Consider the following 123,561-nt stretch of genomic DNA (forward strand, 5'->3'; position numbering starts at 1 on the left):
TGACTAAATGAGCTTGTCTTTTACAGTGGAAGACACCAGAGTCTTTGGCTATCCAAAAGAAAGGGGTGTTTAATGTGTGATCAAGGTCTGGAAGTCTGTCCCAGGAATTCTCCAAATTCCTTGGTGGGGCCCACCATCTCCTCATCTGCATTTCTATCATCCCTTTGCGTTGCCAGGGCTACAGCAGCTGTGTTTAGCAACTGCTTTTAAGGAATGCAGACTTGCAGGCTGAGCCTCTTCACTGTAAGTTTGAGGTTTCTGCACATACGTTGTGTGCATCATCGTCCTGGAGCCTTCTGTGGTACGTGTCTTCACTATGGGTGACAGAAGTATTTTGGGTACCAACTCTCCCGAGCCTTTGGCTTCCCACAGCTATGGGGGGTGGGGAGGGGGACAGAAACCTCCATGCTGCTATTTCTGCCTTTTGAAAGGGTTCCCGTCCTAGGCTCATGGCCCCTCACTCTCACTCCAGGTGAGTGTCTTGCTCTGTCAGCAGTTGGCCATGAGTAACCAGCTCTGAGGCAGTGGAAGTGACACTGGCCGTTGTGAGGAAGCCAAGGCCTTCAGCATCCACAGCCAGCAGTCCTCAGCCCAGCCAGGTGTTTCTCCTTCCTCTGTGGATGTGATTGCCATTTTCCTCAGCTTAGTTCTCTGCCTGATACCAGCAGTCAGCCACTTGTCTAAATCCTCTGCTAGCTCTTTTTCCTGCTGGGTACCTGTTTAAGGCTGTGGTGCTCCTCAGGTCACAGGGTTCCCTGTGTGGTCACGTGAGTGTAAAATCAGCCTGCAAAAGGGGTCACCTCTGCCAGGGATTCAGAACTTAACCTTTAAAACTAGCTGTCATAATTTCTCCAATGCTTTTGGTTTGGTGTTTGGAGGTCTGACAATGTTGGCTATCGTTGACTCCCCCCCCCCACACACACGTCATTCTGCCAGTCAGAAGTATTGTTCTCTCAACCCAAGACTTAGTCCTCTGAGTCATTTAGTGTTGCTTGGAAGTAGACTTGAGTTACAAACATCTCCAAATGTGCCCTCTCATTGGTGAGAGGAAAAAAATGTGTTTGCCAGGCTGGTGTGACTAAATGTGGGCTTTTTTTTTTTTTTTTTGTCAGTGATTAGGTAGGTCCAGTGTCCCAGCTATCAGAGGCTCCGTAGTCAATAGTGACACTGTCATGGCACATTGTTTTCCAAATTAAAATGCCTGCTTCTCACAGTGATCTGACTCCCCAGGCACAGATCTTGCCTGGTGGAGGGTGACACTGGAATGACATTGTGAGGACCCTGGGACCCTTGGAGAAGAGCTCTGCTCTGCATTTGAGAAGGCCATGTTTTTGTGTGTGTGTGTGTGTGTGTGTGTGTGTGTGTGTGTGTGTGTGTGTGTGTTCCGCCTCTTGTGGCATCAAGAATCCTAAAGCATTTCAGTTTGCAGCTGTTTCTGCCAGCCTTTAGCCCTGTTCCTCGTCAGTCACAGCAGTTAGGGGACTGTCGCCATGTGATTCATAAGGCTTCCCTAGTACAGGAAGCGCTGTCATCTTTTGGTCGGGTGTTGGGGACTCGTGTCAGCGCTCACAGCTGTAGTCAGCCCCTGGTTCACATGGATTGCCCCTCATCCTTCATCAGGGCGACAGTGAGATGCATTACTATACAGTCTTAGCATACAGGCGCCCTACAGGCCACCCGCACTGACGGCGGCAGGACTGGCTTTTCTTTTTCATTCAGTTCAGTAACAGTTCTTGAAATACTAGATGTTTACACAAAATCTAAACAATAACTCAAACTTAGGAATCTGCAGGTGTGTGACTGCTACATACCCCTGCTGTCTAGTGACCTGTGCCTCTTTCCTGCAACTCTTGAGGAAGTGGATGGCGCTCCGTGGGAAGATGTGAGCTATGTCCCGAACTCAAGCACACACTGCCCTCATCTGAGTTCTTCGTCAGTATGTGCTCTGGACTAACCCCCACCTCACTGACTACCTCCTTAGTTTCTGTATAGGCCAGTTATCTTTTGGGGGCTTAAAGGCTTTCTGGTTTAGGTTTGGTTTTGGGTTTTTATTTTTTTGGTGGGGGGGGCTTGGTTTTGGTGAGTTTTAGAAAAAATTCTAAATGTGTTATTTCCTCAGTCCATGCTGGATCACCTCACAGTGCAGGTCTGTGTTAGTTTGTGACAGCTTTCACATGTGGATTCGTAGAGGAGTAATAGAAACTGCATTTGCACAAACTGTGTGAGTCTTGCTGGTGTGTGTTTAATGTGGCGACACTTGCCAGCGCTGCTTGGCAAACACGTCAAAAGGGATGCTTGAATCACAACTCTAATGCAAATGTGTCGAAACAGCAGTGTGTGTCATTATGAGGTATTTTTGTAAACATGGTGATGGCTTCTTTCAGTCATATAAGTACTAGATAAAAATAACCACTCGAAACACTGGAGGGAAATGTCACTTAGCTGATGGGAAAGCTACTTGCATTATCAGCCAGGGGCATGAGAGAGAGAGAGAGAGATTAGAGGATTAGAGGAGAGGAAAGAGTTGACATCAGCTATGTTGAGGGCAAAAATAATACCCCATCGACACTTACCTTTCAGTGGTACAGTTTAAAACTTTTGCTGTTACATTTACACATTAGAGGCCACTCACACTCCCCACTGTATATTGAATTTTGAGAAATACAGGGAGAACTGTCACGCATAATGACTGGCCTTGTCAGTTTGACTATTGAAGGTAGGAAATTACCAGAAACTTTGCTTCTAAGCATCCGTAGCAGGCTGGAAGGGCTGTGCTCTTGTTGATTCACAACTCCTCAAATAGCAATGAAATCACATCTGCTAGTGAGACCCATTCAAAAACCGGGGTCGCCCTGAACGGTGGTGCGGGTACAAGTGGCCAGATACGCCTCGGCATGTCGCAGGATGACTTGGTCCCAATGGAACTCACTCCCACAGCAATAGTTAACTACAGCTACCTTAGTGTGACTCTTGATTCCTACGTGCCAGTGGCTTTGATAAGCACTTTAATGCACCCTCTCCAGGGGACACTCCACACTGCCCTTAGGGCTGTTCCTGCCGGGGTGCTCCCCCAAGCTCACTTTAGCTCAGTAAGCAGAATGTCATTTTCTGTTTGCCCCAGTCAAGCATCGATCTCAGAGTCTGCCAACAGGGTGGAGTAAGCTTTTTGTTTCTGTTTTTGTTTTTTCCTGATGCTATCAAGGGAAAGATGGCGTTTGTATTGTTAAATCTGCTTTGGAAGTATATAGGTGCTTAAATAACAGACATCTGAAACCCAGGAGCTCTCAAAAGGCTGGCATGATGGCTGGCCTGCGTGACACCCGGGAGGGAGACCAGAAACTCTTAAAGGAAGTGAACACATCAGAAGTCTAGTTCCTGCCAACTTGTGATCTAGGTTCCCTGTGCAAAGACGCAGGTACGTAAAAGAAAACTGCACTCTGTGACTGGATCATCTGGTGACAGCGCTGGGTATCGGCCAGTGTTCCTATCTCTGTGCGTGGCTGGTTTGGCGGCTCCTCCTGACGCTTCCAGTTTGGTGGAACGGGAGGTATTAATTGGCGATGTCACTGTGAGACCTGTAGAGGAGATTGTGTAAAGAATATAGTGACCCGTTGTTTTTGTCCCTGTAGTTTAAGCTTTAACGTTCTTCCAGAGCGTGTCAAGGCCACGAGGGCCCTGGCTTTGTGCCTCTTGGGAGCAAGGCCTGTCAGAGGCGGACAGGGAACTTGGTCACTGTCCAGCCTGACCCTGCCCAGGGCTAAGCCTCACCTTCCTGTCACTCCTCTGCAGAATGGCGTGTAGCAGCCACCACTGGGGCCGTTGCCTTTACTCTATTTTCTATGATGAATACTCGTGGAAAAACTGTGACAAATCCATTGATTCTGATATTTTTATTGTTGGAGTCTTGTGGCTTCTCTGAATAATTTCTATTTGATTGTACTGTGTAGAAGTCATACACACTAGGGATATGTTAATAAAGCTAAAATGCATAGTATAATATAGAATAGCAAAAATTTTGTGAGCAATTTATATAGAAGAGTAAGTTGTTTTTTAAGTGTTAGGCCATTTCTTTTAGGAACCTAAAATGTTATAAGAGTTTTTTAAACATTCAATATTTTTAATTATAAGAGACATTTGTTACTAGAGCTAATTATTTCGGGTGTTCTAATTGGAATATTGATTTTCTTACCTCATATACCTCTAGAATGCTACATGTTCTGTTGGGGGTAAAATTGCACAATAAATGTCAACTTATCTGTTAGATGTTTAACTTTATTTCTTTTTCTGTGTGTGTATGTGTGTGTGTGTGTGTGTGTGTGTTATGTGAGTGTATGTGTATGCATGTTCACATGTGTGTGAGCATGTGTCCACATTGTATATACATTGTGGAGGCCTGGGATTGATAGCAGGATCCTTCCTCTGTGTTTCTGCCTTGTTATTTTTTAGGCAGGCTCTCACAATCGATCCCAGCGTGCTTCAGTAAGGCTGGTCATTCTGGCCAGCTTGCAGTGGGGAGCCCCTGTTCCTGCCTTCCAGACCTGCAGTTCCATGCAGGCCGCAACCTACACAGCATTTGTGTTGAGTTCTGGGTGTAAAAACTCAGGACTTGGGTTCTTTTGCTTGCCAGGCAGTGTTTTAGCCACTAAGCCATCTTCCTGGCCTCAACTTGCTTTTTGCCAATTCATCATCGTTGTTGTTGTTGTTTAAAAATAAAATAAAATAAAAAGCCAGCAATATGTCCTGGTGGGTAGAGGTGATTGCCACCAAGCCTAAAAACAACCGAGTTCGCTCCTGCAGGCGTAAGTGAGGGAGGGAGAGAGCTAATTGCCAGAAGGTGCCCTCTGACCTCCACACACACCACAGCAGGTGGCAGTCCACATAAATAAATAAATGTGACTAAGAGCTCTCTAGTCTGTTACATCCAGCAAATGACCAGAAATTATTCTGGCCTATTAAGTGTGCGGGCAGCGCTGACCGTGGTGGCGCACACCTTTATTCCCAGCACTCGGGAGGCAGAGGCAGGTGGATAGCTGTGAGTTCGAGGCCAGCCTGGTCTACAACGTGAGTTCAGGACAGCCAACTCTACATAGAGAAACCCTGTTTCTAAAGACAAAAAAACAAACCAAAAAAAAAAGTGTGCGGGCAGGCTGCCAGGGGCGGGGGGTGGGGGGGTGGGGGGGGTGGAGGTAGCGGTAATGTCCTATAACTCAAAGGAGTATGAGCTATTAGGAACCCCTTAAAGCTGGAACCTACAACCCTCCACATGCACAGGTGTTGGCTGTGTGGTAGTTGAGCAGGAAGCAGACAGGGACACGGTTGCGGCTTCCCCCTTTTACTTACTGCAGAAAATGTGTCTGACGTGACCATTACAGAAGCACAAATCAAACAGATGTCTCATGAGGCAGATTACATCAAAAGTTTCATTTTTCCAGAAAATGCAAAGGTGTTTTATTTTTGCCTTCAAGATTCAAAAGTTTAGCCAATAAGTTTGTTTAAAGAACAATGTTTCAGGGCCCGAGAGATGCCTCAACAGTTAATGAGCACTGGCTGGTCTCCCAGAGGACCCGGTTCAATTCCCAGCACCCACATGGCAGCTCACAACTGTCTGTAGCTCCTGCCGCAGTCATCCGACACCCTTACACAGACATGCAGACAGTCAAAACATCAATGTATATTAATAAAAAAAATTTTTTTCGAGACAGTTTCTCCCTGTTAGCCTTCGCTGTCCTGGACTCGTTTTGTAGATGAGGCTGGCCTTAAACTCACAGCAATCCACCTGCCTCTGCCTCCCGAGTGCTGGGATTAAAGGTGTGCACCACCATGCCTGGCCCTAAAAATATTTTTAAGTGTTTCAGCCCAAGTAATTTTGGTTAGAATCAGAGTATTGCTTAAAGTTGAATGAAAGTTACCCTAGCACTGAGAGAATCGAATAAAACAAGGCCCATCCAGCGTAAGCCTGACTCAAAGAAAACAGCTAAATTACAGGGTTCAGACTCCTGTACAGAAACAACAACAACAACACAACAACAAAAACCCTAACATTAAGCAATTCCCTTTATAGTATCCAAAGAATAGTGTACTTGAAACTTTAACAAAATAAATTCCAAGTTCAAGTACTGCAGTCTAAAATAGGAACCTGTAAACCTGAAGCATAGAAAGCTGCCCAGTAATGACGGGATGGGCTGTTAAGATGCGGTGCTCATAGCTGTGGCCTGTATCAGGCTGCTGCCGCCATGCTGACTGCCAAGGAGTCCTAGAATTCATGGGACAGAGTAGTCAACTGCAGGCTTGAACTATAGTCCCGTGGAGGAAGAAGAGCCTTAAACAGGTAGCGGGACAGCAGGATGGCTACCTTCTGCAGATGAAGTGGGGGTCCCCATGGGAGCTCAGAAACCTCCTCACTGACATCCCCACAGCCGCGACCCCATGGCCATTCTAGATCCTCTCAAGTTAATAGTAACCATCACAGAACCCGAGAAAAAGCAAAGTAGGAACACAGTTGTTCGTAACATTGTGTGTGCAGTGGTTAAAGGAAGAAGTAATCCAAATGCCCAAGTGATGCGGTAACCGTGTGAGTCTCCGCACATCGGGCAGGCACTGGGTTGAAAGCACAGGGCGCAGAGGGCGCAGTACTGCGTGGATGAACCTTGCATACAATGGCACTTTTATGAAATGCCCAGAATGGTCACAGTTCCAGACAGGCACTGCTTAAAGAGTGTTTCTCAGTATACTATTGACCTAATTAAGGAACCTGATGTAACACGATCCCTTTGAAATTGGCTATTCGCTTACGTGGTGTATTAGTCAAGAGTTTGATAATGCCTGGGTAGTGGCATCCTCGGTTAGCTCTTGTCGAGCCGATGTAAGCCAATGGCTGTGTAACTTAGAGAAAAAACCCATACAGATCTGTTAATAATGAGAAAAGTCCCACGTTCCACTGAGCAGCTTGTTTCCAAAGGTGAAACTGCTGAGGAGGAATCACTCATTGTTGGAAGGGCCCTGCTGTTGGAGGTTGCAGTCCTCCCTGGGCTTGGTGTTAGGTGCAGGACTCCCTCTCCCCCGCAGGGCCTCCGGGAGAGAGTCTTTAGACACAGATGCCCCTAACCACATTTACTATGCGGCCCTGACACAGCTCCCTGCTACCTCTCTCCTCCCTCCGCCCATTTGATAATTAGGTGCTGTGTTCCCATTCATATGAAAGGAGTGTGCTTCGGCTTGTAGAACAACCATCCCTAAAGCGGTTTCAACTAATTATAAACTATTCTGGAAGCCACCCACCCACTCCCCAAAGGCTACCTAGCTTTTGTTCTGCCTGGTTAAAGTTGAACTAGCTCCTGGAGTGGTTGCTGAGTGTTGGATCTCCGTCCTGCTCACAGCCTTCCAAGCCCTGCACCTCTCGCTTCAGCGGGCTGGCGACCATCAGTCGCCCAGGAAAGAGGACAGCCGCGACTCATAAAGGTCTGTGACTGTCAGCCAGAGACAAGTCACGTTTGGCCAACATGGCCATAGCCCTCTCAGTTATAGCATCATTTCCTGATGGTTTGCTATCTACCAGATGCTGGCTGGATCACTTTCTCCTCTCTTTCCTTGCCTCCCCATTTTAACATCTGTTGGTTTGACCTCACCCAAACAATCTTCGTGATCCCACCCCTGGTATTCAGCCAGCAGCTGCAGAGAACACCTGATTCCGGGACTTCAGTGACTGATGAGAGCAGGGTGGCCTGAAACTCCTCAAAACTCTTTAGGCAGATTCAGAGCTGGGAGGGCGCTGGCAGCTGGAAGGAGCGAGGCCAGCAGGGCCTCCCTGAAATTGTAGAGGGCTCCCTGCTAGGAAATGTGGGCCCATGCCATCCCAGGAGCACTGTGAGGGAGGAGCCAGGTTGGGGATCCTTTCCTTCCCATCTTCCTTTAACCGAACACACTGGAAACCTCACAGTGTGGATAACCCACGGTGTCCAGCCAGCAACACCCCCTCCCCCAACACAGCGAGGCCGGGAAGAGAGAAGACACTAGCACAGATGAAGCAGGCGGCTGAAAGAGGCTTCCTTGAGACCAGGAGAGTGAGCACCTGGTCCTTAGTCATTTGAATAGCTGATGGCTATAAGGAAATGTTTTAAAAGACAGCTATTTGGGGCCTGAACCATCCTTCTCATGTTCCTAGCCAGACAAGCTTGCCCATTTATATTGCAAGCATGTGCCCACTGCAGACTCTGCCGCCACCACTGCCTGCATGCTCCTGTAACCATTTCCAAATGCACAGCGGACCTCTTAGTTATCTACACGTGGTCACTAGGATCAACCCCGAGGCCTTTACTTGGAGACAATCAAATGGCTCCTGAGAGGCCAGATCTTGGTAAACTAGTGACATGCCAGGCTCGGCTCAGTTTCTTCCATGAGCAGCTCGTAGCTAATGCGAGAGTGTCTTAGTGTGCACCAACAGGCTGCAGTGCACTGGCTACAGCTTATCATATGGCCTAGAAAAAGCTGGTAGATGGAGGGGGAGGTTGATATGGGTGGGGATCTGTGTGATTAGGAGATAGAGTGGGGGGTTAATGTGGTCAAATATACGCAAATATGAAATTCTCAGAGAATAAAAATAGTGTATTTTAAAAGTGACACATACTCATTGTGTATGGAAAAATAGTGTACAGAGCTAAGGAGACTGTTTAGTGTTAAGAGCATTGGCTGCTCACTCAAAGGACCAGAGTTCGATTCCCATCACTGGCATCAGGCAGCTCACAACTACCTGTAGGTCCGGATCCAGGGGACCCATGCCCTCTGCTGCCCTACTTTCTGCCGCCCTACACCTACATACATGTACACACACACACACACACACACACACACACACACACACCAATTTAAGAAAAGAATCTTTAAAAAATAAATACTCCCGGCCTGCTTTTTAAATAGAGCACCTGGACTGTGGGTTTGCTTATTTCTCCTTTTGAGGTCTATGGTTAAGACTGTCTTATAGAAAAAAGGTTCCTAGTAATCTTCATTCTTTTTTTAAGATTTATTTATTATAGATACAATGTTGTGTCTGCATGGACAACTGCACACCAGAAGAGGGCACCAGGTCTCATTATAGTCATGAGCCATCACGTAGTTGCTGGGAATTGAACTCAGGACCTCTAGAAGAGCAGCCAGTGCTCTTAACCTCTGAGCCATCTCTCCAGCCCCTGTAATCTTCATTCTTAAAAAGTAGTTCTTAGTGAGAACCTGCCTCCAGCAAACAGAACGTGCTATGCCAGGCATGGTGGCAGACGTCAGGTGAATCTTTGCAATTTCAATGTCAGCCTGACCTACATAGTGAGCTCCATGTATCCAGGGCTACATAGTAAGACTGTGTCAAAAGAAAGAAAGAAAAAAGAAAGAAAGAAAGAAAGAAAGAAAGAAAAGAAAAGAAAGACAGAGTTCATCTGAAAGTCAGTCCCCACTCTCCACTCAACTGTGGAGAATGTCCTATCCATTGGCTAGATCTGGGTAGGGGTTCGAAGTTTACTGCACGTATTGTCCTTGACTGGTGCCATAGTTTGAGCAGGACCCCTGGGCCCAGATCCACCCGTCATAATGTTCTTCTTGTAGGTTTCTAGGACCATCTGGATCCTTCTATTTCCTCATTCTCCCATGCTTCTCTCACCTAGAGTCCCAATAGGAAGTCTTCCCCTCTGACCCACTTTCCTGGTAAGTGAAGACTTTCATGGGACATGCCCCGTCAGCTAGTGTGCAGATATAAGTGAGTATATACCATTTGAGTCTTTCTGCTTCTGGGTTAACTCACTCATTATGATCATTTCTAGTTCAATCCATTTGTCCACAAATTTCAGGAATTTCTTGTTTTTAATAGCTGAATAGTATTCCATAGTGTATATGTACCACAGTTTCTTTATCCAATCTTCTACTGAAGGACACTTGGATTATTTCCATATTCTGGCTGTTATGAATAAGGCCACTATGAACATGGTAGAGCATATGTAGTGTGGAGCTAGAGTAATCAAAACATTATGGTACCCCGAAGGGTACACTGTGTCCCTAAAGGGCAGAAAAATGAATAAATGCAAAGCAGGAGAAAAACTTTTCCCAACAAATCGTACTGCAACAAGCATCCAAGTTGTAAAAACAGAAACAAAACTCCCTACCCACCCAACTGCATGTTTTCGCCTTCAAATTTTTTCAAAAAAAAAAAAAAGAAAGAAAGAAAGAAAGAAAGAAAAGCCCAAACATAAAACCAAATTAAAAGCACTCCCACCTGCTTGGCTGGGCGGTGCAGGCACACACTTTTAATTCCAGTACTCCAAAAGCAGAGGTAGGCAGAGCTCTGTGAGTTCAAGGCCAGCCTGGTCTACAGAGCTGAGCTCCAGGACAGCCAGGGATGTCACACAAAGCGACTGTGTCTCAAAAAACAACAACTAAAAATGCACCCCCACCCCCGCTTCACTCCAGAAAACAAAATCACGTGGAGTTAGTTTGTTTTGTGTTGGCAGCTGCTCTGGGCGTGGTTGTGGTTGATGCACCGAGTGACTCCATTGGAGAAAACTGACCTTTTCTTTCCGAGCAGGTAACGATTGCAAATAACTTCTCGGTTAGGAACAGAACCCTGAATCCCCTTCACCCTCTCCGAGCTGTGACCCCATCTAGCCAGAATCTTTGCAGCCTTGTGCCCATTCCCACAGCCTCTGTACATCCATAAGCGCATGAGGTCCGCTGTGTCTGGAAGACGCTGCCTCCTTGGCCTCTGGCTCTTACAGTCTTCCTGCCGCCTCCTCCTCCTCCTCCTCCACTAGATGATGGAGCCCTGAGTGGAGGGGGTTGATGAAGGCATCCCATTTATGGCAGAGGGCTCCACAGTCTCTCGCTCTCTGCGTGGTGACAGTTGGGGATTTCTGTATAATTTCCCAAGCAAGAAGAAGCTTCCCTAATGAGGACTGAGTGATGCACTGCCCTATGGGTACAATAATGTGTCATTAGAGGTCATTTTATTGCTATGTTCCTTTAGCATAGTGGTTATCAACCCGTGGGTTGTGACCCTTTGGAGGTTAAATGACCTTTTCACGGGGGGAGGGGGGTCTCTTAAGACCATTGGAAAACACAGATATTTACATTGCAATTCATAACACTAGCAAAAGTATAGTTATGAAGTAGCAATGAAAAATATTTTATGGCTGGAGGGGGCCACCACAACACGAGGAACTGCATGACATTAGGAGGGCTGAGAAGCACAGCTTTAGCAAAATAACAGTAATAGGTTTTTCCCTTAGACCCATGATTTAGCTAGTCTTAGGTTACTGGCCACTTTAGCATTATCAGCTGTGACTTCCATCTCATTAAGTGGGCCTTAAAGCTAATTTTTTACAAAGTGATTGGTTGCCCTCGTAACAGTTATGCCACTATTGTGCCAGTATGTCTTGCAAGCGAGTCACTGACGCACATGACAGTGGTTGTATCACTGATGCACATCATAGTGTTTGTATCACTGATGCCCATCACAGTGTTTGTATCACTGATGCACACCACTGTGTTTGTATCACTGATGCACGTCACTGTGTTTGTATCACTGATGCACGTCACTGTGTTTGTTATCACGGATGCCCATCACAGTGTTTGTATCACTGATGCACACCACTGTGTTTGTAACTAGGTGATGGTGATGGCAATGGTTACCTTTCTCCTCTAGCACCATACCGAGTACCTTCCAACACCATGAATGACAGTCAGTAGGGATGCAGCTTCCAGCTTGGTACCAGCTCAGCTTCTCTGTAAGTGTTGTCTTCAGCAATAGGGTCCTGCCGTGAGGCTGTGGAGAGTAAGCGATAGCCTTGGCAATAAACAGCCCATGATGGTTCAGGCCAGGGGAGCCCCATGGGTCTCTACGGCCAAGGACTCAAAAAGATGTAACTCATTCCAGGCCCTGGAGGTTTTACTTGGTGGCATAATATGTCTAGCTGTATCATTGGGTATTGATATGATCTTATTTTAAGATGTAGTGTGGGGGCTGGAGAGATGGCTCAGCGGTTAAGAGCATTGACTGCTTTTCCAGAGGCCCTGAGTTCAATTCCCAGCAACCACATGGTGGCTCACAACTATCTATAATGTGATCTAATGTGCACTGTATACATAATAAATAAATAAATCTTTTTTTAAAAGAGATGTAGTGTGGAGCTAGAGTAATCAAAACATTATGGTACCCCAAAGGGTACAATGTGCCCCCAAAGGGCAGAAACATTAATAAATGCAAAGTGGGGGGGGGGGGGACTTTTCCCAGCAAATCATACTGCAACAAGCACCAAGTTGTACAAACAAAACCAAAAACCATTGCACTGACCTTGCAATCCTTCCTGAAGTTATTTTGGCTTCACAGGAGACACAAAATGTATGTGTCCCTGGACCTGGCAGCGGCTTTTTAGATCTGACAACAATGATTATTCGTGAAGGAAAGAATTGATAGTTGACTATTAAAGTGTTATGCTCTGTGAAAGATAATTCTCAAGAGATTAATATATCACAGTCTGCCAGAAAATATTTACCAACGACTATTCAGAAATCCTAAAGGGTAGTAACTAAGATGATGACTCTGTCTCAAAAATGGGCTGACAGCTCATCAAATCTGCCACACGATGCAGGGGTAGAGGCACAGCTCAGATGGTGGAGTGCATGCCTGACATGCACATAGCGCTGGGTTCAATGCCCAGCACCCCAAAACCTGGGTGTGGTGAACACACCTGTAACCACAACACTGGGGCGATCAAGACAAGACGATGAGAAGTTTTGAACCAGCCTTAGCTACATAAAAAATTTAAGGCCAGCCTGGGCTACATGAGACCTTGTCCCAAAACAAAATGAATAACACCCCTCTCCCAAAAGAGCAGCTTAGATCCAGGAGACTGAATATTGTTGAAGATGCAGAAGAAAGTGAGATGGTTCCACCATTTTGTAAATCAGTGGGAAAGTTTCTCAGAAAACCCAACACAGCATGCAATCAGCCATCACCATCCCTGCTAATTGCACCCTGAACTAATGTTCTTCATCCCAAAACAACTCACACAAGCATTGGTGGCAGTTTTATTCTTAATTGCCTACGTGTGGGGCAATCAAGCAGTCCTTCAGTGGCTGAACGATAAAAGCTGTGGTGCATCCAACAAGTGCAGCGGTGATGAACAGCAGCGGGAATGAGCCATCGACTGAGTCACAGAAAGACAAGGCAGGGCCTTAAACACACGTGACTGGGTCAGAGAAGACAATCCGAGGAAGGCCCCACCATGTGACAGGAGGAGGGTCGGTGGTTGTCAGGATCTGGGGAAGCAGAGGGCTGAGTAGATGCTCACAGAGGATGTTCAGGGCTCTGAGGGTACTGTGCATGGAGCTGGGACGGAGGCTACGCCTGGAGTCGTCTGCGACCTTGGCAACTTGGGAGGCGGAGGCAGGAGAATAAGGTCAAGGCCAGGTTGGGGTGGTAAACTGCTTGCCTAGCATGGGCAAGGTCCAAGGTTCAATCCACAGCACAAGGAAAGAAGGGAGGGAAGAAGGGAGAGAGGAAGGAAGGGAGGAAGGAAGGAAGGAAGGAAGGAAGGAAGGAAGGAAGAAAGGGAAGGAAGGAAGGCGGGAAGGAAGGAAGGAAAGAAGGAAGGAAGGAAGGAAGGAAGGAAGGGTGAGCTATGATGAATACATGTCATTTTAGGTTTGCATTCATGCACAAGTGAGCCCTAAAGTAAACTTACATTTGCCGACATCATGTCAATTGTAGGTTATCTGTTGTACAGGCATTCCATCCCAGTGTGAGCTGTTGATAATGGGTTAAAAGCCTTGGAAGTTGGGGCAAGGTGGGGGAGGGTAGAGGAAAACTAAATAGCTGGTTGGTGTATTTAATGACTCCACAACTGTTCTAAAGATAGCATTAATATGTAAATAAATAACTTTGACCCAAGCATGCTGAAGTTTTAAAGGACGGGTTGATTGCTAAGCTGTACCACTGTTGCAGCTTTGGGCTTGGTGTGTGCATGGCAGCTTCTGAGCCGGCAGCACCTGTGATGGGGGAAGAAAGAGCTAACCCTACTGAGAATGTACCTGACAGGGACTATGCACAGGATCAGTCTCTACATGTTGACAGAAAACAGGAAAGAAAACGTACAGCAATTCTCCCGTGTACAAGTGGGGCAGTGTGTGCCGGGTGTGACAGTGCACACCTTTAATCCCAGCACTCGGGAGGCAGAGGCAGGCGGATTTCTGTGAGTTTGAGGCCAGCTGGATCTACAAAGGGAGTCCAGGACAGCCAGAGCTACATATAGAAACTCTGTCTCAAAAACCAAATAAAATAAAATAAAAGTCTGCTGCCTCAGTAACTGTGACAGCCTCACATTGCCCTTCCACTTCCCACCCCCATCCTTCGTGCTACTGTTGAATATTTTAATTTTCCATGGTTTTGGTAGGATTTTAAGTAAATTTCCCTGTGATTACAGGATATATTTGGTGTGATTTAAAACCTACTAATTTTATTAAGATTATTTTTTATAGCCAAGCAGATGGTCTGTATTGGCAAATATTCTCCCTGCCCTTCAGAAGGCTGCTGATTTGGGATGGAAGATAAGGGCATTTGATTGTGTTGTTCACGCCTGCCATACACTTTCTGACTACCTATCTGCCAATTGTTGCATATGAGTCTCTTGAGATTTTTCTGTTTCTCTTTCCATTACTTTTGCTCCATGTGTTTTGAGAGTCTACATTTATACATAAATATCTAGGATTACTTTGACCTCTTGAAGAATTACCACCTTTATTATATGGTAACTTTTATCCCTGATAATTTTAAAAATACACCTCTCCGGATGTTACTATATGCATCCTGGATTTCTCTTTTCCCCACCTACCCCCTACCCGAGAGAAGTTTTGTTTGTTTTCTTTTTGTTATAGTTTTTGTTTTGTTTTGAGACAAGCTCTTGTGTAACCCAGGCTGGCCTTGAACTCACTATACAGTTGAGGATAGCCTCTACCTTCCAAGAGCTAGGGTTACAGGCCCAGGCCACCATGCCTGTCTTTATGGAGCTAACCCCCAGGACTTTGTCCGTGTAGGCAAGCACTCTACCTGCTGAGCTCCATCCCTACCCCGCTGTTTGTTTATATTGACTTAGGAATACTTAAAATGAGCCAAGATGATAAAAGAGGTTGACTCTTTAACCCACACACTGGAACTCCTACCAGCAGTATGAATTATTTCTAAAAATAATAATTACCTTGGAAGAACATGAACTTATTTAGATTTCATCTTTACGTTCATTTGGGAGTGGGGGTCAGGGGGTTTCTCTCCTCCCACCGTGTGGCATCGGGGGATGGAGCTCAGGCTGCCAGTCTTGGTGCCAAGTTCCTTTACCCACTGAGCCATCAGCCTTTTTATAACCACTTTTTATAACCTTCATGGACTGACTGGGGACCCAGCTATGGGAGGAGCTGCTGAGCCACACATAGACACACATTTATCACAGTTTTCCTTCTTTTTAACCCCAAGAAATAACCTGCTTACTCATCCACCATATTCATCAGCCTTGGATTCACTGGTTCTGACTGCTTCCAAAAAAAAAAAATCAAATTTGTCTTCAAAAGATGAAGCCACCCATCATTTCATCAAGTCTCTTTTGAAGAAAGTAATGATCCCAAACACTCCCATCGACTGTCGTGCAGGTGCTCCAAGCAGCCCGTGAAAACGGCAGCATTGTTAGAACAAGTCTTAAGCCAGCTGTCATGGTGAGCTCTTGCAACCCTCCTGCTTGGGAGGATTAGTCAAAGAGAGTAGCAACTATGAGGCCAACCTGGGGTACATTCATTTTGTTGTCTTGTTTTGTTTTTGTTTTTCAAGACAGGGTTTCTCTGTGTAGCTTTGGCTGTCCTGGACTTGCCATGAAAGCTAATCCTCAAGGAGTGACTTTCAGGTCAGATCCAGCTCAGTGGCCTCTGGGTCCTTGAGGCTGAAGCACATGATATTTTTCAGCAACAGAGACTTACCTTCCACCTCTGGGAAGCAACCAAGAGCAATAGTCTGTGTCTTGGGGGTCCCCTGAACAACCCTTATCAACAACTCAAAAGGGGCCTTCTCATGCCTGGTGTTAGGGATGTTATTAGATAGGGGAAGAATTGTCACTCAAGATAGGAAGATATCATTTAAATTACATATGTACACACAGTTTCGTATGCACTATATGTAATTTCAGATAGGTGGATAATATGATCCCTTATGACTTGTTCAGACATCCTTACGGTTATTTTACCCACCTCCCCCCAATTAAAGCCCCTCCTGTTTTCCCCATTTCTCTCTCAAATCACTTGTATGTATTCCCCTCTATTGCATCTGAAGACTTGGCGCTGGGAACGGAACCACAGGTGAAAAGGAACATGTGAAATCTATCTTTCTGAGTTAGGTCCCCTCACTCAATGTGATCTTTCCTAGTACCATCCACCTACTTGCAAATTCTGATTTTTTAAAAATAAGTGAATAGTATTTCATAGCGTAGATGTGCCACATTCTCATCATCCATTCATCAGCTGAAGGACATTTAGGTAGTTTTCATCTCTTAGCTATTGTGAATAAAGTGGCAGTGGACACCTCTGAGCAAACGCATCCTTAATACTCACAGATAAATGTAGTCCTCAGCCCTCATCAAAGAAATTCCTTATTGCAACAGAGACGATTACAGGAAACCACAACTGATCAAAACTCACCAGTCCCCACAGATAATCTACAACACAATCCTGCACCTTCACTGAGGGAGAAGGGAACATTGTAAGAGCCAGAGGAACAGGGAATTTGCTGTGAGACTGTTTCTCTCAGGAACGTGAGAGAAGCTACACACATGAAGTCTCTTCAACATGGATGCCTACGCAAGACCTGAACAAAGATGATGCCAGGAGACATGCTAACATGGAGGAGGAAAGCTCACGGGGCCTCAACCCTAGACAAAAGACCACAGACAACCTGGGGATGCTAAGATTGGGAGAAGTGCTCTTCCTCAGGGAACAGGCCGCCAATTGGTTATCCAATACCAAGTGACCAGCTCTGAGATTATATACACAGGTCACACTGTACAGACTGAGCAGGCTACATCGATGTATTGAGGAATGTGTGTGTGTGTGTGTATTAATTAACAAAAAAATGTCATGAGGTTGAGAGAAAGCAAGGGATGATTCATGGAAGGGATTGGATAGGGGAAAGGGACAAAGGAAATGATGTAATTATAATAAAAAAACATAAAAAGGGACAAATGCAAAAAGAAAAAAGAGGCCAAAAATAATAACTAGACAGAGATAAAGTTCATTGGTAGAGCACATGACTGGCATAAGCAAAGCTCTGGGTTTGATGCCCAGCCTCACAATAATTAATAATAGAATCACAGTATAATTTTTTAAAAATGAGACACTCACTGGAGCAAAGGTAGGTAATCCTCCTGCCTCAGTGTCCTCACCATTAGGATCATAGATGTGAGCTACTGGCCCATCTCAACACTCTAGCTTAGTGAGCCTGCACCTGTCACTCACTCTTGCCCATCGGACCACTGTTAAGTAAACAGAACTGTGATAGTGCCACAGCTATGTGATAATGGAGACGCTATTCAGCAACTAAAGAGCAGAGTTTAGACATGGGGGTCAAAGGGAAGATTCGAATCCTGAGTGGGGTGAGGCAGTGGGGTGACATCATGAGACATCACCATAAACTCAGAACTGTGGATAATTTACAATCATGAACAATCTACTTCTGGAATTTTGCATTTAATACTTTTGGTAATTTTAGGTAACAGACTGCATTGAAAACAAACCACAAGTAAGAGAGGTCAAGCAAGTACTGACTTACAGCTACGCTGACCTACTAAACTGCTCTCTCCATGATGAAAAGTCTCCCATTAGACCTTGCTGTTTGGTAGTTGTGACAATTTAAATGGGGGTAGGGTCTATTCTCGATGATGGCATCAAAGGTTTCAGCTGGAGGTTGGCTTGGTCCACTGCTTTCAGGTCTGTCATGGAGGAGCGAGGTAGCTGACCTCACGGCAGATGAGGGGCTGGACAAGACCAGCTCTTTAAGGGCGTGGCCCAGGTGGCCTGCTGCCTCCAACCCACCTCCTAGCAGCCATTTAGTCCCCCCCTCCCCCCTTGATCTACTCAGCTCTCAACAGCACCAACTGGGGATGGGCATGCCTTCAATACAGAAGCCGGCAGGGGGCAGTGATTGGGGGACATTTTATATGCAGACCCTAACAGCCATGCTTCTAGAAGTGAAAAGACTAGCTCAAAGGGCATGGCTTAAAAAAATCTACTGCAAAACTCTCCTCTAGAAGGTGAACTGCCTCAACACTCATCAGCAGCCTGCCAGTGTCTTCATACAGTTTTGCCATGTGAACATTAGTATGAATTCACTTAAAGGATTTGATAGGTCCATTTTTACGCTTCCTGGCAACCATCTACAGGGTCCACCTCCTGTACAGTTCTTCATGGCCGTGCCTCTCCGCCCACCCCCGACCCTCGCCCTCTTCTACACTCTAAAGCCAACCATCCAGCATGAGATACTACTGCACCCTAGTCAGAGCTGCTGAGTAGCTCTCATCCCCAGAGAGCCAGCTTTTGAGAACCTCACATTCTGGTGGGGGTCAACAAAAGTAAATCAGGAAGTGCCATGGTCCAAAAGGAATCAGGAAAAAGACGTAGGAGGTGGGAGATGGAGAGGGGCTGTTTGGTGTGAGGCAAGGCCTATTGAGGAGGCTGCACAACAAACAATTGAAGCAACAGGCAGGCAGTGTAGATGTGTGCAGACCATTTCAGGAAGTGCAAGCGCACTAAGTGCACACTTAGAAAATGCAAGAAGCAGTGAAAAGCAAAAAAGGAGGCCAGTCTCTGAAAGAGATATTTTTGTTTTGTGTGGATTTTATTTTGCTGTGGATTGGGGTGGGGATGGGGCAGGTCACTGTTCTAGTATTTCTTAAAATGAGTGGTAACTATTATGTTTATTAAAATACAGGAATTTGGTCAAGATCTTACACCTTATCACAGTTGCTGAGAAAGTGAATGTGAATATAGAAAAGCCAGCATGTATTAATTCTTCTTAGGGGTTCCTCAAGATGTTTACCTTTAAGTGGGCTCTGATTAGGATTCTAGCGTCTTCTATTACTGGAGCTAGCATCAGTTGCATGGCCTTAGAGGCCCCCTAAATGCCAAAGGCCACAGTCACACGCTGCCCTGGTTCTTAGGTGAGGGGCTGATTGCCAAAGACTATCAGGAAACAGTCAGCTCATGGAGCTAGTAACACTACTATCACCTCTCTTCTAGAAGGTTCCAACTGGCACCATGTACAACACAGCTACTGAGTAAATTTTCACATAGGTTCTCATTGAACATGGAAATTAGGCCAGTGAGATATCTTAGCAGGTAGAACTAGTCATGCAAACCAGACGACACAAATCCAATCCCTAGAAGGCACATAAAAAGCACACATGGTGGCATGCATCTGTAATCCCAGTATTTCTACAGCAAGATTGGAGGTGGAGAGAGGAGAATTGCCCAGAAGCCCAAGGGTCAGTAAGCCTGAAATACATAGTACAGCAACAGAAACAAGACATACTCTTGTTTAAAGTTGTCCTCCACCCTGCACGTGTGTGATATGGCATGTGCTGCCACGCTCACAAAATAAATGACAAAATTCTGTAGGTGCTATTTTTTTTTACTCTATTTTATTTTGGTTTCTTATGCCTCTTCCTCCCTTCTTCACTCCAATCCCTTCCAACACTCCACCACCAAGTAGGAGAGAAAGAGGGTTGGTGGGGTGTTGGGGAGATGGCTCAGAAGTTAAGAGCTCTGGCTGCTCTTCTAAAGGTCCTGTGTTCAATACCCAACACCCACATGGTGGCTCACAGCCATCTATAATGAGATCTGGCGCCCTCTTCTGGCCTGCAGGTGTACATGCAGACACGACATTGTATACATGATTTTTAAAAAAAGTTGGTGGGGAGAGGTAGGTGTAGCTCTCTTTGCTACTTCCTGCTGGCTAGGGACATAGTTCCTTGGGGCAAGTCCAATCTTTCTTTTGGGATATCTGACTGACTTCTCATCAAACGGCATTAACAGCAACCAGGAGCAGCAGGGGGGAGCACCAGCCCCCCAACACTCTTTGGGCTCTGGCATTTATTCCCTTCTCCGAGTCCTCAGAACTAAACTATCTCCAGCTGGCAGAGCCTCTCTTAGCGCCCACACGAGTCAAAGTTTGCTGCTGTGGACAATCTGAATCAGCCCACACCTGGGATTAAAACGAAAACATGTTCATATAACATAACTGAGTTTTTAAAGACACCAAAACTTCCACTACAAATTGAGTTTTTTATGTGCATGGGTGCTTTGCCTGCATGTATGTCTGCACACCATATCATGAAGTGCTTAAGAGGCCAGAGGGGGGCACTGGGTCCCCTGGGGTTATACAGATGGCGTCAAGCTGCCATGTGGTTGCTGGGAATTAAACCTGGGTCCTCAGCATCCCTCCAGCTTACACAACATTCAAGAGTTCCTTTCCTGTAAATCCAAACCTCCTTTTCATTCCCTTGGGCACATCAGCTTCCAGCGAGTGCTTGGGTGGACACTGAGTGCACTCTCAGGCATTCACACATTCCCAGCGTGGGCAGGGAGTCTTGAGGCTCAGAACAGTCGTTAAGGCCCATTTGTCCCTGGATGCTTAGCACGATTATGAAGCAGAGGTGGGAGGTCAAATGCTTCATTTTCAGAATGACAAATTTACTTGTTCACTAGTTGGTATCCTTAAATGCCCACAAGCTTATTATTTATAGTAACACAATTTTGTCAGAGCTAAGATGGACTGTGAGGACAGCTCTGTGGATAAAGCGCTTGCTTGCCTTGCAAGCATGAGAACCAGAGTTCAAACTCCCAGCGTCCACGTGAAAGCTGGGCCAGCACAAAGGACACCTGTGACGCGAGCAGTGAGAGAGCCCTGGACAGCGGGCGAGCTAGGCGGCCCACTGCTGCTAAGCTCTGGCTTCAGGAAGAAACTGTCAGTAAACAGAGAGCAACTAAAGACACCAATGTCATTTTCAGGCCTCCACACGCACACTTGAACGTGCACCTGGGCACATGCACACCACACCACACACACACCACACACACACACACACACACACACACACACACACACACAGGAAAGTGTGGTGGTCTGTGTGAGAACAGCTCCCATGGGCTCATATATTTGCATGCTTAGGCCCCAGCTGGTGCCCTGCTCACGAAGGAAAACCACTGAAAGGTGTGGCCTTGTTGGAGGAAGTGTGCCACCGAGGGGTGGGCTTTGAGGGTTCTAACGCCCACACCAGGCCCAGTAGCTCTGTCTACTCTTCCTGTGCTGCAGGATAGAGTTCTCAGCTGGGGCTCACTCCAGCAGCACGGCTTGCCACTGCGCTCTGCCACCATGATCATGACTGCAGGCACGCCCACAATCACTTTATGAGTTGCCGCGGTCATAGTGTCCATTCAAACCCCAACTAAAACAGAAGGCTCCGGTTCCCTCCTCTACCCCTGAACAGCGTAGGTTCTGCTCTCTTGTGCACTATAGGTAAAGAGATTAGGGTGACGTCACCACATTGGGGTCGTCCAAAGGAAGCGCCTGCGCCGAGAGACGTGTTCTGTATCTGCACTATGCAACACAGTGGCCAGTCATCACGCTGGCTGCAGAGCCCACAGCACTGACTGATGCAGCCGAGGAGGAAGGTTTAGTTGGAGCTCATCTCACCTGCGGCTAGGAGCTACGATGAGCAGAACACACACCCTCTTGGAAATGCAGTGACTGTGAACAGAAAACGGAGGGCTCTGGGCCAGCACTTCTTATTTTTTAAATTCCGGCTTTTCTTTTTACAGGAGTTTTGTTTCATGTGTGCGGGTGCCTGGATATGTGTATATGAAACACGTGCGTGCACAGTGCTCTGAGAGGCCAGAAAGGGGCACCAGATCCCCTGGAAATGGAGTTACAGATGGCTGTGAGCAGCAAGTCTTCAGCCAGGCAGTGGCAGCGCACACTTTTAATCCCAGCACCTGGGAGGCAGAGGCAGGAGGATCTCTGAGTTCGAGGCCAGCCTGGTCTACAGAGTGACTTCCAGGACTACACAGGGAAACCCTGTCTCAAAAACAAAACAAAGCCCCACCCACTCCCCCAAAAAGAAAGAAACCAAGCCCCGTTTGCAGCCTTGCTGAGTACATAAGTACAAGAGCGTCACTGGTACACAGTGCTTTCACAACCCTGCAGAACATGGGAAAGACAGTATCGGTGTGAATACTCACGGCCCACACCAAAGCTTGTTACATCAGTTATTCCTCGGTGAAGAAGTATTTGGCCGAGAGAATGTTCCTATACGTACCACAACATTCTTAATTTTGGATCATGAATGTTTTACCAACTCAAATAGAATTGTATAGTAACCTGAAAATTGGGGGAGGGGGTATAAATATAGCTCAGCCCAAAGAAAACATTTTTAAAGGAAACACTTAAATTGATGTTTACTTCCACATTTTCTTTGGTGACACTAGAATTAATTATAATACTATTTTCTGTTCAAGGTTTCTAAGATGGTCCCTAAATAAGGCTTTAAAATGTCAGAAGTGGCCACTGGGATGACTCAAGGGCAAAAAACTTGTTCGGTTTGCCTGGCTTCGCCTGATGACCTGAGTTTGATCCCTAGAACCCATGTTAGATAGAACTGATTCTATAAAGCTGTTTGTGTCCTTACACACACACACACACACACACACACACACACACACACACACACACACACACACAATCTCAGAATGACAGTGTACACTATGTTCTGCCCTAGCCAGTATCACACCCATCACAAAATTTCCAGAAACAGCTTAACTTTTAATTAGATGCTTGGCAGCCACACATTCTGGGTTCAAATGCCAACTCTACACTTTCCCAGCTGAGTGGCCACAAAAGATGGCTGCTTCACTGTCTGCTTTAGCTGGCATGGGGAGCTCAGCAGAGACAGCTGTCACAGTGCAGGTGACCCATAGGTCTGTTTAGGACCCCATGTCAACCATCACATGGACACAGTCTCTGTTTTCTCCAGGCTTCTAAACTGTCTTTTGAATTTGGAGAGAGAACTCCACCCTTTCAAAATACCAAGACACTGATTAAGTAGCTTAGTTGTTCAGGGGGAAAATACATACATACATAATACATACATACATACATACACACACACGTATGTATGCATGCATAGCTGGCATCCTCCAGGAAGTATAAACCTCATCCTGAACTGCGCAGAGGCTGGCTCTGAGCACTGAGGCTTCAGCTCTGCTCAAGCTTGGGTTAGCAAGCACGAGCTCCGGGTCCAGTCATCACCACCACACCCACAGCAGCCTGACTAAACCGGTCTGTAATCTGGTTTTGCCACAGGGTATAATAGCATATAACTAAGACACAGAACTCTTTGGATTTGTGTCCTAGCAAACACAAGATATCCTAAATATATGCAATTAATTACTACTGAATTTTGTAAAACCAAGAAAACATTTATACATAGCAAGGATAATGAATGACATAGTCTGTTGGGTGTGACATCACACATCTTACCTCTTTGGCATACAAGATAATGAGCATACATGCTCCAAAAACACTGATTAGGGGAAAATATCCCAAACTAAGAAGTGAGTTGCTTTTACTTACATCTCACATGCAAGAAAACTAGATCCCAAGGGCCAGGACCATCCAATCTGCCAGCTCAGTCAGACAGAACACTGTGTAAAAGAAATGAAAAGTTCCTTTTCCACAAAACCAACTCCAGGGACACAACTTAAAAATTGCAAACATAAGAGTCAGGCCAATCTTCAATCTATATGCTTTCCGAAGTTCCATCTCGGAGGCAGGAAGACGGATTAAGGAAACAATCCCCGAAGGGACGGCTTACCTTGTTCTTCGCTTCATTGACTCCTGACAGTTTGGCCAATTGGGGGTCATCACACTTCAGACAGGTGCCACTGAGGCTGAGAGGGTGTGATCTGAGAGGACAGTGTCAACTCCCAAAGCCTGTGCCGTTTTCTGCAGCTTCCCTCCTCCCCCGCACCAAGACAGGGTTTCTCTGTGTGGCCCTAACTGTCCTGGAACTCACTCTGTAGAGGAGGCTGGCCTCGAACTTGCAGAGATTCGCCTGCCTCCGCCACCTCAGTGCTGGGATTAAAGGCATGTGCCACCACGCTCGGCCCACTGGCACTGGTTTTAAAATTGTAATTTGGCTTTAGTTCAAAGAAAAAAAAAAGGGATAACACATCTCCTGGTCTCATGCACACTTCCAGGTATGCTGCATGTTTTTATACTAAATCTACATAAACAATCCTTAAAATACCAGAACTGGAAAGACATATTTACAAATTATTATTTAGGGTTATATCCTTAACCCAAGTCAGATTTTAAAATTCCAAGAACTGTGAGGACTGACTGGTCTATTTGTATCTGTAAGTGCACATGCACTGATTCATATGCGTATAGTAAAGAAACACATACAAGGGGCTCAAAGGATACTCCCGGTCCCCGCAGCCCCCCTAGCTGGAGACAGTCTCTCTGCTGATCACCTCTGACCTCTGTGCATCTCAGGCTAGCTGACTGTCAAGCTCTGAGGGCATCTCCTGTGTCTGCCTCCCACTCACAGACGTGGGAGGGCCTGCAGACCTGTGGCATCAGCCTTACACAAGCTCTGAAGAATTCAGCTCAAGCCTTTTGTGCTTTACAGGAAGCACTTCTTCAAGCCCTAGGAAATGTGCTATTTAGAATAACTTCCAGACATCTGTTTGAGGATCTTGAAAAATGATTAATTACTGTTGCCCAATTATGTGAAAATTTCAAAAGAATTTTACTGAGAGGAAACCCGTCATGACTTCGCTCTGTCCTGTGTGGCAGGGGCATAAATGATGAGCGGCGAGCGTGAAAGGTGGGTCATGGTAAGTAAACATGATCATTAAGACACTGCAAGAGCAGAGGAGCAGGCTGTGTGCTTGCTTGTGCACGCTGTGAAACTGTAACTGGCTAGGGAACCAAGCCCAGGCTTTGCACATGCCAGGCAACTACTCTACTAGTGGGCTTGACCACAGTGCAACAACTTAAAATAAGTAAATAAAATTTATTACATATATTGGGGGGACACAAGTGGAGTAGTCAGTTCTCTGTATCCACATGTGAGTCTTCAAGATCACATGTGGTCGGCAGGCTTGGTGCCAAGCACCCAGTGAGCCATCCCACTCGGCCCAGTTCTGCATTTCCAGAGAGCCCAGGCTCTATGTAGTGAGTTCCAGGCCAGCTTGACCCGTATCTCAAATACAAAAACAAAAGGATAACTAGCGCGACCCTCCATGGCCACACAAGCACATTATTAGTTCTCACAACTTTCCACCAGGTGTCATTTCCGGATCAAAAACTACCACAACAAATCCTTTAATCAGAGATTTATTTTTTGTTTCCACATTACAGTTTTCTGTAATTCATAAACTTCCATCTCAGCCTGGAAACCCAAGCTCACAAGGGTGAGCGAGGACACTCACTGCTCCCACACACCTCACGAGCTGTTTGGGCAGAGACGGCTGCAGCTCTGCGCTGAGTTACTAAACTGAATGGTTTTCCCTTGGGACCTTACAGCCATCAGAGTTATTTGCTTACATAATATGTACAGCCAATACGCTATGCTAAATGCTCACTTGAACTGTACTCGATCAGACACACTGTTGGCTCTGATCACACACAAAACCACAACACAAGTTTCAGTGTAAGAGATTTACTTCTCTATCAAAGGAAAAGGTATCCCACAGTTCAGATTTACATAAGTAGTGCCTGCTTTTAAATAAATTAAAAACAAAATGCTATTGGGCCTATAAAATTATAAATATTTCTAGTCCATTTTACAGAATGTTAAAACATTTACAGATGTATTATTTCCCAGTAAATAAACACTATGGCACAGAAGCCAGTTTACAAAAAGTCACACACCTAGGATTATGTCTTTAACATTACAAAAATTAAACCAAATAAGGAAAAAAGGAGAAAGAAGAAATTTTACAAAATGGCAATTACTATGGTCTAGAAGGTCTGAAGTGTCTTCAGTCCACTGAGTAACTGCGCCATCTCTGGAATGAGCGTCAGGGAGCATGCCTCCGAGTGTTCAGGCCGCAGTCACAGTCTACAGAACACTTCCCCAACTGGGCAGGAAAGACGGACCTCAAAACAGTGACCGTTTCAAAACCACACAACAAGGTTTAGCCAGAACACTCACAACTCCAACTCTGTGGACTCCAATCTTCAGTGTAGCCTAAGTTACACCACGGGGACACACTGTGTTACCGTGTTAAGGAAAGAAACATGATTTCACGGCTCAATACAGACTGGCTGAAATGAGAAACTGTGGGTGATCTAAGCAGCCAGTGTCCCTACAGAAGCACGGAGACATGATTAGAAGAAAGGAGTTTTAGTTCTGTGGCCTGTTCAACTGCTCAGCCCGCAACAGCCCATCCGTGCTGGGAAGCGTGGCTCTGGACGGCACTGAGTCCCCTTCAGTGGGGAGGACCACGTCTCCACGCCCACGTGGCTCCTTCATCACCACTACAGTATCTCTAGATCTACGTGCCGAACTTCAGGATTGCGTTTCTGGAAAGGAAAATATTTCTTCATTATTCACAGCTAAATAAAACCCTTTTTTTTTCTTTTCTTTTTGGTCTTGTCAATTCTTCCTCATCTCTAGACTGCAGCAACTAAAAATATTTGTTATACTAACAAGTAGGATTTATGCATAAGAAAATAATGTTTATGTCTTATAATTTATTCACATTACATTCTGATTGTTATCCCCTCGCCCTTACCTTCCCATTCCCACCTGCCCTCCCTCTTTCACCCTATTCCCCTCCTCTAGACCTCTGATGAGGGAGAGGCCTCCTTCCTCACCGTCTATCAGGTCTCACCAGGGTAGCCTGCATCCCCGCAAGGCCGCCCCACCAAGGGGCAGTGATCAAACCGCAGGCACCAGAGTTCGTGTCAGAAGCGTCCCCTTTCTCCCCCTTCTCACACGTGGAGCAGGAGCTGTCCATCCGCTACTTCTGCACAGGGCTCTAGGTTCTCTGCATGCATTGCCCTTGGTTGGTGCATAGTCTGCGCAGCCCCTGGGTCCAGACGCACTGGCCTTGGCGGTCTCCCTGTGCAGCTCCTGATCCCTCTGGGTACCCCGCCCCCTCCCCGCCCTGGCCGCACTCTTCATACAACTCTCAGCTCTCTGCCCAGGGTCCAGCTGCAAGTCCAGTATCTGTCCTGAACCCCTGCTAGGTGGAGTTTCTCAGAGGACTTATACGGTGGCTGAATCTAGCTATCTTTAACCTAGCCACTGGCGTCTAATCCTTCACACTAAAAGGTTTTTGAAAAAAATATGTGAGGTAGGTGACTGGAGAGATGGCTCAGTAGTTAAGAACACTTGCTGCTCTTACAGGGGACCCAGGATCAGTTCCAAGAAGCCACATGGTAACTTACAAGGATCCAATGGATCCAAAGAATCCAGTGCCCTTTTTTCTGGCCTCTGCAGATACTTTCCACATGTGGTACATAATTATACACACAGATAGGCAAAACACCCATACACGTACAGTGAAAATAAGTCTTTAAAAATATATATGAAGCAATACTACTAGTAAGCACAGCTAGTAAGGGACAATTACTTCCAACTTAACAGAAAAAAGTGCAGACTAAAGTGAAGGTATGTTTAGTACTATAAACACACCATCACATTAGTTTTTAAATTTTTTTTGACTAAAATATGGTTTCTTTTTATTTTCTTCAAGATTTTTTCTTTTATTTATTATTTACTTATTTTGAGGCAGGGTTTCTCTGTGTAGCCCTGGATGTCTGTGAACTCAGTCTACAGACCAGGCTGGCCTCGAACTCACAGAGACCTGCCCACCCCTCCCTCCTGAGTGCTGGGATTAAAGGCGTGCACCACCATCACCTTGTGTCAAAATACTCTCTATTTAAAGACAAACTACTTTTTACTACCTTAGATGACAAGCAGGAAAAACAGTGATTAAAAAACCGAATTTGGGGATGAACAAGAGATTTAAACCATTTCACTGACTGAGTTACTTAAGTTCATGAATCCATGAAATCTGCCTACAAAGTGTTTATGGGGTAAAAGAGAGTACACACATACACAGTTAGCATGGTGTCTACACGGAATAAAGACTCCAAATACAGCTGTTGGTATCAGAGGACAATTTTTTTTTGGCAAATAGCTCTTACTTTCAGCTCCTTCTCCAGCCTGTCCACTTCAGCTCCGAGAGTATCGATAATGTTTTCTCCATGTTTAAGCATAAAGGCTTCTAACTGTTCAGGAGTCTTCACTTCTTGAATTTCCTATAAAGAAAATGAAAGCAGAAAAACAGAACTGTAAACTTACAGTGGTATCTGCATAATTTGTAGCACCACTAAGTTTAATGAGACGTGCAATCTTTACGGCAAGGCAGTGAATCACCTGCTTCTTAACAAATCCGGAAGAACGCCATGCCCAGTGAGCCTGCAGAATGACGGTAAAGACAGAGACTGCTCACCAAGTCCTGTCAGGACAATGACGACCTCCCATGACAATAAAAACAGCGCACTTCTGCTTCAGTCTAGTAAGTAAGCAATTCAAAGTAGACTAAGTCACAAAAGTTTTAGAAAAAAAATGTTTTTACGATAAAGTGATAAAAGGTTTTTTTCTTTTAACCACAAGATAAACAGCATAGAAGAGCTGGACACAGTCTAGGGGGGGGGTCCCAGCTCTGGAGGTAACACAGGACGTTAGAGGACCCAAGGTCTCTGGGTGTAGAGGGCATGCCTAGGACCTCTCTGAGTTGGAGGCTATCCTAGTCCACATAGCTAGTACCAGACCAGCCAGCCCTACAGAGTGAGACCTTTGTCTTTAAGGAAAAAAAGAGAAAAGAGAAAAGAAAAGGAAAAAAAAAAAAAAAAAGGCCAGGCGTAGTGGCGCACGCCTTTAATCCTAGCATTTGGGAGGCAGGCTGATCGCTAAGAGTTCGAGGCCAGCCTGGTCTACAAAGTGACTCCAGGACAGCCAAGAATACCCAGAGAAACCCTGTCTTGAAAAACCTAAAAAACAAAACAAAACAAAACAAACAAAAACAAATACCCTAAAAATAATTAATTAATTAGTTAATTAATTAATTCACCCAGCACTCAGGGAGGCAGAGGCAGGTGGATCTCTGTGAGTTCAAAGCCAGCCTGGTCTACAAAGCAAGTTCAGAACAGACAAAGCTACACAGAGAAACTCTGTCTTGGAAACAAACAAACAAACAAACAAAAAGACACAATAAAAACTTCTATCCTGAATGTGAGAAAAAAATGGGCATACTCTGGAGGTTAGTTCGGCTCCGTCTATGGAAGCAGAAGAGTGTACATTGGGCAGTTTTCATCCCCTTCAGCTTAGCTATCCATGTCTACCCCGAGGAGACTCCCACACGTGACCTAGGTCACGCGTATGAAACACAACCAGGCATCAGTTCTTTTTCTTTCTTTCTGAGACAGGATCTTACTATGCAGCTCAGGATGCCTCAAAATTGTGATCCTTCTGCCTCAGGCTTTCAAGAGCTACGACACCTGGCATTGCTTCTAACAGCTTAACGTTGAAACAATATAAATCTTCATCTAGAAACAGGATATGCAAATTGTATCATATCATATTCACAGAATGTAACAGCAGTGACAGTAAATGATCCCAAACCATGTAAACTAACAAGGAATCTCAGACATACTGTTATGCAGCCGTACAGTCACACAATATAAAACCATTTACATTTATATATTATACATTTATACCATACACTGTGGAACATTCGAAATGTATCATGCTAAAAACATGCAGTCTAGAACGCGAATGGAAATGACAGGTATCAAATTCAGCACATTAGTTAACTCTGGGGACAAAAGTGAGATTTAGCAAAAAATAAAACTGTCTTTGTCATGATTTCTTTTAAGATCTTAAACATACCCCTAATCTGAAAACCCAAATGTTCTGAAGTCTACAACCCTGTGAGCACTGACACAACACTCAAATCGACATTGTAGCTCAGTGGCAGGGTGTCTGCACGACGCCCTGTGCTCAGTCGCCAGTACACATGCCAGGCATGGTGGCACCTGTGCAACGCAGCACCACAGGAAAGGAACGGAAGGTTCAGGAGTCCAGCCACACCAGACCATGTCTCCAGCTAAGAAACAATGATTAACAGCAAGGCCAAACACCAGGCCTTTTGACTTTTGGATTAAGAACACTCAATGTATGCAAATATATATATATGTATATATATATATTTTTTTTTTAAGTGAAATCGGAAACATTTCTATTTTGTATGAGGATACTCAACCTGCATAGCAAATGTTAAGATCTGACAAAACCAAGTAGTAACATTTGTTCTGTTTACTGTTGGCTTCTATAAAATGTCTTTAAACTACCACATTACCTTTCTATTTTTGAGGTTTTGTCCTAGAATCTAGAGGTTGCTAAAATCACATAGTGGAGACCCTAAATCTCTTTTATTTTTAATTAATTTAATTTTATATGTATTGGGGTTTTGCTTGTAGGTGTATCTGTGTGAGGGTGTCAGGTTCCCTAGAACTGAAGGTAGACAGTGTGAGCTGCCATGTGGGTGCTGGGAACTGAACCTGGATCCTCTAAAAGAGCAGACAACGCTCTTAACTGCTAAGCCATCTCTCCAGCCTCATTTTTTAAAAGAAGATTTATTTATTACATATACAGTGTTTGCTTGTGTGTATGCCCGCAGGCCAGAGGAAGGCATCAGATTTCCTTATAGATGGTTGTGAGCCACCATGTGGTTGCTGGGAATTGAACTCACAACCTCTGGAAGAGCAGACAGTGCTCTTAACTTCTGAGCCATCTCTCTAGCCCTCATATTTTTTTCATATACAAAAATATATACCTAGGATAAAGTTGAATCAATTAACTAAGCACATATCCAACAATAAGATACTATACTGAGATACTATACCTGCACTGCAAGATTTGTGAGCATGCCTCTCCCCTCCCCCACCAGCTCAGCTCAGGCAGCACATGCAGGCTGGAGGTGTTGGGGAAGCGTAATTCATGTCCTGGCAACTAACAACTGTTCAGAAGGCAGTTTAAAGTTTGTCCTTATCTCTAGAATTTTCTACTTACCGTTTTTGGATTCTGGTAACTTAACCCACAGAAAATAAAACAATGAAGCGGGTGGGTGTACTGTTGTGTTCTTAGTAAGAAAGCATGGATCTGGAGTCAAAGATGACATTCATGTGACATCATACCTACGGTTCTGAAATCTCAGACAAGCGGACTGGTCTGCTGTTTAAGGTTGCTTGTAAGGTAGAATCTAAGTGTTATTTTGTTGCCATACAGGGATGCTGAGTCAATTTATGTAACAAATACTAACAACTTAATGACTCAGTCTGAACTTTTAGCTGCCTCCTCTGACCCATTATAAACACAAAGTTCTCTATCAGACTTGGAAACTAAAAAGTTCATAGGTCAAGTAACTCTAAGACCGTGAGGAAAAAAGTGACTTTAAACTGGGGCCACAGAAGAAAATTACCAATACATAAACTTACTTGCAGCATGTGGTCAAAATCTTGCTTTTCCAAATATGACCGTGTAACAACTCGTCCATCAAAATCCACTTCAGCCTTAAATCTGACTTTTCCTAATCCCAGATCTGTGGCTTTCACATCATGAATTGCCCTGCGGTGAATAACAACGCATGTAAGTCTGAGTGCACGGCAGCCATACGCTCACGGCAGAGAGTCCCAGCCTCCCCAGCAACACTGCAGAGCACCTACTGCCAAGCTCACCACTGTCTAAGGCCAACTCTATGTCCTGGTTTCAGTGCATAATGTCACACAGAATGATAAGCATAATACTGTTTTTGTAATAAATTATATAAGTGAATTATAAAGATTGTATATTAAAAATTATTAATTTTAAAGTGCTTCTCTAAACTATTATCAAGTTAATCTTATAAACCTTCCCATAATCTATACACTTAGCAATTTCCCAACATTTAAAAAACCAAAATTTTTGTTGATAACAATATTTGAGTGTGTAAATCACACTTTCCCCCCTGCCTTTTTTCTTTTCTGTGATGATGAGGTTCAAAACAGGGCCAGTGCACAGCAGTGCAAGCGAGCCACACCACAAGTGCACTAGTGGCTTGTGCGCTGGCTAGCAGGCAGGGTCTTCAGGCAGTCCTGGAGCGACTGTTAATGGCTCCAATCAGGACAAAACACAGGAAGCATCTGCACTTAGAGACATTCTTCTCAAGGTCGCTCAGCTAGTGCTCAGGCAGACCACAGCTCCACACTGCCCCTCTGCCTCCCAAAAGGAAGGCAGAAGAGGCACCAACTGCTGGGGTTTCCTCCAACTCTAACCGAAGGAGCAAACCTTCCCTGGGGAACTGGAGAAGGCGCCTACCGGCCATCAGTCCAATCTATTTTCTACATAGAATATATAAGAAATAAAGCCTGTGTCCAAAAACAGAGTAGTGTTAGAATGCCACCGTAAGAAAGACTCTGTGCTATCAGAACACTGAATTCTAATTTCTGAATGATCTTAAGCAACTAACTGAGTCCATGACGACGACGACGACTACTACTACTACTACTACTACTACTACTACTACTACTACTACTACTACTACTACTACTACTACTACTACTTCTTCTTCTTCTTCTTCTTCTTCTTCTTCTTCTTCTTCTTCTTCTTCTTCTTATTATTATTATTATTATTATTATTATTATTATTTGTTAGACAGGGTTTCTCTGTGTAGCCTTGGCTGCTCTGGACTCACTTTGTAGACCAGGCTGGCCTTGAACTCAGAGGTCCGCCTGCCTCTGCCTCCCGAGTGCTGGGATTAGAGGCGTGCACTACCAAGCCTGGAGAGTCCATGACTTCTAATCCACAGAAAGAAGTGTTATCAACTCTCTGAGATGATAGAGAATAAATGACTCAATGGCTATAAAGTTACAGATATGCAAGCTAAACATAAAGCCTGTCATCTACTCATTTGTTTGCTCTCTGTCCTCACAAGCGCTGTGACATGTCTTTCTTTAATACTTAGGTGCTGGCTAAATCTACTCTGAGGTAGCTGGACCTTACGTCCTTGTAACTAACTGCAGATAGAATGCTTTTCTTATCATGCAGCGTCTGAGACGTCTTGCTGCTCAATGCCTCCTGTATCCTGTGTGATCACCTCTCCTCAAATGTGACCCACTTCTAGCCAAGAGAACAGATCCAGGCAAGAGATGAAACGTCATTTCCCTTATCAGGCAGGTTGCCTGTTACTTTTCTTATTGTTCACATTCAATCCCGAGTGCCCATCAGCTTGCACTCTTTGACTAAGTACACTGCCATGTTGGAAAGGCTCATGTGACAAAGGATCTAACCCTGCCAACATCAGACAGTTTAGCCAGTGGCTCCTCTCCCAGGCACAAGTCAATCAGCACCTTGACTACAGTCTGTGAGAAAGACGGAAGCGGAGAGCTGTACAAGCAGGGCCCGAATCCCTGACCACAGCTACTGTCAGACAATAAATGTCGCCTACACTGCTAAGCTTTGAGACAGATGTAATACTGCAAGAGGTACTACTTTACTGTTAAGAAAACAAAACAAAACAAAACCCAGAACTAGAAAGGATCATAATGAGTGAGTTAAGCCAGAGGCAGAAAGACTCAAATGGTATATACTCACTAATAATTGAACACTAGCCCAAGGGGCATGTCCCATGAAAGTCTTCACTTACCAGGAAAGTGGGATAGATGTGAGGACATCCTATTGGGACTCTAAGTGAGAGAAGTATGGGAGAATGGGGAAATAGAAGGATCCAGAGGGTCCAAGAAACCTACAAGAAGAACATTATGATGGGCAGATCTGGGCCAACAGGCTCTGCTCAAACTATGGCACCAGCCAAGGACAATACATGCAGTAAACTCGAACCCCTACCCAGATCTAGCCAATGGACAGGACATTCTCCACAGCAGAGTGTAGAGTAGGGTCTGACTTTCACACGAACTCTGGGGCCCCATAGTTGACCACGTCCCCTGGATGGGGAGGCCTGGTGGCACTCAGAGGAAGGATAGCAGGCTACCAAGAAGAGACTTGATACCCTATGAGCATATAGAGAGGGAGGAGGTCCCCCTCAGTCACAGACATGGGGGCGGGAATAGGGTGAAGGGGAGGGGAGGTGAATGGGAGAAAACAAGGGATGGGATAACAATTGAGATGTAACATGAATAAAGTAATTTTTAAAAAGTTTTTTAAAAAAAGAAAAAAAAAACCCTTAATGAGCTTTGATTCCTAACCCTGATGGTTTCCAATGATGTAACCCACATATCTTCATTCTTGCCGACAACCCACACTGACTACTCTTTATCTTAAGAGTTCTTTTACGGCTGGAGCGATGGCGTAGGGGTTAGGAGCACTGGCTGCTCTTCCAGAGGACCCTGGATCAATTCCCAGCACCCACATGGCAGCTAACCACTGCCTGTGGCTCCAGCTCCAAAGGATCTGACACCCTCACACAGACATACATGAAGGCAGAACACCAATGCACATAAAATCATTTTTTAAAAAAGCTCTTTTACTAGCTTTTAATTAGAATGCTGCAAAATTGCACCAAAATAAAAAATGGACAGAAATAAAGTAGAAACAAGTAAGTAAATAACCGCTGAAGACTTCAAAAAGCCTCCTTCCGGAAGAAAGCGAAATGATCGAGAGAAGACTGAAAGTCCTTAAGGCTATAAACCAGCAAGCCGTACGAGCATCTATACAACACTCCTGCTCAGCAGCTCTTTCAAGTGCACATGGAGTTCCAACCCAGACAGATCTGTGCGTGGTGAGGTGGCAGCCTCAGCAGCTTAAAGGATAGGGGAAAAGGAAGTGTATGTTCTGACTACTGCGAGGCAGGAAACTGATTGATTAGCAACAGAAAGAAAGTTGAGAAAGTTGCAAATATTTAGAAACTGACATGCCTCTAAACATGCACGCACGCATGCACGCACGCATGCACGCCGTACACACGAGCAGCACGCACACACCCCAAAAGGGAAATTTGTATGTTGGACGGACAACTGTACTTTCATGATGATTACAATATGAAGAAATGAAAAGCAATCTAGAAATTTATAAGTAAATGAATACAGAAATAGTAGTATATATAAACAAATATATATTATTATGCAGTGAAAAGAACAAAATCCTCACTGAGATTGTGAGTGAACTGGAGATCATGTTAAGTAAAATAAGCTGGACATGGAAAGACAAACACTCCATGTTCTCACCCATGTGTGGAGCTAAAAGTACTGATTTCCTGGCAGTGGGGGAAGAAGAGGAACTAGCACAGGCTGGGGAGGGGGGAGGATGGAGAGAGGCCACGATAAACCACTAGAGGAAGGGGGGTGCGGGGGGGTGGGGGGGTGGGGGGTGGAGTTAGCTCCCAGCATTCTTACTTTTTTGTGTGTGTGTTTTGTTTTTGGTTGAGACAGAGTTTCTCTGTGTAGCCTTGGCTGTCCTGGACTCGCTTCGTAGACCAGGCTGGCCCCCAACTCACAGCGATCCACCTGTCTCTGCCTCCTGAGTGCTGGGATTAAAGGTGTGAGCCACCACCGCCGCCCGGCCGCTTCCAGCATTCACTCAGAAGTGGCAATAAGTACTTGTATAGTTCAAAAATGCTACTTTGGGATTTCAAATGTTCCCAATGAAGGGTTCGACGTTTGAGGCAATGAGTGTCTCTACTCCCGGATCTGACCATTACATACTACAAATATTTAGTGAGATGCTATTCTATGGTCCATAAGTCCATACAATCATTATATGTTAATTAAGAACAAAAATTTTAAACAAGCAAAATGAGAAAGTGCTTTCAGAGGAGACAAGATGCTGCAGGAGAACAATGCCTGGTGTAGAGAAGGTGTCTGCATTAAAAAGGTAACAAACCAATTCAAAAACTTACCCCAAGCCTGCCTAAAGACACTGGAAATAGCGCAAACTAAACCCAAAGCAACCAGAAGGAAGATAACAATAATGATTAAAGAAGAAATTAATGAGGAGGGAGATGAGAAAACAGAAAAAGTCAATTAAGCCAAAATACAATTGTTTGAAAACAAAATTGACAAGTATTTATTACTTTTACATTGTGTGTGTGTGTGTGTGTGTGTGTGTGAGAAGTTGGAGACTTAAGCTAATACAATCAAAAACAAAAGATGTGACATTGCTGCCAACCTTAAGAAAAAACATTTCAAAGAAATTGTGTGCAACCCCCCCCACATATTATATATGTAATAGGAAGATTTTCAGAACTACACAAACTTCTAACACAGCCCAGTAAAAAACACCATATGACAGACTTGACCAGCAGGTGCAAGGCTCAAGGTTTGGAACATGGGGAAAAAAATCTGTAAGAGAAGATAACACCTAAGGGTATTTATAAAAAGCATAACAACAGCAAAACCTCCAAACAAACAAAAAGCCTGGCCGTGGTGGCACACGCCTTTAATCCTAGCACTCGGGAGGAGCAGGTGTATCGCTGTGAGTTCGAGGCCAGCCTGGTCTACAAAGTGAGTCCAGAACAGCCAAGGCTACATAGAGAAACCCTGTCTCAAGAAAAAAAAAAAAAAAAAGCCCCAAACCGATTCAATATAGAAAAGCTCATGTCCAGATGGCTTCATTGATAAATGTCATCAAAGACTTTTAAAAGAAATTACTGTTGGGCTGGAGAGACGGCTACTCTTCCAGAGGATCTGGGTTCAGTTCCCAGCACCCACATGCCGACTCACAATCATCTGTAACTCCAGTGTCAGGGCACTGATGCCTTCTCACCTCCATGGGCACTAGTCACTCATGGAAAACACTGGTATATGCGCACACCCAACACACACATGTAAAAATTAAATGAAATTCAAAAAAGAAATAAATATCTTCATATGCTCTCCACAAAACAGACTTCCCATCTCACTCTATAAAGTTAGTATTACAAAGACAGAGTATTAGTAGGGCTTATTTCACATGAAATAACTAAGACTAGCACTGGTTTTAATATTTAACTTAAAATTATAATGTAACTACCTTGTAAATTTAAGTGGAGATTTTAGAGTGTAAGTCAAATAATTACTAATGTTTTACTAATTCAAGCATATGAAAGGAGAGTTTTTTACTCCATTTTGAGTTTGGTGTCCATTATAGGAGCAAGCCTGACCTAGGCCTGACCTGAGGAGTCACCATCAGTCCCAGGGAAAATCCCTCATTCGAGGGCAGCCAGTCAGAGAAAAGGGCGGCTAGGAGACAACAGGAAAAGCGTGGAGAGATCTTACCCCAAGCCTGGCCTCCTGGGTCCGGGCCAATCAAAACCCGACCCATGTCGCTGCCTTGTTGCCCACCAGTCAGGTCTTAGATCACCTAACTCTTGCTGAAATCCCCTCTTTACCCATAAAAAGGCCTGCAAGCCGACACCCAGGGTCGCCATTTTGTAAGGTGGCTGACCCCTGCACACAGGATCCTTTCTTTCATGAAATAAAACACTCCTGTCAATTGCATGTGTGAGTGGTGGCCTCCAAGTGGCAATCTCAGACTTAACAGCATACAGGACATTTCAAAACTTCCAGGGTTTCAGTCGTGCTGCTGTGTAACTGCTCACTACAGCGGAAGGTGGCCTTCCGAGTGGGCTGCTGTGGAGTCCTCAGGAGAAGCCTGGGGCCGCCTCTGGAGGACAGTGAGCTCTTGTCCTTAGGACTTCAGCTCCAGGACCCGCTGCTTGGAAGCAGGGCCTCCTGCCTCCATCGCTCTGTCTATACGCATCCTACTTCCACCCTGAGTTCCAGCTGCATGGACTCCTGCTGGAATGTCAACTTCCGCTTTCAGAGGGGGGAGCTACACAAGCCTTTGCTCTTTACAAACTCCTGCTCTCTGCTGTCCTGTTACAGCAACAGAAACAGACTGAAATCAAACCACAGAACAGACTCAAGAGCTTCCTATTTTAAAATTTGAACAGAATAATTGTATTTATTAATTTTTTCATCACTATAGCCAAATATCAAAGATAACAATTTTGAGGAGGAAAGATTTATTTTTGGCCCATGGTTTTGGAAGCTTTAAAAGGCAAGTCAACTACATTTATCTCATTACAGCATCTATGACTTATCCACGGGGTACACAGGGTGAAGACTTGTGTGTACAAATCTTACAAGGGGTTTCAAGAGACACTTTTCTTCCCCTGAGTACCAGTTCACTGTGTCTTTATGAACCACCCAAAGCACAGCACCAGCCCCGGCTCACCTTACTGACGGGTCGCTCTCCAGGAGTTCAGTAAGCCGCTGCACCTGCTCTGGCTGTATGGATCGCCCCAGGAGTGCTTCTGTGTTCGTGTAGATGAGGAAAGCCGAGACCACACCTAGTAAGGTGCCCACACCCAAGGAGCCCAGGCTGTCATACAACGGATTGCCTACAGGAATCAAGGAGAAACCTCAACATTTCCTATTACTTCAGTGAGCCTTAGAGAGTGAACAACCCAGATATTGGAAACTCCCTCCTGGTTCCTTGGGTCACTTCTTTAATGAGTGCTAATAGTTTTACTACTCTACAAGAGCAGCTGGGCATGGTGGTGTGCGCCTTTACCCTCAGCACCAAGGAGAAGAGGGTGGGAGAGCTCTGTGAGGCTGAGGCAAGCTGGGGAAGTTCTAGGCCAACTAGGGCTACACAGTAAGACTCTGTCTCAAGGAAAATCCTTCCTTAAAACAAAACCATGTTAGTGCTGGCACGTGTGCCCGTGCATGCACACCACAGCATGTGTATGGCACTCAGGGGACTACTGGGGGACCTGCTCCTTCTCTTCCACTATGTAGGTCCCAGACAACAAAGTCAAGTCATCAGCCTGGGCCCCGAGTGTCCTTAGCTGCTGAGGTAGCTCAATGGCGCTTATTTAACTTTAAACAGAAGCAGCACTGTAGCCTTTCATCTTGGGAGGCAGAGGCAGAAGCAGAGGCAGAGGCAGACAGATCTCTTCTGGGTTCAAGGCCAGCCTGGTCTACAGAGCCAGGCTTACCAGGGCTACATAGTGTAACCCCATCTTGAAAGAGAGAATTCGGCATCGGCTGATACTTGCTGAACAGGTCAGTGAAGTTGAGCCCTAGAAGAGCCCGACCTCACAGGCTGAGTCAACACTCAAATGGCTCTCACTTTAGAAAACAAAATGAGTCTCCTGTCCCAATTAACCTTCTGGCCCTCAACAGACTTAACCAACTGCCAAACCGAGCAGGGAAAAGCCTGAAGAATCCAGGCTGTGAAGGCGGCAGAGACTTGAATAACCGCGACCCTTGTCGTGACCCCTGACGGCCTATGACATTAACCAGTTAGCATCAGCCACACTGTCACAGGTAAAGTGACATGGATCAGAAAGGCCACAACTTTGACGCACTGCTACCAAGGCTTATGAGAATCTACCAATGCCTTCTTTATTTCTCATCTGGAGATAAAAATCTAACGCAGAAACATCTGCACACGCTCACTGACCCAATGTTTTACCATTAAGCTCTAAAGTTAGGTTACGAAGTGACAGGTTTTTCATACACATGTTGTGCACCACTCCTTATCCAGCCTCCTAGCCTGCCTGCTGGTCCCTCCTTCCCTCTGAGCAGATTTCCTGCTGCCTTACGTCATGTGAGCTCTATCACCTGCTTTTCCTTCCTCCTGCTTCCTTAATAGCTCTTCCTCTTTTCTAATGGTGCTCTTCCTACTTTCAACAAACACACACACACACACACACACACACACACACACACACACACGCGCGCGCGCACACATGCATGCACACATACACGCACACATGCACACACACACACGCATGCACACACGCACACATGCATGCACACACACACACTCATGCACACACACACACATGCACACACACATGCACACACATACACACATACCTAGATTCTACAGATGACAGAAAACAGGCAGTATTTGCCTGAACCAGATTATTCCACTAAACATGATGATAGCCAGTTTCACACAAATATGCAAATAAAAAATTAGTATGGATTATATAATAATCCACTGGCTTAAAATTAATCAATGATACGACCAACTCCTCATATTTTAGAGAATTAGGTAGTAGAAGAAAAATCCTGTGTTGTTTAAGAACCACTTGCCTGTTATAGAGGTGAGGCCCATGCACGTAGCTGCTATCACCACCCCTAAGACAGCTGCAGTGTCCTCCAGCAGGATAACATTTGTACTTGGATCACGACTTTCCATGACTTAATCATTGGGGCAAAAGACAAGAAAAGAAAACTTCTGAAATCTTAATCTGACAATCAGAAATCATTCTAACAAGTACCAATGTAAATCAATCTGCTAAATTAACAAAAGAATGGATGGGAGACTATAGTTTTAAAACTATTTTTTTAATCTTAAGTATTGATAATAACTTGTACAGTCAAATTACCTTTCCAATTATACAGGCACATTCAGAAATATAACAGCTCAGCCAAGTCAAGTCCAGACATAAAGCATCCCTATGCTCAAAAATTCTCTTTTTAAAGAGCTAACTTGTCTAATGACAGTCACACAGACAAGACAGTGGGACATGTTTTACACCAGCTGTTGGTAACAAAGCAGCAGCACTAAATGCTTGAAGCACATAAAAATAAATAAATAAACAAATACCTGGTTCTAAACTACATACCATACTTATAAAATGATGTTCCTTTGGCCTGAGCGCTCCTGCGGAGTTCATTTATGGCAACAAGAAGAGTTGCTGAAAGAAAAGCATCAGCAAAGAAGAAACTTGATGTGTCCACACTTGAAAAAGAGGCTTTCAACAGGTAAACACACACACACACAGAGCACTAAACACCACAGCTGCGGTGGGAGAGGCTCTCCATGAGCATCAGGGTTCTGGCCACTGGAACGGATGGACCTCCAGACCCCTCAGCACCATCGCCCACTACAGCACAGCCACAGAGCACCCCACAGCACCATCGCCCACTACACCACAGCCACAGAGCACCCCACAGCACCATCGCCCACACAGCACAGCCACAGAGCACCCCACAGCACCATCACCCACACAGCACAGCCACAGAGCACCCCACAGCACCATCGCCCACACAGCACAGCCACAGAGCACCCCACAGCACCATCACCCATACAGCACAGCCACAGAGCACCCCACAGCACCATCACCCACACAGCACAGCCACAGAGCACCCCACAGCACCATCGCCCACTACAGCACAGCCACAGAGCACCCCACAGCACCATCGCCCACACAGCACAGCCACAGAGCACCCCACAGCACCATCACCCACACAGCACAGCCACAGAGCACCCCACAGCACCATCGCCCACACAGCACAGCCACAGAGCACCCCACAGCACCATCACCCACACAGCACAGCCACAGAGCACCCCACAGCACCATCGCCCACACAGCACAGCCACAGAGCACCCCACAGCACCATCACCCACACAGCACAGCCACAGAGCACCCCACAGCACCATCACCCACACAGCACAGCCACAGAGCACCCCACAGCACCATCGCCCACTACAGCACAGCCACAGAGCACCCCACAGCACCATCGCCCACACAGCACAGCCACAGAGCACACCACAGCACCATCACCCACACAGCACAGCCACAGAGCACCCCACAGCACCATCGCCCACACAGCACAGCCACAGAGCACACCACAGCACCATCACCCACACAGCACAGCCACAGAGCACCCCACAGCACCATCGCCCACACAGCACAGCCACAGAGCACCCCACAGCACCATCACCCACACAGCACAGCCACAGAGCACCCCACAGCACCATCGCCCACACAGCACAGCCACAGAGCACCCCACAGCACCATCACCCACACAGCACAGCCACAGAGCACCCCACAGCACCATCGCCCACACAGCACAGCCACAGAGCACCCCACAGCACCATCGCCCACTACAGCACAGCCACAGAGCACCCCACAGCACCATCGCCCACACAGCACAGCCACAGACCACCCCACAGCACCATCACCCACTACAGCACAGCCACAGAGCACCCCACAGCACCATCGCCCACACAGCACAGCCACAGACCACCCCACAGCACCATCACCCACACAGCACAGCCACAGAGCACCCCACAGCACCATCGCCCACACAGCACAGCCACAGAGCACCCCACAGCACCATCACCCACACAGCACAGCCACAGAGCACCCCACAGCACCATCGCCCACACAGCACAGCCACAGAGCACCCCACAGCACCATCACCCACACAGCACAGCCACAGAGCACCCCACAGCACCATCGCCCACACAGCACAGCCACAGAGCACCCCACAGCACCATCACCCACACAGCACAGCCACAGAGCACCCCACAGCACCATCACCCACACAGCACAGCCACAGAGCACCCCACAGCACCATCGCCCACTACAGCACAGCCACAGAGCACCCCACAGCACCATCGCCCACACAGCACAGCCACAGAGCACCCCACAGCACCATCGCCCACACAGCACAGCCACAGAGCACCCCACAGCACCATCGCCCACTACAGCACAGCCACAGAGCACCCCACAGCACCATCGCCCACACAGCACAGCCACAGACCACCCCACAGCACCATCACCCACTACAGCACAGCCACAGAGCACCCCACAGCACCATCGCCCACACAGCACAGCCACAGACCACCCCACAGCACCATCACCCACACAGCACAGCCACAGAGCACCCCACAGCACCATCGCCCACACAGCACAGCCACAGAGCACCCCACAGCACCATCACCCACACAGCACAGCCACAGAGCACCCCACAGCACCATCGCCCACACAGCACAGCCACAGAGCACCCCACAGCACCATCACCCACACAGCACAGCCACAGAGCACCCCACAGCACCATCGCCCACACAGCACAGCCACAGAGCACCCCACAGCACCATCACCCACACAGCACAGCCACAGAGCACCCCACAGCACCATCACCCACACAGCACAGCCACAGAGCACCCCACAGCACCATCGCCCACTACAGCACAGCCACAGAGCACCCCACAGCACCATCACCCACACAGCACAGCCACAGAGCACCCCACAGCACCATCGCCCACACAGCACAGCCACAGAGCACCCCACAGCACCATCGCCCACACAGCACAGCCACAGAGCACCCCACAGCACCATCGCCCACTACAGCACAGCCACAGAGCACCCCACAGCACCATCGCCCACACAGCACAGCCACAGAGCACCCCACAGCACCATCACCCACACAGCACAGCCACAGAGCACCCCACAGCACCATCGCCCACACAGCACAGCCACAGAGCACCCCACAGCACCATCACCCACACAGCACAGCCACAGAGCACCCCACAGCACCATCACCCACACAGCACAGCCACAGAGCACCCCACAGCACCATCGCCCACTACAGCACAGCCACAGAGCACCCCACAGCACCATCGCCCACACAGCACAGCCACAGAGCACACCACAGCACCATCACCCACACAGCACAGCCACAGAGCACCCCACAGCACCATCGCCCACACAGCACAGCCACAGAGCACCCCACAGCACCATCGCCCACACAGCACAGCCACAGAGCACCCCACAGCACCATCGCCCACTACAGCACAGCCACAGAGCACCCCACAGCACCATCGCCCACACAGCACAGCCACAGACCACCCCACAGCACCATCACCCACTACAGCACAGCCACAGAGCACCCCACAGCACCATCACCCACACAGCACAGCTACAGAGCACCCCACAGACTTTCTACCTTGAGAAGCACACAGAGCTGAGGTTCCTAACTTCACAGGATGAACTAATAGGACTTGGCAACTTAATGAGTGTGTTGTTAAATGTACACTAGACTTGGTAACACTACATACCTCCTTCAGACACCAACGATCCTGCTAAAATACAATATGCCTGGAAAACAAGTATTAAAACAAATAATGAACCAAATATTTCACTAAAGAATTACAGATACTCATATATAAAATTTCTAATATTTTATAAGATTAAAATATAAGCTCTAAGTCAAGTTAGATCCTAAGGATCTTGTTGGGAAACAACTAAAAGGATGATAACATACGGACACAGGCCAGATGTAATACTGTCTATAGTGCTGGCCTTTAATCCTAGCACTGGAGGAGGCAGAGGCAGGCAGATCTCAAGAGTTTGAGGCCAGCCTGGTCTATAGAGCAAGTTCCAGGACAGCCACGGCTACATAGAGAAGGCTTGTTTCAAAAAGTTTTAAAAGACAAAAAAGAAAATTTTTTGTATTAAAAACAAAAATGCCCCAAATCAAGGACTGTGAAGTAATGCCTAGTAAGAGTCTACTGGACCCAGTGTTTAATAAAGTGCCTCACACTAGTAGAATGCTGTTACTCAGAGACAGGGTATGCTAGAAACTTTAAAACTTAAACACAATTAAAAATTTACCTCATCACAAGGGGAGGGGAGGGAGGGGGCAGATGGTGGGATGGAAGTTCCAGGCGGAGAGGATGAGGGGCACGATGGGGTTGCAAAGTGAATAATATATAAATTAAAAATAAATTAAAATTTACCTCATCACTGCCTAACTTCAGAAACTACTTTGCCTCAGTCAAGTGATGCTGTTCAAATTAGATGAAATTAGGACAACAAGGTATTGTGCCTACAAAGTGGCTCAACACGTTCAGGAGAGGCAAGTTTTGTTCATTTAATTGTACTAAATGTACTATGGTTAAAAACAAAGTAGGAGCTGGGTATGGTGGCGCACGCCTTTAATCCCAGCACTTGGGAGGCAGAGGCAGGTGGATCTCTTTGAGCTTTGTTTTGTTTTGTTTTTTGAGACAGGGTCTCTCTGTGAAGCCCTGACTGTCCTGGAGTCACTTTGTAGACCAGGCTGGCCTCGAACTCATAGAGATCTGCCTGCCTCTGCCTCCCGAGTGCTGGGATTAAAGGCGTGTGCCAGCACCGCCCGGCTGGATCTCTGTAAGTTTGAGGCCAGCCTGCTCTACAAAGAGAGTCCAGGACAGCAAGAATTGTTACACAGAAAAACCCTGTCTCAGGAAGCAAAACAAAACAAAAAGCAAAAACAAAGTAGGAAACTATCTTCAAAAACGAAGGACTAGACACGGTGGCATTCTACTGTAACTGCAGCACAGGGAGTGCAGAAAAAGCATAAGGCAGGACTCAAGAGTTCAAGCCCAGCCTGGGTGTCGAAGCAAAACACTGTCTTAATAACTAACCAACAAAAAAACAAAATGAAAGTATGCCTAGTTCACCTGGCTTGTTGCCATAGATACGTATGGAATAAAGGATATTAAAATAAGACTAATATATACTATTATTCTACGACACAAACGAAAAATAATGTTCTAGGTTCAGTCTCATTTCAGAATGAAGCACTTAGCCTGCAGGGGTTTCGAAAGGAGGTGGAGCCTCCATACCCTGGCAGTGCCCCTAGCATGACTGCAGACAAGTCACAGAGGAGGATGGCTGAAGGCGAACATCTCTACCGTGAGACTGCTCAGTGGGCTTGCCCCAGGAGTCTGAGGATTAGGGTAAACTGTGTGGTGCACACGTGAACAATAATCTGTAGGTAAGGCTACTGATGCTGGCTGTCAGAAGAAAGGAAAAGCACAGAGCCCCACTAAAAGGAAAATGTCTCATTCATAGATGTTAGCCGTGGGGCCCAGAGTTGGAGTCTTCGGAAACATCTAAAAGGCACTTCTGCCACACGCCTACAATGAAAGCAGCATGGGAATGCTGGCTGGGAGGACGTTAGACTCGTTTAGAGGGCTAGGCTGGAGTAATAATTGCTCTGTATTGTTCTCACGGCTAATTAAGTAAATCATAGTCTTCCTGGGTCCTTATCTGGGTAAATAGCTGGCTAAACATAAATTGCTACCACACTAATTTTATATTTATAATATATTAATAATCCTTTTACATTCTAATACAATTTCACAAAGGTTTTTCACTAAGTCACAGTACTCCAAAGGGACAGAGAGGAAAAAGAGGATCACCCATAGAAGGGATTCCATAGGCTGAGGATGAAGCAATCCCATGATTCCATGGTACCAAGAGAGTCCTGCGCCCATCATGAAAATACCAACACCACTAATCAATGAAGAAATATAGCGCATATTTGAAAAGCCATACCTGAAAGATAAAAAGATAATATAGTTTTCAAAAATGAAGACTTAACTTTTAAAATGTTTTTAATACATCAATGATTCTTAAACTATTAAAATGGTATAGTTTTATATATTAAAAACTGTAGGAGCAAAGTTCAAATTTGAATTAAAAAATATACAAAGTGGGAAAAAGGTAAGATTTTTCAAAATATATAATAATAAATAGCACTTAACTCAGGTATTTTCTAATCTCTATTTCATATAGTCTATTTTGATTTATTAGAATTACTTTATATTTATATTCTGTAGATGCCAGGAAAATTAATCTTTTAAGAGTTACATTAAAATGTTTAACATGGTAACACTTCAGTTTCCTTGAAGGATTACAGCTTCCTTCCTCTTTTGTTTGTTTGCTTGTTTTGAGACAGGGTCTCTGTGTGTAGCCTTGGCTGTCCTGGACTCCCTTTGTAGACCAGGCTGGCCTCGAACTCAGTGATCCGCCTGCCTCTGACTGTCGAGCGCTGGGATTAAAGGCGTGCACAACCACTGTCCAGCTTGCACTGTAGGTTCTTGCTGAAAAGGTGTATTATATACATCTGTACAGGCTATTACATTAAATCATTAGCCCCATGTAGCTATTCATATCTAAATTTCCTTTAACTAGTGTCCAAAATTTAATTTCTGTACTAAGTAGTACTAGAATCGGCTGGTGAAAATAACTTAAGAAGCAATCTTCAAAATATGAAATTTAAAATTTTTACCTTCTTGTTTAAATTTTTGGTATAGAAAATCAGTAAGGAAAATATTTTTTCCAAGAGATAGTAAAACACAGTAGATGTGTAGTTAATTAACATTTGTTCCCTATACTAGATAACTCTAACGCATTATTATTATTAAAACACTACTGTTGTGGTTTCAAGTAGGCACTAAAACAGGCCTCTTCATAGGAATAGACGTGCACTCTGCTGCCTTAACGCTCATCAAGCTGTATTAAGGAAGCTAGCTACAATAACAGTGAGTGTGGAGCTCAACTGTTTGGGTGGCTGTTAATGGAAGCACAAAAAATAAATAGCCACATCATCAAATTGACATACTCAGAGTAATATATTCTAAAACAAACAACCCTTAATTCACAAGTATGTAATTTTGAAATGTTATCAAAACATTTCTCAATCATAATAAAAGCATTAAAGAAAGAGTAAATATGAATTTTTAAAAGGTTAACTTCAGGCTGGAGAGATGGCTCAGAGGTTAAGAGCACTGCCTGCTCTCTCAAAGGTCCTGAGTTCAATTCCCAGCAACCACATGGTGGCTCACAACCATCTATAATGAGATCTGGTGCCCTCTTCTGGCCTGCAGGTGTACATAGGGGCAGAATACTGTACAAATAATAAATAAATCTTAAAAAAAAAAAGGTTAACATCAAAACCTTAGATTAGATAGCCAATTAAGTTTGGACTAAACTATACTTCCTTGAAATAAAATAAAATAGACTCAAAGATAAGTGCTTTGTTATTATCAAATACAGAGATCTGCAGGCTGTATTATAAAGTATAAAAATAATTTCAACTTCATTTTCAAATTATGCCTTCAATTTACTTTGACCATTACACTTTAGATGCTACAAAGGAAATGACCAGATCTCAAACAATCTGATGCTATATACATTTCAGACTTCTGAAATTCATTGGTTTTATTTCAATGACAAACTACAGCAAATTCAAGTGAGAGACAGCGTCCTTACGGGTGAGAAGGGTCTGGTGTCTGAACAGACTTGCTGATGCCCAGTGCTAGCAAAGCCTGTGGAGAACAAACGGCAGCACTCAGTACCATGGCAGAGAGCACAGCGAGCCAGCTTGGGAGGACAACAAAGAAACTGATTACACACCAAGACAAACCCAAGGACACTCAAAACAACACTGTTGATGAGGATGAAAAACTAGAAAGACAGCTGGGCACGGAGGCACAGGCTTAAATTCCTAGCACTTGAGGAGGTGTGAGGAAGGAGAGTCACGATTGAGCCTATCTTGGGTTGCATAATGAGATCCACCTCAAAAGAAAGAGAGAGAGAGAAAGAAAGGAAGGAAGGAAGAAAGGAAGGAAGAAAGAAAGAAAGAAAAAAAGAAAGGGAGAGAATACCAAACTAATCCAAGACAATAACCACGAAGGAATCTAACATCCCATCAGTAGGGAAACACACTGCAAATGACCAAGCACAATACATGATTCTCTAGCAGTTTAAAATGGCAAGCCCGAAGTACAGTTTCCTGTGCTGACATGGGAAAGTGCCTACAGGTGCTAAGTCAGTGACAAGGTCTTGAATGAAAGCCAGTCAGTCGGAGCAAGCATTTCAACGGCTGTCACAACAAGACAAGCTACAGCTCTGTGGCGCTGTGACTGGGACTGCACTCGATCTACAAATCCCTGTGTCATCTGCACTGCGTCACCTCCCTCTCGACCTCTCTCCTCTGTGGGCCTGGGGACCACATCTTGGGCTCTGCACAATCTAAGCAAGCACTCACCATGAGCTGCGGCCCAGTCCTTCCTTAGATCTTTCTAAAGATTCTCACCCACAGTTTGCAGTGTTCATTGTAAAAGCTGTGTACACCTTTTGCTAGATTTATCCTTAATGTTTTGTGATACTACTATAAATGGAAAAATCTGAACATCATTTGCTGGCAGCTGAAATGCACTGATTTGTATCTATTCATTTTGACTATTAAATCAACCTGATATTCTCAGAAAAATATTTACGGGATACTACTATGATTTTTATATATTGATCTCATTCGTTTATATTTTAAAGAATTCCTATGTATGTTCCTGAAGGATACTGATCGGTACGCATGTTTTTCACATGTGATGACACTGTAGGTTTTGGTATCAGAGCTGTTACGTCTGCAGAGCTGAAAAGCCACATATGCTTCTCTACCTCTCAAAGTCTATGCACTCTGGGTACTATTTTCTTAAAAGCTGGGCGAGTTCTCTCAGTACTGCCTGCAAAGGTGACTAAGGACTCCTCTCTCCTCCTCAGCCCTCTTTACCTCTGGCTCTAGTAGAGGAGCTTCCTGTTGTTCTAAAGAAGGGTGGACTCTTTCCTAGTCTTTACTCTTCTGTTAATGATATGCAGTGAGATTGTGTGTCACACACAGTTTTTGTTTTGTTTTGTTCTTTTAGCTCTAAAAGCCCTATTAAGTTCTTTTATTATCTGCCAATTGAGTTTATTTTATCAACTGATTTTCCTTCTGGTTGAGCCCCATTTCCTTGCTCCTTGTACTGTCTAGTAGTATTGTGCTCCTAATTGAAAAAATTAGCCAAACACAGTGAACGTCACACTAAGTGTGTGTGGGGGGGTCTATTATCTTCTCTAAAGAGCATGGATCTCTGTTCTGACAAACAAATATATTATTTATAGATAAACTTTATTATTTCCATTTCTGGGGAAGTCTGTTAAGAGGGGTTCTAGAATAGCCTTTCACACTAGGGATACTTTACCTCTACTGCTAAGGCATGAGACGGGGCTCCCTGGGTCCCGGTACAGTCTCTTACCGCACAGGGCAGACTTTGAAGCACTGTAGCCCTGTGAAGCACTAGGAACTGCTCGGCTTACTGTCTGTTTGTATTTCTGCACATAGCACACACGCGGGTGTAACATTCAGCAAGGACTCAGGAAGATCCCTATGCAGACTCTGCCTTCTAACTCCCAACCATTTCAGATTCCTGGAGCTTTGGGAGTTCTCATCCTGGCCCACTACTCCAAAGGTATTTCTAAGTAAAAAGCCAGAGAACGTGTAAGAGATTAAACCCCAGCCCAGAGGCACAATCTTGTGCTGCTATCATGGAATGTTTGGAGGCAGTTATATTTTTGTCTAGGTTTTTACTGTTGATACATCAAAAGACTAAATTCAAGCTCTGTACGTCCTTCTTAGTCAAAGCAGGAGTTGTATAATAATATTCTGCAACTCCACCTTTTTGCTCAGTTTACCACAGTTAAAGGCTGCCACAGTCTTTAGAACTCATACATAATATTTGTACTGTCTAGTTTTATTTCGACTTGACACAAGCTACATGCACCTGGGAAGATGGAACCACTGTGGAGAAAATGCCTCCATGAGCTCGAGCCTGGAGAGCATGTCCTTATTAGCGGTGATGGGGAGAGTGCAGCCACTGCTGCCATGCCACCCCTGGGGGTCCTGGGGCTATACCAGGGAAGGCTGGTTCAGCCAGGAGGAGCGAGCCCGCCCACCTGTAGGCAGCAGGCAGCGCCTCCACTGCTGCTGCTTCAGTTCCCGCCCTGACTCCCCTCAGTGATGGACCTGTAAGCCAAACCAACGCTTTCCTGCCCAGCTTGTTTTTGGTCCTGGAGCTTCATCACAGCAGTAATAACCCTAAGCAGGACAATATTTTAGAGAACAGACGCTCAAGACTTATCTCCAATGTTTTAAACACTCATACTAAAACTGTTAATTTGTTTCGTAATTCTTTGTCCTTATATAGGCAGATCTCTAGAGTTTGAAGCCAGCCTGGTCCACATAGAAAGTTCCAAGATAGCTATCATTCACTATATATTTAGAAACCCATTTTAAAATTCTCTCCTGGGGCTGGATGTTGGGAGAGATGGCTTAGAGGTTAAGAGCACTGTCTGCTCTTCCAAAGGACCTGGGTTCAGTTCCCAGCAAGCACATGGCAGCTTCAAACTGTCTGTAACTGCAGCTCCAGGGAATTCCGACTCCTTCAGACATACATGCAGGCAAAACAATGCACATAGGAAAAAAAATCTCTTCTACAAGCTTGAGTGTTTGCTCAGTAGTTAAGAGCACTCACTTGTTCTTGCAAAGGACCCAGGTTCGATTCCCACCACCCACATGAGGCTCACAACCACTTCAGGTACCAGACATACACGTGGTACATAGATGTACATGGAAGCAAAAGACTCATACACATAAATCTAAAAAATAAAAACAATAATCTCTTCTATAAAGATTGTGACCAAACACATAGTAAATGATACATCTATACTTCCTACCCCACTGGCTGGAAGGTTTTTGTTGTTGTTGTTTTAAAGTATTTATTTATTTGTTACATATATAGTGCTCTGCCTCCATATACACCTGCAGGCCAGAAGAGGGCACCAGATCTCATTATAGATGGTTGTGAGCCACCATGTGGTTGCTGGGAATTGAACTCAGGACCCCTGGACGAGCAGACAGTGCTCTTAGCCTCTGACCCATCTCTCCAGCCCCATGTTGGAAGTTCTTAAAGCATAAAAACTTACTTAGTAATACTGTGGCCACACTTCTTTTTGGAGCTAGGTTATCATGTAGTCCAGGCTGGCCGTGTATACCCTGGTTCCCCATCCACAGCCAGCCTGTGGCCATTATTCATTCAAAGATTAGTTTCAGAACCACTTGAGGTGACTCAACTTTCTTTCTGCTTTCTTTTGTTTTTGAGACAGTCTTACTGTGTAGCTCTAGCTGTCTAGGAACACACTTTGTAGACCAGGCTGTCCTCAAACTCAGAGATCCACCTCCTTCTGCTTCCTGAGTGCTGGGATTAAAGGTGTAGACTACCAAGCCCAGTGAAATTTGTTTTGTTTTGTTTTTTTTAACTTAAATTTTCAATGCTTTAGCTTCTTATATAAAATAGTATTTTCAAATAACCTACGAATATCCTCTCACATTTTAAACCATGTCTGTATTACTTCTCATGTCTCGCATAATATGAATAGTATATACATTGATGCTAAAACTCTATTGCTAAGAATAGTAACAGGAGTGGGGGTGGGGCTAGGGAGATGCTTCACCCATTAAGGGCACTGGCTACTCTTTCTGAGGACCTGGGTTTGATTCCCAGCACCCGGATGGTGGCTCAGAAACTGTAGTCCGAGGGGGCCTGATGACCTCTTGTGCCATCAGGCATTCATATGGTACAGACATACACACAGGCATAACATTCATATACATAATATACACCTTAAAAACAAGGAAGAAAAAGAAAGGGTAATGATAAGGGCAAAAGTCTGTACAGTACAGACAGCGTGATGTGTGTGTGTGTGTGTGTGTGTGTGTGTGTGTGTGTGTGTATTGAGGCAGGGTCTCTCTGTGTAGCTCTGGCCGTCCTGGGATTCACTATATAAATAGGTCTGGCTGGATTCAAACTCACAGAGATCACCTGCTTCTCCCTCCTGAGTTGGGCGTGTGCTACCATGCCGTCTCTTTCTCTTATCTTTAGTCCATAGTTGACTGTGAGGATATGGAAGCACAGACGCAGAACCCACGTATACAAAAGCCACTGTTCTTTTTTTGTTTTTGTTTTTCCAAGTTAAGGTTTCTCTGTGTAGCCCTGGCTGTCCTGGATTCGCTTTGTAACCCAGGCTAGCCTCGAACTCATAGCGATCTGCCTGCCTCTGCCTCTCTGAGTGCTGAGATTAAAGGTGTGTGCCACCATGCCCGGCTCTGTTCTTAAATGCTCAAATTAAGAAAGCTGCATTTTTCCCAAAGCCAACTGCAGAGTATTTTTGAACAGATCACTTTCTGCCTATAGCTTGTAAGAATTAGTTTAAAATTAATGAAGCACTTTCTCTCACCTGGTTACAAGTATCAGATAATGAGTGTATAGCTTCTGAGAACATACTTGCTGAGCCCGTGTAAATCCAGGCAAGGAATTTAAAGAAGCAGTTCAAGCCATTACTAGAAAGAAAGAAAACAATTTAGCATATGTTTAAGTCAAATGTTTCCATCAAATGTTTAATGACTTTATACTAGAGTCTATTGAAAGTAAATAACAAAGAACTTCCTACAGTTCAGGTATAAATACAAAAAGTGTGGATTATGATTCCATTAAGTACACAAGGAAGAGGCAATGCTGTTTGTTGAAGGCTTTGCCTTCCTAATACTATACATATTACCCCCAAGTAATCTTTACTACTGCCACGGTTTTAATTATCATCTGCAGACTAATAAACCTCTAGCCTAGATATCCCCGGTGAGCTTGAGACCACTATACATTAACAATAATACCCACTGAGTTCATATTGTGTCGTAAGTACTATGCCAATGAGTTTATATATTACACACACTGCTCACAAGGAAGACTATAATGATTATCTCTGCTCTGCAGGCAGAAAGAACTAATCCTGACCATCTCCTCAAGGACACCTGGAACTAAAAACCAAACATCATTTTCTCTCCTCCTGCCCTACCTGTTTCTGGTGCTCCTATCAGAGTAACATTTACCCATTGTCCAAGCAGGGACCGGGACACCATTCTTGACAGCAGTTCTAAGAATTCTAAAGCGGATCATCATCTTTAGTCCCTATTGGAAATGCTCTCCTCTAGGCTAATGCTCTTCAGCTCTCCAAGGATCACACATTATATATTTCCAAATCTTATAATTTCTGACATGCACAATTAAGAATAAAAACTACTGAATTACAAAATTAATGTTTTTATACAAAAAGGTAAACAAAATAGGAATCAAGAAGCAGAGGAAAAAGGGGGTTAGCTATAAAAACATGAAGTTTCCTCCAAAATTAAAGTAGGAGAAAAACACAAGCACTTAGTAGCTGTGCAATGGCCAATGGAACTTCAAAAAATTGACTCTGACAAACTCCAATTAGTATTTTCAGAGAGAAACTTATACCCACTTAAATTTTACACAAACTCCAAGTTCAAATGTCCACATGGACACAGACCCTTCCCCTGTTACTTCACTGGCCATGACACTGGCTCAACTTCCTCCTAAAATAATAAAAGCTACATGTCAGCAGTATGCAGCTAGCCACCAAGTAATACATGCATACATTCAAGGACACACATATTAAGAGGTACACGTCTCTGGTTTAAAAGCCTTGTCTTCTATAACTCACATGCAGATGGCAACCATCACCACCTTCCCTGGCCCCTTAAGGAACACGGACACCGTCCTGGAGCGAGGCTGTAAGACAAGAGCAAAGACTTCCCAAGTCTCTCAGAGAAGCACAGAGGGCGGCGGCTCCAACACAGCACCCGTCTTGGGTGGAGCACAATAACCTATACAGTGCCAGCTCCAGGTGATCTGACACCCTCTTTTGTCCCCTAAGGATGCCTGTGTCCTTGCACATACGGGCCCTCCCACTGACACACCATATGCACAATAAAATAAAATAATAAAGTATGTAGATACATGAAAACACATTTTGGTACTTTCCTAAAACCTCAAATGCTTATTTTATTTTTTAATTTTCAAAATTTAACATTGTTACAAGAACTACCATCAAGTCCGATGGCCTGAGTTCCACCAGGTGGATGAAGGAAAGAAAAGACTCCTGCAAATTGTCCTCTGACCTCCCCAGGAGCACCACGCATATGCACACTGAGTAAATGAATATTAAGTTTTAAAAAATTAAAACTGATATCAGAGAGGATTCCCAAGGAAAACTGTATAAAGCACGCAGCGCACCATTGGCTCAGTTCCAACGCTGAGGCTGCAGCTCACCCTGCTCAGCAGGACAAAGGCAGTTCCAAGGTGGAAGGGCTATCTTAAGAAACTCACAGAGTCAGGACCCGAAGGAAAGGCACTCAGAAAGTACAACAAGTCAAAGGGGAAACGAATTGAAAGGACACTACAAAATCAGAGTATGAGAAGGTGAGCTACTGCTCTGAGGAGAGGATGTTTTTGGTAAACCAAGGGTGCTGTGACTTTATTTCTTGCTGTTACAGTTTCCGTGAGACAAAGAGTGTAACAGGAAAAGTGTACATCTAACGTAAAAAAGACAAAGAAGGCATGCAGTTCCAGCAAGCAAGACTGCCCATACGAACACATTCAAGAGGCACATGTCACTGGTCCACACTGTTCCGCACTGTACGGCAGTGACAGACAGCTTGCAGTGCAGGAGAAACCCTAGCTCCCAAGACATGGGAAGACTGCAGCCTTCAGCCCATTCCTGAGTGCCGCACTCAGAGAAGGCTCTGAGAGAATCCAGAATAGAAACGAATGGAGGGAGGGGCAGCTCGAGTTAAGATCCAACCATTGTGCTCTGTTCTAAACTGTGTGAAAGGGAGTCAGGTCTCAAGTGCTACCAGAGAAAAGACAATTTGCACAAACAACCTTTGCCTAGATCTGCATCAACCACTCCAGCCCTTGCTGGCTCTGATTTGCAACAATCTTCTTGTCTCAGCCTTCCAACTGCTGGTATTGGTATGTCAAGCAATAGCTGCAACACCCAGCTATGGCATTACCTTCTTTTTTCCTTTTGAGAGAGGGGAGGGGGGAAAAAGAGAAAGAGACAGAGAGAGAGAGAGAGAGAGAGAGAGAGGGAGGGAGGGAGGGAGGAGACAGAGACTGATTGAGATATGACCTTACTATGTAGTTGTGGCTGGCCTGAAGTCACTGTGTAGACCAGGCTAGCCTTGAACATGAGGAGATCCTCCTTACTCTGGCTCCTGAACACTGGAATTATGGCCATGAACCATCACACATTAACGTCTTGATCAAAGATCCTTCCCAGCCTAGTTGAAATGGAAAACTATTCTGGATACATATGACTTTCCATCTTGGCTGTTGTTTGTGACTTTGGTAAGAGCCATTTCAATGGGAAGAAAATCCAACTGGACTGAATTTAAGAGACAAGAGTAGGTGAGGTCCTAAATGAAAAACTTTCTATATTTCTCCTAATATTAATTCTTTCTTGTAGAAAGCATAGTATTTAGGAGCATGTGTAGCTAAAAGTCTCTATATGTGATGATGAAAAATGAGGTACTTTCATCAAATTACAAATTGTCTTTGATTTATAGGATTAGGTCTCTACAACCAGCACAAATTTAAAATGCTGTAGACTGAAAACCCACCTAACCCCCTCATACAACACCTAGCCCGCCTCAAATGTACTCATGCTCTCAGATCTGCCATGCACTGAGCAGAATCATCTAGCACAAAGCCTCTCTTAATGAAAATGTTGACTACAACTTACTGATACTACATGATTATGATTCTACATTATCAAGCTGATAACCCACTTTACACCAGGAACCACTGTTTTTCAATGAAGTATGAAGCAGTGCTCGTGGCTGAGAAGCAAAAGGTGAGGCCACAGGAAGTCTGGGAAGAGGGAAGGCCTACAGTAGCCAATTTACAGTGAAAGAGTATACTAATGAAGTTAAACAAAGTGTCCACTGTCTATGTACACAAGTAGTAAGTATTAATAACTTAGATAGTAAAATATTTATTAGATTAAAATAGATAAAAATTTAAGATTAGGTAAAATAAATAAAAAAATAATAAATGTCTAACAAATAAAATAATGATAATAAAGCCAAATAGTAAAAACCAATCAAACTTCCTTTCAAGGGATGCCTTCATCTGCAAAAGCAGAGAGCCAGCAGTCTCAACGATGCATCAGAATTATGAGCAGGAGTGAGGACAACAACAATTAAATTTTTATGTCTAACCAGATGTGTGTATGTTTGTAGATGCATATTCATGAGAGATAAAAGATATGAAAGAGACAGAAAATCCTACTAAAACCTAAACAAACAGTCTCCTTTATCTATATATGCTTAAGAATCTTAGCAACAGTCTGGTCCACAAAGAGTCCAAGACAGCTAAGGCCACACAGAGAAACCCTGTGTGGGCCTCGAAACCCTCGAAGGAAAACAAAACAAAACTTAAGAAACTCATGTTACAATTTTAATTTCAAAAAAATCAAACAGAAATGAATTAGATGGAAGTTCAGTTAATTACAATGTACTCAAGAAAAACCTTGGATTATGATCAAAGGCTTACTAGAATTTCTTGGATTATGACTGTAGACATTTCACAATGTACTAGGTTTGTCAAATAACACACACATGATTAAAGATATCCTTACCTTTGTGTTTCCCAAGAAATCACCATATTCTCTTAGTATTCTTTGGTTTCTAAACAGCCCTATAAGAATCAAAAAATAAGTTTAGGGCATATATATTCTTTTAATCAGATTATAATAGTACAACTCCCTCTTTAAGACTGAGTTCAATGGTTGAGGGTGTAGCTCAGTAGGCAGAATGCTTGCTTACCATATACAGAGTTCACTTCCCAGAACCATGTGTACCAGTGCAGATCAGACCTGTAATCCAGCATTCACGGAATGGAAGCAGGAGGATCAGGAGTTCGAGGTTATCCTTAGCTAGCCTGGATAGCAAATTTGAGGCCAGCCTGGGTTACGTGAGACCCTGAACATCCCCCTCCTCCAAAGGAATGCACTTAGGAGGTTTATTTCCACAGAGATGGAGAAACAGGACTACACTGGTATCTCTGAAGAACAAGATGAGCACACACAAGCACATGCATGTTAAATGTGTGCACGCGGTGCTGGAAAGAGCTTGCTGCCCAAGCATGGGAAGCTGAGCGTGGACCCCAGCCCATCATCCTGTAATTCCAACCCCAAGGGCCTGGACGCCCTCTTCAGGACCCAGAGGGCACCTGCACACGCCTGCGCACATTCACAAACACACAAATGAATACAAGTAAATAAAATGAATCTTTTAAAAAGTGTGCATATAAGCTGGGCGTGGTGGCGCACGCCTTTAATCCCAGCACTTGGGAGGCTAAGACAGGTGGATCTCTGTGAGTTCGAGGGCAGCCTGGTCTACAAAGAGAGTCCAGGACAATTAAGGATATAGAGAGAAACCCTGTCTTGAAACAAAACAAAACAAAACAACAACAACTACAAAAAACCAAAGAAACAAAAAAAGCATGCATATAAACTTTAAAATGTATTGGAAATATTCTGAAAAGGCATAACCAAACCATTGCTAACAGTTATCTTTAGAAAGAAAAATAAAAGCATTACAGAAAAAGAAAGAAAACGTATCACTCTTTATATTACTGCATTTTTTGTTTTGGGGATATTTGGAAATCAAATTGAATTCTTTTTGAATCATAAATATGCACAATACTTTTGCATCTATATTTGTATAATTCAAATCACGGAAAGTATATTTTACATCGTCCTAAATCTAAACTCTAAATCACTAAACTCATTTCTCTGAGAATCTTGTGTTGGTAGTTAAAGGACAGTTACTTATTTATGTTAGGACTTTGATAAATATTTGCTGAATGAATGAATCAATGAACGAATGAACGTGGCGGCTGAATCAGTACTTCCTATAGGAAAGCAGTAATTGCCACTTTCATAGTGCTAATCTTTAAACAGGATCCACAGTGCTACTATTATTGTTCCACAGAAACTACAAAGTGTTTCCCATGTCCTCTTACCATCCTAGAAAGTTATCATAAAAAGCAAACCGATTCTGTGTTTTGAGCTGACTCCCATGCTGAGCACTGGTGTTTGCTGCAGCCGCAGCCGCAGCAGGAAGAGCAAGCCCTGGTGCGACCCGGCTCTCAGGGCACGTGCTCATCTGTATGTTATTTCCCAACAACCCCTGACTTACGCTAAAAGTACTTACGTTCTCTGTACTCTATTTCTGCTTCTTTACGCACTTTTTTCTCCCTGGCAAGAGCGTCAAGGCTTCCCCAAACTTCCAAAGCTCTGTGTGTACAAACATACGCATGGTCACCACCAAGGATCATCTTAAATTACTTTATTGTTCTTTAAGTATAAATGAACTATAACTATGTATAAAGCTTATTTTTAAAAAGCATAAAGTGGCTGGGCAGTGGTTGTGCACGCCTTTAATCTCAGCACTTGGGAGGCAGAGTCAGGTGGATCACTGTGAGTTCGAGGCCAGCCTGGTCTACAAAGAGAGTCCAGGACAGTCAAGGCTACACAGAGAGACCCTGTTTTGAATAATAATGATGATGATGATGATGATGATAATAATAATAATAAAGCATAAGGTCTTTTCAGAAAGAAAAAGCACTTCAAACTTCTGAGTCAAATCTAACCAATTCAAATGAACCCATCAGCAAGCGTGTTTATAACTGACTAGTACAGGGGAACAAGCTGCAGTAAAGCAGCGCTGTTTGAGAAGCACGCCATAGGAAGTCTGTTTAAAATGCTACTGCAGCCCAAAGCCAGCACATTCTCCTGTGAAGGGGTTCTGTTCTTACTTTGCTTCCACATCTGATCTCAAGAACACGGTAAAGGACTCAGTATCATTGTGGGGACTTCGTCGTCTGATTTTCCGAAGTTGGTCTAAGTCGCTGGAGACATAAGGCATTGAAGTTATTTAGATGCTGCTTCTAAGCATACAGGTTAAGGACAGTAAACAAGCACACTGACTCCTATCTTGGAAGAAGGGATCTATACAGCTTCGAAACATCAGTTTAAAGATAGCATTTTTAATACAAAAAATAGTCTAGAGACAGCAAAAAAAGATGATCACCAATGAAGAACACTTCCCTACACAGAGCCCTCAGTGTGCAGGGTCTCATCAGAAACTTCGCAGGGTCAGGCCTGCTCGCTACTGGTGGGGGGGGGGGTGGTAACTCCCTCACTGACGCTTGTACTATGACCACACGACTTTTAAGATGTGTAAAAAACAGAATACACACAAGTATCATTCTTCTATTTAAGAATTTAACTTAGGGGCTGGCAGGATAAAGGAAGCTGGCAAGCCTAACGGCTTGAGTTGTGTCCGGCAGACCCACAGGGCAGGAGACAGCCACTTCCCACAGGTTTTCCTCTGACCCCCACAATGCATCCCCCAACCCCTCACACAACTAAATGTTTACAAGTCACAAATGTCAAGTCACGGTTGTAATCACCTTACTTTTTCTTAAATTCTGAAAGGTTTATATGTTCATCAAGTCACTATCAAAGTCACCAGCAGATCGTTATTTATTTATGTTTAATCACTGGTTGTCTTAAAGAAATTTTGTGACAGCAATGAACAATTATTGTCATGCAAATCAGAAAATGAATGAAAAGGTAACAGGTCATACTATTTGCCCAGACCACTGTCCTGAGAGGAACCCCGTACCTGGATTTAAGGCAGAATTCATTTATTGCTCTTACTCCAGTGATGAAATTATTCTTAGTGTATTTTGGTCCATACTCTCTTTTCTTAAGGACTGCTTTGACTAAACCAGAAACATAAAGAAATATGTGAGCATGCACACTGAAAGCCCTCTGGAAGATGAGTACTTCTTGAATTCCACAGACATTTGTTGTTGTTTTCCTAATGCATAAAATGGTAGCAAAGAAAAAGAAATATCTCCCTCAGTACAAAAAACCAGGATAGATCACAAATCTAGTGCTCATCTCCCTAGCCCATCTCTAACTGATGCTAAAATGACAACCTGTCATCTAATAGATACCTTGTATCAGTAGTACTGTTCTGTCTAAAGCACTGAAATCATTTAAGTTGCTTAGGGTCTATGTGCAAATGAAGTTTCAATAAATATTACAGAATAGTCACTGCTATCCAGCAGTTTGTTTGTTTGTTTGTTTGTTTGTTTGTTGAGAGAAAGACGGCTTCGCTATACACCCTGGGATCCTGCTCTAGCCTGACAGGCTGTAATCACACACACAGCAATGCTGATGACTCTGGATTACTTATGTATTTGTGTAAGTAATGTTCAAGGCCACCCTGATGAGCAAGTTTTACTTTCCCCATCTTATACGGAAGTGAGCTAAATGTCAGAGGGGTTAAATAAGTTAGCTGCATTAGGCCAGACAGCTAGTAAACATGAGAACCAAAGCTGAGACCTGTCTTGTCTGATACCACAGCACTCCAAAGCCCACAGAGCTACTGACTCCACGGATTAGCTGCTTTGCAGAAAATCAGACAGAACCAGCTGGCTCCACCCGAGTTTAAACACACTATAGCTGAAGGCATTAGCCTCTTGTTCCTTAATGCCATTGCTTTTCTAAAAATAATAGAGCAAACAGATGATTCTGGTTCTTTAAGCTTTTAAAATACTTGTCATCAAAATGCAAAATAAACTTCAGCATAAAGTAGCATATAAAAAGAATAAAAATGTATGGGTAATCTATTAAGAATAAAAGCAAACTGTAACTACATGCTTAGAATAATGTTAAAGATCTCCATATAAATTCTGTGTATTTATATATACTACATACTAAAACATCAAATAAAATGTATTTACCTCTTACTTGAAGAGGATCTTGCTTACGTGGAGCTTTGAGTTCTGCGCCTATATTTTCTGCTGTAAAGTTTTATCAAAACAAGTTTACATTAAAGAGTTGCTTTCAAATAAAACTGTAACTTATTAATTAATTTAATCAAGCAATGTATAACAATAAGTATATTACCACAAACTATTTTAATTCTATAAAACATAGAGTGTCAAACTTCATCAATATACCACAGGAGAAAAGGCATGGAGTCATTTCAACAACTAAAGACAAAGCACTCAGTAAAACTCAGCATCCACACACGTGCCAAAGCCTTTCAGAAAACTGACAAAAGGACTTGTTTTAAAGAGTAAAACAAAAGCATGAGACATTACATCTAATGGACAAAGTGCTGGCGAATTTAAAATAGAAAAACAAAGGCACAAAGAATTCTTCCACTGTTTTAGAGACAACATAGAGTGAAAAAAAATCTATCATGTGGTATTAGACAAATGTACTTACATTCACATTCCCAAAAGCCACTAATAAAGGTCAAAGATTAAAAAAAATTAAAAAAATAAAAACAAAAAGAAAACAAACAAAAAAACCTGGAATCTACCTCCCATGATGTGCAAAGAAATGCTTACAAATACAAATTCAAATATCAATGCATTCAAATGTCCCACTGTAGACCACAGAGACTACTGTTACAATAAAGATTTCCTTTCTTTTTATGAAGCAGGATTATCAAGAATGGGCTCAAATGCACAGTGTTCCTGCCTCAGTCTCTTGAATGATGAAATTGCATCAGCACACTATCGTGCCCAGCAAAAAAATGTGTAAGCAGGGCATAAACAACGTAAGGGGAAAAAATTCAGTAAGTTAAAATTCAGAAAACCTATTCAACAGAAGATCCTATAAACAGGGGAGTGATGTGGGGGCCGAAGAGATGGCTCAGCAGTTAAGAGGACTGGCTGATCTCTACAGTCTGCTGCCCAGAACATGGAGGCTCAAACAACCTGTAGCTCGACACCAGAGGATCTGACACCCTCTTCTGGACCCCACAGTCACCTGCACGCACGCGTACCCCCCCACCCCAATAAATCTTTTAAGGACTAGTCTCAAGTTGGGAGAAATTATTTCCAATAAGTGGAGCCAAGAATATTTTAAAATGTCATCCAGATCAATTAGAAAAAGTTCAATAAAATGAGCATTAGACTAAACTTGCATAGAAAAACAAATATGCATTACCACTGGATGTATGAAAAGATGATTACTTCATTAAGTGCATCCGATGAAGTAAAAGAATTCCATTTTACAACATCACGCCAAGGAAAATGAAAAGGCACACCAGCTGACTGCAGTGAAGGCACAGAGAGCGGATATGGCTGTCGGTGGGAAGACACAAAGGCCTGCGAGAACTACGACCCAGGAAGTCTTCCAGGTCAAGGAGTCAAAGAATCCTAGCGCAGGGCAACTGAGGCGAGGCTCGCGGTATTCACAGCAGCACTCTGTTCTGATTTTAAAAACTGCAAACAACAAAATGCCTGCCAGCAAAAGAACAAACTGCTACATTCATTCTCCATTTTAAACGCAGCGGGTGACAGACCTCGTCATGACCGTCTTTCCCTAAGCCCCCACTGAGCGCCAAACGCTACCATTGTGCCAACTTCTCTAACTCATACAACAGGCATCAGCAATCTGTGCTATAATCATCTCTTTGAAATTATCGCCCAAACCGGACAAATACACCAGTAGTCTGGATAAATCTAGCAATAAGACTTAATAAAAAACAAACCCCCAAAATACACATGAAGTTATTGCAACAAAGTTCAAAATCAGACAAAACTAAATGATTTAGTATGCTTACTCCTTTTACCTCCCTTTTAAAAGATTTATCAATAACGTGTATGTGTGCATGCCTGAGCTCACGTATACGCACACGCAGTCCTGTAGGAGCCAGAGAGGGCGTCAGACCCCTGGAGCTGGAGTGGAGGCTGCAGCCATCCGACACTGGTCCTGCACTGAACCTGAGTCCTCTGCTGCAGCAGCAAGTGCTGTCCACTACCACTGTCTCTTCAGTACCCTACCCTCTCACCTCTTCTTTAAAAACAACAACAACAACAACAACAAAACCCAAGGTACTGAAGCAGAAAACTTCAGGATAGTGGCATGGACTCGCACAGCAAATGCAAATCAGAGAAGGACGTTATCAAGGAGAAATAGTTCTTAGGTGGACTGGTAAATTCGAGAATTGTATTTTCATTTTCTAACTCAAAAATTTTTCAATGTTTGTGTAAAATTATTTTGTAAGAAAAATCTCATTCACTCTTAAAACATTTTCTTTATTTATAACTTAAGGTTATAAATATAAGGGAAACAGGGGAAAAATGGGAAACAGGCAAAGGGTCCTGAACCTGCACAGGTGATTATCTTGGCAGTCAGGATCAAAAGCTGACATAGTTACTAGTGTGGCGTGCTGTTAACTTCCCATACTGCCTTCATGTTTACAACGCTGTCTGACTCAGGAGCAGGCATGTGTGCTTCCCACTGCAGACAACAGAAGAGGCTTCCAGTGATCCTGAGAAGGAACAACGCGGAAGTCATGGGAAGCTCTTGACAAGCGTTTCTGCAGAAGAACAAGGATGGGGCCGTGGATGCGGCGAGCAGAGACAGAGTCCACCTGGGTCTCAGCAGTAGCTGAGAGAGAACAGAATCAAGGAAGGGGAAACGGCTGATGCAGTTAGGAGGAGAATCACAAGAGCCCTGGAGCGGATGAGACGCAGAGGACCAAACACAAAGGAAGTCCTGTGTTTCCACCTCCTCGCAAATGCGATCATTTAAATACATCACAGCATCCAGCATTTAAATGAACATCATCACAGCATCCAGCATTTAAATGAACATCATCACAGCATCCAGCATTTAAATGAACATCATCACAGCACTCAACATGACCATTGATTGTGGTTCACTTGGACCATCTTTTGTTTGTTCCCAGGTTACTGTCCTTTTTTCTTTGAATTTTTTTATATTTTTTACATATACATTTATATTATTCCACATATATACAATAAATTATCTATAGCAAGAAGAACCATGACACAATCAGGAATTATACAAATGTTACATTCTTACTGTTTTGGCTATTTGTATTTGACAGCCTAAAGAAAACGTCTTTCCCATCTTGGTTTGTCTAAAATTCTGAATGTAAATCAATCTCCATCTTGTCTTGTCATTATCAACTTAAAACATCTGTCTAGACCTAAAAGCATCTTAACCCCTAAACAACTAAGCTTCATTGTAAAACTAACTATCTGGTCTTCAACTCCGTCAGAGAAGGAATAAACTTGATTACTTGAGTATGCTGGGAGTGCAGGTTAGTAGCTTTCCAAATGATAAGACCACAGAGACAGTTTTCTACCTGAACAGTCACCCAAAACTCTCTAATGCTGGAGCATCTTCTTCAGCCTTCTGCCCAATATATCTGACAAGTGTAATTGTGAGGCAGGAACTATTGAGGACTTGCTTACCCTGTCTTAGCAGAGTTTGACTGTCGACTCTGCCTGCACATAAGCTTGCCTATTTTAGGCATAATTCTGTCTGTGGTAGAAACAAGGACATTTTGCCCAGTGGCTTGTTTGCCACATTTGAACCATCTCCATAAGGAGGTTCTTTGAGGCTCATCATTGTTTTTAATTTTTCTTTCACATTTCCTGCCATCTGTTAGGCTCAGTTAATTTTTCATATGTTTTTCCCATCCCATTCTCCAATTTATAAAATTCTATTTCTTTTTTGGAAAAAATTATATTTCTCTACTTTAAATTATAATGTACACAGAACATTTCCTGTAAATCTTCCAGCCATCTGCAAAGTCAGTATCTCCACTCTCCTCTAGAACAAAAAAAAAATTTCTTATCACTCTGGATTAAGTTTTAATAGTAAATACTGGAATATTTGTTATTCCTATTACAAACTTAACTTTATCAACATCATTTATCTACTTCTTGTTCTACATTGCCTTTTCTATATCCTGATTTCCCTGAGTTTATTTTGCAACATAGAGAAATGCTTAGTTTAACAGTGTTCCTCTTTGTTTGTTTGTTTGTTTTCTTCAAGACAGGGTTTCTCTGCATAACCTTGGCTGTCCTGGACTCACATTGTAGACTAGGCTAACCTCAAACTCACATTGATCCACCTGCCTCTGCCTCCCAAGTGCTGGGATTAAGGCGCGTGCCCCACAGCACCCGGCTAACAGTGTTCTTTAACTCTGGATGGATGAGAGTTTGTAATATCAACCTTTATGTGTAAAAATGTAGTTATTTCCACCTTTAAATCAGCATGAAATTCCAAAGGAACATTCAGTTCCCAAGCAGTGTTCCCTTGGTCTTCTGGATACTGTGGATATAAAATGTTTATTTCCATAAGCAACAACTGAACTCATGGCATTCTGGCTTCTGTTTAGTAGCTTTTAGATTGACTTGTGTCTTTCCACTCTGGTTTCTCTAGATATCTTGGTGGATTCTTTTTTCCTAACCTGCTCAATGGCCCACATGTATTGAATTTTTTGGGTTTGTTTCTTTTTCTTTATTTCCCCAGACAGTCTCACTATGTAGCTCTGACCATCCTGGAACTCACTATGTAGACCAGGCTGTCCTTGAACTCACAGAGATTTTGTCTTTGTCTCCCAAGTGCTGGGATTAACACATGTGCCAACATTCCCAACAGGTTTAAAGTATACTTGTAATTGAGGAAATTCTAAAGACCATTCTCATTCATATTCTCTCTGTCTCTGTCTCTCCCTCCCTCCCCACTTCTTCATGTATGTGTGGGATGCCTATGTGCGGTGTCTGTGCACATTTTACTGTGATAGACACGTGGAGGACAACCTATGGTGCTAATCCTTCCTTCTTCCTTCTTATTGTTTGCTGCTGCGTGTACCAGGCAAGCCGGCCCGTGAGCTTCTGGGAGTCTCCTATCTCTCCGTCCTATGTGGGCGTGCTGGGGTCACAGATGGTTTCTGGGGATCTAGACCCCATGCTCACACTTGATGGGAAGCACGTGCCCTCTGATCGGTTTCCTCAGCTCTCCATTAGCTCTGTAAAGTACTTACTGTTCTTCTGTCCTTCTCTCTCCTAAAAGCCTATGAAATACAAGCTAGAGCGTCCTGCTGTTTTGTTTTGTTTTCCTCGAGACAGCACCTGATTCAGTACTGCCCAAGCTTGTCTCAGGCTACAGCAATTCTGTCTACACTGAAATCTACTGTCAAAAGCTTCAGAAACACCACTTTACCCCCACAGTCATCACTGAACCAAAGCACATAAAGTAAGCTGCTCTCAGATGGGAACTTGTAAACATTCTCATCCTCAACTGTCTAGGTGTTACTATATATATGATGCTATGAAGCACAAGCAGGGAGGTTAGTGATGGCTCAAACACTGCATGAATACTTACTTTACAAACCACGACCATCTTAATAAACTCACACTACATTGCTGGTATAGAATCCCCATAATTTCCACAAATAATCAGATATTCTAACCATGAATATCTTTAGACATTTGTTTTAAGCTCAAATTCTGGCTGTTTGCCACACATCTGCTGCCATTAGTAAAATTAAAACTAATTTTACTAAAATTCAAACCATCTGAATGCTCCTTAAAAATGTAAGGACGTCTTAGCAAGCCTGCGCCTTAATGAGCTGCTCCCGACTTCACCATGTGATCTGAATTATTCAAAAGTCAATCTCAAACTCTTAGGTATATAAATTATCTTTCAATCAAGCAATTACTTGGTATCTATCTGATAGCTAACAAGGTCTAATTTGGACTAGGCAAATCTTTAAAAAGAGCTCAAAATAAAACTGTCAATAAACAATGTGTTTCTACTATGAGACAATTAAACTAAAATTTTTATTACACTCAGCAGAGAAAAATGAAACCAATCCCATGGATGTCATTTTTTTTTTTTTGGTTTTCCGAGCTAGAAGGTCTCTCTGTGTAACACACCTGGCTGTCCTATACTCAGAGATCCACCTGCCTCTGCCTCGAGAGTGCTGGGATTAAAGGCGGGTGCCACCATGCCCAGTTCATGTGTGTCAACTTTAAAGATTCTTATAGTGGAACCAATATTCAATATTTTTAGCTGAGTTTATATTTATCTAAGAAAACCATTATGTAATATATTTTTCCCTTAATTATATTATACCATCAGCTGTCTCTGCCTTTATTGTGTCTTTATAATAAGCACACGTTGAATTCTGGAACGTAAAGACTCATTACACATTTTATTCCTTCAACCAGTAAATCCAATTCTAAAGAATTAATCAATCAATTAACTTTATGTTTTATATGTGCACAGGTGTGAGTGCACACATGCGTGTGCTATGATTTGTGTATGGAAGTCAGAAGATTTATCAGAATGGCTTACAGGCTGCGGTCCAGCTAGTCCAACAATGGCAGTCTGTCTACCAATGGAAGGTCCAAGAGTCCACAGCTGTTGGTCTAGAAGTCTCAGCAGCTCTTCGGTCTATGCTGGGATCCTGAAGGACTAGGCTCTAACGCCAGAGCAGGAATGCGCTAGACACAGGCAAAGAGCAAGCTCCCTTCTTCCATGTCCATATACACGCTGCCAGCAGAAGGTGTGGCCCAGATTAAAGGTGAATCTTCCCACCTCAAAGATCTGGAATAGAAGTGGGTCCTTCCACTTCAAATGATTTAATTAAAAAGAAGAAAAAGAAAAAGAAAAAGAAATCCCTTACAGGTATGCCCAGCCATTTGGGTTTCAGTTAATTCCAGATGTATCCACTGCAATGGAGATGGAAATGATGGAGATGATGGAGATGGAGGTGATGGAGATGGAGATTATGGAGATGGAGATGGAGATGATGGAGACAGAGGTGATGGAGATGATGGAGAAGGAGATGGAGATGGAGATGATGGAGATGAGATGAAGATAATGGAGATAAAGATGGAGATAGAAGAGGAGGAGGAAGAAGAGGAGGAAGAGACAGCAGCAACAGCTATTGCTTTTGTGCCAGTAAGATGGCTCAGTGAATAAAGGTGCAGGTAAGGTAAACCTGATGATGCAGATTTGATCCTCCAAACCCACACAAAGGTAGAAGGAGCACCAACTTCTTCAAGAAGAACACAACTTCACAAAGTTGTCCTCTGAGCTACAGATGTGCATACGTGTACACACACACACACACACACACACACACACACACACACACAAATAGTAATAGTAATAATAATAATAGTATATATATTTTTAAAGAGGCTAGGTGTAACACTGGACATGGTGGCACATGTCTTTAATGCCAGCACTCAGGGAGGCAGAGGTAGGCAGATCTCTGTGAGTTGGAGGCTAGCCTGGTCTACAAAGCCAATACAGGACAGCCAAGGCTAAAACTCAGAAACCATGTAAAACAAAACAAAACAAAACAAAAAACCCAAAAAATGGAAGGCAGAGGCAGGGGTATTAATGTGAGTTCAAGGCTAGCCTGGTCTACAAACTGAGTCTAGGACAGCCAAGGCTATACAGAGAAACTTTGTCTCGAAAACAAAACAAAACAAAATACCAAAAAACCCAACCAACCAAACAAACAAAAAAGTAATAAACAAGAAAAAAGCAACAGATCTATGTTTTACAGAACTGAAAGAGTTGAATGGATATAAAATATTAGCTAAAAATAGTGTATCAGTTGAGAACAAGTTGTCAGAGTTAAGGCATTCTATGGGCTTTGTATTTCCCAAAGGAACTTACACTAACTATGGTTAGCCTTTGAAGTAATAATAGAATATATAATTTCCATATAAACACGGAAATTCTAGATACTATTTTTTACTTACTTACTTACTTATGTTTTTGGAGACAGGGATTCTCTGTGTAGCCTTGGCTGTTCTGGACTCACTCTGTAGACCAGGCTGGCCTTGAACTCACAGTGATCCACCTGCCTCTGCCTCCTGGTGCAAGGATTATAGGCATAGCCCCGCCCCCCCACCCAGCTTTAAAAAGATTTTTAAAGTAGTGTACATATATAAAAACAAAACCACAAGCAACAAACTTCATGCCATAATCAGAGATCAAATTCTGTGACAGCTACAAACATTATGCAAATAAACTGGTCTATATGTGTGCACATGTACACACACTTGTTTGCACTGTATACGAGTGCAGATGTATGTGTGCTCAAGTGTGTGGAGGCCAGGACAGCCTTAGGTATTGGGCCTCACCTTCCACCTGTTTGAAACATTCTTGTTTGCTATAAACCCCTGAAATATACATCAGTCCAGACAGTTTTACAAGCAAGTTCTATTATTAAAGGAGAAACAATTTCCAATGTATAGGAGAATTTTAAAAACTTTCAGCACATTTCCACACACCTGCTTCTTTAAGTGATGGGACTTTTTCAGCTCTTGGAGTCTGTGTGCCCTGCCCTCCTTTCTGGATGTTCGTAGAGTACAACTTGCCCCGACTTAGAGTGGACATATGAGGGTGACAGCTGGGGACCACATATGTAAAGCTTCCAAATGTCATTACATTCTTCCATCCTAAGAGAAAAAAAAGTCACTTTCATTTCAGACATTTAACAAATAACATGCTTGAATTTCCTTAGTAATATAGGAATCAAATGTTTCAGCTTTTCCCTAATTTATACTGATATGGAAACTTAAAAAAAAATATATGAAACTAAACAAAGCACTTGGTACTCAATTATTCCAAAAGGTAGTACACAGTACATAACAGACACTCTTATTTTGTATGCAGGTTGCATTTTAAAAGAAGAAGAAAAGAAAAGAAGAAAAAGCTGGTACTATGTATTTTTAAAATAGCGGGCTCTGGGTGTAGGAGGGTCAGGAGGGTTCCTACTAAAAATTACCCCATGTCTTCTGAGCTGGAGATTTAGTCCTTTCATATGACGATCAATAAATGAATCCTATTAGTAGTCACTCTGTTGTCTCTAGTTTTTAATCAGATAATTAGTCAGCATTTGGTGAATGCCTCAGCATATGGAACTTTTAGTTGAGAGAATAAGAGACACAAATTACTTCAGACGTTGCATTTTGATTGACAGTGCCTTTAGTGGACAGACGCAGAAGGAAAAAAGACTCTATTACACTGAAGTGACAGAAAATTGAATGTCTACTCTCTTGACCTTGTATGTATCATGGTGTATACCCAGAAGTCCAGTTTTTCAAAGAACTCCAGAACTATTTAGATAAAACTTATACTTTCTAAGGCTTTATACGAACTCAACCATGTCATTAGAGAGTGAACAGGTGGCACTGAGTGGCCGCGGAAGAGTTGACACTTGGTCAGGGACACAGTGTGGTGAGGGGCCTTTCTGTCCATCCTCAGCACCATGGGTGGTGGTGGAGGAGGACAGTGTCTAACTGAGGAAAACTGTACTTCTGAGACACTAACGGATGCATGCCGTATGCATGGCATGAAGAGGGCTTGGGACATAAGGAGAAGCCTTTTCTAGGGGCTCAGGGGCCGCTGGGAGCCGTGTGGCTGACCGAAAGCACGAGGGCACAGGAACACGCTCAGGCCAAACTACAGGCTGCTCATTCATTTGGGGAAACTTCTTGATGGCAATATATTCTTTAGTCCATTTGGCAAATTGCTCAGGAGCCAACGTGGTTTTGCTTATGTGCATCTGTTTATAAAAGCCAAGTGAGGAAAATAACAGTAGAGGATTCCTGCGCATGGAAACATGTGATGTACCAAACCTGTCTTCTTCACTGTGGCCACTGGCATCCTTGAGGCAGAACAGGAAGACTAAGGAAATGCAGAGGGAAATTAAGGGCACGTGAGAGCAGCAGTGCACAGCCTGATCCCAGTCCTTGGGGAGGCAGAGGCAGGTGATCTGTTGAACTTGAAGACAGCCTGGTCTAAATACCAAATTCCAGGCCAGCCAAGACTGCATAGTGAAACCCTGTCTCCTAAAAATAATAACAGCAGTGATAATACTAACAACAACCACAACAACAACAACAACAACAACAGCAGGGCTCACAAGGAGGAACTAAAGCCCTGCACTCTGGGCCCTAGTTTGCCTTTCCTGCTGACTGAAAATCTAAAGAAAACTTTCAGCACACTGATAAAACCAAACTGCCTATTGAGTTATTTGTGTTTTCCTAAAAAACAAAACAAAAACCCAAATGTTAAAATAACAAATCACCTAAGCATATTTAGGGCCAAATGTCTGTAACCTCAAGTTTTAGCATTCCTCTCATCCCTAAATCTGAACAGTAAACCTGAGCATCACTGAGGGAGAAAATGAGAGAAGCACTAAGAAGCAACTCCATGCCGTCCTCCAACCTCCAGGAGTGTGCCACAGCACGCAAGCTCTTAAACCTACACACACACCAGACACTGCCACATGGTAAGAATAATACGTTTCTAAGAAAGGAAAAAATCTTTAACTAGTTGTCATAAACACAATGTTTTTATTTCTATGTGAACAGACCCCAATAAGCTCAAAACAAGGTGCCTGAGGTCTCTTTTAGCCATTTAAAAAAGTATATCTTTATATTTTTCAATTTACATTCTTTAAATACTGAAAAACTAAGCTGTTTGTCTCAATTTCTGCCCTGGTAGTTTTCCAGTCTGAAGTATATTGACTAAAATCCCACAGTAGTGTTTAACCTATCCTATGTGTCCCATAAGGCAGTACGTGTAAAGGCCTTTTCTGAACTCAGCTGATGAGGAGAACATCTTGGAAGTGTTCTCTTTGAGGGCTACTTATTCTGGGCAAGGGTTGCACCTCAGTGTCAGAGCTCTGGGTCTTGGATTTGGTCACCAGCACAGTTTAAAAAAAAAAATCCAGTATATTATAATTTTCCTTTATTTATGGCAATGTCTGTTATTCAATGCTAGATAGATTTATTCATTAGGTAGTTTTAAAATTGTAGCATTCTAATTTTATTACTTCTTCACTCAGTCAGAATACCTTTATGTAGAGAAAACCCCACTCTGTGGTCACTAAGTAGTCAGTTTGAGTCAACCTCGGAGCTGAAGTCTTCCCTTTTACGCACCAGCGCTCAAACAGTAAGTGTAGTGCCTGGTATACTGCAGAGGTGACATGGTTTTAGTTTGCATGTATCACTGCAATTGCAGATTTCATTAAGATTTGCTATGTATTTCAACCCATTTCAGTCAGTCTTGAGTGATGCTCAAACAGCCTTATTTCTGGCCAGTAGAGGGCTCTTCAATTCCTTCTAACACTATACTGTTATCTTAGATGGCTCCCTTGCTAGCTTTCTGGAAACATCTGTAATTTTTCATTCCAATGGTATGTGAGATATTAACAGCTTTCAGTATACCTTTAGCATTAATATACAACTGAAAACTGCTTATAGGCTAAGAACTACGCAGGTCCACATCTGACTCAATAAAACCAATAAATACCTAACAGCAATAGAAAATATAATCAATCATTTGCAGGATGAACTGCTGAATTCATTAATTCTAGCTGGCAGAAATACAGTAAAACATATTTCCTAATCTTAACACCCTTTCCTCAAGGTGATATCTAAAATTAGCTACAAATGGAACATTAGTCTTTTGTTTGGCACTCACTGCTACCAGCCAGAATAGGGTTCTCTCATTGCTACACACCTAAGGGCTGTTTTCACCTAAGTTGTACTGGTAAGTTACCTGTTTAGTCACAGCAACCAGGGCCTGGTCACAAGTCTGTTTTTATTTCGCTGTTACTGCTTCTGTGACTCCTAACAGCCACTGCTACGGTAACTGCATGCCCTCTCTCCCCAATCTAGTTTGTCATCTAGTAACTACACTTAGCTTGGCTTTCGGAGAAAATATGGCTTTCATTTAAGATTAACAGACGCAACCATTCTCTTCCTGCAAACTGACAACTCAGTCTATTCTATACGTTTCATCTGCAATAAAAGCAAACAGAAGGACATCTTGTGGTTTGGGTTCATTTCTGGCTCATTTCAGGGCTGAGTCAAGGTTGTAGGCCGCTGACTGTAGGTCAGTCTCCTTACCTAAAAGACTATCTCAGTAGTTTCTTCCCTCCAAATTCTAAAGCACCGGCATATCAAAAACTAAACAATTGCATGGCTTGAGGGATGGCTGCATGATTGACAACACTGGCTGCGCCACAGAATCACCTGACCGGGACTCACGGAGATCAGGGAGCCTTAGGGGTCTGACTTGCCCGTGTATGGCTGAGTGGCTTGGTGTTCACTGTGGGAGTCCTAACCGCGGTTGTGGGGCTGTCCCTGACTCCTCTGTCTACTGTGGGACCCTCTTCCTCCTCCTGGGGTGCCTCATCCAGCCTTGACGTGACAGTGTGTGCCTGGGCTTACTGAAGCTTGCTATGTCGCGTTTGGCTGATGTCCCCGGGAGGCCTGCTCTTTTCTGGGGGGAGGGGGAGGGTGGGTGCATTTTGGGGGAGAGGGAAGTGGAAGGGGTTGGGAAACATCCTCACACCAATTCATACAAAGTAAAATTAAATAATGCAAAAATAATAGATTTATATTTAGAAAAGATATTATTAACAGCACTGTCAATTTGCGACAGTTGCTGTGGTAAGCAGCAGCACTCACCTGTTTACTGCTATGGCTGCTGCTAGCCAACAGTGCCCACTCATCCAGCAGGCGAAGGTGTGAGGAAGACAGAGTGGCCCAGCCCAGGAGAATGTGACTGATACGGTTTGAATACACAATATAAAAAAAGGCCACCTCTCACTTTAAAAGAAAAAAAAAAAGCAACAAAAGTACACCCTGACAACTCTCTGCACGACATCTCAGATTATATCTCCACTGTCTTGCTTGATTACTGCAACCTTTGCTAAGAAAAAGTAAAATAAAAATAGCTGTAATCCCAAGACTTGGCAATACAAGCTGGAGGTCAGCCGAGCTTGAGACCCTGTCTCAAAAAGATGAAGTGCGGGGTAAAATCAATAAAAGCATCTAACCTAACATAAATACTAACTACAAATAAGTTTCCAACTTAGTATAGTAATGACCGAGATGCACATTTCAGTATGTATTTATTTACCATACATCATTTTACGCACAATTGTTAGTCACAGGGCACAATCTCCTTAACTTCCTTTTACACAGAGAATAACTACCTCCTAAAACAGTGCTCAGTTGTGCTGCCAATCCAGACAAGAGAGAAAGTTCCCGCATCTCCCATAGAGTATTGTATCTTCAGAAGGAAAATCTTAAGAGATTGAAAATATGGCTCATCAGCCTGGTACTGCATATGCCAATAATCCCAGCTACCGTGCACACACGTGTGCATATACTTATACACACACAAATAAATGAAATCTTTAGACAAAAAAAAAATGAGAAAACTTAGTCAATGCAAGATAGGCAGTAAGCAGTAAAATCCTTTACACATACATAACTACGGCTGGAGAGACGGCTCAGAGGTTAAGAACACTGACTGTTCTTCCAGAAGTCCTCAGTTCAATTCCCAGCAACCACATGGTGGCTCACCTCACAGCCATCTATCATGTGATCTGGTGCCCTCTTCTGGCATTTGGGCAGAGCACTGTATACATAATAAATAATCTTTAAAACATACCTAACTATACTTTTCAATGTTTGCAGAGCATTTCTGTACTTCTATGTGCTATTCATGACTCTTCAGTCATTTCCTTGGCCCATTATTGCATAGCTACATATACTATTCAATAATCATATTGAGTGTGGCTAACCCACACTGTGATGGTCTGTGTGAAATACACACTGCATTCTAGTGACAACAAACGGGAAACAGTTTAATATATATATATATATTTTTTTTAAAATTATATCAGAATGTTTTCTTCTTTCTTTCTTTCTTTTTTTTTTTAAGACAGGGTTTCTCTGTGTAGCCCTGGCTGTCCTGGAACTCACTCTGCAGAGCAGGCTGGCTTCAAACTTAGGAGATTCTCCTGCCTCCTCTGGGACTAAAGGCATGGACCACCATGCCTGCCTCCTCTGTTGATCTTTTAGGAGCCTTAACTAAACAGGTAAACATCCTAGAAGCAGAAACTAAACTTTATTTCTTCTCAAGGAAAATCATCTGCTATGTATCCCTGCTCCCCCTTCTCCAAGACAGAAACAGAAACAAAACAAACAAAAACAAAAACAAAAAACCCCCTGAGCTTTCAAAAGCTTTTCCTGTAGCATGCATGCAACTTAAATGCACTCTTCCTCCAAATGATTTTTAAGTTTAACCATAGTTTTGAGTGCTTTCAAGTACTGCAACAACATTTCTACAAAGTAACTTTTTTAAATATAGAAAGGTTTTTAAGTATAAAATCATTCAAATTTGCAGTAATAAACATCCCAAAGAATGCTGCAGTCATCCTTGATAGAGCGATAGAGAATTATTATCTAAGCTGCGCAAATAAGACAAACAACAGAACATTCTTGATCCAGCGACAGGTACACTGAATAAGAATTACGCCTGGTGGTGGCGGCGGCGGCGGTGGTGGCGCACGCCTTTAACCCCAGCACTCAGGGAGGCAGAGGCAGGCGGATCACTGTGAGTTCAAGGCCAGCCTGGTCTACAAAGTGAGTCCAGGACAGCCAAGGCTACACAGAGAAACCCTGTCTTGAAAAACAAAACAAAACAAAAAGAATTACAAATTACACTAAACCCACTTCACCAACCCTGAAAAGGCAACTTGACCAGCATTCAGCAGCCACTGTAAGAATGTCGGTGTGATATGCCCAAGTCTACTTTAGGGTTTTAGAATAGAGTATATAAACAGACAATGCATTCTGGTCATAAGACGGTTAGGCATACTGCCGATATGGGGAAACTCCATAGCTAGTTTTCTGTCATTAACAAAAAAACAAAAAACAACCCAGGCGTGGTCCCAGCCGTAGGGAAGCAGAGGCAGGTGATCTCTGTGAGACCAGCCTGGTCCACAAAGAGAGTCCAGACCAACCAAGGCTACACAGAGAAACACTGTCTCGAAAAACCAAAACCAAAAAACCAAAAACCCCTTAAACAGTGTTGTTGCAGTAAATTAATTGGCAATCTTAGGAGCAAGCCAGCTTTTATAATTATTACAAGCAAGATGTAAGCATGTTCTAGCTTATCTGCACAGCACAGGAGTCTGCGGCAGCTTTTATCATTCAAAAGCCTGAATGGCTGCAGCTTTCGACTTCCACTTCGAGTTTTTGAAGCCTGCATGTTTGAGAAACGTTTCTGTAAACACTCTTTGCAACTCCTAAGAAAACTGGGGGGTTTAGTTAGCAGCGGATTTGGTCCTGTCCTCTCCCGGCGTCTGCTACGTCCTCTAGGTCAAGCTATGACACGTCAAGCTACGGCGGCAAGGGAGGTAGTTAACAGGAATACAACTTATGGATTTAATGCTACTTTAGATGTTTTCCAACAACTTTAATTTGACTGAAGATGAAAACTCTCAATCACCAACACACACACACACACCCTCCACTCCCATGGTTTATATACAGTTTCAGGAAAACTATTTTTTCACCCCTAGAAAACCGTTCACTGAAATTGGAAAGTTCTTTGGTTTCCCAATCCCCAAACTAAGCTTATTTGATATCCGTTGAGAAGCCCTCACTTTATGTGACGTCCACTTTGATTTAGGAAGATTAAAAACAAACAAACAACAAACCCGACTTAACACGATAAGAAAAAGAACAACGCAGGAGTATCCCACCCAGCCGAAGCGGCCGGTGGAACTGCGGCAGCCGGCTCAAGCGACCCTCCACATGGGTGGACTCCGCCGTTCCCCACGGCCGTGTTTGGGTCACCCTGGGTGGTCACCGCGACGCGGTCAGGGTGTCCCCACACCTGCTGGCCCCCGCGGGTGGGGGACGCGGACACCTGTGGGGACCCTGCGTGACCCGCGGGTCCTGGGATGGAGAAGGGCAAGCCGGCCAACCGCCGCGGGCAGGAGCGGCCTCCGCGGGTCGGACACTCACCCTGGCTGCGGCCGCCACCGAGACTGCACAGCGCCGCCCGGCTGCACCTGTGCGCCGCGACGGCGGCGGCCAAGCCCGGAAACATCCTGGCGGGGCAGAGGCCCCCACTCGGACACCGCCTCCTGCCTCCGAGCCGCCGGCCGCGCCAACTGACTCCATAGACCGGACCCCGGCGAGCACGGCACTGTGCGCCGCGGCCGGCGGCCTCGGCGACCCGGAAGTCGCGGTGGCGTGGCGCGGCGGAAGTGACGCAATACACCGAGGTGGTGGTCGGGGGCGTGGCCAGCTGAGGGGACGCAGGGCGGGGTTTCTAAATCGTGCTCATCCACCTGTGGTCGGCGTCTGGAAGTCCGCGTCGCGGCGTTTGAAGGAGGAGCAGCCCCGTGAGCGGTGCCCGACTCCGCGGCGTGGGCAGTGGGAGGAGCAGGCAGGATTCAAGCCTCTGTCCCCGGTCACCGCGTCGTCCAACACTGCAGTCGCCTTGCTGATCCTTCAACCTCAGCTTCTACTTGACCGTGGTTTAACAAAATTAGAGGTGTGTGTAAAATAGAGGCGTGGTGCTACATTTGTACGCGAAGACGGAGCAAACTTGAAACAGCCTGGGCCCAGAGAGAAAGAAACCTGAGCACCATTCGCCTGTTTTAACTATTCTCACGTCAGGTTCAGTCGGGTCTTAGCTTAAGCCTTCTTTGACCGCCCTCGCTATAGTTAACACGGATATTATACTCTAAATCGTTGCCCTGTATACTTTTCTTCAGAACACCACGACAGAAATTATCGTCCCTCGAATAGAGAATAAGTATATGGATACTGTATCCTTTGCAGTTTTATGCTTTTGTGCTCCAGGGCTAAGACAATACCTGCCTGAGCAAATAAACAGAACGGGCTGTATGTCCATTTGTTTTAGGGCTTAGTCTGCATCGCTTAGTACAAATACTACCAGTACTACAAAATAAAATTTTAGATGGGAAGTTAGTGCATTAATAATTTTAATTACATTGTAATAGTGGCAAATCAGTAAAGGGGGAAGCCAACCACCCTGAGCAGATTTGAAGGAATCCTTCACAGGAGGGAATCCACCTCTGGTAAGGCTAAACAGGTCAAAAGCCCGTGACTACCAAGGTCATAGGCTCTGTGAAGAGCTATTTTGGACAGCAGCTGTTTGGATAAATTGGTACGATGTTCTGGTTATATTCCCTTCTAAATTAAGTGCATACACTAGTGCTACTGTCAGCTTTGAACAGAGCAGCTTTCCTCCCAAACGTCAGTGATGACTGCAGAAACCCTTGACTGATCTAAGAACTGAGAGCAAATGACTACTGAATGCCTAGCCATAAATTGTAACATGTGTATCGTTCCTTCCTAGGCCCAGGGAACATTCTGGAAGAAGGGGTGGGTTGAAGGTAAAAGCCAGAGGAAGTGGAGGGAAGCAGTGGGAAACACTGACTTCCAGTATAACAGTGCTGTTGCCCTCTTGGACTCACACTTAGTGTGAGATTACGCGAACAAGACTGAGTCCGTCGACATCCTATCATGGAAAGAGAGGGGCTCCTGGGACCTGCCCTTCCCTGAGAGTTCATACACAATGGTTGATGGGGGAGGGAGAGACATTTGAAAGCCAAACTTCAACCCGTACACCTGTAAACAACCCTAATGAAACACAGCGGTTGTCACACACACAGAGACACATGCACATAAAAGCAGAGGACAAAAAGAGTAATAGGTGTGTGAATATGATTGTAATGCACTATATAAAATGTCAGATTAAGGGGCTGGAGAGATGGCTCAGCAGTTAAGAGCACTGACTGCTCTTCCAGAGGTCCTGAGTTCAATTCCCAGCAACCACAACCATCTATGATGTGATCTGATGTCCTCTTCTGGCCTGCAGGTCTACATGCAGGCAGAGCACTGTATGCATAATACATCTATCTTTTTTTTTTAATGTCATATTAAAATCCTTTATATACTATATGCTTATAAAAGCTAAATAATGAGAATCAGCATAAGGTTTTTGTTGTTCGGATTAGGGGTTTTGTTTTGAGAAAGGGTCTACACTGTACCCCAAGCTGGCTTGGCACTCACTATGCACCTGGAGTCACTGTGAACCCTTGAGTTTACACAGTCCTGCCTCAGCCACCTTTCACTTTCTAAATCACTGTTCTTTGGAAGAAAATGTAAAGTATTTCAGAAGACTTTGACATTGTAGTTTATATCTTCTGTAATATAAGTCGAAAGTGAGCATTTCCCGAGGAATTATCTTCATGCCATTTTATGTGTGATTATGATTTTAGGTTGTCTAAGTTGAGGATTTATAAGCAGATGCTTGAATGTGGACAGCTGTTACCTCAGATAGACAAAAGCAGAAGTGGAAACTGATGAGGAGTCGGCTCATGATTCTCGTACACCGTAATCCCGGCAAGGTTTTCCCACCCAAGTTCTGCATGTATCAGACACTTTAAAATCCAGCTGGCTCTTCCTGCTTTCATCCCATCTAGTTCTGGGACAGTGATGGTTCTAATCATTTGACAAACCTGGCTAGCTGTAAGATGATTCATTACAAAATAAAGGGAACAGTTCTACCCTGAGGCTTTCCATTTCATGCTGAGTACACATAGATCTGCTGGGATTGTGTTCTCTCTCTCTCTAGGACTTGCGGGGAAGGACCTTACCCACCAGAACGTTTTTTAAAGACTTACACATGGCTATATAAAGAGACCATCAGACCGCAACCAAGGGCGTTGGTCTTTACTGTACAGCCACACTCAGATAAATTGGATCTGCAGACAGAAAGGTGAGTCTTTCCTACATATGCAAAACTGCCCATATTGCTTCAGACCAGTGTTAATCCTTGCTTCTGTTTTCTCAGAGATGTTAGGACACTTGGCTACATTCAGCGTGAGTGTGGTGGAACGTGAAATCAGACTCAGGCCCTCCCTCACTCCAAATACATATGTTCTGAAAAGCATGTTGTAAGGCAAGGAAAATGCAAGGCGTGTTATTCTGTGTGTGTTATATGTATGTATGTACTGTATGCAGAGGCTAGAGGTTGGTATCAGATGTCTTTATCTCCACCTTTTACTTAACATCACATTTGTTTATGTGTGGATGCATGTGCATGGGTGAGCACGTGGTACAGTGAGCCCTAGGAAGGCAGAACATAATCTGTGCACGTCAGTTCTCTCTCCACCAGGTGCTTCCCAGGCATTGGACTCGGGTCATATCACTCAGGTGAGGTGACAAGCGCCTTATCTGCAGAGCCATCTTGCCAGCCCCATGACTTAATTTTAAATATGTGTGTGTGTGTGTGTGTGTGTGTGTGTGTGTGTTCATGATGGGGGGAAGTACCTGCCATTTCACACGTGTAGAGGTCAGGGGACAACTCTGCGAAGTCGGTTATTTCCTACCTTCATGTGGGACCTGGGTATCAGACTCAAGGCATCAGCCTTATGCAGCAGGCAGTGGTGCCTGCTGAGCCATCTCCAGAGCCAAGAACCAGTTCTTCCTAGACATTTTGACTCCAACATTATTTCTGTTGCCTGTAGGGGATTTGGTCACAGGGGTTGTTTCACAGAAAAGGTCTCAAAGTAGCATTTGTAAAGATACGGAACACTGAAATAGTCTGACCAAATGATAGAGAGGTTTTTAAACTAAATTTGAGATTTTAAATAAGGACTCAAATACTTGTAATGAAATGTTTAATGACTAGGGGCTGACAACTAAAGGAGCTGTGTAGAAAAAGGACAGGCGTAGAAAGCAGGAGGCTTCCTGCTTGTGCCTCCCAAGTTTCAGTCAAGCAAGTTAGACTTTTGTCTCAGCTGATGCCCTGTGAACTTGTTTAGACTGAGACTGTTGTCTACCCCGTGTGTTTGCAGTATATGACAGCATGGGGCATAGGACATATGTCGTGAATAAAGGAATGGAAATTTTAAACTACACACTTTTAATTTTCCTTTAATGTTGAATCTTTCATTGAGAAGGATAAAGATGAAGTTTCTAGGAAATTTCTCCAACTTCTACTCTAGACAGTGAACCTTCAATGAGCTTTGTCATTTTCTGGTCAACTTCCCCTTCTTCTTAATATAAATAAATCTCCTCGGATCCATCTCGCTCCCTACTCTTCTCTCCTTTCCCCTCTTTCTTCTGTTCATCGGGGCTGGCTTTGAATTGGCAGGATCTCCTGACCTCAGTTTTCTGACTGCTGGGATTATTTCAACAACATAAACACATTCCGTAGTGTTTTACTTTTCCCTAACACCACAAACATTCCTTCTCTTGTCTTTAGGAAACTTACTCGAAATTCTTGCCGAATATCATTCCTTAACCTGTTGTTTTGTTTTGTTTTGTTTTGTAAGTAGTTGAAATCATGCCAATGTTAGTATTAATCTTAGCCATGCTTTGTCTACTTTTGGGCATCAGTAGCTATGGAGAAATTGAGAAGAGGAGAAAGCCTGCCCTGCCCTGTTTTCTGGTGAAGAAGCAGCAGACACTGCAGGGAGGAGGCCGGAGCATGGTCTGGCTTTGCCTTTGGAAGCTGAGGCCCAGGCTGAGCCTGAGAAACTGTAAACAAGCCCGACCACAAGTTTGACCTCATTACAAGAAGGAACAAGTGCACCGAAGCATGGCACCGTCCTCTGCACAACTGAGGGAAACTTTAAGAAGCCAAAGGACTTCCCAGAGAACTGAGGCACAGGTAAGAGGCGAAGAAACAGAACCAAATGAAAGGAAAGTTTAAAATTAGGAGCTAAATGTTCTTTTTTAAAGTTACAAAATATACAGTATCAAAGAATTATTACTACACCCAAGTTCCTGTCTTTGACAAGTGAATGCAATCAGTGGTCAGAGTACAAAAAATAATTATTAACTTAACTGCAGCATGGACCACACGTTGCTTTAGCAACTTTTGCACCCTTGCTTTTTCTGAGAATGCGTTTACACCTTAATTCTTTTCCCATGAAATTACATTTTGTTTTTGTTTTTTCTCAGTAGTTAACTTACCTCTACCCCTAGCCAAGAAAAGCCAATGAAGGTTGAACTTTAGGGCAGGGCTGGGCTATTACTTACCAGACCAAAGGAGAACTGAACAGTCTTAGATGCACAGCAGCCCTGCAGCCCCTCCCCCCTCCCTCCCTCAGCGGGGAGGAGAAAGGTGGGGGCAGAGGAGTTCCTGAGCCTAGAAAGCTGAGGCCAGTGCCACAGACCCAGCAACAGATGGAAATCTGAGGGGGCCTTGTAGGCCGCTGCAAAGGATCCAAGAGTGGCAGCCACTGAGCTTAAGACTGTGTGCTAAGGAAAAGGCTCAGCAGACCGATGGGTGCTACATCAAGAACAAACTGCAGGAAGGGACAGGCAGAAGCAGAAGCAAGAAGTGAAAGGACGCTACAGTTCCAGTCTAGGTAAGAGAATGAATGCATGTTCTGTTCATGTGGTAATAGGCTGGGGAGAACACAGTCTGATCCTGGGCTATCTGAAGGTATACCTGGCTATTTGGGGACCATCCTAACGACTTAATGTTTCTGATGACATGTCTGAGGTGTTGCATTACTGGTGCTATAAAAACCTTCTGTGTTGACAGTTACAGTTCACACTACCTGATGTCTACAACAAGTTATATTATCACTGCTATGCAGAAACTGTTTAATATCAGGGGGACGGGGTGGCTCGGTGGGTAAAGTGCTTGCCACACCAGTGTGTGAGGACCTGAGTTCAGATTCCCCAAACCCACTTAAAACGTGGGTTGTGGTAGAACACACCTATAACTAGCATCCCTGTGCTAAGACAGGAAGTAGAGGCAGGAGTCCTTGGAAACTCACGGACCCATAACCCAGGACACCTTGTTTCAGCAGGTGCAAGGCAAGGACCCACATCTAAAGGTTGTCTTCGGCCTCCACACGTACACCACAACAGGCTTGGTTCACACACACATTTTTATTGCCAACTGTGCCCAACTCGGTAGACTAGAGTTTACAAAGACAACTCGTGTTAAAAGGTGATGAGAATGCCCTGGGCACGTAGGCCTAGTGGCCTTACAAGAGGGGCAAGCAGTCAAAGCTGTCTGAAATTTGTTTACAAAACAACAACAACAACAAAAAAACCCTCAGAAAGAAACTTTGCTCTTGGATTTCCCAGGCCTCCAGAAGAAGGAAAGTATGAACTTGCTGAAGCCACCCAAACTGTGGGATTGTGCTGTGGTCATCCCAGCTAATTTTGTAAGGAAAACATGACTTAATCAAAGCAGAAGTCTTTAATTGGCCAATGTAACCCACACAAAAATCCAAGAATTTTCCATCATAATTCCATATTTAGGTCACATAGTCCAACCATAAAGTTCACAAGCACTAGTTGCTGGATTTACAGATCCAGCTAGCCCTTAAATTCCATTCAGAGCCATGAGGCCCTGAGGTCTGGGGAGCAGCATGTGATATGGCAGTCAGCAGAGACTCTCCAAAGACCTCTCTCATAAAGAACATGATGTTAAGAGTATCATACACATCATCAGGTTTGAAAGACTCAAGGTGGAGGAAAAATGAAATATACCAATTAGCTATCAATTGTTGAGTGAGATGTTCTGATTATATTGGATTAAATTGAATTAAAATCAACTTGCTATTATTATTTATGGTTCTGGGATGGACCCCAAGATTTTTTTTTAATACACAGTAATGTGAAGCACATACTACCGATTAGTGCGGCTAGCCAAACCCCTAACATTACCTACATAGCCAGCATTGCATTTCTACTCAACACACACAGTCCCTGAGTCTCGGTCATCTTGAGGTACTCCGTCCTTCAAATGCCAGCTACAGTTTTCTTCTAAGTCATCTTCAGATAAAGCATAAAGATAACCTGTGTGTGCTCCAACTGGCTTTCTGTGTATGTGTGTGGTGGTGACGGGGTGGCAGTAGTAATGTGCATGTGTGCATGCCCACCTGCATCTGGAGGCTCCAAGAGAACAAAAGATGCTCTGCTCCATCACTCTCCATACTGTCCTCTTGAGACAGGGTCTCTCACTGTTCCTGATGCTACGTATTTTCTCACCTCCCACAGTGCTAGGGTTACAGGTGCACATGCCATTGAGTTCTGGGGATTTGAACTCAGGTCGTACTGTTTGCACAGCAAGCACTCCTAAACTGGTGAGCCATCTCCCCTGCCCTCCAACTAGTTTAACATCAACAGGGAGTAGGTTTCAAACGGAGCCTAGGAAATGTATCTACTGCACTAAGTCCTCTCACTTCACTGAGTAATTTTTCTCCATTACCTTAGGTACCCTTGTGTTTTAAAACCATCCTTCTACTACATTTACCTTCAGATTCAACATGCTAGAAATCGGAACTGACAATAAAACCATGTCCATAACACATAGTTTAATATTTGGGTCCTCTTTACTTTTTCTTCAAGATGTTTCCAAGAGCAACAGATGTGTCAAGCATTTAAATGCGCTCCCTAAGGCCGCCATCTGTGTAAGTTAGCGTGGATGTAGGCTCCCATGACACTCTCATCATCATACCACAGTACTGTGTTTGCAAGTTTGAAAATTTAAAACTTCACAACCTAAGGAGGTAAAATGGTATGTGGCCATCATAACAACTATCACCTATTTATTATATATATTATATGCAATATGTGTATGTGATTATATGTAAAACTATGATTGTTTTCTGACTGGGTTATATGTACACAGGAAATTATGTTAGTGAGTTTACCCAATGACACAATCTTCAGAATTGTTCTAAATTACAGATGACAGTGAGACTGGCAGCCAAAATTTACTAAGTTACTGTATGCAAAGCACTATGAAAATTCTTTGACTCATTTATCATCTCACAAAATATGATGTGTTGCCCTCATGCTAATTTACAGAGGTACAGGTACACAATTAAAATGCAACTGCAAGGGAGGGAGGGGAAAAACAGGAAGATATAAGTGATGGGATAACAATCGGGATGTAACCTGAATGAACTATTAAAAAATAAATAAAATGCAACTACAACCAATCTTATCTGACTTCAGATCCCCCCACCATGGCCAGATCACATGGCCTCCCAATGCTGTGAAGCGTTCGATGTCTTCCTAAGGTAGGCAGAAGAAAAATGCAACTCAGATGTACTCTCCGCATGTCAGATACACTGTGCTTTGAGCATCTCATAGACTACTTCTGTATCCTGTTTATGTATCCATTAGGGATAACTTGAAAGAGTGATTTCTTAGCTAAGTAGCCATTCTTGCAGCCTCCACTTCCTGCATCAGTCTCCGGACCTGGAGACTAAAGCACCCTCCTGTTGACAGAAGTCTTTGTACTTGAATGGGGAAATCTTTTGAGTAGGTCCAAAGTTTAGGGGTTTTTTTTGTTGTTGTTATTGTTGGAGATTAAACCCAGAGCCTTGCAAATGTTCAACCCAAGCTCTGCCACTGGGCCACATGCCCAGCCCCGAGTGTTGTCTTCCGTTATTGTCTCAAAACACAGGGGTCACTAAATGTAAGCAACACTGCTTCATCCAGTCTCCTCAGGACAGTTCCTTACCAATCCCAGGAGCCTCAGCCTCTCAAGGTAAGCCAGAGGCATAGCATCAATATGTCCCTCTGGAAAAACTACTATCTGCAAGCACTTCTCACATGTACCACATCAAGCAATCTTCATTTTTTCCCACCAGCCACATTTTACAAATGAGGAAACTAGGTCCAGGGAAACAATGAGAATGTTCAAATACTGGAATTATGATTTCTGACAGACATTTTTATTTTTGAGACAGGGTTTCACATAGCCCAGCACAGGCACAAACTTGTTGTGTAGCTACAGCTTGTTTTGACCTCCAGATCCTCTTGCCTCCATCTCTCAAGAGTTGGGATTACTGACCGGAGCTACCACACCAAGTTTCTGACAGGGCTCCTGGTTGTGCGTGCATAGCCCTAGTTGGGCTGCTCAACTAGGTCTACCGTGCTAGTGGCAGCATTTTCACATTTGGAGGTTGGAGGTCTCGGTGCTTGGAAATCAACCCCAGTGCCTTATTCATGCTGAGCCCTAAGATTTGCATCCCTTTGTGTTGAGCGTGTGCGCTTCTGCTCAGTTTCCCCAGCTCTGTGCACACGCCTGGCCACGAGTGAAGGCGCATCCTCCTCTTACTGCTTTGTCACGGAACCTGGGTTGGTTCATAGTATTTTTCAGCTACCATCATGGCTTCAGCAGCCCACCAGGCTCCACTTTCTGAGAGCAGGGCTAGTGGCAGTGGAGGCTAGACTGGCCTTTTTAAGTGGATGCTAGGAGTCAGGTCTTCCTGCTTCTCTAACAAGCGGGCTCACCCACAGCCATCTCTCTAACTCCCTTTCCACTTACTGCTAGTAAGCAACCCGGCTAGCTAATTACTCTTAGGACCTCAAATCACCATTCAATAGCAACAAAAGTATTAAAAGATTGTGTAGCTCTGTGCCTTGACTTGCTAGTTTGTTAACCTAATTTTTTTGTTTTGCTGTCTTTGAGACAAGGTCTCACTCAATACAGGAAGCTGACTTCAAACTTGCAGTGAGCCTCCTGCCCCTGTCTCTCAAATGATGATGACAAACATGCATCACCAAGCCTGGCAAGACGATGGGTTTTAAATCTTTTTTTTTAAAGCTTTATTATGTATGCAGTGCTCTGCCTGCATGTTCACCTGCATGCCAGAAGAGGGAATTGAACTCAGGGTCTTCTGGAAGAGCATACCGTGCTCTTAACCTCTGAGCCATGTCTTCAGCCCTATTTTAAATCCAAGTTACCTCCTTGTTTGGATGTCAGCATTCTTTTCATGTACAGGACTTCCTCCTATTGATTCTGGTGAAAATGGAAATAAGAGTACCACACTTGGTCCAGGAAGATGGCTGAGCAGTGGATCAAGGCACCACCTGCTAATCCTGACAAAGTCTGATCCACTACACGGCGGAGAGAGAACCAATTCCAAGTAGTCACCTAACCTCCACAGGCACACCACAGTACAAGCGTGTGCCCATTTGCATGGGCACGTCGCACACAAAATAAAACTTTTCTAAACCCATCACATTTTCAAGGAAAAATAGTATACTACCTCCCTTAAAAAGGAACTGTAGGCTGGAAAGATGGCTCAGAGGTTAAGAGCACTGGCTGCTCTTTCAAAGGTCCTGAGTTCACTTCCCAGCAACCACATGGTGGCTCAGAGCCATCTATGAGATCTGATGCCATCTTGTGTATATGCAAGCAAAACACTGTGTGTATATGATAAATATATATAAATATTATGTCTTAATACTTATGCAGTAGAGGCAGAATCTGCAGTCCAAGCTTTAATTACATGGAACTACTGTAGGGAAAAATTAAATTTAAAAAAAGCAAATCTCCCATTCTAGTCACTTTCCTGAGAAGGCCGACTTGCTCTGAGGGCAGTAGAGGGAAAGCCCAGCCCTTCTTTAATGAAGACACAGCAGCACTCCTCTTTCCCTTCATAATGCTCATCTGTCTGTCTTAGTTAAGGTTTCCGTTGCTTTGATAAAACTCCATGACCAAAAGCAACTTGGGAAGGAAAGGGCTTATTTAAGTTTACAACTCAGGTCACATGCCATCTCTGAGGGAACTAAGGGCAGGCGCTGCGTACTGCTTCTCTCATGGCTTGCTGAGCCCGCTTTCAGTGTTAACGCAGGAGACCTGTCCAGGTGGCTCCACCCACAGTGGGCTGGGCCCTCCAACATCAATATTAATCAAGGAGGTGTTCCACAGGCTCAGCCAATCTGATGAAGGCTTTTCATTTTTCAATTGACATTCCTCTTCGCAGTAAGTCTAGGTTTGTGTGTACACACACACACATACACACACACACACACACACACGCACCAGCCAGCATGACTGACCCGTGTCTGACACAAGCACATCACCAACTATAATCTTCGCTCATTTGTTCCCAAGTTGTCACGTTGACATTAGTATCACAATATAAAACACAAATTTAAAAATCGCAGTCTTTAAAAAAGCTCGGTCTCTTTAAGACCTATAAAATCAAGAAGGAGTTACATACTTCCTTACTTCAGGAGGGAAAATGAGGGGCACAGTTACATTCAAATAAAAGCAAAGCCAAAGTCCAACAGCTGAGAGCTCAGCGTTCCACATCTGGGACTCGTGATTCTCTGGGCTCCACAGGCGTTGATCAGGTCTACCCTGTGCCATCCGCAGCAGCCACCGCTTGTCTCCTGGGTGCAGGGGTGCTCCACAGCACGGTTCCTGCTGTCCTGCTGTCCTGCTTCACAGCATGGCTCCTGCTTCCTGCTGTCCTTGGTGGCTGTCCCACAGTACTGGCATCTTCAAACTGCTAGAGCCTCTTGCTGCAGCTCGGCTGCACCTTCACCAACAGTCTTTTCTTGGCTCTCTTCAGGGACTCTGACCATACCACAGGTGCCACGGCTTAACTTCTACGACCCTTACAACCCTGGGGGGGGGGCACTACTGCAACTGAGGCTGCACCCTCACCAATGGCTCTTAGAGTGCCAAGTCTCCGCTGCTCTCCATGAGCCATTCGTGTCTTCAGTACCGTCTGGTAGACTTACATACTGCCAGGTTCATGTCAGGACATGGTCTAGCCTTGCCCCTGCAGGCCAGCCCGTCTGTGTGTTGACCTGAGCCAACGCTTGCCGTTAGTGGTTCAGGTTTCTTGTTAATCAGTCTCTTCTATAGCCCCAGCTGATCAGAACCACAGATTCCCAATTCAAAATATTGAATGCTCCAATAAAGACATGAAGGGATTATCAAAACTTCCCTCTGAAACTTCCCGTCAGGGTTCTACTGTCTGCACTGTTCTCAGCAAAACCTACGTTCTCACAGTAGCTCATGAACTCTGAGCACTCAATGGCTTTTCCAGCCCAAAGCTGCAAAGTTCCTCCAGCAATCCTCATAAAGAGAATATGGCCAGGCCTGTTAATGCAATACCACACTCCTAGTACCAATTTCAGTCTTAATTAGGGTTTCTATTGCAGCAATAAAATATTACCAAAAACAACTTGAGAAAGAAAAGGCTTATTTTCTCAGCTTTCAACTCTCAGGCCACACTCCACCACTGGGGGCACTCAAGGCAGGAACCTGCCAGACAGAAGCAGCAGCCAGGGAAGAACATGCGTGTTTTTCATTTATAACTCAGGAGCAGCTGCCAGGGGTGTTACTACCCACAGCGAGCCGGGCTACTTCCACATTAATTATTAATCAAGACAATGCCCTACACGTGGTCTAGAGGCATTTTAACTGAGGTTCCTCTTCCTAGAAAAGTCTAGGTTCTGTCAAGCTGACATAAAAGAGCCTTATTTCTGTCAACCAGCTTAAAATGTCTGTGAATTACTTAATTTTATATTTATCTTAAAAGATGCTTTTTAAAAGATACATAATGGAATTTAACTGGGAAGTAATATAATGTGAAATTACTTAATCCAGGAGAGAGGAAGCCAATGGGAGAACAGGCCAGAGTGGAGCTCTGAGTTCTGCACACACGGAGGCCAGATGTAGATGTCAGGGCCCTACTCTCCTTTTCCCACTTTTCCTCAAGACAGAGTGGCCCGGTGAGCATGAAGCAAGCTGGTGGCTGGCGAGCTCCGAGGTGTTTCCTTACCCCCACCCCTCATGGTACCAGCGTTACCTGCAAATGCGCCCCTGTTCCCAGAGTCATACGGACTCTTCAGATTTCAATGGCGGTCCCATGCAAGTGCTCTCATGCGGAACCAACTGCTCAGCCCTGAGGAGAGCTTTAATAGGATTCTTACTGACAGATCTCCTGCTCTCTAGGACCTCAGGAGTCTATTCAACCAAGGAATGAGTTGATCTTGCCTTCCCACAGTTCAGAATGATGGAGCTTGGTGTGGCTGCACACATCTTTAATCCCAGCACCGGGCAGGCAAATGAGTCTGAATAGCCAGCCTGGTCTACATAGAGAGCCAGCCTGGTCTACATCGAGTTCCAGCACAGCTAGGGCTATGTAGAGAGAGCCTGCTTTAAAAAAAAAAAGTTCAGAGTTATGGTGTAAGAAACTCTGAAGAGTTCACCTTTGTTTAAACAAACCTAAAACGCTCATAAAATAACACTGTATTTCTTCTTGTTACTGGAAAGAAGACCTGTATTATGAGCCAGCAATGTGTATGTCTCAAATAACCTACAACACATCGTTAGGAAGGGTCTGGAGGGCTACCCTGGTGGTCAAGAGTGCTGGCTTCTCTTCCAGAGGACAGTGTTTCAGTTCCCAGCACCCAAATGGCAACTTACAACCACCTGGAACTCCAGTTCCAGGAGCCCTGACGCTTCCTCTGACCTCCACAGGCACCGGCACAAATGTGGTCCACGTACATACACATAAGCAAAACATACACACACATAAAAGAATACAGTAAAAAAAATCTTTAGAAAATCAATTTTTCTTAACTTTCATGTACTGCTGGAGATCAAGTCCAGGGTCTCACTCATCCATGATAGAGAAGGAAAGTTGTTACCACTGAGCTCTCGACAGAGCCCCCAGACACTCTTATTTTCTGGATTACCAAGCGTAACTCCAGCTGCCTTTGGTCTTTTCTGTAATTTTGTCCTGGCCCACCCCTTCCTGCCCTTTCAGAGCAGAGGATCAAACTCAGGGTCCTGAGATTGCACCATGAGCTAAATCCCCAACCCGATATACTGGTATACAGGTTAACTATTAATACACTATTTTCCACCTATCAGAATTACCTTTATATAAAACTGATCTTTATAATGTCTTTTAGATTGCATTATTAAAGTGGACAAGGATTTATAAAACTGGCTTATAGAGTATTCTACTTAGTACCTGCTGTTCAACCAACACAGAAAATAACTACCACTTCTAGAAAGATACGCAGAAGGGAAATGTACTGTGATCTGGTGCTGACTGATGACTTTAGGTGCACTGTATACTGTGAGTCATTTTTAGGTTACATAATGCTTCATCCACATGCTATAAAACAAACACGTACAGAAGCAAGCACCTGAGACATTCCATATCGCCCCTCACTAAGCCCCGCCTTATAATGCAGTTTTCCCGTTTCCCATCAGCCTTCAACAACATGGGGTCTCCACTGTTTATAATGGGATGAGGGCAGCAGAAGCGGCCAGACTCACCAGGAACCAAGGGAAGCGGAGTTCTGAATGTAAACATGCTTGTGCACCATAGCCGCTCTAAACCTGTTTAAATCCAAGGAGGCTTTTATTGTACGGTTTGACTTTACATCAATAAAATGTTAAGGAAGAACCATTTAATTATTTGCATTGAAATAAATATCAGACATAGGAAGCACACACAGTGAAAAGGGCCACAGATCACAGGTGGAGACATGACTTTGCTCAGTCAACAAAGAAGGCCCTTGATACTTCCAATTTCACACCGTCAAATTTACCATTCTTGCTGATTTAAGCAGAACACAAAACAAATATGGATCCTAGGGCTTACTTTCCCAGGTACCAGCATGGATAATTTACTACAGTGATCCAATTTGAAAATCAGCAGGGACCAGTAAATCGCTGAATAAAAGAAAGAGCGAGTGAGGCCCTTTTTCCTTGGTGTCAGCAGGCTATGGTCGTTAGGTTTATTACATTTTCTTGAAAGGACTTCGCATTTCCTCAAATACGCAGGAGAACTAAACTTCCCCTCTGAGCCCTACATTAGCATTATGTTCTTTAATCTTGAATGCAGGAGAATGATAAATTTTTCAATTTATTTTATAAATTTATAGCCTGAATAATATTGGCTTTAAGAGTATATGTAACTCCCCAACCTGTACAATATATTAAAAATGGATTCAAGACAAGTTAGTAAGAAATGCTGACATATTATTTATACAAAATTTTTAGTTCAATATATCCCATTTTATCAAGCACCGGAAGTGATGCATTTATAAATCAAGCAGCTCTTAGGACTCTTAACCTCTGCAATCCTGTGCCCTTGTTCCAATATACACATCAGAAATGTTACTTGGCCAAAATTTTGATTTGCTCTTTTAGTCTTAAGTTACAGATACATGTAGACAAAAACTAATGTCAAAAGGAATTATTCTTAAAGTTACAAAAAGAACAGTAAATGCTTGGAGTTAATGAACAAGATTAGTTTCAAAATGCTGATCATATATTTTGTTTTGTTTTGTTTTTGTTTTTTTTCAAGACAGGGTTTCTCTGTGAAGCCTTGGCTGTCCTGGACTCTTTGTAGACCAGGCTGGCCTCGAACTCACAGAGATCCACCTGCCTCTGCCTCCCGAGTGCTGGGATTAAAGGCGTGCGCCACCACGGCTGATCGTATTTTTAAAATGTTGCTTTGGAAAGCTAGAAAAGATGGGAGGCAGAGGCAAGAGTATCCCTGAGTTGAAGGACAGCCTAGTCTACACAGAGAAGCCCTGTCTCAAGGGTGGGGGGAGGGAGGAGAAAAGGAAGGAAGGGAGGGAGGGAGGGAGGAAGAAAAGAAGGAAGGGATGGAGGAAAGAAGGAAGGGAGGGAGGAAGAAAAGAAGGGAGGAAGGAAGGAAAGATGGGAGGAAGGAAAGATGGGAGGAAGGAAAGAAGGGAGGAAGGGAGAAGGAAAGAAGGGAGGGAAGAAGGAAAGAAGGAAGGGGAAAAAGGGAGAAAGAGAAATGGTTCTTGGGCCCTTCATTCCCTGACAACAGTCAATTGCTAGAAGACTCTGGCAAACACAGCTGTCAGTCATCTCTTTCCTATGGTTTTCTAAGAGTCCACTTCAGATACAAAGAATACTGCATTTTGCCTTGTCCCGGGCCAGTTACATGGCATGCACAGCACAAAGAGGGAGAGCACAGAAAATCCTTCACCAGAACGTGTCCATCCCCAATAAGCCACCGACGGCCAACTCAGACCACAGAAGTCTCACTGGTTCACTAGCTGCAGACCTTCCAGATCCCCAGCAGCGCCACTGAGAGATGTCCTTGACACTAGCTCCAAGAATGGCTCTGCAGCGAAACGGTAAGGTCCTGTGTGAACAGAAGAGCTGCTGAGAAACAACCCCAGACTTCCCAAGGGTGTGTGGTGCCTCCAGCAACACTGCCAGCGTCTGATTCCCCTGATCCTGGGAATTCCAGTGGTGAGAAGAGAAAGTTGTCTGCATAAGCTACAACTGATTCTCAAACCCGGGAGCACTCGTGATAACAGTCTCTCAACCGCCTGGGGTCTTCATGTTACAGGGGAATCTCAATTGTAGTTAAACTGATTCTATCTAGTGTACCTACAAAATCATCAGGAAAAATAAAATAAAAGCCCATCTCTCTATATAAGATAAATTAAATACTATTTCTCTACACATTTAAAAAAGGGAGAGAATAATCTTACGATTTATGTACTCACATGACTTAGGCTGAAAATTATAATAAGCTGAGACAATAACATGCCGGCTACTCAGTTTTGTCCTGTTTCACTGGCTCATATTAACAGTGACCTTCTTTTCCTTGATTATTATAAAACGGTACTCATAGCTGGGTGTGTGTTCACGATCCAGTCACAGCCCCCAGCATTCACAGTAAATGCGTACCAAATATTTGTCAATATTGAGTTAATGGGATCACAGAATTAAGATACTTAGTGTTCTGGCAGCTAACCACTTTCAGTAGCAGAACATTTAACCTTCTAACACAGCGTGTGACAGTGGGGACTACCCAAGGGAAGAGTGACACCTACTGACTGCAAACATGACTGTCCACAGCCATTTTCTCCTTGGGTGGGTTAAGCACTACAAATTCCAATACAACAGTGAGCCTGGCCTTTCCCACCTGAAACGCTTTAGGGAGCTCAACCTCAGCTCTATTTGTCTTTCACTTTCTTTTCCAGGATATTCAATAAACTTGCAAACCTAAATCAGATTTTTTTGCCTAGATCTTTAGATGTACTGAGAACCTTGCAATTCTTTCTTAACAGAATCTATTGGTTTGTTACTAGCTTGCCTTGACATTCTCTGTAAGGGATATATATATATGTGTACACGTACACACACACACACACACACACACACACACACACACACACACACCTAAATTTAGTTTTTAAAATTAGCTTTCTTTCTTGTTTTTCTTCCCAAAGCATCTACCTTACTGAAATGTTATTTCAAGGAAATTTAAATAAAAATTGTACTTAAGAAATTGCTCTTGGCTTAATATTAAAATACAGCAATTCAGCAAAAGGTGAAGTATACAAAAGGAATGCAGAATGTTTGCTGGAGTCAACAGGCTTTGTATAAAGCTTCCATCTGTCCAATGGGTTTTTATAAACAAAACCAACAGCGCCACTGCAGTTCCTGAAGGACAAGATATTCTGGGTGAAAATCGACTAATGCAGGAAGTGCTGCGTATCCTGACGCGCACAGTCCACGCACTGTTACATTTCCTATACTTCAGTGGCTGTATGTGGAAGCACTAATCCCAGACTCATGATCAGCTGATGGTGCCTATTCACACAGAATGTGATATTTCTATCTACAACTTCATGCAAACTAACATCTACTATTGTTCAAACTATAAGATGTTATAAAGAACAAAAGTCATTTACACACCTTGAAACAAAACGCAATCCAGGTACAAATGCAGCACACACTATAGCACAAATGCCAAAACTGTTGAAATCCAAATAAATTTTGTACTTTAGGCAATCCAAAGTTACTATCTTACTTTGCATCAATGTTCTACCAAAAGAAAATGCTAATATAAAAACAGGTAAGAGGCACACAGGAACTCTCAGCACTATTTTTGAACCACTTATAAATCTAAAATATTCCCCCAAAAAAAATTGTAGGAGAAAAAAACATTTCAAAGTAAATATGCCTTTAGCTGCCAGAGCTTGATGTAATTCAAGACAGTATTTTAAGACATCATGAGAAATCAGTTATGTTTACATAACATTATAGTCACTTTATTGCTCTACAAAGTTGTATTTTTAAAACCATCAGATTCCATACATAGTGATAAGAAGGCTAGGCACACATAAAAATCAACTGGATATTATGAGGTTGCTTCTCCAACTTGGTGGATAAATATTACAAAAATATAAAAGTAGCTGGTTATAGCTAAACTATCAAGTAGTATTTCCTGAAAATCTACCCTAAGACTATCACCTTTCTAGCAAGTTAAACAAAAAGAAAACTGATGTGATAAGTTACTAATGAGTGTAGTTGACAAGTCCAAATTACATGCAGATAGAAGAAAAAACTAAGTACAAAAAAAAGCCACATTACATTTCTCTACACTAAAATTATGCAGTTTTAAGTATTTCCAATCATGCAACAGTAATAAAGATTGAATGACTTTTACAAAGGAATTGATGACAACTCAATTAAAAGACTGAACAGATTACACAGCCCCAATCACAGATGCATCATAGCACTGTACCCACGGCAGGCTGCAACACTCCGCTCAGCTGCGCCCAGGCCACTCCCCATTAATTACCTTACCCATAACCCTTTCCATTCAACCTTTTGAGTCCTATTTGCTGGACAAGCATGTAATCTACAGAACAGTCTTCATTATTTCAGGACACACACGTGTGATCACATGCTCAGTCTTCAGCACATCCTTTCAAAGGCATCTGAACTGCTGCTGCAAATGGCTAGGAAATTTCAAGCCTAAGAAACCAAGAAAACTAGAGTCAAGAACCTACAAACGATAATCTATCTGTCCACATTTCTAAGTTGCTGTGTCACTACTACCTTCTAGAGTAAATGGTTATATGACCCCAGTATCTAATCCAAAAGAGGTTTACAGCCAAGCCGTTTTCAAACACTATTCAACGCCACAGATGTGCTAATGGGAACGGAAGCTTAGCAGGTCATAAAACGCATAGAGTCTCCCTTGTGATGACACAGGCTAAACACGCCTGTCCTAGCAAGGCAGCAGAGATCAGCAGAGTGTGACAGGAAACTGCAGGGGATGTGTATCTGTTACAATCTCAACCAAAGTTATGGAATGGAAAAATACTGCCTCAAAATATACTGAATTCATCTATTACCACAATGAACTCATCCCAGATACAACTTAATAGTCAGGGTGAAACAAATTTCTTTTAAAAAGAAATGAATGTATTCCATGATGTAGGCACAGCAGCATCTAAAACAATTTAGCAACATTTATCACCAATACAAACTTACGTAACCACAAATAATAATGTACAGTAAAATCTCAGAAAGTGTTAAAGGCTTGATTTAACATGCCAGGAAAATTATTATCTTTGCATTGAGATACATTTATGTAAATCATGTAAATTACTGAGGTCAGTGTTAGACCTGTAATTTGAAACCACTATCCAAATTATGAACTATCTTCTACACACAGCGTAACTAGATGTTAAACTACGCAACTGTTGGTGCCAGTCTGCTAATGAAGGCAATGCTCTGCAGACACAGTCTTCTCACAAACAGTGGGCAGGACGGCTTCATTATAATGTGCTCAACAACAATCCTCAGCTCATTGAACAAGTTCCTGAAAGACAAAATCGTTCCCTTCAGAAACACAACAAAAAGGCAATGAATGCAAACAATGCTGAGCAATGCTGAAGAAAAAGTTGACTAAATAGAATTTTAAAAAGTAGCTAGGTGTGGTGGCACAAACCTTTAATCCCAGCACTTGGGAGGCAGAGGCAGGCAGGTCTCTGAGTTGGAGGCCAGAGCTACGCAGTGAGACAGTCTCGAAACAAAGCAACCAACCCCAAACCATTTAGGTAAAAGATGAACCTAGAATACACTGTAGGGAAATACCGACGGTGAAACCATGCACGCCTAGCAGTCCTAGCCCTCAGCTGCTAGTGCAGGAGGCGGGGAGCCTAGGGTTTCAAAACCAGCCAGGATAGCATGAGGGCTCCCATCTCATCAGATAATAGTCACAAAACTCATATGAGTGTCTTTTTGAGCAGAGAAGTAATGAAAAGTATTTTTTTTAAGTATGGTTAGATCTAAAAAAAATTATTTACTTTATTTTCTTTACTAGTCAGTTTTCACTTTTTTTTTTTCCCAAGACAGGGTTTCTCTGTGTAGCCTTGGCTGTCCTGGACTCACTTTGTAGACCAGGCTGGCCTCGATCTCACAGAGATCCACCTGCCTCTGCCTCCCAAGTGCTGGGATTAAAGGCGTGCGCCATCACTGCCCAGCTCAGTCTTCACATTTTTACAGACAACTTCAACTCCTTCTAAAAAAGACACAAAAAATTACCTAACATGGACAACCACACACTGTTGCTTTAAATAAATGTTCACTCTCAAGAGTTTTTCTAGACACTAGGAGTTTCAGTGCTGTGGTGAAGCTGATAGAGATAACACTGAGCATGTTCAATGAATGTTACTTACAACTTGGATACTGATCAAACTAGCTCTCTTCAGATTAAACCTACTCAAGAGCTCACACAATCTGGTCTGGACCTAAGATCTTGCTCCATTTCCTGCTGCAACTTCTGACAGTGCTGTGTTGCTTTACGTGGCTAAGAGGCCTTCCTTGCCTGTAATGCCCACAAAGTACCCTTCACTACATACTAGACCTGCATATGTACATCCCGTCGCATACAGAATGACGTATACTGTCCCAGAAGTCAATCTGGTGGATGTCAAAGATAACCCTCACCACTCACACTGTCCACCTTATGTCTAACACAGGAGCCTCCTGGGTGCAGAATGCCTTAGACTCCAGAGCACAGATGTTACAGATGTGCACATCTGCCTGGCTATGAGCTCTTTAGACCTTGTGTGACAAAATGCAGGAAGCTGCAGTGCACACAAAGAGAGACTAGTGCACGTAGATTTGTGAACGCTTAAGTAAGTCCTTACAAATGGTATTTACATCTCACATATTCCCTAAGCATTAGTTGCACCTGAAAAGATAATCAAGATGGGCCAGGCGTGGTGGCGCACACCTTTAATCCCAGCACTCAGGAGGCAGGGGCAGGTGGATCTGTGAGTTCGAGGCCAGCCTGGTCTACAAAGCGAGTCCAGTACAGGCAAAGCTACACAGAGAAACCCTGTCTTAAAAAAAAAAAAAAAATCAAGGTAACAGCTTCAATTTCCGAGAATAAATCTAAGGTCTCCACCCTTGAATAGTTTAACCTCCAGTATTTTCCCTTGTACTGCTACAACCACCACCATCAGCAGCAGCCTACTTGAGATTTCAATCTCTGCTAAGGCTAGCACTCTGCTGCACAAGTCTCTACTGTGGTGCTGTGTCACAGCAGTCACAGCAGCTCCAGTAACAAGGGCATTCGAAGGAGCACTGTGCGGCTAACCTGTCTCCTGGGGGAGGTGGCGGAAATGCATTTTCACTTTAGGATGAACTTATCAGGATGGAAACTTATAAGTCAAGGATTAGCTGCAAAACTACGTTTTCACCAACCCAGCTAGTTTTTAAAAGCCTAAACTGAAATTGCAAAGACACTTCTTGCTTCTAAATTCTAAACTGTTAGCTAAGAAATTTCCGAGAGTTATAAAGACTACTAAACAAGACAGACGTAAGACAGTCCCCAGCTTACCGACAATACGGATTTCTTCTGGAGGAATATCGAAGAGTAAGGAATCTGTAGTATATAAAAGGCTGGAGCAAACTTCCTTGGCCACTGAAATAAATAAAATCAAGGGTGATAAATAAATATATGTTAATAAACCATACATATATTTTAAAAATTACAGGTAATTTAAAAGAAAACATGTGTCTTCATCAAATGGTCAGCCAAAATTACTTTATCTGGGCACAAATTATTCTTTTTTCCTTTTTTTTTATTTTTTATTTTTCAAGACACGGTTTCTCTGTGTAGCCTTGACTGTCCTGGACTCACTTTGTAGACCAGGCTGGCCTCGAACTCACAGCAATCCACCTGCCTCTGCCTCCCAAGTGCTGGGATTAAAGGCATGAGCCACCACGCCCGGCTCAACAAATTATTCTTTGAAAGGACACAGAAGAAAATAGATGACTAGAAAAAGAGCAAAATGCTGTGACTTAAGTTTTTATCAATATATCCATGTATTACTTAAAAATTTAAATATTAAAACTCAGAAAGTATCAGATATTATCTTATAATTAGCCGAGAATTAATAAAATCAAGGGGCTTGGGGGCACTTTTTAAGTTATTTGAGTGTCTGTGTGCTTGTGCGGGCACACACTGGATACTGTGGAATGATGTGGGCATTTGTGTGTGAAGATCAGAGGGCAACTTTGTAAAGTGCGATTTCTCTTTCTGTAAGTACCATTACCTGCCCAACTGTCCTGCAGGCTCAATGTTTTGTTTTTCAAAACAGGGTCTAATACATAACCCAGGCTGGCCTACAACTCCCGAGCCTCAGAGAGCAGAGGCTACATGTGGTCTCATACCACATATGCCCACCTGAAATGAAATTTTACATTTTTTTCTCCAAGACAAGGTTTCTCTGTGTATCCCTGGCTATCCTGAACTCCCTTTGTAGACCAAGCTGGCCTCAAACTCACAGCCATCAACTTGCCTCTGCCTCCCAAGTGCTGGGATTAAAGGCATGTGCCACCATGCCTGGCTCCTCCAGGCCAAGTTTATATCTTAAAAAAAAAACAAAAACAAAAACAAAAAACAAACCCAAACAAAACAAACAAAATAACAACAACAACAAGTTTTCACATGAAGAGAAGTTTATTTTATATGAGCAAATAAAAACTCAAAACTATACCAACTAACTAGTAGACTGGCATACCCTATAGTAATTAGTGTTCTTGATTTAAAAAAGATCAACTCATAATTCTAATGTTCAAGAGGCATGTATGCGTGTCTTCTATGAAACTTCAAACCTGGAATTCTTTCTTTTAAAACTACCTGGATTAAGACACTGAAATAACTAAACCAAACACAAGAATGGAGCTGTGGGCGCAGCTCAGCACACACAGCGCTGGCCAGCAGGTTGGGAAGGAGGGAAGATGGCAGGTCTAGGAGGCAACAGGGTTAGTAAATTATACTGTATTTAGCAGCTGACAGTCAGACATGGTGGAGCACACCTGTAATACCAGGACTTGAAAGATGGAGGCAAATTGTTATTTTTAGCTATACAGTGAGTTTGAGGCCAGCTTGCCTACATGGGACTCTGTCCTGAGAAACCAAGAAGGGGGCAAGGAAGGAAAACCCAGAGAGCAGCTTTGAAGAAAGCAGACTGTGAGCGGAGAGATGCTCAGCAAGGCGGGCGCTGCTGCCAAGCACCATAACCTGAGAAGACTCCGGGACCCGCATGGGGAAGGAGAGGACTGACTCCTGAAAGCTGTCCTGCGACCTCTACACACCTGCCACACACTTACACAGAAACAGATAAATGTAATTTTAAAAAACCTCTTAAAGCCAGGTTTAGTGACTCACGCTTTTAATCCCAGCCCTCAGGAGGCAGAGGCAGGTGGATCTCTGTGTGCGCTGTGCCAGCCTGGTCTACATGGTGAGTTCCAAGATAGCCACAGCTACATAGTGAGACTGTGTCTCAAAAAAAAAAGCAAAGCAACAACAACAAAATATTTTTTTAAAAAAGAGCAGAATATAAAGGTATATACAGTGATATGAGCACTTAAGTCAGTATTTCTAACCTTTTCTTCTAATTTGTATTGTACTTTCATTGTGAAAATAATTTACATGATTACAAGCCTATTACTTAATGGTACATACATTCTGCCCAATTAATTATCTGACATTCAATTTTTAACTTTTAAGCTGAAAAACTTAACAGAAAACATTAACATTCTCACTATCCAAGTTAGGCCTTTATGAAATTCACAACACACTCTCCATACTCTATCCTCCTAGGAACAGGTGTACGCGAGTGTACAAAGTGCCTACACTACCACAGTGCTCATCAGACAGTAATCCATACTCTATCCTCCTAGGAACACGTGTATGCAAGTGTACAAAGTGCCTACACTACCACAGTGCTCATCAGACAGTAATTCAGTCTTTGCTAGCTGTAGATGCTTGACACTACTATGACTGTGAGATTAAAAAAGCATGAACCTCTCCTTGCACATACCCGAAATACATAAACAGAGAACATGTACTATGCAAGACAACATGCTAACGATCTATCCCCTTCACAGCTTCAGGTGTTCTGCACCGTCTGCTCCTACTGTTACGTGCAAGCCTCCCTCACTTGACCGCCTAGGCTGGCCCTAGTGAACAACAAGAAACAACACTGAGAGTGCAGCGTGGCAGCGAGTGCTACCACACAAACCATCCTATAAGCACCATGGTTTGTATTGTTTGAGGGAGGGGTTTATTTAATCCTTAACACAAACCAAAACCACAGCAGGGAGCGTGTAGTCCCAGCAGCCTACAAGTAGATGCTGAAGGATTGTTTCAACATCAGCCTGAGCTACAGAACCCAAAGCAAGGGAGGGAGGGAGGGAAGGGAAAAGGGTGAGAGGGACTGAAAAGAATGTAAGAAAAGGGAGAAGGAAAGAAGGAAAGGACCTTACAAAGGCCATCTGTCCTTGCACATATGTGCATACGTAAGCAGGATAAACTCAAGACTGGAGGTTTATCTTTAAATACAGATAAACAGTAATACAGCCTCTACTAATCACATAGTGTATCTGCCATGAAAGTGGCATATACTAGTGAAAGCATGATTATTTTAATTTTATGGTTTGGGTAACATTCAAGTTACATACTTAAGTATTCTACATACAATATATTATTGCACAGGGAAGGCTGAGGAAATAGGTCAGTAGTAGCTCAGAATTACTGGCCTGGTATGTGTTGACTTAATCTCCAAAGACAAAATAAATAAACTTTATAGACTGAATTTACTGAAGTAATTAAAATTATAAAATACAGATGAAAGACATTAAATACACACAAAACCAGAAATGTCTCACATGTTTATGCACTAAAAAAAATACTGCTAAAACATCATGTTACTCAAAGCAGTTACAGATTCATCCATCAAAAAAGCAATTATGAAAACAAGGAGAAAAAAAAAGCCAGCACTGGTGAGGATGCAGATGCAGGGTGGGGGCAGGATAAATAAACTAAAGGGGAATCAACAACAGTGTAACCACCTCATGATCCAACCACCCCGCTCCTGCGGCATCCAAGGCAGTGAGGTCAGCACTGCCGATGCCATCTGTGCGCTCCAACTTTACTTCATCACTACTCATCACAGGAGATGCGGAGCGGAAGGAAGCCTTGGGTAAACAAATGTGCTGCGTAGTCCTAAGCATACACGTGTAGCTCGATGTCCTGAGAGCATGCGCTACTACCATTCGCAGTGGAAAGTGAGTGAAACGGTAAGTGTGCAGTGGACAGCACTTGGTGTGGTTCTAGCAGCCACGTGGCAGCCCACACCCATGCAAATGCCAGGGCCCCTGTGGCCTCTGTGGGCACCAGGCACGCACTTGGTATAGACACCCAGGAGGACACTCCTACATACGAAGTAAAGCACATAACCCTGACAGAAAGATTAAACACTCACTCAAATGCAGTGGCTAGCAAAGCTGACTTCAAGGAAAACAGTAAAATAGTAATGACCAGAAACTAGGAGGGACAAGGAACACAGACAAGCCGAGTGCCCACAGCGCAACAGCCTGGGCGCTGACTCAGTGCTTGCTGCTCAGACGTGAGGACCTGAGCCACGCCCTGGGACTTGCTGATGGGCCAGTCCAGTGAGAGACACTAAGTGATAAGGAATACACCCACTGTCAGCCTGGTATCTATACACACACACACACACCACATACTACTAGAGTTTATTCCTTTAATCAACTCTAGTGAAAAAAATTAACCTAAAAATATTTCTGGTAAACTCTGCTCTTGAAATTTAAGATGCTGACAACTTCATCCATAGTGTTAAATAAATGTCTTAATGACCTCGATTGAGCTAAGTATCAATGAAGTTAAAACCCACTATAATTCTAAAATAAGGTTTCATGTTAGTGTGCTGTATTTTAGGATATAAGCTTTGGAGCTGAATAATTTATAAATGCAGCTGCATCAAATCCTATACATTTTAGCTATTTATCTACTCAATTACTATTTTTTTTTCCAGTGCTAGAGATTAAACATAGAAGCTTACATATGCTAGTTAGCATTTCCATTTATTTATTAGCATTTCCTTTTAAATAAAAAAAAAAAGTAAGGCTCAGAAACATGTTAAAAGTCTTACCAACCAACTGGGCACAGTGGCACACACCTGTAATCCCAGCACTTGGGAGGCAGAGGCAGGTGGATCTCTGTGAATTCAAGGGAGAAACCCTGTCTCAAAAAAAAAAAAAAAAAAACTAAAAACAAACAAACAAACAAACAAAAAAATCTTACCAACTAAAGTCCAGGCCCAGAACACCTATTAAGATTGCTTTGGTAGCCAGATGTAGCGGCGCAGGCTGTAGCCCCAGCACTCAGGTGGGAGGGCCAGGGCCTCTGCTCGTGCAGCACCTCCTGGCCTATACAGTGAGCTCTGGCACAGCCTCAATTACATAGAGCACCTGTCTCAGACCAGCAGAGGAAAAGTACTTATGTGCATCATTGCAGAGCCTTGTATCATTGAGAGCCTGTAACTTGAGTAGCACATGGCAACCCTAGAGTTCACCCCGAGAAGTGTAACTTAGAAAAATAAAAGACGAATTTATAGAAAAATCTGTACAAGGTATAAAGAGAGATTACTAAAGAATGTAGCCTGTTGGTACAGGCTTGCGGGCAGCTACTTAGGGTGACTCAGGATGAGACCTTGTTTCAGAATAAGGGGACAAAAGTAAAGCTGGACTGAGGACATCACAGCTCAACAGCCGACGGCTTACTAAGTGGTATCAGGCCCTGGGTTCAATCCTCAGTACAGGAAAGAAAAAGAGAAAAATCAAGCCAACTGTCAGGCATATAAAAACTTCATCAGCCAGTCAACAAACACTAGAAATATAAAGTTTTATAGTTAGTAACAATAACTTGCACAAATGTGGAAAATCATGAAAATCAAGATTATAGACTTATTTCTCAAGACAAGAATCTTGATTGTGCAGCCTAAGCTGGACACCTCCTGCCTCAGCCCTCCCTAAGCTGGCCTTCAGCTGGACACCTCCTGCCTCAGCCCTCCCTAAGCTGGCCTTCAGCTGGACACCTCCTGCCTCAGCCCTCCCTAAGCTGGCCTTCAGCTGGACACCTTCTGCCTCAGCCCTCCCTAAGCTGGCCTTCAGCTGGACACCTCCTGCCTCAGCCCTCCCTAAGCTGGCCTTCAGCTGGACACCTTCTGCCTCAGCCCTCCCTAAGCTGGCCTTCAGCTGGACACCTTCTGCCTCAGCCCTCCCTAAGCTGGCCTTCAGCTGGACACCTCCTGCCTCAGCCCTCCCTAAGCTGGCCTTCAGCTGGACACCTCCTGCCTCGGCCCTCCCAGTGCTGGGAGTGCAGGCCTGTGCCGACAAGCACATGCTGACTCAGTCTACCAAATACAAAGTGCATTTAGCTTAATGGTAGAAAATTAGTTCTGATATTTATGTTGAAGAGACCACTGTTGGCACACAAGTAAATCCAAGCTAAGAAAGATGTTTATTGCATCAATATTTGGAGAACTAAAAATGCAAACAACTATCCATCATTGGAACACACTAACCCAAAAGAACAACATGCAACCATTATAAGAAACAAACACGGGGCTGGAGAGACAGCTCAGAGGTTAAGAGCACTGTCTGCTCCTCCCAAGGTCCTGAGTTCAATTCCCAGCAACCACATGGTGGCCCACAACCATCTATAATGTGATCTGATGCCCTCTTCTGGCCTGCAAAGGTGCATGTAGACAGACTGTACACATAATAATAAAAAAAATAAATCTTAAAACAAAAACAAAAACAAAAACAAAAACCACACACACTAACTCTAAATGCCAACACATACAGAACCCAAAATATACCGATTGGAAAAACAAGCTGCAAATGAGTCATGCAACAAGCAAAGCTACTCCACCAAAGTATGCTTTCTACACACCTGTATTTTCTAAATGGACTGCACACGCACACAGGTGTGTTTTCTAAGTGGACTGCACACACACACAGGTGTTTTCTAAGTGGACTGCACACACACACAGGTGTTTTCTAAGTGGACTGCACACACACACAGGTGTTTTCTAAGTGGACTGCATACACACACAGGTGTTTTCTAAGTGGCCCGCACATGCACACAGGTGTTTTCTAAGTGGCCTGCACACACGCGCACACACACACACACACACATGCACACACATTACACTGCTCACTCTGGAACAGCATGACCAGAACATCATAAAATGCTATTTTAGCAGAGAAGTGTGTGGAGCCTGTGACACCATTTGCGACACCACACAGCTAAAACTCCAGCCCAACATAAAATAGTAACCTTATTTAAAATATTGTATACAGTTTTTTCTTTGCTCTGATCATGAAGTTTGCAGCTGACAAAACAGCCCGCAGACACGAATGGGTTAGATTACCCTAGATGACCCTATTGTCTGTGTATCCTACTCAAAACTAAAATTAAAAACGCAAGCATCTAGCTAGATGCAGATGGTTAAAATCAAATGCAAAATTATCAACGAAGAGACCAATACTGCTGTGATGTTCTAGCTCTGGAAAGAAAGGGCCGGGCGTGGTGGCGCACCCCTTTAATCCCAGCACTTGGGAGGCAGAGGCAGAGGCAGAGGCAGGTGGATCTCTGTGAGTTCGAGGCCAGCCTGGTCTACAGTGTGAGTCCAGGACAGCCAAGGCTACACAAAGAAACACCGTCTCGAAAAACCAAAAAAAAAAAAAAAAAAGGAAAACTTTCTTTATTCACCTATTATTTCCAGATTACAAATAAAATGTTAACAATTGCAAGTAATTGTAACTTTAAGACTTTACTTTTAAAACATTTCCTTTTAGTTAAAAAAAATATCATCTCAGTAATGGTAAGAATAAAGTGAATTAGACTTCAAGACTGTGCTGGCCAGTTTTATGTCAATTTGACACACAGTCGTCTTCTCAGAGAAGAGAACTCCTGAAGATCTGGCTGCAGGTAAGCCAGTACGTGCAGCATTTTCTTAGTGATTGATGGAGGAGGCCCCGCCCACTGTGGGTGGAGCCATCCCTGGGCAGGTGGGCTCTGTAAGAGAGCAAGCTGAGCAAGGCCTCAGGAACTGGACAGTAAGCAGCACCCTCCAGCCTCTGCAGCCTGCTTCTAGGTTCCTGCTCTGACTTATGATGCTGATGAACTGTATCCTGGAATCATTAAGCCAGATAATCCCCTTCCTCCTCCCAACTTGCTTTCTTTGGTAGTGGTGCTTCATGATGGCAACAGTAACCCAAGCTAACACAAAACACAAACCCCTTCTTAGTATTTTAAAATTTGACTTTCAAAGATTAAAATTAATTTGCAAGGGTTTGAATGATGTTTCACAAAGTGTATAAGACAAATTCCCTGCCCCTGGGGAAAGAGGAGTCAGCGTCTTCAGTTGTACACTCCCTGGTCAGCCCAGCTGGCTCCACAGCCCAGCTCACACAGATGGGTAACAAAACAAAAATACAGGAAAGGGACTTATAGGAAGGAATAAGGATTGGGTGGGGAGAATGGCCACATGCATTACAACGAATACATTGAATTAATAGCCAAAGACATCTAAGCATCTATGGGCGGCCTGTTGGGAGGAACCGTTTCACTGAGAGGTAAGAGGCGCGGGAGTGAGGGGGTGGACAACCGACGAACTGCCGTCCTCCTATGTCCCAGTGCTTCTACGAGAGCAACGGGGACACTCCTCTAGCTGAGGACACATGTGACGCCTGCTCTGAGTCAAGAGGATGAAATCTTTACGAGCCCTTATCTCATCAATCTCTCAAAACAAGCATATTTGAATTCTTACCTAAAAAGCATAAAAACTGTAGCAGGCATCAAGAATATTTCATTACAAGCAATAAATTTCAGAATATTTTGTTGGTTAGTACTTAATTTATCCAAGACTGATCTCAACAGAGGTAAACTATTTGATCCCTTTGCCTGAAAGAAAAGAGAACAAGCATTAGAAACAATACAGCATCTGTAACAGCTCACTCAGTCACCTTAATACCAAACAATATGGCATCTGTTACAGCTCGCTCAGTCACCTTAACACCAAAGTGTGTGGGTGGATGCTCAGCTGGGCGGTGGTGGCGCACGCCTTTAATCCCAGCACTCGGGAGGCAGAGGCAGGTGGATCACTGAGTTCGAGGCCAGCCTGGTCTACAAAGTGAGTCCAAGACAGCCAAAGCTACATAGGGAAACCCTGTCTCGAAATACAAAACAAACAAACAAACAAACAAACAAACAAGCCGAGGCACCATATTACATTACAGCTCAGGCATCTCCTATACCTCCACCTTCTCTCCACCGCTTACACCCTAGGGTGGCACGAGGACGGCAGAAGGCATGCGGCTGTGTCGCGGTACTGTTCAGGGAATGCCAAGAAGGCATGTCCAGGACAGACACGACAGTTTTTGGCTAAGTGTTTACAGTGAAGAACTGACGCACCAAGGGCTGACTGCCATTAGATTGGTAGCATACTTAACAGGTAATACAACCAAAGGCCAAATTATTTCAAAGAGACTTTATGAGCACAAACTAAGGACTTACTCAGTGTACTGTCCTGCTTTATTCTGTTTCTGAAGAGAACCCAAAACACATTATTAAAATTTTTCATTCTTACCTTATTTCCCATATAAATTCCACCCTCCCCACAAAAAAAACAGTGGTTATTTCTCTTTAGTCATAACAAAAATCTGACTATCTAGCAATAGTTAAAATTCCTGTGACCCCTCAGACACCGAACACTATAGATTACAGAACCCTAAGGGCTCGTGTGGCTAGAGAAATAAAGAAATAGATTAAATGCTAACAAAAACGGCAAACTTGGGCCAGGCATGGTGGTGCAGACACCTTTAATCCCAGCGCTCAGGAGGCAGAGGCAGTCAAGTCTCTGTGAGTTCAAGGGCAGTCTGGCTTACAAAGAGAGATTCAGGCCAGCCAGGGCTATGTAAGGAGACTGTATCAAAAAAATAAAATAAAACAACTCACATACATACAAACAAACAAAAGACCCCAATTCAAACTTAAGTGTACATACAGCGTATCTGCTTCATGTTCCACTCAGGGGAAATCAGGAAGCCTCTCTTAGTGTTACTATAGGGGCACTGGGTAAGGCTCTACTGCGCAGAGGTGAGAATGACAGTGCCAGAGGCAACATCTCTGCCAACTCATCAAACTTAACACACTTTTTAAATGAAGAAACATAAACTTCAAGGAACTGAAAAGCAATTTTAAGAACAATCCTTTCTCCACAAAATACACTGTTTTATGACATTTCAACAACATAAACTTCAAATTTAAAAATTTCAAATCACTAAAAAACCATAACAAGCTTGTGTGGAATACAGGAAATTTAGGTGAAAATTTTCAGAAACTCAAAAGTCACGCTAACCAACTACAATCCACAAACCAAAGAAATGACAGCTTTACTTACATCGAGGACTTTCTTAGTGTACGTGGCAGCATGAAGCAAAGAAAATAACAAGACTGGGAAAATACTCACTGGAGAAAGCAGTTAAGGAAAGCCTGAGGTCACCGTGCACCGTGCACAGCTGTGCAGTACGTGCCAGGCAGAGCTGAAGCAGCCCCTGACAATGAGTTCAGTGGGTGGCTTACACTGCTGACAAAGCCAACGGCTTAACTCCCATTACTTTGAAAAACTATACTTTTAAAAAAATGTGAATTTGTAAAAAAGACTGTACACTTCAGCTTCTATAAAATCCACATGTTCTATCAATTTAATTACAAATATAAACAAGGAATTTTTATATTAAGCCCAACAGTTTGGCCTTAAACTGTGGGTAAATACACAATTTTCATTCAATTTTTCAAAAGAAAAAATGGAAATGGATCCTTCCCAATTTTTGCCAGCTTGCTGATATCAATTAGCACCCAAAACCCCATTCCAGCCAGTGGACATCAGTGCCCAAACATGAGGAGAATCTCGACAGCACACGGCGTGCCTACCCCTGCGGCCTACGCCGGCCTCACTCTCTCCTTCCTCCTTGCCTCAGGCTCCGGGCGCTGGGACTGCAGGCATACACTACTGGCTGCAGTTTAGAACCTTTTAATGAACCAGACTTCTTTAATACTTGAAAACTAAACTTCTCATGTTTAAGGCCTCTGTGAAACTTGGCGGAAGCTTAAATAACTCATCTTAAACTCCGACCCGCCCAGCCTTGAAGTCTAATTCAGTAATAGAGGCAATTCCAAAACAGAACCTTCAAGTGGGAGTGAAGATATTTGGGCTGCAGCCTGGCCCCTTCACAAACCTCACTCTCTCAGGCCAAGTTTCATACTGTCTAACACATATCCAGAGCTCAAGGAGTTCTGTAATGAGGATTTTATCTCTGTCTACAGCTTACAAATCTTTATGAGATTCATCTTAGCTTTTGATGTCACTTTTTTTTCTAACTTGGTTTTGAGGCAGGGTCTCATGGAAGCCCAGGCTCACCTTGACGCTCTACGCTCACTCTCCAAGCACTGGGATTACCGGCATGAGATTACACACCTGGTTCAATGTCACTTTTAAATTATTTAGAAAAGATAAGGGGCGAGGCTACCATGTTATTCCTAAGTGCCAGCACCGACAGCACGGACAATACGCCACCTCAAGACCAAAGGCCGCACACACCTGTGGCACTCTGGCCCCTCGCATCTCACCATGACCCCGGTGGCTTCATGAACCAGATCGGCACTGCTCACCATTTCCTAGTTTATGTTCCTGCCAGCCCTCACCGCTTCCCCAACTCCCAAGAATCAATCTGCTGAGCCACCTTGCTAGCTTGGTTTTGTTTTGTTGTTGTTTTGAGACAAGGTCTCATTGTAAAACCCTGGCTGGCCTAAAACTAGCTATGTAAATTAGGCTGGATTTAAACTGCCTGTGCTTTCCAGCGCTAGGGTTACAGGCATTCACCACTGCACTTGGCTCATAGCCTGACTTTCAATTTTACGTATAGCAGATTACTTTCACTTTATTTGACTGAGTCATTTCAGGATTAATTTTCTTTTGTTCCTAGCTCCCTGGAAACTGGGGGAGCAAAGAGTGTTTTTGTTTTTTTATTTAAAGTAACACATTGGTAGGGCTGGAGAGATGGCTTGGGAGGTTAAGAATACTGGCTGCTGTTGCAAAGGACCGGAGTTAATTTTCCATCACCCACACGGTAGCTCCTAACTGCCTGACACTTCAATTGTAGAGGTTTTAACCTCCTCTTCTGGTCCCCCAGGCACCAAGCACACATGCAGTACACATACATATATGCAGGGGAAACACTCATACATGTAAATAAAATTTACATATTTCTACCAAGATATAAAGTCAATGAGATACAAATTTAAATACCGAATCCACATATTAACCTGTGCTTTAACTGTTAATTATTAAATATCCGCTAAGCTGACAAGAGGCAAGAACATCGAGAGATGATATTTAAATTTGCAAAACAGCTCTATAGAGTCTTCAAATTCTGGGGACAGAAATGTTTATACTGATATATCTTCATACAAATGACAAATGACAAATAAGAGCAAAACCAACGAGCTGTATGAAGTATCATTACTGTGTCCTTCTGACAGAAAAGACACCTGCCACATGCTTAGCTGGGCACTCCATTGCCAAAGACAGGAAAAGGATACTTGTAACGGGGTAGGAGTTGACGAAAATGAGCGAATACAGCAGGTAGTGGCAGCTGTCCTCTAACAACGCCTGAGCCAGGAACGCTCTGCTCAGCTGGAAGTGTGGCAGTCTTTGGTGCAGCCTCAGAGCACTGGTGAGAGCGTTTGCCAGCAAAGCACGCTGGTAAAAGCTTGCTGCTTCATGCAACCTGCAAATTACCAGAGGAAAAGCTATCACGAGACACCAACAGCTCCCGCCTCTTCCTCCTCCGTGAATTGCGTCATCATTGCACAACCCCTAAACCATTCAATTGTCAATGGAAAACAAAGCACACGAATGTACTCCGCACTCTGGGAGGCATCAGCACACCCAGCTGAGCATACTCAGCCTCTCTTCTGTCGGTTTAAGGAGAAATGCGGAGACCGTGAACTCCTCAGATCTAGAATGAGCAGTCACACAGACAACGAGAAGTAAAACATCCAAATTGGTATTAAAGATTAATCTTAATTTGAAATGGGGTTGTGTTAATTAGTCTTATCCCATTTAGCTTAACAATTATTAAAGCTAACAACATTCTGCAAATGCTGACTGAACTCTCGGTGTTAGAAATACAATACATACCCCAGGAGAGGCAGGACAAACAAAGCAGAGCAATAAACTGTGAACAATCGAGAGAGCCACATTGCTGTGTCCAGTTTATTGGTCATCATGAATTGCTAGATTAAAAAAAAAAAAGATAATATGGTAAGCTAAGCCTGAAAATTATGTTAGGGACAAATTATGCACTTTTGCTCAGATGGAGACTATTTTACCAACACCTTGTAACATTTGTTTTTAGATCATAAGTGGAAGCTCATGTTACTTACCTCCGTCTTCACATACACACTGTGGAAGGCATAAGAAGCACTTTCAGAAACTATAGAGTAAAATTTTCTGTGCTATTTCAACATTTATAATAATGGCTCCATCTATCTTAAAAGGTTAAGTAAGAGCTAACGGCTCTCAAGACAACTGTAATGTCTATTCTTAGGAAAAATCTCAAACCCAAATAGTCAGGTCTCAGAACTGAGTCAGGCATCAAATATTAGGCTTGGGTTAAATAATCCATTAAGAAGAGGACAGTAACATCGCTGCAGTGGGTACTGCTGGCCTCACTAGTCTGTAGACCATGTGTCTATGTGTGTGCAGAAGAGCCTCGCTCCCTGAGGCATCAGAACAAGTCTGTCAAGTATGAAATGGGATTGCTTCTCAGCTCACGTTACTCTCTGCCTGCCCTGCAGGCTCCCAGGCAAGTTTTACCCTGATTTCAGTGGCCCCAGATCAAACTTATCTTGAAAGCAAGAACTTAAACCTGCCTTATCACTAACATGCACTTCATACTAATTTCTAAAGAGACTTTTATATTTTTAACTTTAAAGCTCAAAAATAATGTTAATACCAAGATATAAACATATGTGGGTACATATAAAGTGGGTACATAAACAGAAGTCTTATAACACATAGCCTCATTAAAAGTGATGGAATTTTGTTTCTAGTTGGTGCTTGCAATAACTGATTTTAAGACACATTAATGAAGCCGGCATGGTGGTGCACACCTGTGATCCCAGAATTCAGGGAGTCAGAGGCAGGTGGATCTCTGTGAGTTTGAGGCCAAACTAGTCTACAGAGTGAGGCCAGCACAACCAAGGCTACAATGAGAAACCCAGTCTTGAAAAACCAAAAATATCCCCCCAAGAAATCCCCAGACACATTTATGCATCAAAATACATTCATGAAAAAGAGAAATTACATGCCTTTTAGTTAAATGCTAGCAATTTCAATATAAAAAATGCTCCTAGCTTATCTATCTAGATGCAGCTATTATACTGTGATGTTCCTAAATTTAATTGATTATAGCAGTAGTCAAATGCAGGGTAAATCTCGATTACTATGCTCAGTTTGTTTAAAGCATTCTCTTTAAAATCCACTTGCTGGATGCCAAGGCAATCCAGCAGTAACAGCCCACGATGTCAAGACTGACGACTGAGGTTTGAACCCTGAGACCATTGTGGAATCAGAGACCTGGCTCTCATGGGTTGTTCTCTGACCTCCACACATGACACCCCCTAATAAAATACATATTTGTGTAGGGCTTTTATTATGCAGTAAGTCAAATTGAATTATCCATTTCAGACATCTTTTTTTTAATACAGTGTTGAATACAGAGCAGAGGATGGCCCTGGAGCTAGAGTTAGAGGTGACTGTAAGCCCCGCCCCCCCAAGCAGTGCTGGGAACTGAACTAGGGTCCTCCGCAAAAGCAGCACTCACTTCTACTGAACACTGAACCCACCTATGCAGCCCCTCATCTGGGTCACTTTCTATTCCACGACAAAGGAGCTTAAATGGTGTACGTCCGTTTAAGTTTTTAAGGATGAGCTGCCTGATATACACGGTTCCAGACACCCTCCCCGCCAATGATTTTATTGGATCTTTGGTTTGAACACTTGAGGGCAAATTATTCACACAGTTTTGGAGTATTAGGCCAAACAACTTTCTTCATTATAAAGGGGGAAATGTATTTTTACAGTGGTAAATCAGTTGATATCACCTTAAATATCACACCTGAATTCCCCCAAAAAGAGGATCGACAGGAAACGGTTCATGTTGAAGAAAGGGTGTCTTGAGAAGGGCTCAATCGGTCATGTTCGGTTTTGGGATGGGTCAGCAAAGGAAGCCTGGGCTTTTGAAGCTAGCCTTGTCTTCAAGGCCCAAAGAGGGAGAACAGAGGAATTCCACTGACTTCCCAAGGAGGGGAAGTGACAATGGACAGCTAAGGGAATCTGAACATGAACTACACATTAGGTTATTAGCATATCAATGTTAAATTCCCCAAGTGTAGTGGGGATGATACTTTAGTACTTGTGGATAAGAGAGAATTCCTGAAGGGCCAGCAGAGTAAGTGTGTGCACGGAGGTGTTGTAAAATGTTTTTAAAAATTAAAAAAAAAGAAAAGAAAAGAAAAATTCAGCTAAAGGCCTAAAGAACAAAAATGACTCAGAGTTGTAGAACAATATCCCCCACCCCCACCCCCGAGACAGGGTTTCCCTGTGTAGCCCTGGCTGTCCTGGATGGGCTCGCTTTGCAAGACCAGGCTGGCCTCGAACTCACGGCGACCCGCCTGCCTCAGCCTCTCGAGTGCTGTGATTAAAGGCCACCACGTTAAAAGTCTACAGAAGAGTAGTATTCCTCCTAGTAAGCGACTGAGAAAACACCGCTCTCTCTCCTTTGCGAAGTTTCTTAAAAGGCTTAAAGTGGGTACAAAGGGCAGGACTACGCGCACCACGAGGCGCGTGGGTGGAAGCCTCTGCCTCCGATGGCAACTTCAACCTTGGGGCTGAAGACAGCTGGAGACCGAGGAGTGGGAAGGGGCAGGAGGCCCGGTATCCCCAGCACGCAGGGGACGGCCACCTGCTCCAGGACTGCCCGCGGCCGCTTCCGAAACAAACTTGGAGCTCCTCTCCACCCGCTCCGCACTCTCTAAGCCCCGGCAGGCAGGCAGGCGGGCAGCGGCTTCCATAACGCTCCAGCCCTCGCAAACACTTCCTGCTCCTTGCCAACTCTTGCTGATGGAGCCGGGAGCCCAGGCCGCTCACTTACCACAGCGCCCGCCCCTTGGGGGCCGTTCGGGGTCGTATCCGCCATCGCGGGGGAGACACGCAGCAGCCCGGGACGCTGCGACAGCAGAGAAGAGGAGAAGCAAAACGTCAGAGCAAGACGACGACCCTCCGACCTGCCCTCCGCGGAACTCCAAACCCCCAGAGGAACGGGCTCTCCCGGCCCCGTGCAGCACACGGCCACACAAATCCCGCCGCCCCGCCAAGGCGGCCGGGTAATACCTGTGCCGCTCGGTCCAGATCAAAACTGCCTTTCCAGAAAGACCCAGGCAAAGGCGGCGTTCCCGAGTAAGGTGCTATAATGGGCCGATTAACGCCGCCGGCTCCCCGGGACGCAAAGCCGGAAGTGGCACTTTCATTTCCGTGTGAGTGAGGCGGGGACGTTGAGAGGGGCTGTCCAGAGGCATGACGGGAAATGCAGTTTTCCTTCTTGTTTTGGTTCCACCTGGTCCGTTCCGGCCAATGGGCGTAAGAAGTGAAACCAGAGAAGCAATTTTCGTTTTATCATGGACTCTCAGACAGTTCTCTTTGCTGGCTCCCAAACATCAAAAGTCTCTCTACTTACGTATACAGAAGCTACAGAAATATCTGTGATCTCTCCAGACATGGAGTCACTAAACCCAGTGTCTCAGTTTCTTATTTCAAGCACTAGTGATGTAGGCTACGTGACGTACAGACTTGACGCCTGCCAGGGAGAGTAAACGGAACATAACACTCACCTCCTGAGAGACAGTGGAGTAAATGGAAACCACGGCAAAATCTTGTATAAAATATGGCCGTCAGCTGAGTTAGGGTTTCTTGGAAAAGGCAGCTCTGACCCTGAATCTTGAAGGAAAGGGAGAAGTTGTATGAAAGGGGATGGAGGTTCCGAAAAAGGGAACAGAGCAGTCAGAAGACAGTTCGCTGTGAACAGAGCAGTCAGAACTCAGTCGCTGTGAGCCGACTGAGTTTGACTGGGTCTGAGGGAGGTGTTGGAAGGAAAGGGAAGCGGAGAAATGATGAAATTATATTTTAATTAAAAAAAAATTTTTTTAAACATCTGCAGTCTAGAGAGCCACAGTACAGCTTTAAGCAGGGCTGTGACATCATCAGGTTTAGAAAGATCATGGGGGAGACCCATTGCATACAACTAGGGAGATGAAATCCTGCGTTGTGGGGATGGTATTGTAGAAAAGGAAAGAAGACTTGAATGTGGCTTCCACGGTTTTGTGACCGGCCGGATAAAGGTCTGCAGGGGACGGGTGGACATCGGATGAGACCCAGGGAAGAGGCATAGAGAAAAGTGAGATCGAAAAGCAAAGATCGAAAATAAAGCCCGGGAGAGGCTGAGGAGAGAGGGCTGACTAAAGATCTAGAGAGCAGGTCACAGCCCGACCTCGCAACCGCGTGTCGCTCTGCTCCTACTCTCTCAGAAGTCTGATTATCGCGTGATGATTCCTAGTGGCCCCGGTGCCAGGCAGCGGCTGCAAGGAGGCAAAGGGCGCCCTGTTGAGCTGTTGTAAGCTTTTCTTCTAAGGCCATCGTTTACATTCAGGTCCCCACGTTCTCCAGCAGAGATTACCCGTCCTCCCAGCTCAGCTAACATGTTACCTTCTCAGCATTGCTTGTGTATCATTTGTCGCATGTTTTATACAAACACACACATACACGTACACACACACGTATTTTGGTTCACTCAGGCTGTCAAAACAAATACTGTACTTTAGACAACATGACTTCTTTTTCCTCACAGTTCTGGATGCCGGGAAATTCTAAATCATTTTATCAGCAAAATAGGTTTCATTCTAGGACTTAGTGTTGCTGACTGAATCCATGATCTTATTAGTCTTAGTAGCTGATTTGATTTCCCTCTGCTTCTTCTGTATAAGAACATATTTGATTTATACTCAAGTTATGCCTTCAGCCTCCCCACTCTTAGTAATAGCTTGATTCCCCCACCCCCACCCCACTGTCAGCCCTCTTACTCAGATAGTATCTCTGTGTCCTGGCTGTCCTGGACTCACTCTGTAGACCAGGCTGGCCTCGAACTCACAGCGATCTGCCTGCATCTACCTCCCTGAGGGCCGGGGTTACAGGTGCGCCACCGCCACACCCGGCCTCCACTTATGTTCTTGTGTCTCTAGAATATATAGAAATCAAAGGCAAATTGTGTCTATTTCTAAGTCCTTTCTCAAGTTTTGAACAAAACTATAACAGCTGACGTTATTGCACTATAGTCTCAGGCCACTTAGGGATAGTAGAAAATACCCTAAGTCCACAGCTGGAGATGTTCTGCTAAGACACTGAAACAAAGATTCTGCCAAGACAGTGTTTCCATCTTTTTCCCGATCTCCCTCTCTCTCTCTCTCTCTCTCTCTCTCTCTCTCTCTCTCTCTCTCTGTGTGTGTGTGTGTGTGTGTGTGTCTGTCTGTCTGTCTGTCTCTGTCTCTCTCTGTGTCTCTTTCTCTGTCTGTCTGTCTCTCTCTGTGTCTCTTTCTCTGTCTGTCTGTCTGTCTGTCTGTCTCTCTGTGTCTCTTTCTCTGTCTGTCTGTCTCTCTCTGTGTCTCTTTCTCTGTCTGTCTGTCTCTTTCCCACTCTTTCCCTCACCCCTCTCCAACTTCAAAAATTCCTTTATTCACGGGTTGCGGCAGGCATGCCATGGTATATGTATGGAGGTCAGAGGACAACTTGCACGTATCTTAAGCACAGTAATTAAAACCTTAAATGTAATGTTAAACATCACATTACACAGGATTCATATGGCAGGAGGTCACCAACTCCTGATACACACACACCCCAAAATGCCTCTGTCATGTACACCCTTCGCCTGTGCAGGCTGTACCCTGCCAGCCCATAGCCCCCTTTTCCCAGACAATGAAGATTATTCTTAAATCGACTGACCTGGTAAAATTTGCTGTTCTTGCACAAGCTCCAGAAGAATCTGAGTGTGGCAGTGCACATCTGTAATCCTTGTTCTCAAGAGATGGCGCAGGAGCATTAGGCATTTAATAAGGCCGTCCTTCAGCTACATAGTGAGTTGGAGACCAGCCTGGGTATGTGAGATTTTGTTTTTAAAAAGGAAAAGAAAATCTACAGGGGGAAATGTAAAATTATTAAAAAAATTGTATGCTATTTTGAGTGTCACAGTCAAACTTTATGTCACCTCACTTTAAAATAAATCCGAAACCAGGTGTGATAGCATGTGCTTTTAATCCCAGCATGCAGGGAGGCAGAGGCAGAAGCAGGTCGACCACTGTGAGTTCGAGGCCAGCCTGGTCTACAAAGGGAGGCCAGGACAGCCAAGGCTTCGCAGAGAAACCCTGTCTCAAAAAAAAAAAAACAAAAACAAAACAACAACAACAAAAAAAACCAAAAAATCCAAATGAACAAGCAAATCAAAAACAAACAAAAAAACAAAACAGAGTGTCCTCTTGTCATATTGTCAGCATGCACGCATGTGCACACATATTCACACACTCACACACACACACATAAAACAAAAAAACCAAAGCAAAAACCCCAAACCTCTCTCTCCAAGCCCTGTAGCCCTGGCTAGCCAGGAACTCACAAAAACATCTAGCTACCTTTGCTTCCCAAGTGCTTGGGATTAAAGGTATGGGCCACCACACCTGGCTTAGCTTTGTATCATCCTATGGAACATGAGACATTGGTACAGTAGGATAGTTTGAGAGAACACATACATATAACATATGAAGTATATCACTGTGATATTTTTCTATTTTTCTCAATATTTTGCTATGCCTGCTTTATAAATTAAAGTCAATTACAGGTATGCATGTACAAGTTAGGAAATACAACCTATGTAGGATTAAGACTGTTGATGCTAGTTTTTAAACTCTGTTTTATTTTGGGTATTGAGTCCTGTACCTCCCTTCCACCAACCTCTTAACCTTGGGTAAGAGAAAGAAGGGGGAGAGAGGGTGCAGACCCCTTTATTTCTCCTGGCTGTTTAGAGTCAGCGGGTTCTTTTGGGGCAATGCTAATCGCCGTAAACAGAAAAAGCAGCAGTCTGCTCTGAACTGCTGTGTGGAAATGTTCCTCTTGTGTATCTCCCAGCTAGCACACAATCCCTCTCTGGCCTCTCCAAAACACTACTCGCCACACTTTCTCTCTCCTGGCTCTCATATTTATCTTCCTCAGAGTCCCTAGGCCACGCCCCTTTCCATGCCCTGCGAGGCAGGCAGTTACCAGTTGGCAAAGACCACACCCCGGCAGGAGGCAATTATCAGGTGTGGACAAACTAAAGCCCAAACTAAAATCCCACACTTGAGATTAAAGCAAAAACATATTTACATAACATAACTGAGTTTACAAAGAAACCAAAACTTCCATAATAAAGTACTACTAATAATTGTAGTCCTGCGCCCCTACTGAGAATCTTGGAATAAGTCAGTCCCCCCCTTCCCCCCCCCCCCCGCACCTTGGGTAAGGAGGAGAATTACTGCAACAAAGAAGATTTCAGTAACAGAAATTAAGCCTAAACCAACACATGAGAAATCAAAGGCTCCATAACAGAGCAACTGTGAGACAAAACAGAGACAGATGAGACCTTCCTGAGTCACAGCTAGATTCAAGAGTTCAAATAACATCAAAGAAACCCATTCTCCTCTCTGCTTTCCCCTAAATTGATTTCATTGTCAAGCTGGTTTCTCCCAGGTGTTTAGCCCATGTTCCACTGGCTCACGCAAAGTGCCCTTGCCTGGTGCTTTTACATGGCCATCCAGGCTTCATTCTCACGGTATCGTGCTTATTCCTACAAAATTCCTAAGCCAGCTGTAAGGGTCCATAAACCACTGAAGGAAGACCCCAGACTCAAATAGTATATAAAAATAAAGAGCGTTTATTCTGCAGAAACAGTCTGTATGTAGGTGTCAACCATCCATACAAAATGGCCTCAACCCCCAAGGAGGAGCTCACAGGCTCCTTTAAAGGCTTCTAGGGGAATCCATCTGCAGCTACGTGAAGCTAACTGGAGGCCACGTGACTCCAGCCATGTCCTTTTGGCAATGTTTGGTCCTCACACCAGCCATTTGTCCTAAAATACAGTCAACAAAGTTTGGGTCATTCGCTCACCAAAGAGGAATGAGTAGAGTTATTCTCACGCAAAACTCAAGGATGTCCCCATGAAAAAGAGGTACTGGTGCCAGAAGAGGCAAAGCCTATACATTCTTTGTACTTTTAACTTATGCTTTTTTATTGTTCATTTTTCAATGTCTGCCAATTTTAAGTTTCACAGGCTCAGAGTCAATTCCTAAGGGTCACCCAGAGTCGAGCAGAGCTCACTCTAGTCGAAAGTGAGATAACGCACCTCACCAACTGAAACAGCTGTTTCACAACAGGCCATTGCTCCATTTGCCTAGAAACTGGCCGAGGGAGCAAGAATTGATTCCAGACTTATTGATGACTTGGCTCTCCCGGGTTTTCCAGGGTGCGTGGTGGCTACCGACCCCGAGCCATCAATTCGCTCCTTCTCCTTCGTACTCCCAGCAGTGATTAATGACCCTGTGTTGGGCAGAGCATCCGTGCTAAGCGCTGAGTCACTCACCTCACTGGAACCCACTCCCCTTTCTGTTAGCAGCCTGAGAAAGGAAGGCTACAAAGGGTCTGCAGGGGCAGCTTGATGTGGGGGTCTTAATAAATGACGTCTACCAGCCGGGCGTGGTGGCGCACGCCTTTAATCCCAGCACTCAGGAGGCAGAGGCAGGTGGATCTCTCAGTTCGAGGCCAGCTTGGTCTACAGAGGGAGTTCCAGGACATCCAGGGCTACACAGAGAAACCCTGTCTTGAAAAAAAAACAAACTAAAACAAGGCAGCGGGATGCTAAGGCTCTCGGGACTGCATGTGCCTCCGCGTCTGTGCCGCCTTCTGCTGCTGCAGGTCACTAAATCTTCTCTATTGTGTTAGCCTCCCATTTCTGCTATAAAAATGTGCCACCAACTCGGTGGCTTCCAACAAAGTATCTATTACCGATGCAACGTTGGAGGTCTCGAATCCTATGCAGCACTTGCTGGGCTGAGGCCATGGTCTCTGCAGAGCTCCGCCTCTTCCTGGGTACTCCGGGACGGGTGGGGGGGGGGGGTGGGGGGGTGGGGGGGTGGGGGGGCGGGGTAAGAATTGACTTCCTGCCCCTTTCTGGTGGTCACTGTTATCCACTTTATTCCTTGCTTCTTAGACCTGTTTCTCCGTCTTCAAAACCAGCACCGCCCTACCGGTTCTGAAGCCTTTCACAGTCACAGCCCTCTCTGACTTTCTTCCACGTTAGACACCCCTGTCTGTGCTCACACTAAACTGCCCCAGTGGGCCAGGATGCAGGTGGGGGAGAGTAACCGTGCTCTGCTCACTACAGCGATAACCGTGCAACTGAGTACTGATTGAGGACTCGACTGTGTTCTCTACCTACCTATTCTTGTGTAAATATCCAGCAAGTTGGTAAATTCACTTGAACACTTATTTATTTATTCATTTTTCTGATTTTCAAGACAGGGTGTCCCTGTGTAGCCCCGCCTGTCCTGGAACCCGCTCTGTAAACCAGGCTGGCCTCGAACTCCGAGATCCACCTGCCCCTCCGCCCCCTGAGTGCTGGGATTAAAGGTGTGCCCCACCATCGCCTGCCGGAATATTACTTTATTCCACACAAGTTTTCAGCCTTAGACGCCTCATTTCAATAAGTTCTTTCTAGCAGCTTCCCCAATTCTCTCACTAATTACTGAGCTAAATAAAATCCCTGCTCTGGGTGCGTACGCAAACACACACACTATAGATGTATTCTAATGCTTCTAAAATTAAAAACCATCCTCGTCTCTTCTACCTTTGCATACATGTCAACCTGTGTAGAGAGGGTGGCCCTGGCAGAAAGTAAACCGTAACGGCTGATGGCTGAAAGTGAGAGGTTGGGCTACGGCTCCCTGAGCCTGGGCATAAATACACAGACAATTTAAGGGAATTAAAAAAAAAAATAAACAAAACAAAACCTTCTGCCCACTGCTTTGCCTGGAACCCATAAAAGCCGTACAGAGGCTGGTGGGTGACGACCACTCTACTTCCAGTCACTGGCACACAAATAGTAAATTTTTAAAAAATTTAATCTATAAGATTTCTCCCCCTGGGGCTGGAGCGATGGCTCAGAGGTTAAGAGCACCGACTGCTCTTCCAGGGGTCATGAGTTCAATTCCCAGCAACCACATGGTGGCTCACAACCATCTATAATGTGATCTGATGGCCCTCTTCTGGCATGCAGGTGTACATGCAGGCAGAGCACTGTATATGTAATAATAAATAAATCTTTCTTTAAAAAAAATTCTTCCTCCTGATGGGTGGCAGCTACCCTGCTCTGTTCTCTTTCACCTCAAACAACCCTGACACAATAGCCATGATCTTTACCCTAGCTCCTGAAATACAACCTCTTAAAACATAAAAATCCCTAGTAAGCATGTAGCCAGCATATTGCTATTTAACACATATTACTATTCCCAAACACTCTTGTCATTTTATCACGGGGGACTGGATAGCAACTCTACAGACCAAGATCATGAAACAAGCAAACAAACCCAAACCCAGGCAGGTATGATCCCAGCACCAGCACTCAAGAGGTGAAGCGGAGAGGATCAGGACCAACATCAGCTACATATTGATCCTGCCTCAACGAACAAAAGCAAAATAAAACATGGTATATAGCAGAAATAAATGAATTAAAAATAATAACAACAATAATAATACAAATAACAAAAAACAATAATAATAATAATGCAGATAACAAGTGACAACTAGATGGGATCTATATACTTGTTAGAAGCCTGAAAGGTCCATTTTAAGTTTATTAAATGGTATTTTAAAATAGTTATAATTTTGATCTAAAAATCCAAGGGAAGTTTTTGATATGTATTTCTCTACAATACTCTCTTGGTTAGTGAGGAACATTATTAGTACTTTAAAATAGTTTATTACATTTTTGCTTATTTTCATTGTGAGAATAAATGATACAGTAAAAATTTTAGAAACCGGCCAGGCATGGTGGTGCACACCTTTAATCCCAGCACTCGGGAGGCAGAGGCAGGTGGATCACTGTGAGTTCAAGGCCAGCCTGGTCTACAAAGCAAGTCCAGGACAGCCAAGGCTACACACAGAGAAACCCTGTCTTGAAAAACCAAAAAAAGAAAAAAGAAAGTTTAGAAACCATTAAAACAAATGAACAGTCACTCATAGTATATCGAACCCAAAGAAAACAGTTTGTTTTTATACATGTCCAAGTTTTTGTTGTTTTTCCTACAATTTAGTAACTATTCACTTTTTTCTAGTTTTATAAATAAATTCCTATGTTATTTTTAAATTTTTACTGGATGTATAATACTTTACTAGCTAGGCATGCTATTTGTGTATTTGAAAGCAAGCAAAGAAACAAAACCAAAAAGCAAAATAAATACTTCATTTCTAACTTGCTACACTTGTTTGTAGTTCACCTTCTTTTAACTGACTTTTTAAAAATCACTTATTTTATGTATCATACAGTTGGGCAATTTGTTATTAATCTCTCACTAGAGATTTGCTGCATTGTAGTGGAAGTTTTGGTTACATTATGTAAATATATTTTTGTTTTGATCCCATGTGTGCGATGTGAAACTACCTTTAGTTTATCCACAGCTGGAAACAGCCTTGTGAGAGGGCACAGCTGGAAGCTGCCTCATGAAGGGGGCTGTGGTCTTTACCAGCTGAAAAACATCCTTGTGTGAACTCTGAGAGGGTATAAATAGGATACAGGGACTGAGGGAGAGAGAGAGAGAGAGAGAGAGAGAGAGAGAGAGAGAGAGAGAGAGAGAGGGAGAGAGAGAGAGAGAGAAGGAGGAGGATGAGGATGATTTTAGATTTACAGTTTGCAGAGGTCGGAGACCTCGCCTATGCTGAGCTAAGCCACCTGTTTTCAGTGCTTGTGATGGCAGTCCTAAGAAATGACCGCTGTTGCCTGTCTTCTTCTGGAACTTTAATAAGATACTTTCAGGCATTTTATATTAAGTTTGTGCTCATTCTTTTTCTTCCTCTTTCATATGTGGTGAGAAAACAAGAGGTCATCAGAATTCATTATTTATTTTTAAAATTCATTTTGCTGGCAAAGCATGTTATAGCAAGTAAAATCCAAACAGAGATAAATATGCTGTTTTATTTAATCCTA

At 43.8% G+C, this 123,561-nt stretch overlaps 2 protein-coding genes and 1 long non-coding RNA gene across 7 annotated transcripts; 1 reads left to right on the forward strand and 2 right to left on the reverse strand.

Moving 5' to 3' along the window:
• Positions 1-25,443: 25,443 nt before the first annotated feature.
• Positions 25,444-77,387, reverse strand: SLC30A9 (solute carrier family 30 member 9). 3 transcript variants are annotated; one of them, XM_084799088.1, is made up of 18 exons: positions 77,157-77,387; positions 69,606-69,773; positions 61,251-61,307; positions 60,122-60,221; positions 59,250-59,342; positions 58,646-58,728; positions 57,067-57,125; positions 54,088-54,155; positions 52,807-52,909; positions 47,965-48,020; positions 46,110-46,245; positions 43,983-44,022; positions 40,759-40,830; positions 40,223-40,330; positions 38,349-38,514; positions 31,637-31,766; positions 28,283-28,396; positions 25,444-26,650 (listed from the first exon to the last, which is right to left on the reverse strand). In XM_084799088.1, the coding sequence occupies exons 1-18, from the start codon at positions 77,239-77,241 to the stop codon at positions 26,606-26,608; spliced, it is 1,683 nt and encodes a 560-aa protein (XP_084655214.1). In that variant the 5' UTR covers positions 77,242-77,387; the 3' UTR covers positions 25,444-26,605. The 3 variants fall into 3 exon arrangements, with proteins under 3 accessions (XP_084655214.1, XP_084655213.1, XP_084655215.1); XM_084799087.1 differs by having other exon boundaries at positions 61,251-61,310; XM_084799089.1 differs by lacking the exons at positions 46,110-46,245; positions 47,965-48,020 and having other exon boundaries at positions 61,251-61,310.
• Positions 77,388-77,420: 33 nt separating this feature from the next.
• LOC311607420 lies at positions 77,421-85,147 on the forward strand. 2 transcript variants are annotated; one of them, XR_014782587.1, is made up of 6 exons: positions 77,421-77,691; positions 79,448-79,697; positions 79,804-79,947; positions 81,573-81,846; positions 83,283-83,336; positions 83,521-85,147. It is a non-coding gene; the product is annotated as an uncharacterized lncRNA (long non-coding RNA). The 2 variants fall into 2 exon arrangements; XR_014782588.1 differs by lacking the exons at positions 79,448-79,697; positions 79,804-79,947 and having other exon boundaries at positions 77,421-77,539.
• Positions 85,148-95,003: 9,856 nt separating this feature from the next.
• Positions 95,004-114,781, reverse strand: TMEM33 (transmembrane protein 33). 2 transcript variants are annotated; one of them, XM_084799094.1, is made up of 9 exons: positions 114,621-114,781; positions 114,382-114,456; positions 111,366-111,460; positions 110,765-110,952; positions 108,564-108,631; positions 106,932-107,065; positions 98,621-98,704; positions 96,472-96,592; positions 95,004-95,739 (listed from the first exon to the last, which is right to left on the reverse strand). In XM_084799094.1, exons 2-9 carry the CDS (start codon positions 114,424-114,426, stop codon positions 95,734-95,736), a joined length of 741 nt encoding a protein of 246 aa, XP_084655220.1. In that variant the 5' UTR covers positions 114,427-114,456; positions 114,621-114,781; the 3' UTR covers positions 95,004-95,733. The 2 variants fall into 2 exon arrangements, with proteins under 2 accessions (XP_084655220.1, XP_084655219.1); XM_084799093.1 differs by having other exon boundaries at positions 95,004-96,592.
• Positions 114,782-123,561: the final 8,780 nt, after the last annotated feature.

Source organism: Acomys minous (assembly GCF_964271855.1).
Source record: "Acomys minous genome assembly, chromosome: 10".
NCBI lineage: Eukaryota > Metazoa > Chordata > Mammalia > Rodentia > Muridae > Acomys > Acomys minous.

What these genes read in the sequence shown, in the direction of transcription:
- TMEM33 (XM_084799093.1), bottom strand. Translation starts at nt 114,426, where the DNA reads ATGGCGGATACGACCCCGAACGGCCCCCAAGGGGCGGGCGCTGTG. An exon ending in TTTGTCCTGCCTCTCCTGGG is followed by an intron (nt 110,953 to 111,365) that starts GTATGTATTGTA and finishes GGTAATTTGCAG; the next exon opens with GTTGCATGAAGCAGCAAGCT. An exon ending in CAACTCCTACCCCGTTACAA is followed by an intron (nt 108,632 to 110,764) that starts GTATCCTTTTCC and finishes TGCTTTCTCCAG; the next exon opens with TGAGTATTTTCCCAGTCTTG.
- SLC30A9 (XM_084799087.1), bottom strand. Translation starts at nt 77,241, where the DNA reads ATGTTTCCGGGCTTGGCCGCCGCCGTCGCGGCGCACAGGTGCAGCCGG. An exon ending in TATCTGATACTTGTAACCAG is followed by an intron (nt 48,021 to 52,806) that starts GTGAGAGAAAGT and finishes TGTTCTCCACAG; the next exon opens with GCTTTGCTAGCACTGGGCAT. An exon ending in GGGCCTCACCTCTATAACAG is followed by an intron (nt 38,515 to 40,222) that starts GCAAGTGGTTCT and finishes TGATTCCTGTAG; the next exon opens with GCAATCCGTTGTATGACAGC.